Source organism: Eleutherodactylus coqui, chromosome 4 (genome assembly GCF_035609145.1).
Source record: "Eleutherodactylus coqui strain aEleCoq1 chromosome 4, aEleCoq1.hap1, whole genome shotgun sequence".
Classification (NCBI taxonomy): domain Eukaryota; kingdom Metazoa; phylum Chordata; class Amphibia; order Anura; family Eleutherodactylidae; genus Eleutherodactylus; species Eleutherodactylus coqui.
In genome coordinates this window covers 124,424,342-124,568,520 of record NC_089840.1, presented here as the reverse complement: position 1 = coordinate 124,568,520, position 144,179 = coordinate 124,424,342, and positions in this window count along the sequence as shown.

Genomic DNA, 144,179 nt, shown 5'->3' with positions numbered 1-144,179 from the left:
GGCTGTTGTCAATCACCCCTCTGCCACTCGGCCTTGTATCCTTGACGGCTCCAGCGCTGTAAGTCTTGTCGCCTTCGTTGCTGTCACTGATGGCTGGCATAATGCAAGGGCAGCGAGGAGACTCACAGCGGCAGAACAAGGCAAAACAAAGTGGCTGCCAGCTGGCAGGGGGACGGGAAGAGAGAGAAAGAGTTGTGACAGGTGGTGGGGGATGGGGGGATCTCACAGCCGGCAAGGGGCTGGAAGAGAGAGAGCATTGTGACAGGCGGCGGGAAGATTTCACAGCCGGCGGGGGATGGGTAGATCTGACATCCACTGGGGACAGTGAAGAAAGACAGCGGGCCCTGCCAGGTCACAGCGTGGCCGGCTTCAGTGATGGCAGCACACATGACAGGCGATATTGGAGCCCATGGGAGTGACTCTCAGCACGCGAGCCGTGAAGGGAGAAGGAGCAGTGGCGGTGACATTGACAGGAGCCGGGAGGAGAGTGTGACTGTCACCGCCGGAGCCGTGAGGGAACTAAGATGCCAGGGCCGCGGCCACAGACTGACAGCGGAGCCAGAAATAGATCTGTGGAGGAATGTCAGATAGCCAATCGGCAGCTGTGGGCATACCTAGCACTGCACCAGGCAATCCCAGGTCTCCACCCATTCTTTTGGTGGAGACAAGATACACCAGTACCGTTCACTTCCGCCTGGCAGCATCTGTGTCATATTACCTCCACTTAACATGTCTCTACATGTCTTATTGAAATATGATGTATAATCCCCTGTAACTTAATGCATGCATCCTGTACCATGTTTCCATACTTTTGTCCACTCCCTGTACATGTCCTAAGCATGTGGTCCCAGGAAATGGGTCAACATAAAAAGAATAATTTGACACAATAAAAAAAAATGTAACTATCTGAACTGCATATGATTCATCCTTATCTAAGATAAGTAAATGTGCTATCAGGATTTGCATGGGTAACTTTATAAATAGGATCTGGCAAAGAAGAAGCACGCCACTTGATAAATAAATGTTCTGTTCAAAGTACTGTACTCACATTTTATGTATAGGAAAACTACTTCCCATGCTATTTTCGCTTGCCCAAAGCGGTTTACCAAAAGCAGCTGGCTGTTCACCTTCAATATATCTCACAGAATTAGCTAGAGCCTCTGAATGGGGGCAGGTGCCCAAACAATAACCAACTGAACTGCAGTGAAGCTGTGAGCCAGATCAAGGAAAGAAATAGGCTGCCCTGGGGGTTAAACTTCTTATTTACCCATGTACTTCTTAATAAGTAGGTATAGAGCAGACACACATTCAGATTATAGTAAACCGCTCTGATGTCATTGCTCAGTGACCCAAAGAAGAACAACTTTAAACAGAACTACAGAAAATGCTACAACTATAGTGATGCAAAGGACAAATAAACTACATAGACAAATAGTGACCTCTACATATACAAATAGGAGTTACAAAGAATGATCTGGAACGCTTTGTTGTTCATTGTCATGTACTAGTCATTGACTAATATCAATAGTTGTTGTATCCTGAGGATCAAGTATTGTTAATGCGCTAACCAGAGATACGTTTGTAGAATATTTTATTGTGTTCCAAGGTTCCATCTAATTTTTAAAGACATGGCCACAATTACAAATAGGCATGACATAGTTAATAGTGTCTAAGGCCACACTCACACAGACAATTTTCCCGCGGCGTTTTGAATGCCACAGTATCCGCAATAAAACGCTGCCCTTGATTTCAATGGAGCCTCGCAGACATGTGCTTGAACATGGCGATTTCCAGCGCCGCGATTCTCAAGAACTGTCTGTTATATTTTGTGTGTTTAGCGCACCTCATCAATGATGGGGTGTGCTAAGGCCACTGTCGGAGGCAGGAATGCTGCCTGCGAAAATGAAGGTAAAATCGCAGTGCTTTGCTGCAGCCGTGTGTGAGAGTGGCCTACGGTAATATTTTACTACTTGTGCAGAAAGATAGGTTGATGTTGGATTCCAATTTTGAGGATGCTCCAAAGCCAAGTATCTTCTAATCTAAAATATTAATAACTATTCTAATACTTTCCTAATTTTTTGTAGATCACTGAGCTTTTACATATTGCTTGCAGTATTTGAAGGATCTAAAGCCTCCCCTCGAAGTTTCCTGATGACAACTCTTTTGCGAGGTTTGGATCTCATGTCTATTTTGACTTTAATAGTGGTTGCTTTTGTCAGAACATCGGCTGTGGATTCACCATGCCACAGACTGATTTGGCTTAGATCTGATCCTGAGGATAGCACATGGGGTCCCCTGTTTTTAACCCTCACCAATTGGATTTTAGTCTACACTGCAGGGACTCCTCGGCCTTTTCCCCAACAGACGTCTTGTTCTGTGCCAGATGATGTAAAATGGTCAGGGCAACCGTAGCATGGCACTGGATGAGAAGGCAGGAACTTGGTCAGGATGCAAAGCTGAGGTCAGGCCAGGTGTAATTCGTGTGCAATGATAAGGCTAGTTGAGGGTCAGAGGAAGCACCAGTAAGATATGATGGGGGTCAGAAAGAAACTGAAATCAGGAATGGAGAAGACAGGAAAGCTGGGTGAAACAAGCATTGTGCTAGCAGTACAATTCAGAGTACTTTAGTAGTGAGGAACATATGCATGGTCACCTGGAACCAGAATCCATGGATCCAATATAGAGTCATAGAAGATACGTGACAGCATTCAAGGTGCGGAATTTAAAAGTCTTTATTCCAGGAGTCAGTCAGAAGCAGAAAACGCCTTTGCATACCAAATGGAACCGATCGCTCAGGCACCCTCCAATGGGAGAGGTTGCCTTTAATAACCAGAGGCCCATCTGGATTGGCTGGGATGCGAAAAACTGGCATGCACACTGACCCTTTAAGAGGTGAACTGGCCAATCACGTGCACTCTATAGAAGGCAGGGAAGTCACAGCTAGAGCTGTATTTGCTGCACAGGCCCTGGGGGACACAGCACTGGCCACAGCTAATGTCAGGAGAACGTAGGGAATGTAGTCATCCCCGGCCTGCCACTATAACAGTTATGATGTGGACAGTGATGTGTACACCGGGTGAGAGCTATACATTCACTGCTAAATATGTTGAGCTATCATGAAATGTAGACAGAAACTACAGTGAAACCTCTTTGAAACAACCATCCATAATTGCAGTGATAAATGGTCTTCTACTAGGATGAAGAAGAAGATCGATATGCATAGGATATAAGGGAAGTGAAAATCTGTAAGTGGTCTTTTGGAAAGCCTTTACTGCACATAAGACTTGTGGCTGACAGCAATAATTGTTGCTTTCAGTAGCAGGGTAACGTATAAGAAAAAGTCCTCCACGTTACTAACACAGTCTTAAGGAATTTTCACATCCCTGTGTCAAGGTGCAGTATGTATCTGGGCATCAGATCTATACTGTATATTGCTATGATAGCGTGTATCCCTGCTCCATATCGTATAGACCGCGTGCTTTAAAATGCAGCATCAGTGTCAAAAGTAGAAAGAGACAATCATGTAGTCATTAAGCCTCAACAGCTCTGGAGATGTGATCCAACATATTGCCTGCTACGGGTTACCTGCAGGCACACATTGCTATGTCAATGTACAGCCCAGTAGTTGTATATCAGTCATTATAAACACAGCGGTAATAAATTAAGTCTCAACAATGAGGCCTGCCAACTTTCAGACATTACATTATTACCTCTTCTGTGTATACAACTAGCGAGGCTGTAATAGCTCCTCGATGTTGTCCATCATTCATTTTCTACTCAACAGCCACAGAAACAAGTGCAATTTGAATGCTATAATACTCGGTTTTCATTAACCCCTTAATTGTCAGCTCACTTCAGGCCTCAATGACCAACCAATTTTTCTGTTTATTTTTCCATGGTCACATTCCAAGGGCCATAACTTTTGAGGATTTGATTTTTTTCAGGAGAAATTGTACAGCATCTTTATTGGCATTATTGTGCGCTGCATAATATACTGTATACATTTTCTAAAAAAAAAAAATTCTTTGGGGAGGTTGGGGAAAAAAACTAATTCCGCCATTTTTTGGGGGGGGAATGTCATATTTATGGTGCTCAGAATGCAGAATATGTCATGTGATAACATTATTCTCTGGGTCACCATAATTACGGCAATACAAAGTTTATACAGTTTTTTTATGTTCTGCTATTTTGTATTAGTTAATTTTACAAATTATTAAAAAAAACAACATTTTGCCAAATTTGTAATAAAGGAATCTAAATAATAAAACAACAATACACATTTAGGGCTCAGTCACACGGGCGCATCGGCACCTGTACACAGGCCCCGATGCGCCTGTGTGACTGAGCACTTCCCGCAGGAAGAAGACGGCCGTACCTCAAGACGGACGTCTCTCTGCAGCGCTGATGAAAGAACACATGACCAGTAATGAAGCCGGTCACATGTTCTTTCTGCTGGCGCTGCAGAGAGACGTCCGTCTTGAGGTACGGCCGTCTTCCTCCTGCAGTAACACGGGCGCCAATGCACCCGTGTCACTGAGCCCTTAGTATTGCTGCATCCATAAAAGTCTGATCTATCAAAGTAATGCATTATTTACCCAACACAATGAACGTCTTCAGAAAAAAAAAATAAGGAGCGCCGGAAATGTGTTTTTTTTGGTCACCCTGTCTCCAACAAAAAATGCAATAAAAAGCAAACAAAAAGTTGTATGTATTGCAAAATGGTAGCTACGCAAACTACAGGGTGTCCTTGCACAAGTATGTGGACGGAAAAATAATAAAGCTATTGCACGCAGAAGATGGCGGCAGAAAATAATTTTAAAACATGAAATAGCTTTGAAAAAAATACAAGTAGTACAGCAAAAAAAAAACATATAGGTTTGGTATCCTAGTAATCATACTGACTCATAGAATAAAGTTATTATGTCATTTTTGTTGCAGTTTGCACGTCGTAGAAACAAGACGTACCGAAAGATGGCAGAATTTCATTTTGTTTCCATTTCTCTCTATTTAGATTTCTTTTAACGTTTTTCAGTACATTATATGGTACATTACGTAGCATCAGTGAAAAATACAGCTCATCCTGCCAAAAATCAAGGCCTCATGCAGCGACATCGATGGATAAATAAAGGAGTTACTATTTTTTAAAAGGTTGGAGAAAAAAACTAAAATGGAAAAAAAAAAAAGCTTCGCCACTAAGGGGCTAAGTTGACTTTTTGATCACTTTTTTTTCTGCTTTTTGGTAAGAAAAAAATATGCAGAATTAGCTAGATTAGGCAAGTTTTTAATTTGGTGTTTACCGTATGGATTAAATACTGCCTATGGCTGGTCCTCATAGGCTACTGTGCATGGCTGACCCAGAGGCACCCTCCAGTCACTTCAGACAGCCAAACTCCTGTTCCTACTGACATAGATCATATTCTGATGGTTCATAAAAAGGCGTATGAATCGGAATAAGACCCCTTATTGACTAAAAAGTTATATTGGCAATCACTAAGAGGATAATATTACTAGCACTATTTACTTATGACTTATTCATGCCTCATGTATATGTAGAGGGAGCCACTATTTATTCAGTTTTAACTATAATCTTTATACATTGTGGCACATATATTACTAGTGTTATGCCAGAATTCTGGATTAAGTTACATAGTAACATAGTATGTAAGGCCGAATGAAGACAATGTCCATCTAGTCCAGCCTGTCTATCCTCCTGTGTTGATCCAGAGGAAGGCAAAAAAAACCAAGACGCAGGAGCCAATTAGCCCTTTTGGGGAAAAATTCCTTCTCGACTCCTTAATGGCAATCAGACTGATCCCTGGATCAACCCCTAATAGTTCCTACCTGCCTGTATACCCGGATTAACAATTGACCTAAGATTTATATCCTGTAATATCCTTCCGCTCCAAAAAGACATCAAATCCCCTTTTAAACTCCTCTATGGAGTTTGCCATCAAGTTGTCCCTTTTTCTTAGTGCAAATCATTTCTGATAAATATACACAGCGTTGGGTTTGAACCTCCCATGTTTCAGTCAATCAATATAAATAAAATTATGCTGACTGATGGATTGTAATCATCACTAGATAATTTATCAAACCTGTCTAATAGTAAAATTTACTTTGCACATAGCAGCCAATCACAGCACAGCTTTCATTTTACCAGAGCAGTGTAAGAAAAGAGAAGCTCTGCAGTCATTAGTTGCTGTGGGCAAAAATGATAGTTTAAATGCTATGGTTTTGATAAATAAGGACTTTTGTCTTACTCACTATGACTGCATGAAGCAAAATGGCATCTCTGCTACATCATGCACGGTGTGGTATGCCAAAACAAAATCAATAATTTCAGTGCCAAGAAATTACTAATGAGTTGTACAGAAGTGATGCACCCGTTGGAAAAACAATATTTGGTTCCAGAACTTTCTCGCAATGGGAAGTGTTCTAAAACAGTCTGGGGAGGCTCATCAAAGTGTTTCCAACATGAAAGTGGAAGAAATTCGAAGAGTTTCAGAGATGCCCAGGGAAATTAATTTGTCAAGCATCAATAGAGTTCAACGTACCACCAACAACAGTGCATTGAGAACATAAAGCATTAGCAGCTTCATATGTATCCTTATAAAGAGCAATTTGTCCAACAATTGAAGCCAGATGACAAGCAGCGTATACAGCAATTTCCAAACACACTGGATCGTCTCAACACTGACAGTTGCTTTCTTGGATCCATCTTGTTCTGACATGGAGCCAGATTTCATCTGTCAGGATATGTTGCTTGGCATAATGTGCAGATATGGCGTTCCAAAAATCCCAATGTCTACATAGACCATGTCCAAGGTAGCCCAAAACTGAATGTTTCATGTGGTGTAATGAGAGACAGAATTATCGGTCAGTGTTTTTGGTGAATGTAGAGTAACTGGCCCGGTATATCATGGCATTTTGGAATTGTTCCTGTAGCCCCAAGTAGCTGATCTGTAACCTACCATCATCTTCCAGCAAGATGGAGCTCCCCTACATTGGAATATGCATGTTTGGAGTCCCCTCAATAACACCTTTCCTGGTCGCTAGATTAGATGGGGTGGACCAAATTCATGGCCACCCCATTCACCAGATCTTAGTCCACTGGAATTCTTCCTCTGGGGTTATGTAAAAGATCATATATTTGTGACTACAGTGACCTGCAAGCCCCCATCCGTGATATGATTCGTACTGTAATAGGGGACATATTGGAGAGAACGCCGCAAGAAATGAAGCACAATATGAATTTACAAGTGCAAAATACTCGCACCTGCAAAAGATAGGATATGTGTGTGCTGGGAAGGTCCGTTCTGCCGTGACATCGTCTGATGTTATAGAGATTCCCCTCATCACTGAACACTGTGACAGCACTGTCACAATGTTCAGTGATTAGGGGACTCCCCGCGGGGACGAAAGAATCCCCTGCCACAGCTGTGGCGAGGATCCCGATGTTTTCCCATTGCTATCACTACTGCCACCCCATTGCATCACCTCTCTGCCGTTTGCCAGCTCCGGGGTATGTCTTGAATTCAATGAATGGCTGCCTGTGATTGGTCACAGCGCTCAGCCAATCAGACCCAGTGCTTTCAGGAGACAGGGATTTTTAAATCCCCAGCCAGGAGACAATGCTTTAGAAGAGTACCAGGGAGCCAGGGAGAAGACGAGCCGGAGCAGGACAGCAGCGGAGAGGTGATGTGTATATACATATATTTTTTTCCAGCAGCTAGTGATAATTTTCATGGAAGGGCTTATATTTCAAGCCCTTCCCCGAAAATCCATACAAGGGTTGCCTTCACCACACTGCTTTCAATGGGCAGCAGTAGCGCCAGCCCATTGAAAGCAAAGGGAGAACATTGTGTTCCTCTGCCACAGCTGTAACAGCTGTAGCAGGGAATTCCTTTGTCCCCGCTGCAGTCCCCTCATCACTGAACACTGCGGCAGTGTTTAGTGATGAGGGGACCTTTGCGGAGCTGCTGCGCTTCTACAAGCACAGCTGCTCCAGTAGCACGGAGCTTCGGTCACGTGCATTTTGCACATCCTTGCAGCGCATTTTTTGCGCACATAGGTGTGCAAAAAAAACTGCTTGTCTGACTGATCCCTTTGTGTGTGCCCCAAAAAATGTGGGGTTGTTCTTTCATTTTTCTACCATTTATGTTAAAAAAATGTGGGAGGTTTGAATGTAACACCCTGTACTGTTGATTTTCACCAAAAAGAAATGATGTTACGCCTTTCACTTCACATTTCAAAATGATCTTAAAAAGGGTGTGTGGCTTGCTGCTTGACCAGAATTTAGAGACATTTATGACATGCGACTTTATAAAAGTTGCAACATTTGTCACAATCTCTAAACAAATTTACTGACACAGTGCAACATTTGATAAATTTGTAATATTTCAAACTGTATTAAGCAAAATAACAATGCCAGAAAAGTGGCATCAAAAAGCCCCCCCTAATAAATTCCCCCGACTATTTATATACATTAAAGTTGTTTTTCCCAATTCATAAATTGTAATATCACATAACCTTGTGATATATGTAGCTTTTCTAGTTAGTTTTATTAATTAATATAAATGTATTTGTACTACATGATATATACTGCACATCTATGTATATAAAGTTTATTTAAAGGAGTTTTCCTGCATCTTAAACCTGTTTCACAACCTTTTTGTCCTTCTTGTTTGCTGTTGAACAGGACATGTGACCGCTGGAGCCAATCACTAGCCACAGCAGTGACTTTCTATAGTCAATAGCCCCGCTTCAGTAGTTATATGTCCTGATCAGCAGCAACTAGGAAGGGTTCTCCTCATCCTCTGCCTCCTGTCTAACGCCAAGTCCCCTTCTTCCTTCACTACTACTGAATTGCCTACGGATGCCACCTCAACCGCTCTGTTGGGGAGGCTGCTGCTATTATTGGCAAGTTCATTAGCGTGCTGTGCCGTTAGAACAACCACTTCATGTATGCTCGCTATTACTCCTTTGTCCTACTCTGCTATCCAGTGGAGCGCTGTTTTTACTTGTTTTGCAGAGTGGTAGTGAAGCAATTTTAAGTAATAGAAAAACCCCTTTAATGATGAAGCTCATTTCCACTAAAAATATTCTTATAGGGGTAGGCTACTTTATTAGTTATAGATCGAAATGTGTGTAAAAATGGATATGCGTCTCAATATTTTCAAGTCATACCCTATACACACAGCCAGACTTCTGCGCTCTCTGGACAGTGCTCCTATCCATAGAATGACAGCCTATGGTGGGTAGAATTGTCACCTTTGTCACCAAAAAATACCAGCCAAGGTAAAAAGGGTCCATAGTTTAAGGTATGGTTTATCATGACATATATGAATTTACCTTAATTATTCCAATGTCCCCAGTAGTAATACTGCCACCTGCAAGTGGCCCCTATAGTAATAGTGCCTCCTCTCAGTGGCCTCTGTAATAATAGCACCTCCTCAGTGGCCCTAACAGTAATAGTGGCCATAACAGTAACAGTGCTCTATTTCAGTGGCACCAATAGTAATAACGCCTCCATTAGTGGCCCCAATCAATAGTAATAAATCATAAGCAGGTAGCAACCACCCCTGCAAAGCACTTTAACTTACCAAATGCTCTATCTCCGACTTCAAGACGGATGCAACTATTGTATTCAGTAAAGGCCCTTTCCCCGGCATCTGCACTGTGTACATTACATGCAGGAATGCAGACACCAGGGCAAAGAAACAGGTCCTTCACTGAATACAGCAGCATCTAAACCAGAGAAGCCGTGGGGAGGAGTGACAGCCTTCACTGAATAGAAGAGGTGGCATCCAGATCGAAGCTGGAGCTTGGGTGAGTTGAAGTGCTGGCTGGTTAGGTTGCTGCCCAGCCAGAGGTGCTCACAGCTAAAAATTGTTTTTTTACCAGCCAATAACACAGCCAGTAAAATATTAATTCTGGCACTGGCTTCAAGAGCAAATTACCAGCCGTGCCGTTGGTTTACCGTCCGGATGGCAACCTGTAAGAGTGGGGCATATGATCAATATCTCATCACGCCTCCTCTATGGTATCATGCTTCTTCCTTGTAGTTCTTGTGGAAGGTCCACAGTCTTCTCATTTAACACATGCCTCTTAGAGATTTGCTTAAAGTTTTGAGTAACCACTTGTGGTGAACCTTGTATGTTCACTCAAAAACTTAGTTTCTTTAAAATATTTGCCCTGTCTTGACCAGTTATTTTTCATTTCACCTAAGGCATCCTGAGTATAAAAAATTTAATTGGTGAGTCCATCAGTTCACTACAATAGTGGGAAGAAGATACGTACAAGCCAAATAAACCTGGACTTGTAAAATCAAGAGGGAAAATCTGATGTTCCTCAGTTGGTTCCGTTTCCTTACCTGGCAGTGTTCACACATTTCGTAGAATCATATTATATTACTGTGGTAAGAAAAATGTGCCCACCCTAGACATATTAATGTAACACAACTCAACTAAGCTAAATTATTTAGTCCATAGGTGATGATGGGTTATAAGTGATATTACTGGAAATCTTGTGCTGATATCATTGGTTGTTAAAATGTAAAAAAATAAATAATTTTCACAAAAACTAGTGCATTTTGCTCAATGGATCCTTCCAGTTGATGCACTTTCGATGTGAAGTGCAACATTTAGTTGAAATTAAATATTGTTTACAAAGTGTTACAAATATGAGCCTATTCACTATGCTGTAAACTCAATAAAAGCTGATCAGTCCGTCTAGGGATTAGAATTAGCACCGATGAATGTTTAATTCATAATGTATCCTGACTCTGTATGTTTAGAGCCATTTTATTGCATTATTTAATATGGCAATAAAGCAGCATTTTGCTGACTAAAGCCTGTGTATTTAGTCGATCCAACACATTTTCAGGCTAATACTGTACGGCAGATGATCACAAATTAAAAACACATTTGGTGTCTAAACCTTTCAACCTTTCTAATGGCAGCAAATAATTTGTTCTCTGTGTTGTTTCGGTTTTTATTTGCTTTTTAGATAAAAAATAAAAACCAATTTTTGAATTGAATGTTGAACTTTGGTTTACATAAAAATATACTGAAACATAAGAAAACCTGTGCCAAACAAGGCTCTATTTACATCTGTGTCGGAGGTTCCACTCACAGCCTCCGGCACAAATGCCAGACTTCAAAAGTTGTGCATGCAGGACTTTTTCGTCTGGTTAAAATGCCAAAGAAGTGCAAGAATCGAATGGACCCCATTATAGTCAATGGGGTCCATTCAGCACAGTTAGGTTCAATTATGAGACGGGACGTTCATCCAGGGCATTCCGTTTTCCTGCTCCCATAACAGAGTATGAACATGGGATCCCCAGTACAGATGTGAATTTAGGTTAACATGCATGATACCATTTGTGCTAATATCATTCCTGTGTGCATATTTATGAAGGTACAAAGGTGCCTAAAATCAAGCAATAACACTGGGGAACACAAAAATATTTTTTTTTCACGGTGCCTGGAATTTTAGACCTTATTCTGGGTATTTTTGTGCCGCTGATTCTGAAAATCCCATCCATTTTGTTCCAGTAGCTACTTTTTGAGATATTCCTAATGTCATTATCTATTTTTGTTAGATTTACTTTATTTTCCCACCAGCATTTGCTGACTATTAGTACATATGATACATATTGCCACCAGTGCACAACAAACTTGGGTTGATGAAACAATTTGTAAAGACATTGAAGAGAAATGGAACGTGTTTCGGCTACAATTGTAGAAAATTTCCTGTGATGAGCATGGAGAAGCTAAAAGCAGGTAAATTCGATGGACCACAAATCCGGGAACTCATGAAAGACCGGTGTCTCCAAGATTCAGTGGACAATGCTAAGGCCATAAACTCTGGTGAACTTGTGGAGAATACGATCACTTCTGTTTCTGAACTCTTGGTTGTAACATGAGCATCAGATTGCAGGACCGGCAGTCATTTTGGATGGATTTCCAGATTGTCTTGGTGATGTAAGTGATGAATCAGGTGAACGAAATAAGGACCGTGGAGGAACAGAACTACAGACAATGGAATACACATATGATGGTGAAACATCCAATGCGAATGTCCAGGAGCAGCTCATCGCAGGAAATCATAGAAATGTAGCGTCATCGACCTCTCAATGAAGAAACTCTTGTTTTATTCGTGTTCTTGGCTTCTTGGCATTTATCTGTGTACCTTCAGCTTTTGATTGGCTGTCATTACATGTATAATACAATATTTACACATTTATATAGACATATGTCATATCTTAATAAACAGACCCGATGGAGGAAACCTAATGTAAATTTCAGAATCTATGACCCCAAAATACCCCAAAAAGTTCTAACATCTCAGTCACCAAAAACTGTGTTCCCAGTATAATAGGCAGACATTGGAAAAGGTCCTACTGAGGCTCAGTGACTTTTAATGTGGTACAAATGCTTAGCTTAAGGTTTCTGAGCCCTGATGCTACATCTGTAACATGGACACCTTAAGCTGCACAGAAAACGCCCAAAAATAATAGTCACAGTACGCTGATCATGGTCACAGGTTATCCCGATACAAGAATAAAAAGGATGTGACAAAGCAGGAATGACTGGTACAGAGATGTCACAACGCTGGACAATAAACACTGTGAATACATAGGAAGAAGGTTATTGCGTACAGTGATTTCACGGTGCGGGGATAATGCATTTAGTGATGGCAAAGTAACAGAATCATAAACAGAGATTTTATAGCCTAATGCAAAGATCAAACAGCAGGAAGCTTATCATTAAAATATACTGGATGGTCAGTGCTATTCCATGCAATTAGGATTTGATGATACAACTATTGAATCATAGTTATTAACCCCTTAAGGAGCAGGGTGTTTTTATCCCAAAGGATGGTGGCAGTTAAATGGCCCTAATAATTTTTTTTCAGCTAACAACATTTTTTTTGGTGTGTTTTTTTCTATGGCTACTTTTTAATATCTTTATCCCCCCTCCCTATTTTTTACTTTTATTGGGGGGCAAACTAAAACAACCATTTTTAGTTGTTTAATATTAAAATCGTATATTTACACTAAAATAAAGTACAGAAATGGGCTCCTATTTTTTTTTTCTGACGTTTTGATATATAATTTGTATAGACTTGGATTACAGGATGCATATAGCCATGGGTTCGGTTGGCGTTAGCAGTTTTCTTTTTTAAATATATATTTTTATCTTATTCTGTAATTTTAAAATTTTTTTTTGCAACTATTTTTTTAAACATCTATGTCCCCCATGACATCATATAAGACCTATGGGCATCATTCGCAATGTCTTTTTTTTCTTTACACCTTTCCGCTGTAACTTGGACATCCATAGAAGCCCCAAACTTCCCCCTTTGGTGGCAATAGCCATTAACAGAGCTGATCAGGGTCTGCTAGGATCCTGTAGCTCTGACTGTAATAGGGGGCACCTGGCGGGCCTGTAGGCGCCGGGTAGAATACCAGAAGTAACACTTCCGCTTTCTCTCTGCACTACGTAGCACTCATTATTTTCATTGGGTTCATTCTCACTTTCTTATTTTGCAAGTGCACATGGAAAAATAATGCAGCATTCTCTACTTTTGTGCGCATTTGTGCAACCGAGGTCCTCACAGAAGTCTGTAGGGGTGCGCAAATGCGTACACAATGAGATATGCAAAATGCTGCACAACTCCGTAAGAAAAAGAACATATCTGGAACTCATTAGGCTAAATAGCCATTTAAATGAGCACATGTGCAACTGCCGCCTGCAAATAAACATGCCCTATAGGCGCAAAAGGTACAATACAATATGCCAATACTCTCGTAGGCCTTATGCACACAAGCATTTTTAGGCGGCTAATTTAGCCGAGATAAAAATCATGACCATGTGAAGCATCGAACCAATAAAGCATGCATTCATTCACATGGACGATTTTTAGCCACGTAAAAATGCCCGGCTGCCAAAGATAGGGCATCAGTGGCCAAATACACTGGCAGATGTTTCCACGTAGCCAGAAAAGATAGGTCTTGCCTTACCTTTTAGTCGCGATCAGCTGGCAGCTCCCATAGGCTTCTATGTATGCTGTCAGTAAAGGGAGAGGGAGGGAGATAAACTGTGTCAGCTGGTTTTATTGAGCCAATTGAAGCACTTATGTTGGCCGAAGCAATTCCGGGCTGCGGCTTATATACGTCACACCCGGGCATGTGAAAGAGTGAGAAAACACGAGGTTAAGCCATGACTTGGTCGTGGCTTTTTCTCATTCATGTGATTTTCGGCCATGATGCGGGTGGCCGAAAATCGCCCCGCTCATGTGAAAGAGGTCTTATAGTGCAAATACATTGCTCTGAGGTGTGCGCTATTGCACACACTCTCATGTAAAGGAGCCTTTAATGGCCCTATTTCATGAGATGACCTGTTAGGTGCACCGGTTGCAGTCGCACCTACTAAAAGGGCCCCTTTATATGGGCTGATGAATCTTTCAGTGTAAATGCATACCCTGACTGAACAATCAAGGAGAATTTGTTCACTTCTCATTCATTGTTCAGTTTCTACATGCAGACAATTGTTCAAGGCTTGTGTGAGTAGTCATTCATTTAAAAAAAAAATGCCTGTTTGTTGTGAATGGAGGCAGAGCCGGATGGGCGACCGACCAACCTGTGGACCTAACAGTACTATAGTTACACTCTTGTGGTGCTGTCGCAAAATTCTGTCTACTAAGTGAGTCCTACCTCAGCTTGTGCGTTTTTGTGAATCAAGTAGCTCCATAGAGGTCTATGGGAGGTGCACAAACACACACATCTACAAGCTCGGGTATACAATAAACACTGCTCATGTTTAAATACCCTGAAGAAAAAAAACTTGGTTCGTGAGCAACTAAGCTCTGTAGCGGTGAGCGCAGTTGCACTCACGCTCCTCTATTTAAGCCTTTACTCTGTTGGCATTGCCTATGCTGTGTGACCATACACAAATGAATCAAATTTGGATTGTGAGAAATTAGTGCTTCACAGAGTACGCGGCAATGTAAGGATGGGCACGTCTGTACATGTCAGTTCAACACACGTCTACCCTGATCAATTGTAAATGTGAACCTTCTAGAAGCATGAACAGCAAAGCTTGATACCAATGGCCCTGCTCATCCAGAGCCTCGGGGTTCATAAATAGTAAATCAGGGCAAAGTAACTGCCAGAACTACTGTGATACAATGAATGGGAGTGTTGAGAATGGAGCTAACTGTATAACCTTGTGGATTTACATGTCAATTAGCTTTTCTGGGAAGAGTAAACAAATAATTCACACTGTAGTGAAAAACGCTAATTGGTGCCAATTTCGCAGGTGGTTATACTTTATGGGTAGTTATTCGCTGCTGCTGATACTGTAAGGCCTCATTCACACGAAATAATTTGCGCAGCTAACTTACATGTGCAAAAAATGCGACTATTAGAACCAATGGTTTCCTATAGAAACATTCAGACGAAGGAATATTAGCTGTGCAAAAAAAAAATGCACCTAAAGAGATAGGACATCAGCGACTGAAATGCAGCAACTGAAATTTCCTGCTGTGTGAAAATATAGGTCCTGACCTATCTTTGGTGCGCAAAGCGCTTCCTTTCATCTCCCCAGGGGTTTCCTTCATTGCAAGGGACTCATTTCATCTCAGTGCTTGGAGGGGTGCCCCTGCAGTAGAGATGAAGGGATTCCCCAGCTATGTGGCTGGAGGGGTTCCCCTGCAGGGGAGATGAAGGGGAAATCCCTTTATCTCCCCTGTAGGGGAACCCCTCCAGCTGCTTTGATGGGAAATCCATTTATCTCACCTGCAGGGGCACCCCTCTAGCCATGCTGCTGGGGGATCCCTTTATCTCCCCTGCAAGGGAACCCCTTCAGCTACTCTGAGATGAAGGGAGTCCCTGGCAATGAAGGGAATCCCCCAGAGAAATAAAGGGAAGCCCTGGGGGACCCCCTTCATCTCTCTCGCTAGCAACGCATAGTTTCAGTCGTTCTCTTTCGGCGTGGGAAGATTGCGGCTGACGCTAGAGACTTCAACGTGAAAAAACCGTCCGTTCAGACGATTTTTCTGCAGCTGGAGTTTTTTAAGCCCAGCTAATAGCTGCGTTAATTCCACACCCATGAAATAAGCTATTAGGTTGCTTTTAGACAGAACTTTATTGTTATTCAAAAAATCATTCAAACAAGTGAAAGTGAACGGTAGTCATTCAGTTTAAACACGAACCAACAGCTGAGCAACAAATGAGCAACAAACTGCGCACTTTTCCCTTGTCGTTCATTTTATGCAAGTATATAAAACATTGTTGGCTCATTCACTATTAGTTCGGTTTAAATACAGATCTTTCAGTCACTCATACAGGGGATGTGAAAGACTGAATTATGCTCCTTTCTATCAGTGAACGATGTATCTGCCTGCATAAACAACCCGAATTGCACTTGAATGCTATTGTTTCTCCTTAAGGAGACACGTGAAAGGTGAGTTAGGAGACTACCTCTGGGAATTATGCAAATAAGGAAGATGGAATCATACCTCTGCATCGCCACCTAATGGATGGTAGGATTCCTGCAAACAAATGTTAAATTCTTTTAACACGTCTTATAACAATAACTTACTGGGAATTTAAAACCAAGCTAGAATCCATACACAGACAGCTGTTTCGGGGGTTTTGCCTCACATCAGTGTCAAGCAGGTTTCTGGCTTGGTTAGTGAGAGGCCATAGGCCAGGAAAAGTATTGTTTCAACTTAAGCAGAGCACCTTGAAGGTGAGTGAGAAATTGAATGGCTATTAAGGGCAGACTCACACGGGAATATGCACAAAAACACTTGCATAAACACAGCACATTTGCGCAATGAACAACGCTTTTTGCATGAATTTTTACACACTACTGTACTGTTTGCTCTTGCAGGGCCATTTCACATACAACTGTGCAGTGTATTGCGCAATTATGTAGGTATTGAGTGACTTTCATGGGACTTTGGTGCGCACAAAAATAGAGCATGCTACTTTTTTATTTACGCATATAACCAAGTTTAAATCAATGGGTTTTTTCCAACCTGCCATAGACCTCCATGGCAGTTTTGCTGCACAAGTAGCAGGAAAATAGAGCAGGTCCTATTTTTTTGTGCACACTCACAAAATGTGCGTGGAAAACGCACTGATGTGAACGAACAAATTGAAATTAAAGGGTTCTATTCTCTGTGTTTAGCGTGCATAGATTTTACATGAACATAAATGTGCTCAAACGCGCTTGTGTGATGAAAGCCTAAGGCTGAGTTACTGTACATTGAATTTCTGGATAGAGTCAGACCACAAAAGATGAGAAATCTACAATATCGCACTGTACAACAATTATTTTTTTTTTAATTTTCATAACAGAAAGTAATTGATACGTTTCTGTAAAATTAAAACCTGCTGATTCCACTGATAACACTTAATACTAGCTAGTACATCTCACTTTCAAGTTACAAACCATTTCCTTTATTTAAGATGATAACAGTTTGGACGTGCCGTAATATTACTAATCGATGTGTTTCTGGTGAAAAATGATCCTTGGAACTTGACTTCCTCCTGTAAGAAACATTACTTTCCCCCTGTAAGAACCAGCAAAAGTTGTCCATCATATTCGGATTGTACCTCCCTTTGTAACGGTCATCAATGACTGAGATGTCTTGTGTGCGTAATACACAGTGAATAGAACCCATTGATTTCAATGGGTTTGTTCACATGAGCGTATTTTTTCACATGACATACAACTGCGTGAAGAAATACGCAGCATGACCTTGATGGGGCATAATACACACTGCAATAAGCCATTGAAGTGAATGGGTGGGCACAAATACCCAGTGAGTACGCAGGAAACCTGCTTATTTGCACACCATCTCAATGGGCCTGTTTACATTCTTTTTTGCATGCACACATATGCAGTGTATTTAATAATAATAATAATAATAATAAACTTTATTTGTATAGCGCCAACATATTCGGCAGCGCTTATTTGTGCACTTAAAAACATGTCAGAGCAGGAAAAAAACGTGCGTGTAAGCAATTTCTGGTCGTGCAAATGCATATAATTTGCACAACTGAAATGCGCTTATGTCTATGGGAATGAGCTCCAATAGTAATAGCGACCTCTATACTACCCCAGTAGTAATAGTGACCCCTACCCCACAGTGGCCTCAGTTTTAATAGAGACCCCCATAGCAGTACTAGTAGTAACAGTGTCCCCTATAGTGGCCCCAGTAATAACAGTGTCCCCTATATTGGACCGAGTAGTAATAGTGACCACCATAGTAGTCGCAGGGATCCTGCCCAGCCAGAGGACAATAGCGAACCTCCCATTGGATCAGGAATAGGTAATCTGGCATCATGAGGCACAGATTATATTATAGAAGATATATCTGGATACATAATTTTATCTTTCTGTTTACTGGAGAAACCTTTGGCATTTGTCATGCAGAAATAACAGGTCTCTTTGTTCTCGCCACACCATGGGAATGGCGAATGGCATTCTACTCTTGGCTTTCAGCCGCTGTGTGAGGTGGGTGTTACATGGCACACAGATGATGTGCGGTGCCACTTCTTATCTTGGTCACCAAGCTTTATTCCAAAATACTTTGTTGGGCACACTTTACCAAGGATGTTATCTTCCTCTGCTGTGTCTTTGAACAACCCAGACAATTTCTGCTATGTCTGTGGACAGACATCCGTGCCGCTCATCAATATTGTTATTAAATTTTGAAAAATAGTCCCAGTCTAACCAATGACCTATAAAAGCACAGTTCATTAATTACAACTTACTGGTTGATGATCCGCAGCATTTCTGCCACATGGAAACACACCCTATATGTTACATAAACCTACCCTTATAGTGTTCAGTCAGCATGCGGTGTGTAACAGTGATTGCAAAATAGTTGCGAAATCACTTCTGTTTTTTTTATTAAGGCTAATTGCGGGCCTACTGGATTAATTATATAGGCATATTTCCAGAAATTAAAGTACAATGGCAATTGGACTACATTTTGCTCCATTACTGGAAAACCTTACATGGTAAAAAAAAAGTGAATATCATATTTGAATTCAGCACACTAAAGTTACTATAAAAGGCTCAGTCAGACGAGCAAATTTTTCACGCATTATAGGCACAGGAAAAAAAAACAAAAACGCACATCACGTGTAGAAAAAATTGCGTGACCGGGTGCATTTGCACTCACATGTCCTATCTTTTGCAGGTGCAAATTTTTTCCACTTCTAAAAAACGGACATTTGACCGCTTTCATTGGAAGGTATGGGTTCTAATAGATTTTAAAAACGCGCCTATACATGCCCTAAGCCACCTAACTGCTTATCTGTTACAAAAATTGTGTTACACAGTGAACATAGGCTGATCTCAATTTGTGATTTTCATACCTACTGAGCAGCTACAAGCAGCGATACCGTAACAATTCTCATTAAATTCTACAGAAACGGCCATTTTAAAAGATATCTCACTCAAATGTTTTTATTTCATCATTATTTCTTCACAGGAGAAAACTAATTGAGAATTCAGCAATGAGAAATGTGATGGAAATGCAGATAAGAATATTAGGGATCTCAGAATAACATAAATTGTATTTAGTGTGAAGAAGAACAGCCGCCATCTCTGTGCCGCCGCTGATCATGTCTTCAGATGGGGCTTCCAGTTCTAGATCACATAGTTCAGTCTTTGTACATTTTTTTCTTTAAAGTATAACTAAACTTTTTAAAAGCTTCTGTGATATCATAGTGATGTGTCAGAAGGTTTGATCAGTGGAGGTTCGGATGCTGAGACCCCTAGTAGTCACTAAACTGAACAGGCAGGAGTGTTCATCCAAGTGCTTGGTCTGTTCGGTTGTCATTGCCAGCAGTGCCATGGTGGGTGTCTCAGCATTTATAGTCCCACCATCAAAACTTCTAAAATAAATTACTATTTCATGTCAAAAAATAGTTTATTTAGACATAAACTCCTTAGGCCGGCTTCACACGACCGTAATTTTACTGCAGAATCTGTGATCATCATCTGCGAGGATGATGCGCGGTATTTCGCGCCTATTGAAAAGATAGAACTTTTGCTTGTCCGCTCAGATGAGCCAATAGCGATTGTGATTTCTACAAGCGAATTTAAAATAGTAGCATGCTCTATTTTTGTGCGGACGCCTAACTCGCAACCCATGACATTGCGGATAGGCCGCAGGTACCCGCGTCATTGCTTAGTGATGGTGCGGGAAAAAAAAATCTAAAGAAAATATCTGTACTGCGCATAACTGATGGCGAGCACCTGCAATAAAGAAATGACAGGTACACAGGGTCACCGGCCGGGGACAGAGACGGATTCTGCTGTGGGCTACTGCATGCGGAATCTGAATCATTCGTGTGCAGCCAGCCTTAATGACGCAGATTTTTTTCTTGTACTGCTTTTAGCTTTTCCTCCTCAGTTTCTAAAAGTCCTACCTGTTTTATTTTTCACATATCGGTCTTGTTTTTTGCAGGGTGAGTTGCATTTTTCAATGGTACTATGTCATGTACCATATAATGTACAGAAAAACTTGTAAGAATTTCCGAACAGAGTTTAATAGAAAAAAAAAAAAATTCTGCCATCTTTGTGGAGTCTTGTTTCTGCGGTGTACACACTGTGGAAAAACTAACATGATAACTTTATTCTGTAGGACAGTACGATTATGACAATACCAAATTTATATAGTTTTTTTTCTGTACTACTTTAATTAAGGCCTCATGTCCACTCGAAAAATATAATCCGCGCAGAATCTGCATGGATTTGCTTTAAATGGTATTTTTCTTGCATGCAGATATCCGCACACATTGCTATCAGTGTGATAGCAATGTTGACGATCCGCGCGGAATCCGCGGCAGAATGGAGCATGCCGCGTTTTTTCTCCCGCGTGTGAAAAATGCAATTCATTTAAAATGCCATCCGTGGGTGCAAAAATCTATTTAATGAACCGCGGATGGCCAATGATTCCCTATGGGCAAAATCTGCTGCGGAATCCGCAATTCCATTTAGCTAGTGGACATGAGGCCTTAATCTTTTTGGAAAAAAATTATATTATTCTCTGCCGTTATCTTCTGACTGCCATATCTTTTTTATTTTTCTGTCACATTCAGTTGTGTGAGGGCATCAGCCCTCACATCCTGGGCACCATGATGCCAGAAGTTCTGAACTGAGGCGCTGTAGCCTCTGATTGGCTGTCAGCACCACAATAACACATTGATCGGAGCGGAAGCCTCCACATCGACCTCTGAGTAGTGGCCGGTGCTTGAACTGTAGGCACAGCTCTCATTGAAATCAATAGGAGCCGTGCCTGTAGTTACAAGTGCCAGCCACCATACGGAGGTCGGTGTGGAGGCTTCCGCTCCGACCTCTGTGTATTTAGAGCGAAAGTCTCTGTGCCGACCTCCCTGAACAAAGGAGCCAGACTGAGCAACCTGACTTGATCAGGAACACTGAAAAATAACCAGCACTCCCAACCAGGAATTATACAGGAAAAAGGGAGATGTTGATTGTCTGTCAGAACTGTCAATCACTGTCAATCACCTCAGCTAACAGCTGCAGGACTAATTAACCTGAACTAGCAAGCACAGGAGATATTAACCCTAGCTAGTCAGGATAGAACCCACAGTAGCAAAGATGTGCAGGCAGAGACTTGACAGTGTGCGGCTGTAATGTCACAGGTATCTGAAACCACAATAATAAATTATATATTAAGCTATACCTATTATAAATAGTAGATAATTAAATACCTATGCAGATACCATATACATAGTTTACGTGTAAGCCGCACCCCAATGCACATTTCACCCAAATGCCTCATCTGGGAGTAACCAAAAGTTATCATGGGTAAATATATATATATATATATATATATATATATATATATATATATATATATATATATATATATATATATATATATATATACATAAGACCAATCAAAATAAACAAACATGCCTCAAAAAAATGGATTATATCATCCATAATCTCCAAATACCTGTAGCCGCATGCTTTCAGCATGTCATCAGATGAATCATTTGGGCAAAACACATGTTGGGGTGCATCCCAAAGGGTACACAATGTGTATGGAGTCTGTATAAGTATTTCATTATATACTATTTATAATAGTCGTATTTAGGGCTGTTTCAGACTACCGTATATCGGCCGGGTATTCCCCCTGGCTGATATACGGCATCTCTGTCTGCAGGGGGAGGAGGCTGGAAGAGTCGGGAGCACTGCTCTGAGATCCCGCCCCCTCTCTGCCTCCTCTCCACCCCCTCTCCGCCCCTCTGCACTATTTACAACGAGAGGGGGTGGGACAGGGGCGGGGCTAAGTTTCCAGGAATTATCTCCGCCCTGTCCAACCTCCCCTCATTGAAAATAAAGCAGAGGGGCGGAGAGAGGGTGGAGAGGAGGCAGAGAGGGGGCGGGAGCTCAGAGCACTGCTCCCGACTCTTCCAGCCTCCTCCCCCTGCAAACAGAGACGCCAAATTTTGGCAGGCGTGAATGCCCGGCCGATATACAGTCGTCTGAAACAGCCCTTTTATATATATATATATATATATATATATATATATATATATATATATATATATATATATATATATATATATATATTTATCATTGTGATTTCAGATACCTAAACACATGTATAGGCGATTGTGTGAGCATTCTCTCCTTTTTTGTATGTTTTTTACATTTGTGTGTTTGTAATTATTTGTAATAAAGTATGTAATTTCTATATATAGCTTTGTTCTGTGTCTTAGACAAAGTGGGTGTGTTGTTGCATTGTAATGCACAGGACAATTATTGCATGGATTATAAGCCCTTTTTGGAGTTATTTAAAGACTCTTAAAAGTGGTCAAAAGTAGAACAGGCTAGCTAGAACCAGTTTACACTACTTATGATGATTGGACAATTATTATCACTGCTTTACCTTCCTCTATATAAACTATACAATAATACAATGCTTCAGAAGAACTTAGAAACATCACTTGAGTATTTCTCACCTTAATCTTTGATGCATCACATATACAATTAGGCATACCTGGTTGATGAGGCTTTGAGTATCACCCAAATTAAGGGATTACTCTAACACAGGCCAAATATATTCAAGTCGCTGCTTAGCAGATATGGCACCATAAAATTATTAATTAGGGAACCCAATGAATTACTTAATGAATTATTACATACCAATGGAGTTTCCCTTGCCTGTTCAATAGCCATTCCAGTCATCTATGGGAAATACATTTCTTCTTTCTATTGTCCCATATTTTGTATTATAGTGTTGGTTCCAGGGTTGCATTCTGTCTTTAGCGTGCAGCACTGTCGCCACATACCTCGGACAGGATTTATTCTCCATATACTAAGCCGGAGAACGCTTGTTAACAGATTGCTGGCATACGTTACTTACGAACATGTGTTGGCCTCCCGGGGCTGCTGGCTGAGCTCTACCAGAGAAAGAGCAAGTGTGTGAAACTGCATTATATCATGTGAGTGTATATCATTGCTCAGATGTGTTCAGGTTAGTCACTGCAAATGCCCTGGATCATCTCCCAAGATGTTCAGGCTGTGATTCTGCAAAAGGGAGGCGCTGGGAATCAGCTCCCGTGTGATTACTACAGTGAATGAGGAGGAATCTTATTAACAAAACATTACATTGCAGCATTTATCATGGCTGGAAGCAATTAATGACTGATTTTATAATGAGACAGTTTTTTTCCCACTCTTCTGTATCTGTTATTTTTTTTAATTCACTGGGAACCAAATAGTTAACAGGCTAGCACGTTGAATCGACGCAGGATATTCTTTGAGGACTGTTAAATGGCATTCACTGACAAACAAATAAGCAACGTACAATAAAGATGGCTACAATGTCCAGATTTGCGGATACTCTAGACACTAGAGGGGTTGGAATCAATATGCATGAAATATGGATACACATGCGATTATATGATCCTTTTTCATTAAAATGTGAGCATTATGCAAATTTCATAAAAACTGTAATCCTACCTATTAACTGCATCTTGTTCTACCTAGACAGAGTATAATCTCGGGATAAATTCATATTTGAAGATGCTTATGATGTTATGGGGCTTTGATGAGTTCCTACATATAAAGCTACACAAGCAAGAGCACGAATCTTGTCCGTGGGCTGTGTCTGGTATTGCAGCTTATTCCCATTCAAGTGAATGGGTCTGAGGTACAGTACCAGACAGATCTCATAAACATTGTCTGGGGAAAAAAAACAGAGCCTCATTTTTAAATCTTGCGCAACCCTTTTAATGTTGAGTATGTCATTATTAGTTTGCAGTATTCTATTACCCCTTCACCACTCATAGTCTTCACTATAGTTCTTGCATGGTATTCTTGATTTAGGAAAGCAGAGTATACAATGCTATAATTCCCAAGACTATGGGAAAAATAACTCTACTATATAAAGCATCAAGATCAAAGAAGGTTATATTTCTCAATAGAGATGAGCAAGTTTTTTTTTTTAAAGTTTGGTTCAGCCAGTTCCCCAAACTTTTTCAAAAAGTTTGGTTTTGTTTGAATTAATTCGAACTGAACCAAAACTCCTTAAAAAGGTGTATAACAATGTCTAAGAGCCATAAAAGTTCTGTATAACATCCGAGAGTATTATACAGCACTTTTTAAGGCTCTTTGACAGTGTTATACACCGGTGTTCAAGACGGGTGTTAAGTGAACTGAAGCCTGTTTTGGGTAGAACTTTGCTAAAAGCTCAGTTCGGGTTTGTGGCAAAGCAAATTTTTAGCAAAGTTAAACCTGAAATGATTCTACTGGTTTGGTTCGCTCAATGCTACTTCTCGGGTACATTTCTAGGGCACAGTGTGGGGAAGAAGTAGATAACTAGTTTTCTTGTTCCATGTGTTAACATGATAGCACATGTCCCACTTAATTTCCATCTTCCATTACTTCCAATTGCACATGGCAAATGGGGTAGAAGAATATAAACCCCAGGGAGCATTTATAATATGTATGTCCACTAGCTAACTGTAGAATCAAAAACTTCTTATATTATCTCAATTATAGTAATATGCTATAGAGCAATGCGTCTTAGGGCTTATTCAGACAGGCATATATCAGCAGGGTTTTCACGTCCGGCTGATATACGCTGTTCCTCTCTGCAAGGGGAGGAGGCGGGCCTGGCCTGGAGCTAGTGCAATAAGCTCCCGCCCCTTACCACTGTTTGCAATGGGAGGGAGTGGGCAGAACTTAGCTCTGCACCTGTCCCACCCTCCCATTACAAGCAGCAGAGAGGGCGGAGAGGGGGCAGGAGCTCAGTACACTAGCTCCCGGCCAGGCCCGCCTCCCCTTGCAGAGAGGGACAGCGTACATCAGCCAGGTGTGAAAACCAGGCCGATATACGCCTGTCTGAATAAGCCCTTAGAGACCCATTCTCAGCATACCGATATTGGTCATTATTCTGTAATTGAAACAATAAAAGCAATCATTGATTTTGAATGAAATGTTTGGATTTGCGCTATTTGTAGGTTGCACTTAGTAGTGCTCCAGATTTGCTACACCATTACCAATTGTCCTTTGCTTAAGGCCACTTTTAATCAAGTGTATTATGGGCTCTTTTTTTGTACCCATATTAAAAACGATTGTCTCAGCAGAAGCATGGGTCTACTAACCCAAAGTTACAATATATATCTAGCGAAAGCATGAAGAATGTCAGTACAATGACAATACTCACACTTAAAGGAGTTGTAAAGTTTAGCAAATCCATTTCATATACTGTAATCTTTTAGGCAATTCTGAGTTAACAGAAGAGGTCCCCTGTTCCAGATCCTCATTTTAGGATCTTGTAGTGACAGTGCAGGGGTATTGAACACTATTGCCAAGTTCCCTCTCTGGTTATAGATGATCACTGGGAGTTCCAGAAGGGGGAGCTCTTTCTTATCTGCTTATTTTAAAGGGACTCTTTTAATATAGATTGTTTGAAGTGAAGGACCCCTTTAGTTGCCAGTAGAGGCTATACACAAAATTGCTTGTAGTGTACAAATAAAAATGTTTGACATCTGTAGTGTGAATGTGAATGCTGAACAAAGAGAAAGGTGATGGTGTTTTTCAGTCAGCTAAGGACAGATGTTTATGATTTATTTGTGGTGGATGTGCATGTACGGAGGTGCTGCCAGCCAGTCTAGGGCTTCCCACAGGCGCAATGATTTTTGGACTTCCGTGTCACAGCCATAGCGCGGCCGAAAATTGAACAAGAGGCAGCCGGGACCAAGTCATAGCTGCAATTCCCGTTTTAACTCCCATTCAGACAAAGAAAGCTGTGGATACCGTCAGTCGGAGGGTGGGAGTTTAGCTCTGCTAAACTCGTACCCCCTTCCCACCCAGAGGCGTAACTTGAAGCTCCCGGGCCCCGATGCAAAACTTGTAACAGGGCCCCCAACTATAATGTTTTACTTATAGTACTGGGTTCCCTATATGGAGAAGAGAGGCCTTATGGGCCCCCTAAGGCTCCTAGGCCCGGGTGCAACCGCATCCCCTGCACCCTCTATAGTTACGCCCTTGTTCCCACACCTTGCCAGATTACGACAAGGGGATGGAGCAGGAGCTTAGCAGAGCTTGTCCTTCCCCCTCTCCACTCCAGCCTCCACTTGGGAGCTGCCGGCAAGAAGGAGGGAACGGAACTTTATGACCACTGGTTTCCGCCCTGTCCTGCCCCCTCCAATTACAGACAATTGGCAAGGGGAGGAGAGGGGGACAGAAGGGAAAGGTAGTTTAGCAGTTATGCTGCTAAACTCGCTCCCACCTCTCTTCTCCGGAAGCTGTCATAAGCTTCCATAGGAGTCTATGGCAGCGGCCACCATGTTCAGGCCAAAGATAGTTCCAGATCTATATTTTCTGGCCAGCCTAAAAACCGTATTCGTTATCTTTGCTGGCCAGATGTTTTAATGCATTGGGAATACACCCATCTAAACTGATGCATTGGAAATCAATGCATTAGATAGATAGCGTATATCGGCCGCATTTTCACAGCTGGACGATATATGCTACCTATCTGATGCATTGGTTTCCAATGCATCAGTTAAGATGGGCGTAATCCCGATGCTTAAATAAGTCTGGCCTGGCAAAAATAGCACATTCGGTTTTTAGGCCGGCCAGAAAGGCATTCTACCATGACAGCCCTGGGGCCTTTCAGAAGGCCGTCTGCTGCCATGACACCCACACGGCTCCCTGCAATCTCATCCCAGGTGGGGGGTTAACGGGACTCCCAGAATTGACAGTGGCATTTAAAGGATTAACAGCAGCTTATCAGGGCTGTTGCCACCGAGTGTCAGCTGTAAGAAACAGCCAGCATCCAGGATGTATGGAGGGAGATCACCTCATGATCTCTCTTCATACATGTCCTGCAGCGAGAGGATGTAAAAAAACTATAAGGGGTTAAATCACTCTCTTTACAAACATTCAGGCAATGGTGAGGTTGATTTCTTTGCTGGGAAATCAGCTTTATGATGGAAGCTCAGCATGATGGGCACAGAGAGAGTTGGATTTTCTTGTTTCTGCTTTTTCTCTTCCTCACAAATCACTTCATGGAAGAGCCCAAGCACACAGCACAGTGATTGGTAGCTTTTCCTTGTATCACTGCCCAGTAGGTGTGGTCGGGGTAGGCAGGACTCTCAGCGTCCCTCAAAGGAGTCCTGTCAGCAATAATGGAGCTTTTTATTCAGATATCCTGCACCAAGTCCTATAAACCTATTAGATATATCATAGAGTTCGGATCCTCTCCCTGTATCACATGTTGCTCTTAGGTAGGGCAGCAGAAATCACTTGGCAGGATTATTTTAAAGTTTAACCCTTTAGTGTTCCAGTACATACAGTTACATCCTGAGTGTGCAAGGTTTGTATGGAGGGGGATCGGTAGTCGATCCATGCAATGCAGGTGTGGGCTGTTTCTCACAGCTGACACCCGCCAGTAACAGTTGCAATCAGCACTCACGCTGATCATGGCTGTTAACCCCCTAAATTCTGACAGTGGCATTAAAGTGCCCTGATCAGAGGGTGCTGTTCAGTTTCCATGGATGAAGTGGGCCTTCTAAAAGCCCCCAGGGCTGCTATTGTCTATCATGTCATGCCTGTAATGTGGCTTGATAGATTGCCTGACGGATTGCGGTATAATATAATACTATGGTATTACATCGTACTGCAGGAGCAATTTAGTTCCCTATTGGAAATTTAAAAAAAAGTAAAAATCAGTTTTTAAAAGTTTAACTAATTTGTTAAAAAAGAGTAATAAAAAGTTAAAGGCAAAATACATTTTATCATATTTATTATAAAAAAAATCTAAATAAAAATAAGAACACTCAGTATCACAGTATCATAAAAGTCTGATATATCAAAGTAATACATTATTTGTCCTACATGGTGAATATCGTCAGAAGAAAATACACATCATCACAGTTGTGCTTTTTAAAGTCACCCTGTATGCAAAAAAGGTTAATAAAAAGCAATCAAAAAGTCAACTGTGCCCCTAAATGGAACTAAGGGCTTATTTACACGAGCGTATATCAGCCAGCGTTTTCACGCTTCTATCTAAGCCGTTCCCCCCTTCCCTCCCCCTGACTGGTTCTCTGCCTCTCTCTTCCACTCTGGCATTTGCAATGGGATGGGGGGAGGGGGGTAAGCTAAGCTTCGCTCTGTCCCGCCCACTCCCATTGTTGGCTATGGACAAGGGGCAGGGAGAGAGCTTAGCTCCGCCCCCGCCTTGCCCACTCCCATTGCAAACATCGGAGTGGAGGAGAGAGGGGGAGAGCGGGTGAGTGGGAGGGAAGGGGGAAACTGCTTAGATGGTAGCATATATTGGATGGCTGTAAAAACCCCAGCCGATATATGCTTGTGTAAATAAGCCCTTATATCCACTACAGGACGCCTCGCAAAAAATGAGCCCTCGCACAACTAGGTTGGTGGAATAATAAAAAACGTATGGCTGTCAGAAGATGGCGGCAGAAAATAATTTTATGTTTTTCCAAGGATATTTTCCTCTCTAAAAGTAGTACAGCAAAAAAAAAAAACAATATAAATTTGGTATCGTGATAATCGTACCAAAGAACTGACCCAAAGAATAAAGCTATGTCATTTTTGTTGCAGTGTGTGCACTGTAGAAACAAGACCCTGCCAAACATGGCGGAATTGCATTTTTTTACCATTTCACTCCACTTAGAATTTTTTCAAAGTTTTTGTAGCACTGAAAAATACAACGCATCCCGTAAAAAAATAAGTCTTCAACCATCCACATTGATGGATAAGCAAAATAATTATGATTTTTTGAAAATGGGGAGGAAAAATCGAAAATGAAAAAAAAAAGCTGTGTCCTTAAGGGGTTAACCCCTTGGCATCCTGGTCTCTAGGTACAGGATCCTGAGTCTTACCCCAGTCATCACCCTCTCTGAGTTTGCAACTCTTTCTAGTGCAGTGACCCTCAGTGTATCTGTATTGCCGGCATGAGCATCTAAAGACTAGTTTGATGCACCTGATACAACATATGTGCCGCTACAGCTGATATCTGATTTTATGCTACAGGCGTTGTTAGTTTTATTTGAAGAGAAACTTTTCATTTTATTCATGTACTTGCACAAGCCATATCTGCTCGTCCCACATTTATAGCTGCCTCCACCTTTATAGCTGCCAATTGCCTTCCATCCCACAATTATTGCTACGTAAGCTGGGAGAGAACAAGCTGGGAAGGGATGAGGATTTGCTTGCTACAAGACTGCATGCCAAGTTTAAAGTGTGCCATATTTATGAACTATGTTACCAATTATCATTATGACATTTTTGCTGTTATGGAGAATGTCATGGTAAGCAGATTATTTCCCTTTCTATTAATGCTTGGGGGAAACAAGGATCCTGTGACCTATCCTTTGAATCTGCAATAGGTATACTCAGCTATTTTATTGCATAGCAGTCTCTTATCAATGTTATCACATTCCCGTATATGTCCTCTCCATGGAATTCCCTTCTATATAAGTCCCATCATTTATTCTACCTTACTTACATATAGCTGGACATCGGGTCACTTACATAGTAACATAGTAGGAAAGGCCAAAAAATGACAAATGTTCATCCAGTTCAGCCTATAACCCCCCCCCCCCCCCCCGCAATGTTGATCCAAAGGAAAGCAAAAATAACCAATCAGGTAAAAGCCAATTTTCCTCATTTAGGGTGCATTCCCATGAACGTATATCGGCTCGGTTTTCACGCCGAGCCGATATACGTTGTCCTCGTGTACAGGGGGGGTGGAGGATGGAAGAGCCAGGAGCAGGAACTGAGCTCCCGCCCCCTCTCTGCCTCCTCTCCACCCCTCTGCACTATTTGCAATGGGGAGAGGCGGGGCGGGGGCGCGGCTAATTCTCAGAACTTTACCCCACCCCCTGACCCTTCTAGGTGGGAATTTAAGAATCAGTTATTACAGAGGGACAAATGATTCAGTTAAAGGAGTATGAGAATTCTTATCATAGATTGTAATATAAGACCTGCCTAACATCATCTTGATCTTATTTGAAGGAATGTATCACATATATTTTTTCGACCTAAAAACAGATACTGATATTTTTCTCTAATAGATTTTAAAACTCTCTTTTCTGCACTTTATTGTGGGAGCGACCATATTGTTAACAGCATTCTGAAATATGCTTTACAGCAGTCATATTGACCATAGGGATATGTAGTCTGGAGATGATCATTGACTTCATTGGTAGGGTGTACTAGGCATGCTTTGTGCAAAGGTTACTGTCCAGTGAGGGGGAGGAGGTGAGCTGTGAGCAACATGTATTGTCATTGGTGGATCCTCCCACCAATGACTATACTATTAATCTATATATAGATTACTTCAGAAGGGCTGTTGCTCCAGGGATTTATTCTGATTGCCAATTTGGAGCCAGGAAGGATTTTTTTTGGCTAAGAAAAATTGGCTTTTATCTCATTTGGGTTTTTGCCTCCCTCTGGATCAACATTGGGAGTTAATATGCTGAACTGGATGAACATTTTTTTTTTTTCAGATTTAAGGCCTTTTTACACGCAAAGATAATCACTCAAACGACTGAACGAATTGAGGACATATTTGCATAAAATAAATTGCACCTAAGCATCTTTATTTTCCCTCATTAACTAAAGTAAACTCTGTAGCAGCTGGGCGTGTGTTTGTGCGAGGGATTATCTAGCCTGCAGATTCCATTGTCTTCTCCCATATATACACAATGAGTACATTGTCCTCTCCTGGCATGAGTAAACACTGCACTCATTGTGTATGCAAGGCAAACAAAACCATCCTTAAGCTGCTGAAAGGACTGAAGGAACTGCATTTAAATGGAACAAATGCTGAGCGGCTTGCCAATGGTTTTTATGCGGGCAAAAAAACAGCGCTGAGCGACAATAGAATGAATAGTGCAAGACTGCCCGCTTTTACACATAACAATTATCACTCACTTTCAGCATGTGAAAGAATTTTCAGTGATAATCATTGCATGTCAAAGAGCCTTTACACACTGTGTTACTGTGTTAGGCCTTAGTCACACGGGCGTTTTTTTCGCGCGATTTGCGGATCGCATGACGGATGCGCATGCGCAAATCGCGTGACCGGGGGTGAAAAATCGCGGGAAAAATCTGCACCTAGCCGCGTTAATCGTCGCAGCAAAACGCCCGTCTGACCGGAGAAAAATCACCGTGCGCATCAAAATGTGCATGAAACTTAGACTGGCCGGCGAAAAAAACGCAGCTAGCTGCAGTAAATGATTTTGGTGCGCACATAAAACGCCGAACGCAGATAGGCGCGATCTGCAAATCGTTGTGTCCTATAATTTATCGCATATCTGCATAAAAAGCGGACATGTGACCGATACCATAGCGAACTATTGGTTCTATATATGCGCGAATCGCATGCGCATGCGCAAATCGCGCGGAAAAACGCCCGTCTGACTAAGGCCTTAAGGTGCATTTAGACACAAATATGATCACTCAAAAGATGACTTTTGAGTGATCATTTTGCATAATCTGCTAATTCGTACTAATAAGCATTAGTACTAATTAGTAGTATGTGAGCAGCTGGGGGCTGAATTTATGCAGTGGACCACCCGCTGTTCGCAGACAGCTGAGAACAGCTGAGACAATCTGTAATCAGCTGTTATCAGCGGTCTTCAGACAGAATACAGCCTGCGGTCCATCTTATCAGCTGTTCTGCTGAATGACGGAATTCAAGCCGAGCTATCATCCCTTGTTTGGCAGAAAACTGAAACATAAGCACATTTACACGTAACAATTATTGCACAAATGATGGCTTTTGAGCAGATTTTGAGCTTTAATCGTTCTGTCTAAATTGGCCTTTAGATGATACCTCTCAGTGTAAACCTCCATGTGATGATAAGGAGATGACTGCTGAAAAGTTGTCTCTACAGAATAGGAAGTGTCAGGCTATAATAAAGCTTAGTGGTCAGTGTGACATGTAAATGGTGACATGGAATCTGATGGCACATTCCCCTTAAGATCTTACAGCCTATAAGGTTTGAACAAAAAATCTTTTTGGAATATGTGCCTAGAGGCGTATATTGAGGCTACATTTATCTTCTATAAACCCCTTGCCTCTTCTTACTTTCCATGCAGTTGCATCCCAGACTGCTAGGTATATAAGGGGAAATTTACTAAGTCTGATGTCTCTGATGCCGGGCTTAGTATGATTTTCCCCGACATATAGTACACTTAATACATGAAAAGTCGCGTCATGTATTGGGCGCATCCTGGCAGCTCCGTGCGCCCTCTCAGAAATGTACACCATGTCCAATCTGGTGTAATTTATACATAATTCTGTCGGTCTCCCAACAAGCCCCAACTATTTCTTAAAAAAGTGGTGGCAACAGCGTAGAAGGAAAACTGTTGCATGGGGCTTTTGCCTTAATTTCCACCTTTTTTACATGCACAGCTCTCAGTAAATTCCCCCTTTTTGTCTTTTTAAAAATAGGTTTTACCTTCATAAATTGCATATCTGCCATATCATACACACCATGTTTGTCAAATACAATGCAATTTATTTTTGCGCAGATAATTCACCCTCTTGATTCCAAAAATAGAGTCCATTCCATATACAGAAATGTCCCTACATGGTTATTATCTTGCAAATCATTTCCATTTACTTAATGCTGCTCAGAAGTGAAATGTCTGAATTGGGCTGATGGTAACCACGTAAATAGTTTACATTGCAGATACTGAATGTTACTATGTGTCCATGGATGATAAATGGATTTCCTTGTCACTGTGTTACAAGCATTTTTCAACTGTCAAAGACTAAATTGTAGCGAAATGACGGACCAGCTGAAACAATGTCCAGCATCGAGCAAGCCACATCATATTATTGACATCTATGTTCTCCAGACACTCAAATACGACACTACAAAAAGAGCGCCGTATGTGACATCATTCTTATGCCTGAATGTACGTAAAACAGACAGAAGACATCAACACTAAATGAGTGCATATACTAAAGAGACGTTTGCCGGATGACAATGGGAATAAGGGAAATCAAGTTTGTTTTTTTTTCACTTGAAGCTTTCGCTTGTTGCCTCACCCCAGATTCTCTATGAATTAGGGCGGCTTCACATGCAAAATTTGTAAAATTTAATTAGTAAAACACGCTAAGTTGCATGTGATAGTGCGACCTTTACAGCACAAAAAGTCATGCTACCGTGAGCGTTTTTACAATTATGCTCATCTAAAGTCACTTTAAAGAAATTCTCAAATACAGGGCTTATTCACATGAGCGCATATCGGTCGGATTTTAATGCCCAGCCGATATACACTTCCATCTAAGCAGTTCCCCCCACTCCCTCCCCCTCACCGACTCCCTGCCTCTCTCTGTCTCTCTCTTCCACTCTGGAGTTTGCAATGGGAGGGTGCGGGATGGCAGTGGAGATAAGCACCACTCTGTCCCGTCCACTCCCATTGCTGGCTATGGACAAGGGGCGGTGAAGGGGCGGGAGCTTAGTTCCGCCCCACCATGCCCACTCCCATTGCAAACCACTTAAAGGGGAGGAGGGAGGCAGAGAGCCGGTGAGTGGGAGGGAAGGGGGAGACTGCTCAGATGGAAGCGTTTATCAGCCGGCCGTGAAAACGCAGTCCAATGTATACTTGTGTAAATAAGCCCACAGAATGAGGGCTCGGTTAGATGAGCATTTTTTTGATGCATGCGTAGTCGCTTAAAAAAACGCACATCTTGTAAAGAAAAATTGCGCGAATGGGTGCATTTGCACTCACATGTCCTGTTTTGCTGGTGCGATTTTTTTCACGCTCGTAAAAAATCAGACAAAGCATTGTTTCTAAGAGAGCCGCTTTTTTCGCGCACCTATTCATGTGTGAAAAAAACCACTCGTCTGACTGCGGCCTGAGGGGGCATTCACATGGGAAGCGAGATATTAGTCCAAGAATCTCGGGCTGATATCCCACTCTTACGCCTTCTTCACAAGAGCATATTTGCAAACACAACATTTGCACATTCAATACACAGAGAACAGAACTCATTGATTTCAATGGGTTCATTCACATTTCCGTATTTTGCATGCGCATCTCACTTGTGCAAAAATATACAGAGCACTCTATTTTTCTGGGTACTTGCATAGAAGTCAATAAGGGTGCGCAAATGTGTGAATAATACACAAGAAGATGCGTGAAACACTGCGTAATTGTGCAGGAAAAATAACACATCTGAAACTCATTAAGGCCGCCTGCAGACGAGCGGGTCGAATCCGGCAGCGAGAATTCTCGCCGCGGGACCCGACCCGAGAGCCTGCAGGGATGAGCGCGTACTCACCCGCGCCTGGCGGCCCCGACTCTTTCATGTGCCGGCTGCCGCGCAGCCGGCGCATGCGCAGACCGGAGCCGGCGGCCGGGTGAGTGCGTGCCCCGCACAAAAATAGGACATGCCGCAGTTTGTTTGCCACGCGAGATTTCGCGCGGCCAAACCGCGGCCGTCTGCATAGGAGTGCGTATTGTAATGCACTCCTATGCAAACTTTCAGTGGCGGAAATCCCGCGGGAAATCCTGCGGCGGGATTTACGCCCGTGTGCAGGCGGCCTAAGACTAGTTAATTGTTTCAAGCAGTGTGTCTTGTTTGTCGCATGCGAATGAACATGCATTGTGGGTGCACTAAGTACAGTAAAATACATGAAATCGGGCACAAAAAAGAGTTATTCATTTTACAAAAATGCTACGCTCAAAAACGCTTACTCTCGTGTGAAGGGGGCTTAAACTTGCCATTGTTTCAATGCTAAAAATTGCATCACACTCTCATGCAATTCGCATGCTGTGCAAGTGTGATGCAATTTTTTAAAAAGAACCCATAGGAAATAATGGACACATTTTGAGCGCAGGGAAAAAAATGCGTCATGTTCTATTTTGGTGCGCAGTTGCACACCAAAGGCAACCATTTGCCCGGAATCATGCAATGAACTGCGCGACTTCACAGGGTTAAACGATAATACCTGGGCCTTAGGGCTATTTCAGATGACCGTGTATCGGCTCGGATTCACGCCGAACCGATATACGGTGTCCTTGTCTGCAGGGAGGGGAGGATGGAAGAGCAGTTAGCCCCGCCCTGTCTCGCCCCCTCCTATTTCAAATAGTTGAGAGGGGCGGAGAGGGGGCGGGAGCTCAGTTCCTGCTCCTGGCTTTTCCATCCTCCTCCCCCTGCAGATAAGGACACCGTATATCGGCTCGGTTTTCACGCCGAGCCGATATACGGTCATCTGAAATAGCCCTTTAAGTCAGCTGCTCTGCCTACTCAAACACGGCACTACTGCGACCACGCCAATGTGAGCGGTCATGGCAGCACAAAAATGTACAGTAAAAAGCGCCGATATGGGCGCTATAGCCTGCGATCATGTGCCCTGCATATACGTCTCATAGTAGTCAGTGTATATTTGCTTACACCCGTGTGCGACCACCTTAAGTGTTGCTTTACCTCATTACTGTTGTCTGCACATTACTAATTTAGCTTTAAGGCAATAGTTTATTAACTGCCTAACAGTATGTTAAGCAACATGTTTCTAGCATAGGGGGTCGAGAATTGTACTGGTTGCATAGAAACTGCTGTTCTTTGTCTAATATTGCTATATTAGCCATTGTAAATGTGAAAACACTGGGTAAAACTGGGACAGACAATGACTTGGAGACATTGGTCCACAGCAAATTGACCTGTAGCAATCAGTGTGAGGAAGCGGCCATTAAAGCTAATACTCATGGAAAACAATAAAAAGGCATCAATGAACATAAATAGAACAATTGTATAATTGTTCTACTGCACAAATAACTGGTCAGTCCCCACATGGGATAGTGGATACAGCTTGGGCCTTTATACAAGAAATGTAGAGCAGAGGTGGAGAAGGCTCAGAGGTGGGAAACTGAACTAATAAAAACAATGGGTGGGCTGCAGTATGCAGAAAGACCTTCCAACTATGTAAAAATATACTAAGGGTTAGTGCAGACATATGTCTGGTCTTTTTAAATCATGGAAGTTTCTAAAAGAGGTTTCTAAAAGAAACCACCATTGGAATTTAAGTTTATTTGCCAAATTTACAAACTTTCAGCTGTTTGTTTAAGAAAAACACAATTTCATACAACACAACTAGAATGACAAGCGGTTTCTATAAATCCAACGGAAAATGGCACATTTATTTATTTTTTTAGCATTGGCAAATCAGGTGTTGCCTCAACCACATCTGATGCAACTAATCAAGAGCTTCATTAGATGCATCAGGTGTGCTTGAGGTAAAACACATCAAATACCAGGATAGGGCTTCATTGACTGCAATATTTGATTGCAAGTTAGCAATATGGCTAAGTCAAGAAAGTGCTGCAAAAAGATAATAGAGGAGATCATTGCCTTGCAAAAACAAGCACAAGGATACAAAAAGATAGCAAAGGCACTGAATGTTTCTAGAGATACAGCTGGAAGCATAGTTTACACTGGCTACACTACCTGGAAGAGGAAGCTATCACTGCCTGCCACCAAATTACTAGGTAGACAGGTGGTCAAAAACTCACAAGTGATTGCAAAAGACCTGCAACAACATTTGGCAGCAGCAGACACTGAGGTTTGCATTTGCACAGTAAGATGCTTACTGAATGTTGAAGATATTTATGCTCGAACTTCAAGATGTAACATAGCCGGAATCATCCATGTGTGGAGCAGACTGAGCTCCTGAGCCAGCTCCATACTGTTGCTTATGATTTCCACTATACATATGGATGTTGGCAAGCCACTTTTTGCGACTGGCTTTTGGTTGATCTTTTGCCTGCACAAAAGAGCATGACAGTTGCTGTGCAAAAGTTGATTTGCTGTGTCTTTTTTGTTTTTGGTTGCTGTCGAGTGAAGTCTTTGGAAAATCATTCATGTCAAAAGACGGATCGGCATCCCAGAACAGACCAACTATCAAAGACAAGTTGCTTAAATAATTCCTGTCTGGTATCCCTATGAATGGTCAGCTGTACTCTGTAGAGCGGTCTTCAAAGTTCCTGCTGTTATACTTCATGATCACTTCAGCAGGCTATTGAGCAGTACATACCATTTCATTGGGCAAAAAATGAATCATTGTGTCTGCTACAAAAGCCCAGAAAGACAATAGTCAAACTACAGTAATAATGATGACAAAGGGTCCTTTTAGATGATTCTTGTTTGAATGAATGAGTGACATCACCATTAGCTTGTTCACTCTTCGACAGCCTGTTCAGACAGGCAGATACATCGTTGGCTCGTTCAAGTGAGCATCATTCAATATCGTTCAGTCTTTCACATTCACTGCAGAAGAGAATGTGAAAAACTGATCAAGGGCTGTTTAAACCGAACGATTAGCAAACAAGCCAACGATGATTTTTAGGCCTGCATACAAAAAAAACCACGAGTGAGGAGCAAATGATTCTCATTCATCGTTCAGTCGTTGGCTTGCGTTAGAACGAACGATTATGGTTCACTTTAGTTCAATGATTTTTTTGAACGATAATTAGAGATGAGCGAGCACCCAAATGCTTGGGTTCTCGTTATTCGAGTTGAGCTTTTCGTGAAATTCGAGAGCTCTACTCGAGTAACGAACCCCATTGACTACAATGGGAGATCAATCATATTTGTATGGGGCCTGCCGGGTGCCGAGCTATTTTTTTAGGTTCTCTCTCTCTCCAAAACTGACACGTCACAACAGGGAGGGGCAAAAAACTGGGGTGGGGTCGAACACGGCGTGGTGCTTGCTTGAGTAGCGAGCACCATCAAGTATGCTAATACTCGAACGAGCATCAAGCTTGGCAGAGTACATTCACTCAACTCTAACGATAATCATTCCAGCTAAAAGCACCTTAGCGCTCCTGCAAATAAGCGCAGGCATACATACGCTCATGATAGCGCAACGTAATAGCTCTGTGAAGGAAGCACTATCATGAGTGTATACTTGCATTTATTGTACTCTTCTGTGCTGCCAGGCCCCTTCACATCGGCGTGGGACATATAGCCCAGCCAATAACAGCTTGCTGCATGACTTTTGTTTTTCCTACCTTCTTTTTTTAGGACTTTTTCTTGCATTTAACTATCCAATAACAAAATGCTTAATATCTATAATACTGGCTCAACTTCTCTCGCACAGACGGAAGGATCCTGTCATAAAAGGGCTCGTATTGAAGTGGCTTATTGATGGAGCCAAAATCTAATCCATTCAAAGTCTCTAATTGTATAAATGTGACAGCCTTTGCAGCTTTTCTCTTCCAGTCATCGAAAACATGTAAATCTGACTTTTTGCTGATGGGATAAACATTTTGCAGTGTTTATTTTAAACCATTCCAGTAGCGTTCCTTCCCCGATGGAACACAAAGACACATTTCTGCGGAAATTATTCTTGAGCTTTTTTTTATGGTAATTATGAGGCAAATATAATCCTACTTGCTGCGGTTTTGTATTCACCGTAAAAAAAGAGAACTGACACTTATCGACAGAGAAATGATATGTATTTTTTGAAACACAAGCATATCTGTAAATGAAAACAACATATTGGGGTCACCCTGAATTAATGTTCTTTTGATGAAATGCTGAAGTGGGTTTATGGATGGAATTTCACCGGACGTGCAATGGAGAAAGTATTCGTTTGCTCTTCTACAAGATGGCTTTTAGTTAGAAATTCATTTTTTTTTGGTGGCAAATGGCGTAAGCAAATATAGTCGTACTTCTACCGCGCTGATCATAAAAGCAGCCAGGAGTCCACTGTGAAATTTGGTAATCTACAATGTGCCTTAAAATTTGTGTATCAGGGCTCCTTCACGCGAGCGTGACATATTACGCTCTGAATGGAGCGCTGTCACATCCTCTCGCGAACGTAACCACGTTCCTTACTGTATTTTTTTTCTGCTGCCAGGCATGTTGACATCAGTGTGGGACACAACCATTTTTGAACAGGTGGTGCAACCCACTTAGTAGACAGGACAGCCCACTTAGTCGACAGGACAGCCCACATAGTGGATGGGCCAGTCTAATAAGGCTGAGCTCACATGACCGGATTTGAATTGCAAATTCCTCGATTGGTGTCCACGTGGATGATTCATGGTAAAGCGCAGGCATTAAAAGGCATCCATTTTCAAATTTTCCCTCACACTCGCAGATATGAAATGCATATTCTGCGAGCGGAAGAAAAATTGCAGCATGCTCTATTCCATCATGGAATCCACACGGACGGCTTCCATTGAAATCAATAGAGGCATCCGACCCGCCACTCATACACAATTAACATTGCATATGGGCTGTGTTTACCCACATCATCACTAAGCGACGGCGCAGGAAGTACAAGCAAACAAAAAAAACCTGTACTGCGTATGACCGCCTGCTAGCTTCCATAGTCGTGCGCAATACACTAAAGTGCCGTACGCAGGCTCACCAGAATCACACCCATTTTGTATCCAACCACTCATGTGAGCGCGGCCTTAGTTCCCGGTTTTATCGATTAACACTGTTAAATTGCGCAGCTCAGTGTGCAATTTTGTCAGAATAAATGTGCAGACTTTATGGGGCCTCGGGTGCGCAAATGCACAAAAAAATAGAGCCTGTGGCATACGTGTGAGTGAGCCTATTGAAAGCAATGGATTTAATGGATATGTCTTGCGCAAGCGATTTTCCACATGCAAAATCACTCACATAAAAGGAGCCCTTAGGGAACATTTACACAGGACAGAATATTCTACAACAGCATACTTGTGGAATTAAAAATGGCTTAAAACCTGCCTACATTACCACATCAAAATCCACAGTTAGGGCAAAAACACACGGGTGTATGTGCAGTACAGCAGCCGCTATGGAGCGTTGTTGCGGATGAATAGGGTTTTTAAAAAGTTTTTATTGGACCATTTAATCTCCCGCGCTAGAGCACTGGAGTTTGAAAAAACGTTGGGAAGATAGGTCCTGCTCGATCTTTTCCACATGTAGTATTAGGAAGGGCAAGTCCTATCTTTTCTCGCCAGTACTATCAATGGTCGATAATAATGGCTAATGAAAACAAAACCATTGACATCAATGGTTTTGCTTCATCCTATTAAGTAGCCGTGATTATCATCGCCTAACAGCAGAATGGGAAAAACAAAGCTTTAAAAAAAATCAGTCCTGCCCTTGCCCGACGGCAAGCGTCCACAGTTATGTGCAGTACAGCAAAAGCAGGTACGCAGGGACGCTGGCCGTGATCAGAGCCGAACCCACATACGGAATCCAGCTCTGCCGTGTGCAGGCAGCCTAAGGCACCCTTCACATGGGACAGATTAGACTGCATGACACACCGCAATCTGTGTTAAATTCCACCCCAAAATCCATAGGCTACTTGTGGGTTTTGATGCAAAATTAAAAATGGCTTAAAACCTGCATGCAATTCTGCGTCAAAATCTGCAGTTGGATGGACGAATATTGGTGAAGAATTCCACAGGTGTGGATTTGGCTGCACCCTGCAACCTATTCTGACCTGTGTAAAAGCTCACTAATTGGAACCAGATCATAGCAACCTTTCATGCGGGATGGAATTGTTCCCAGGATGCAGCACAGATGTGGATTTTGTTGTCGATTGGTGTGGATTTTGTGCATTTGTGGAATGCATTCTTTGGGACACCTTGCAGAATTTCTCACAGTTTTTTTACGCCAACTTTAATTGCAGAATTACATCTCCTGTATGTCAGAGATCTGCAAGAACCATTCTACAAGATGTCCTTTATTCTACAACAAAAAGCTTCTCCACTGCGGATTCAGTCTTACGGTTTTGAATTAAAGACACGCAGATTTTAACAGGTGTGGAATTCAAGCCCCATCGGAATAACATTGTTTTGCTGAAGTATCCGCCTGAACTAATTGCGTCCCGTGTAAAAGGTCCCTTATTCATAGGGTTTAAGGCTGTATTTATACAGGGGTTTTGATGGCGATATTAGGCCGCGATTCACGGACCGATATCGTCCTTGCCAGTGTGAAGGAGTCCTCACTCTCCCAAGCGGCGCTGTTGGCTAAAGCACAACAGCGTTGCTAGACTTAACATAGGAACTTTGACCTTGCCTGACAGTCATGCAATGTATCAAACTGAAATGTTAGGATTTTACAGCGGTGGTGAGGATGTCACAAATCTAAGGACACCAAAATCATCCACCAAAGGTCACGCAAAGGAGTTAAAGTGTAGTGTAGGAAAAAGCCTGTAGGCTTTTTTCTCTTTGATTTAGAAATATGCTTTACAGCAGCCTCATGGGCCATATACATAATTGGACAAGGTTGAGCCTTTGACTTCTATGGGATAGTCTTGTAGGCATGCTGTGTGACATGGGCAGAGGTCATTATGCAGGGAGAGGAGAAGGTGATCTGGGACCATCACTTATTATGAACTGTGGATTCTGTGTTATCTCTATATAAGTGTGACTCTTCATTGTAAACCTGCCTATGATGATAATGAGATCACTGCTGAAAAGTTTTCTCCACAGAACAGGAAGTATCAACCTATTATTAGGCTTAGTGGTCAGTGTGACAATTATAGGATTTTAGGATTTTTTTATATAGATTGTGACATGGATAAATAAAAAAAGAACACCAGAAAAATTTCTAAAACATAAATAAAACATTCTAAAAACATATTTATCATAAAAACTTGATTTATAGAATAGAGCATTTTCTGATGACACATTCCTTTTAAAAGGTGATTTTCCCTCAGATCCTAAAATACAATAATGTCATTTTTTTTCAAATGCATTCCTGGAGGAAGGTGTGTGAGGTTTAAAGGGGTTATCCGTTTTTGCACAACAAGAAATGCAGTTAATATAGTACTAACCTTCTGTTTTCCCTGGCGCTCCAGCGGTCCCAGCAGTGTGGGTTTACAAGCAGGCAGCATATGAGTACTGAAGCCAATCAGTCAAGTAAATTGCACCCGAATACAACACTGGTGCTCTAGTAGCATGTCTGAACCTACAACTCATCATTCCTCAGCACAGATGGGCTATAACAAAGGTGCCAGTTGCAAATGTCTCCTGTATTGCACATCAGATGACGGTGGCCCCCATAATGAGACACTCGTCTCTGTACTAACTACCTCTTCCTAGCCATAACACATTACATAGAACTCAGGGATGCAATAGCAAAACTCAGAATTTCCCCCACCAAGAAAATGTAAACATGTCTTCTGTAAGACAACCTTTATAACATGCTGGGCTCAGAATACGGCGGGCTTAGATATAAGCAGCTCAGCTCTAGTATACCTATAAGTAATGCAGTCACCATATAGTAGTCAGATGCCATCTCCAGACAGTGATTGCAGTTACCTCCAGTGATAGTAATTGCAGTGCAGTCACCTCCAGTGATTACAGGTGATGCTTCCTCTGATTGGAGGCCACCATGAAGTCTTTTTGCAGCCATGACTCATACCTCCCCATCCTGCTGCAAGCCCCAATGAACCTTTCAGTAATTGCCTCATAGTACTAGTGGTTCATCTGTAGCCCCACAAAATTATAGCGCCACAACTTGTAATAGTGCTCTCCTCAGTGGCCACATTTAGTAATAGTGCCCCCCTCAGTGGCCTGAACTAGTAACAGTGCCTTCCCTACCCCTGAAACTCTGAATTAGCAACAACTATAGGAGCAAGTACTTCAACTCGCTCAAGCTCTGGTCTGGATGCTGCTGCTGTATTCAGAGAAGACCCCGACTCCTACCTCGGCATTTGCACTATGTACAGCACATGCAGGAATGCATGATTAGGCCAGAAGTGCTCAGACCAAGTAATTATTTTTTATCGGCTATTAATATGACTGTTATATAATACATTGGCCTCTTCAGTAAATTACTGGCTGTGAAGCAACCCTGTGTGCCCCTCACAGTAACATTGCTGCCCTCTGTAGCCCCCCATAGTAACATTGTCCCCCTCTGTGGCCCCCACTAGCTAATAGTTCCTCCCTCCTTCAGTACACGTACCCGCACCCCCCTCAGAACAAGCTTTTTAATCATTTACACCTACTAGATGGTCTCTCAGTATCTGGATGTTTTGCAAAATATTAGCTCGCCCTTCTTACTCTTGCACTGTGCTGGAGCTGAGGAGGGAGGAGGAGGGAGCCGAAGCTTTGCAGAGAGGCCTGATTAATCAGCTACTACAGGAGATTCGAGAAGAGCTGTTACTTGGCCATAATACATTAATATGGCCGGTAAAAAATATTACCGCCCCTGGCCTCCTGATGTAATTACCGGCTAGGCTGGTCATTCACCAGCCTTGTGGCAACCTTAGGTATGTCCCATTAATAATGGACTAAATAACCAAGTACTCTTGCAGTAGTAGCTATAAACCTTCATTTTCTATGCGGTAGATAAATATGATGCACGGCAGGATAAACAGGTAATGAGTTCCTTGTTTGTTTGCTGTTCTAATCGTATACAATGTACACTCCAGACAAAACTGATGGGTGATGCATCACTTTCCCTATTGTGATCATTGTCCTGTGCCGAATCCACATGCCAGAATGAAGCTGTCGTCCTTTAAGATCAGAGGGCATCACTTACCTAAAGGATATCATTTAAAATTAAGTAAATACTGATTTTCAAATAAATATGCACTGATAAATGTGTGTGATGAATAAAAAATGTATAAATTAAAAGATTTAATTCAAAACAAAATATGTCTTTTCAGCAGCCATTTGACATGTCGACATGTTGACATGCTGGCAAGAACAAGATGCTTTTCTAGGCAGGCAGATCTTGTCCGACAGTGTGCTAAATTGGCTTTGCAGAAATGTGTTGTGCAGATTTATACAATTGAGCTTGGTCTGTAATGTCATAACATCTCATATTTCTGTATTGTGATGGGAATAAGAATTTTGTAGATGCTGAAGGAGCCTTAGCTGTGAAAATACAATATACGTACGGAAACAAATGCATTCAGTCAGTAAATTAAGCAGTCTTCAAGGACAACACGAGTCTCTTGTGATCGGCCGGGCAATAAAATCCACCCGATTTTTAGCAAAAAAAATTGACTGAAAATTGTTTTACCAATAAAAAGATGTCCATTATCAGCTGGAACCTAGAATCCCAGCGCTAAAAGGCAATAGTGCTAGCCACCAGGTTTCTCCCTTCTTCTTCTTCCTCCTGCTTCTTCTTCTCCAGAGGAGGAAAATTAAGAAGGGGAAGATCTTATTCACCTTCATCTCCTTCCTTTTCTCTTTTTCCTTCTCCTTCTTGTGATACTTCTACTATATTTTCTCCTACATTCTTCTCCTTCACTTTCTTCTTTTTCTCCTTCACCACCAGAGGCGGAGAAGAAGAAGGAATAAGAAGGGAGAAAAGGCATGGTGGCTGAATAATTTGTATGGTTGCCTTGCTGGACTTCCACGTTCAAATCTGTCCAATGACAACATTTGAAGGATGTTTTTATGTTTTCATTCTTTCTATTCCTCTCCTCTGGAACAAAAAGCACAAGTGTGATGGCTCAGTTGTTAGCACTGCTTCCTTGCAGATCTGGGGTTGTAGGTTTAAATCTGATCAAGTAGAACATCTCTAAGAGGGTTTTAAGTTCTCTTTGTCTTTATTCTTGTTGTTGTTTTTCTCATCCACAGCAGAGCAGACAAGTGTGATGGCTCGGTTGTTAGCAGTGCTGCCTTGCAGTGCTGGATTTGTAGGCTTAAATCTGACCAAGGGCAACATCTGGCTGAGCTTTTTCTGTTCTCTTTGTGTTTCTTCTTGTTGTTGTTCTTCTTATCCCAAGCATAGCAGACAACTGTGGTGGCTCAGCTGTTTGCAGTGCTAGAGTTGCAGGTTCAAATCTGACCAAGGGCAACATCGGGGTGGAGTTTTTCAAAGTCCATACAGATGCTTTCCTTGATGGGCATTGCATGTTGGACCCTAGTAGTGAAAGGCAAGAATGGTAGCAAGTGAGCCACATTGATAGAAAATATGCATATACACTGAACCGTTACTGGAGCTAATTTTTAATCCCATTGATTTCAGTGTGAATCAGAATCAGTCATCTCTATTAATGATAATTTTTAGAAAATTGGATCAGTATTCCTGACCTGAATATTTTATTAATTGCTCATCACTAAAAAACACCAATCATGAAAATTCACTTGGATAAATGATTTTTGCTAGAAGGATTAGCAAATATTAAGCTGATTACAGTGTATCTCAATGCCAGTACCCCAGCAATTAGTTTTAATCTATTCAGGAATCAAGGTTGCCAATATCTCTAAATTTTTGAACAGTCTATAAAAACAGAGCGCTTCTTTAGGACTGTCCATAGAATTATTTTTTTTTAATTGATGCATCGGTGATTTTTTATGATGCTGGAGAAGCTTATGCAGGTTATTGTGGTTGTAATTATCATTATTTTATAGTTCACAGTAAATGCTACTAATGTCTTTATATATTCTGGGCTGTAGACAAGAATCACTTATTAAGAGAAGAATGATTCAGTGTAGTTTTCTGATTCCAACGGAATTCAAACAGAGCTGTGGCTGCAGTACCAAACCGGGCCACTTGAAATATATATAATTGTAACAGTATACAATGGTAGCAATAAAGTACTTAGAAGGTGGCAGGTCCTATATTATATGAAGCTGAATCATCGAATGTGGGGATAGAAATGTATTTGGGTATACTTATTGAAATTCCATATAAAAAGAGGGTTCTAATATCACATGAAGGTGCTCTCTATGTTAAGAATGAATATCGTCATGATAAAATAATAAAAATTCACCATAATATATATACCCTGTTTCCCTGAAAATAAGACATACCTTGAAAATAAGACATAGCATGATTTTCCTGAATTTTTGAGGATGCAAAATGATTTTTCAAGCTTTTTGAGGATGCTTGAAATATAAGCCCTACTCCAAAATTAAGCCCTGCTAACAGTTAATTAAAAAGGTCAATTTAAATAGTGTCCAGGCAGCTATACATGTAAACAAGTTAAACCTTTTTGAACAAAAATTAATATAAGACACTGTCTTATTTTTGGGGAAACACGGTATTTATATATATATAAAAGGCAAGCTAATTATTATAAAAAGAATACATACAGAATTGCAAAGGTTAATAAAAAAGCTGTTATATACTCAGATAATGGTAAAAGCTCACATCCAATAGCCAGCCACGGAATAACAGTGAGCCTAAATGGTTATAAAGTAAAAGGACAAATGCTGTATAGTCTTACCAAGGGTTCTCTCTGCTTCTGTGTGAGGATCTGTCTGTGGGGGACCAGTATTGAAATTAAGAAATGGCACCAGAAAGCCAGGGAACTCTGTGGTATCGTGGGAGATAACTTAAAGTGTCTACAATTGGCCACTTGGATTTGTCAATATTCCTATGAACGTGGAGTTCTTTTACATATTTTAATATTTAATTCTATGTTCTAAAACTCCTTGGGAGTTTATTGGATTTTTTTTGCAGCTCTCTTGATGTGCATGCCTTTGAGGGCATAGGAAGACTGGTCATTTGTCGAGTCAGGACTGCAGGTGTGGAGGTCTGGCCCCACTTGTTGGGGTTTCAGATGTCCACACCAGGTAAGTCCCCCTATATTTTGATTTTTTTACTCTGTGGTACTATCCGATCGTTACTATGACATTTGGATGTCATAGACAGCGGCCTCTGTTAGAGACCCCTCCAACAGCCAGAACAGAAAGCTGCTATATTAGAGTAGTTTCTATTCTGATGGACTCAAGACATTCTTGAATAACATGTATGACCATTTGTCTGAATAACAGCCATGTAATGCTACAGTGGCAGCTGTAGGGGAAATTCTTGGCTAGCTGCGACTTCCCAAGAGACAAATCATCTGTCTACCAGGGGTAGACTTGTGGTGAATTTGCTTTCTGAAAGGGGTTGTCTCTAATGAGACAATCTCTTTAGATAGGATATTGAGTGAACTTTATTAGAGGGGTTTTGTCATAAAAAAAAATAAAAATTTATACTCGCCTATCCCCGCCCCCCTCACCCGTCAGTCTCCTTACCACATTTTCTCCTGGTTGAGCTTCTGCAGTTCCCCCAGGGTCACCTCACTGCACATTGGCTGGCTTGTAATGAAGCTGGAATTCCCCATTTTCCTTCCAACCGGGTCAGTGAGGGTCAGGTCCCTGTGCTGTAGTGTTCACTGCCTAGGAAGGAATTCTAATCTATTTAAGAGAAAGCTTGCATGAGCAATCTCTGCAGTAGATAGGCAGTCCCTTTGCTGGCCTGTGAGCTGTGACGTAACGTACATTGGTTGGCAAGAAGAAGACTGCCAGCCAATGTACATAACCTCACAGGAAGGAGAAAAATCAGGCGTCTGGAGGTAAATTGACACCCCATACCTCCACAACTGCAGGCTACAGGAGAAGATGGGTGAGGTGAAGATCTGCTAAGGAGATTGACGGGGGAGGAATAGGTTAGTATGGAATTTTTCTTTTTTAATGACAGAACCTCTTTAAGCCTCTCATACTTAAAAACCGTCCCTGTGCCCACTGTTTTATTTAAGTAGGAAGATGGAACAATACCTCTATAGCGTCACCTCTTGTAAGGCAGCATTCCTGCAAGTCAAAGGCATTATGACTGGGAATTATGATCCAAAGCCAGAACCCTCTCCAAGAGTAGAAAATAATTATGCACACTTCTAGAGAAGATTCTGGCTTTGGCTTATAATTCTCAGTTATTGTTACAAGGCTTGTTAAAAGGTCTGACATAGACTAGCAGGAAGGAGCATGGATGGCCTTATAAGTCTCCTCACACCTTCTAGGTGCTCTCCCTAAGGAGAAATAATAATTTTCCTGACCTATTATTTTATTTGCATGTAATAAGATAACCCCTTGTTATTTTCTGTTCCTTTTTCTTCAGTTTTGGTCTCTTTGACACATTTTCGAGCCCGTGACTCGGCAGTTAGGGAGAGAAATTTACCAATAACTGACTTGGTGAGGAATCAGTGAATAATATGGTGATGACAGAAAGTAGTTAAATGACATTACTGGTGTAATATACTTTTAAATGTGTTCACAATGACTGAGATAGTGTTTTTGTACATTAAAAAGCAACATTCTGCATCAGTATTAAACGTGTAAATGTTGCGTGAACCTCGCTACGGCACAATTAGAAAACACTTTGTAACTGAGCAATGTTCTGTAAATACAAGACTATTATTACAGTGTTGTTCTAAGCTTCTGTAAAAGTGATCCATCTGTAATTGCATCAAAGAGTCATGTAAAATCATTTCATAATATTTAATTCTATAGAGGATTCATCAAGACTTGTTCCATCATATTTAATTCTCAACTCAGCAATTAAGACATACAATTTAGAAAAGAATAATACAAAAATAATAAAAATGTCACTCGGCAGCAGTCACATAATCTCATTAGTCTTCTTCAGACAAACGTGGAGATAGCTAATATGTGAATCATAAATTAGGCGTTCCTTCCCAAATAAATCCCTGAAGTACTGTCATTACAAGGTATAATAACATATTAATAAAACCAAGAGTAAATGCTATCCTTATTTGGACAGAAAACATTAATTTCTCATTAAGTATAAGAACAACAGGCGTTTTTCCATAGCAGCACTGGCTTAAAGTTAATGAAGTCAGGGTGACCTATCTTTCGTTTGATAAGGAGTCACAAACAGAACAGGAGGTTCTTAAGGATGTGCGATGAGTTATTTTAGCTTGGCAGACAAAAGATTATCTTATTTTAGACCATCACATTATCACTGTAAATAAGATCTTTAATGAGATCTTTAATGAGATTCTTGCAGATTGCGTTGATTTGAAATTAGCTTTTTTTTCTTCCTCCTATAAATGAGATATACATTGACCAAACAGAATATTGGAAGGTCATCAGAAGGGTGTGCGTTGCCGTCAGAGAAAATGTCAGACACTGGAGAAAATTGCTGACATTAAATGGTTCCCACAAAGCTTTGTAAAATCGATATAACTAGTAGTTTGCCATCGGAAGGACTTAGAACATGGGGCACAAATTAGACCAGAAGCCAGGGGTATCCACAAGTGGGCGGGTACACCATTAAAACCGCACTCTTGCAGCCTCTACCAGAATAGAAAAACATGGCTGCTTTCTAGAAATTGCAACATACCGGTCCACGGTTTTGGTCTCATACTGAAGCAAAACTCCACTAACCCCTTAAAGGGATTCTGTCCTTTGAAAAAAAAAAATCCTATACTTACCTATTCCTCCAGCAGCAATCTTCTTACCACATCTTCTCGTGTCTTCTCCAGTCCCCCGAGTCACGTCACCTTCAGGCTTGGGTTTTGCATGGTGAATTGTAGTTTTTATTGGTCCGATTTTTGGGTCCATACAATGTATTGTAAAACTTTTATTATTCTTTTTTGAAGAGCAGGAGAGAAAATACTTCAATTCTGCCTCTTTTTACATCATTAATCATGCAGCAAAAACTTACTATAATCATTGAATGAAATGTTAAAATTATTCATTAAATCATCCTATACTAATAGCTATAATCCTCCTCTAGGTCTCGTTGAGCTCGTATATACATGAGCCCTCGGTTACATTACATTCACAGTATGTAACATCACTTATGGATCCATACTACGCATGTGTTACAAATGATATTGCAGCTGTATGTCATTAGCATTGTCATTGGCATTTGGTGTGTGTTTGTCACTGGATTTGCTGTCATTGTTATTATTTTCTACTGGACAAATGTTTTTGCCCAACAGAAAATATTACTAAAATATTACTAATGAATTCAAATATACAAACAGATCAAATAGTGCTGAAATACAGTTTGATCAGTGTTTTAATTACTTTCCATAATCTATAACGAGTGAATTTGTTACACAATACGGAGAAAGGCAGAACATGCTGCATTGTAAAACAAAGCCGTGAAAAATATGTAAACAGATATAGACGTGTTTTGCGCACGCATAATGCACGCTTCTAAAAAAAAAAATGGGTTCATATAGAAGCGTTCATATGCACAGCACGCACCTAAAAAAAATAGGACATCCACTAGCCGGAGCTTCCATTGACTCTTATGGGAGCAGAAATTAATTGAAGCTCCTGTGCAGGGAATAGCTTCCCCACTGCTTACAGCAGGACATTTAAAAGGTGTTTCTGGCCAGAAGCACCTATTAAGGCCCCATGTCCACGGGGACAGATCCGCAGCGGGTCACCCGCACGTGTGATCCGCGCCCCATAGGGATGCCTTGGACACCCGCAGGTAGTTAAATACCTGCGGATATCATTTTCCCTTGAAGCGCAGATTGCATGTGTGGGAAAACACCCGCACCATGCTCCATTTTAGTGCGGGTGTCCCACGGGGACGGCTCCTGCAGGCTTCTATTGAAGCCTAAGGAAGCTGTCCAGATCCATGGCACAACCGCAGCGGAATTCCTGCTCTCCGGCGCGGGAGAGCAGGAGTTTAAAAAAAATGGAGTGCACGGCGCATGCGTGCGGCACGCTGCCGGCATGTCGAGCACATCCGCCGGGCCAAAGGAAGAAGACCTGACCGCGACAGAGGGCAGATCCGCAACATCCAGACAGGTAAGTAATGCTTACTTTTTATCCTCATGTCCGCCGGAAAGGAGGGACCCGCTGCAGGATTCTGCCTGAAGTATTTGCGGCGGGCCTGATTTTCCCCGTGGACATGAGGCCTAAATGTCCCACTGTTTACTCCTTAGTCCTTGCAGAGATTAGGGGACCTACCAAGGGTTCCATTAATCCCCACGGGGAGTCCCATCATCACTGAACACTGCAATAATGCTTTCACAATGTTCAGTGATGAGGGGACCTTTGTGGAATAGCTGCTCCAGTAAACGTGAAACATTTAATGTGCTGCAGATATAAAACTTTCCCCGTTCACGCCTTTTCCGCGTTAAAAAAAAAAAAAAGCACACAGAGGCATGCAAAAAAACACATTCAAAACTTCAGCGCAATGTATTTGCACTATGTACAAGTTTTTTGCACCCGTATCAGCATATTTTACTGTACATTTTGTGCTTATAGGGCATGTTCATTTGCATGCAGCAGATGAACACACCCCAGTTTAAATGGTTATTTAGCCTAGCCTAAGCTCCAGATGTGTTCCTTTGTGTGCGGCGTATTGTGCATCCTGTTGTGAATTGTGTGCAACTTTGTGCACCTCCCATATACTTCTAGAAGAAAGACAGAGCAGGTCCTTTTTTTTTTGCATGTGCAAGAAATGAGCGCACAAAATCAAGAAACGAGAATGAACCCATTGAAATCAATGAGCTCTATTCTCTGTGTATTTGGCACATAAATTACATTCATGTGACAGAGCCCTAACTCTAGCTTTTTACTAAAAATTCTAAGGCCTTTTCGAAGTATTGACTTATCTCTTTTCCTTTACATGTCTCCACCCTATCCTATGCTTCTTTCAGATACATGATGGGACAAGCTTTATATAGTTTCCGCTTTAAGAAGGCCTTGATGTATTTGGTTGCGGTGAACAACTTGCAGTGTTATGTCTTGTTGGGACAAATCTATATATCAATAGTCCCTGATAAACATTTCCAGATAGCTGGCACCTGTAATAGCCTGGCAGAGGATTCCTTTTATGGCTGTGTGACTCTGAAATTATTACTTGACTTTGGGAGCTTCCAACTTTGACTTTGATGAGTAAAACATAACAGCAGATTTTTTTTTTATCTTTAACACAGATGGAAATTGAAGTGGTTCTATATTCCTCTTTTAGCTTTTACATTATCTGAGACAAGTTGTTTTAAATTTTGGCTTCTTCACTTGGACATGTCGAGGATTCATTTTAAAGCCTCGGCTGCCTTTTCAGGAAGCTGATGGATTTATTTCATCCAATCAATCACAAGCGGCAAGGTGCAGGGTTTATCATAGCAAGCAGTTTAATCTGTTGTCTGCAGACAGCCTTGGTAGCACAATGCTGCGTTGTAGGGTGCAGTTCAACTTGTCCATTCTGTATGACATAGTGTAAGACAACCTTTAACAAATATCACTTACTGAAATATCTTGCATGATTATTATAGAGCTATTTTACTCTGTATGGTTTGGAAACTCAACATGCGCTGTTGTCTATAGAAAAAAAAGATTAAACGTATTAAAGCTCCCAATTGACCATGAGTCCTACACCTTTGTGCCAATTATAAGCTTCGGAAACCACAAAATCTCCTACATGAAAGTGGATTAAACCTAATAGTACACCCTATAATGAGCTCTCGCTATTTCCAGGCTATACTCCTAAGAATATACGGATCCACATGCAAATGATGAAGATGGCATTGCATAGAATCAGTTACCAAGCTTCACTGGTTTAGCTCACACTCTGCGGGAAACAAGGACCTTTGAATAGTCTGTACTGTTAATTAGTCACAAGACCCTTCAAGTCAGTTGCGTAAAGAAGCACTAAAATGTGATATGTTACTGTATGTACGCTCAACTATTTCTATAATACTTGTGCAATAATAGACAATCCTTGCAGTGATAGCTAAAAATCAAAGAAAAGGTAAAAAGGCTAACAAATGGAAAATAAAATAACACAAATATCAATGACATTAGTTTCCAATGAGAAACTGGTAGCTGGATATGTATTATTTTACTGATTACTGATTTTATACCACCTTACACTAAGCAACACTATCATTGGACGTTAGAGTGGATTAGAAAGCGTTAAATCACACTGTCCAGAATATCTTAGTAATTATGGACAACTATCACTGAACTAAAATGTAACCTTTATTGCTAATTATAAACATTAGTGCTGAACAAACTTTTGAAATGTTCGGTTCGGTCGGTTCATCGACTTTCAGCAAAAAGTTCGGTTCGATATGAGACTGGTATATAAAACTACTTAATAGCTTTAAAGGTTGTTTTCTATCAGTGGCTAGCACAGTTGCCTTGCGGCACTGGGGTCAAATTTGACCAAGAACATCTGCATGGATGTTTGTGTGGGTTTCTACAAACATTTGTACAAATTCCATGCAGATGTTGTCCTTGATCAGATTAGAAGCCCATTTCTTCAAGACAATAGTGTTACCCACTGAGTCATCATGCTATTTTTTTCCTTTTTCTCCACCTCGGAGGAGGAAATATTCTTCTCTCCTTTCTTCTTCTGAAGGAAGAAGTAGCATCGTGGCTCAGTGTTTAGCATTATTGCAGTGCTGAAGTCCTAGGTTCAAATCTGAGCAAGGAGAATATCGTCATGGAATTTGTCTGAATATTTGTGGAAACCCACACAAACATCCATGCATATGTTATCATTCCTAGGATCCCAGTGCTGCAAGGCAACAGTGTTAACCACTGAGAGAAGAAAAAATAATTTTCATGAATTTGTCTGAGATGAACCACCCAAGGTTCAAGATCCCTCTGAACTGAACCTTTAGCAAAGTTCAACCTGAAACAGAGTTTAATTGTTTCGGTTTGTCTAACATTAATAAATACATTAATTTGTTTTATAGATTCACAGAAAAGCAACATGATAACCACAGTACCGCCTCAGTGCAAAAGGATCTGATCTCAAAAATTGTTAGGACTGTGGTCTTGTATAGTGTTGAGTGATTAGTGAAATATTCAAGTCGGGTCTGCCTGATTAAAAAAAAATATATATTCTGAAGCCGATACCAACTCCCATTGAAATAATGGGGGGTAAAAATGGCTTTACTAACGTGAGTGTATATATTTTTCTATGAATGCAACTTAATTGTTAGCACTGTTGTCTCTCATTAGTGGGGCTCCCACGTTCAAATTCTGTTTATGATAATATTTTCATGGACTTTGAAAAACTCCACTCAGATGTTTACCATGGTCAGATTAGAACCTACAACTTCAGCACTGCAAAGCAACAGTGCTAGTAACTAGGCCACCACTCTTGTTGGTTCTACACCAGAGGAGAGGAACAACAAGAATAAAGAGAATGTAAAAATCCCGTTCAGATGTTGCCCTTGGACAGATGTGACCGTACAACTCCAGCAGTGCTAACAACTGAGCCAGCATACTTGTCCTTTCTGCTAAAAAAATAGGCTAAAGAATATACACAAAGAGAACATAAAATCAAACAGGTTTGAACTCAGAACTCCAGCAATGCAAGGCTGCAATGCTAACAACTGAGCCACCACACTTCTTTGGGTTGTTTTTTTTTCTCCAAGGAAAACCTCTGCATGGACTTTGTTCTCTTTGTGTTTCTCTGTCTTCTCACCTTCCTCCAGAGAAGGAAGACCAAGCATGGCATTTCAGTTGCTGGCACTTCTTTCTGCCTTGCAATGCTGGAGTTGTGAGGCAACAGCTGGATGTGTTTTTAATCCTCGGTTTAGGTTTATTTTTTCCTTTCTCGGACACAAAAATGCCAGGTGTGGTGGCTTAATTGTTTGCTCGGCTGGAGTTCTAGATTCAAATCTGTCCAAGGGCAAAAGCTGAATGAGTATTTTATTATCTCTTTGTGTTTATCTCTGTTGTTTTTACTCTTTTCTAGAACAGAACAGACAAGTGTGAAGGCTCAGTTGTTAGCTTTGCAGTGCCAGAGTTGTGGGTTAAAATCTAATCAAGGGTAACATCTGGATGGAGTTTTTTCAAAGTCCATGCATATGTTATTCTAGGTGGAATTTGAACCTATGATCCAAGCAACAGTACTAACAACTGAACCACATTCATAGAAAAAAAAACAGACCCACCCCCTTTATTTCTAAAATGACTTCTGCAAAAGATTTTTGCACAATTTTATCGGCCAACTAATCACGGTGAGCAACACTAGTCTTATATACCCCCCTCGCAAGCCTTATTTCAACAGTTTTAGATGGTTGAACAATTGCCCAAATGAAGGGATCCCGCCTCTGTAGCATTGACTCTCAGAACTAATGTTGTATACCATTTTCTCTCCCTATTTCGAACTATCATCAAGGGAGCCGGGAAAAAAGGGATCATGTTGCAAAAAGCAGTTTAGGACCTTACAGGAGAATTGGACTATCAGCATCTGCTGATCGGACTATGAGTTAATCCTAATGACATCAGAAATTACCCTTTTAAGAGCCATATCAACCACTGTTGAGACATCATTCTCATGTACACACATACTTGTATGCACACAACTGGAACCCTACAAAAGACACACAAAACATGCAGAACGCACCCCCCCAAACAATGACGTGCAGGGATTCCAGGAATGGAAAAACATGGCTGCCTTTTTTCCAAAACAGAACCAGATTTAGGCCCCGTTGCACGGGCATTTGCGTATTTGTGTGCACCTGAGTGCTGCGTATTTGGGGAAGAATGAGGCTTCTTTGCATGCACATCATCGTATTTTACTGCTCTTTTTGTGCCCGCAAGGGCACACATACCTCTGCGTATGTACCTTTTTTTCACACCAGATAGAAAAGATTTTCAGGGAAGGGCTTATATTTCAAGCCCTTCCACGAAAATCACTGCGGGGGTGCCAGCATCCTATTTCCTTCAATTGGACTGCCGGCAGCGGCAGCTCCATTGAAATCAGTAGGAGTGCTTTGCGGTCCCCTCCCACAGCTGTCACCACTGTGACAGCTGTGGGAGGGGATTCTTTACTCCCCACAGGGAGTCCCCTTTACTCCCCATGCAGTAAAAACCCTGGAAAATTCAGCTGACAGCTCAGTGTTCTGCACATTTCAGCACTAGAGCTGTCCACGGAAACCTTTTTAACTGCATGGTTAGTGCAGCAAGCCCCAGAGATTTTCTGGGCGTGCTCAAGGGGTTAATAGGTGAGACTACCGAGGGTGAAAATTAAACCATTCAAATCAGTGTTTTCATTTTTTTGTCCCATTATCACGCTACATAACAGGACAAACTCACGCCTTTGTGTTCAAGCCCTTTGTGTGGCATTTCAGCTCAGCTCCATTGAAGGGGATAGTGCTGAGCTGCAATACAACATACAACCTGTGGACTGGTATGGCACTGTTTTTGGAAGGAAGCAGCCCAGTTTTTCTAATCCTGGACAAAAATGAACCTCGACTTCACATCATAAGAATTAATTATCTTCTATAATATACTTGTAGTTTTAATAATTTACATATGACTTGTATATTAAGCGGGAAGCACAGGCATACGCACTTTTTGATATTCATGAAGGTGGAAAGTCATCTCTTAAGGTTGTTAAGTAGTCTGCTGCCATCTCACTTTGAAGTAACAACTTTAGCAGCAACTCTGGGTAATTTACACTAATGTTGCCCCTTGTGTATCAGTTGCTACTTTATGTCAACAAAATGATTAAGTTTACAATTAAGCGCGGGAGCAGAACATGAGCTGTAACCCAATTTCCTGTGCTCTCCATTTGTCTTTTATTCTGCATCACGTTCCACAAAACTTGGAGCTGTGGTATTAAGTTACAGTATGTAATGGGAATTATGTTTCAGTACTATTTTCCCTGGTTTTATCATCATGTCGCTGATGTGGCATTTGTAAGGAATATGTATGCAGAGTGCACTACTGACAAGTGGTATCTCTACTAGGAATGGGACTTCACGATAGTGACAAGCTTGGTTAACCCTGTGTCAGCAAACCCAGCAAGATCAAATCTACAGAGTGTAATGACTCTGAGTGAATTTCTATTACACTAACAGCAAACATCACACATCTGGGTTCCGGCTTCTGATTTCAGTGAGTAATAAAAGCATATATTGCTAACCGCTTCTGGCTGCAGCAGTGGGATATTGGGCGTACAGTACAGATATATCCAACTTGTTATTCTCTCTCCTAGGTCACAGCCGATTGTTTAAGGGCAAATATACCCAAGTTGTATTAATTACACATGACAATAAATGTACTCTAGAAAATACAACTTCTAACTTTTTCAAAAATAATATGTAAGAAAAATATTTTGAGTCGAAAATTTATAATGCAATATACAAAATGTTGAGGTTCTACTGATACAATTTCACTTTAGACATTACTGTATTGATATCAGGGCCATGGCCAAATAGGGGGCCTGTTCACCAGATGACTATCCAATGTCATTATAGTCATTGTGAAATGGTCAAACTCTGATTGCTGTCAGATACCACTGAGGGGACATTACAGTAATAAAGATTTATACTGAACCTGTTGAATTACCGTATTTTATGACTATAAGATACACAAAAAATTGAGATAAAATCTTGGTGCATATTATGTTGTGAATGTACGTTAAAATAGTTCTTTATCTCTCCTCTTTCAGGGAGGTGGGGAGTGCAGGAGAAGTTTTATGGATGAGTGATTATCTCCTGAGAGGGTTTTTATCTCTCTCTCACTGTGTGTCCTATCAGGTCAGCTACAGTTCCCAGGGATGGCCTTGTGGAGGCTAGTGGGAGGGGAGAGGGATGCCTGTCAGGATGGATCCCTCTGTGTTCTGATTAATTGGAGTCTTCAGAGACAGTTTTGTTACCCTGCTGCTGTTATTTTAATGGCTGAGGTGGAAGGGTTGGAGGGGGGGGGGGGGGGGGGGGGGGGTCTCCCTGCACTAAAAATCTGTGGCTCTTGGAAGACATAGAGACAGTTTCTTTATATATTCCTGAGTTTTAATTGTATAGAAACATGAGAAAAAATTGTAATCAAAAGAAAGGAGAAGATTATGGGTTAATTTTTTGTGTGCAATTTCTATGTTACTATTAATGCTGCAGAGTCCTACGGCAAAAGAAATGCAATCCTAATCTCTCGCTCACAACCTGAAGGTTGCAAGTTCAATCCCCACAAGGTTAAGGTAGCCGACTCAAGGTTGACTCAGGCTTCCATCCCTCTGAGGTTGGTAAAATGAGTACCCAGCTTGATGGGGGGTAATAAAGAAATTACTTGAAAGTGCTGCGGAATAAGTTGGCGCTATACAATTAGCAAGATTTATTTATTTTACTTTATTTTTAATGTCATTTCAATACTGTTATCACATGTTTGGCCGGTTTTACATCTGCGTCAGAACCTCCAGCCAGAGGTTCCGTCACAGATGCAGCTGAAGAAAAAGCCGGGCAACTGGGCGAAAAGAGGGCAGACCTCATTATAGTTGAGGGAGTCCATCTAGCACTGTTTGGTTCTGTCCAGGGATAGAAGAATTTGGCCACGAGAAATTCCCAAATGGAACAGGAAAGTGGAATCCCCAGGGCAGATGTGAAACCACCCTTAGGGCTCAGTCAGACGAGCACATTTTTCATGCATATATAGGAGCGTTTAAAAAATGGATCTATTAGAACCAATGCTTTCTAATGAAAGTGGTCACATGTCCGTTTTTTTAAACGGAACACTCCTCTGTACTGCGTTGCTTCACACTAAAATGCAGTTTTCGTGGGATATCATGCAACTTTGACAGTAGGAAATCCTACTGCCACAGCCCTTAAATAAGCTGTAGCTGCGGGAAAAAAAATCACCTAGAAGCTCTGTCCGACTCTGGCGCATGTTCTCCCCGGGTCCCGGCACTGTTCTTCTTCAGGAATTTAAAGATCCCCGCCTCTGGGAAGTGCTGCCTCTGACTGGTCACAGTTCTCAGCAAATCAGAGACAGCACTTCCAGGGGGCGGGGATTTTTTCAATCCCCGGCCAGAAGAAATTTAGAAGAACAGTGTCGGGGACCCGAGGAGAAGAAGGGCTGTGATGTATTTTTTTTCTCTGCAGCTGAGGCTTATTTTTGAGTTAGGGCTTATATTTTAAGGACTCCTTCCCCTGAAAATCCCTGTGGGGGTTGCCTTCATCCCATTGCTTTCAATGGGATGACAGCAGCGTCAGCCCCATTGAAAGCAATAGAAGAAGATCATTGCTGTGACAACTGTGGCAGGGAATTCCTTCATCTCCGAGGGGGGTCCCCTCATCACTAAACACTGTCACAGTGTTCAGTGATGAAGGGACTCCCTACGGGGCTGAAGGAATCTCCTGTCACAGCAGTGGCACAGAAGCGCGATCTTATCCCTATGTTTTTAATGAGGCTGACACTGCTGCCTGTCCCATCGACAACAAGGTGAAACCCCTGGATGTGACAGCATCCAGGGATTTCACATCTAAGGAATCCCCTGCTGCAGCGGTCACAGCCATAGCTGGAAATAGTAATCCGCTCCCATTGCTTTCAATGGGGACGACTGTTTACGTGCAAACTTTAGCTTCAGTCACACTTTTTTTCAGAAGCGTCCTGTGTTTTTTTTACGCGCCTATACATGCATGAAAAAAACGCTCGCCTGACTGAGCCCCTATAGAGATATGTCAGAAGTTTACATCAGGACTGTTTGGGTGTTGGCACCCCACTGATGTCATGGGAATGCCATTGCAGCTGAAGACCAGCTAACTTAAGCTAACCATACTTCTCGAAGGAGAGAAATAAATAGCTAACACAAATGGAAGGATTCCACTACTCAGCTGAGAGATACAGAGGGCCAAATTATTTAACAGGTCCCAATTTCAACAACTAGTATTCCTTGTGCAGCATAAAAACATCCGTACCGAAATTGAAATATTCTTATTTTTAAAAATTAATTATTTTCCTGCAGATAGAGAAGAATTACATCTGTATAGTCTCATAATACAGACATTTCCAAGGTTCTCCTATTTTGTGCATTTCACGTCAATGTAAACCTCTAGTTATCTTCTCGAGGAAGCACATATCTCCACATCTTAGTACCTTGGTGAGAAAGAAAGATTCTGGAGGTAAGAGAGCAATCCGCTGAAGAAAACTGAAGAGTCGGCTGATTATGTTTGATTGAGCTTATTGCCTGGAGCTACATTTTATGGGGGTTGTAAACCGTAATGTAATTAAATGCTTTTTTAGGTTACAGCAGGCCATCTTCAGTCCAGCAGGGTGAAGACCATTATGGGCCCTGTAAATATTATTGAGAAGAAATTGGAAACCCCATGTACCGTAAATGCAGGTTCATTTCTGAGCAGAGATGGAATTACAGGTGTAATGGAAGAAGTTGACAAGGAATCTCAGGGAGTCTCTTTATTTGCTCACATACGGAGAGACAAGGCTATATGTACAAAGCTGTATTTACTGACAGCTGGTTGGCTTTGTGAAGCTCATATGCTGATTGGCGCTTAAGATCATGCTGGGATTTCCTACATTAAAAAAAAATTAGCTTCATTTTGTATTCACTAGGCTGGAGGTTTACAGTGAAGCAGAGAGATTTGCGTTTTGGAGAATTTATGGAGAAGAGAATTTTTAAAGATTGGCTCATCAGATGGTATAATTGAATCAGCAGGTTTGATATTCACAGACGATTAGAGTGTTTTGCATTTATCACATTCGATGTAAGGTTTCTGATTTTGAAGTTGTGAAAATAAAGTCCTTACATGAATCTATCAAATTCATATTCAAATAACCATAACATTTTTTTGCTTTGTTGACGGCACAATGCTGGGCCATTATCATCCAACCCATAAATTGAATGTCCGGCGTCAAAGCTCCTCGTCGTTTTTGAATACAAGATTCTTTGCTTATTCATTTCTTAACCCCTTAGTGACATGGCCTATTTTGGACCCAATAATACAAAATTTTTTTGAGGATTTTAATCTACACTCCTCAAAAGCCACAACTTTTTTATTTTCCCATCAACATAGCTATATGAGGGATTTTTTTTGTGTGGTGAACTGTAGTTTTTGTTGGTACCATTTGGGAAAATGACATAAGTTTTTATTGTGGGTTGGTAGGATTACAACAATTATTTTTATAGTTTTTTTTTTCACTTTTTTTACAATAAAAACTCTTTTTAAAATGTATGTTTTTTGCATTGCTGCATTCAAATATATACCTTTTTATTTTGCCATTGAGGAAGCTGTATGAGGACTTGTTTTTTGCTTGACGAGTCACAGTTTTTATTGGTACCGATTTGGGGTACATACAAGGGGGTGCTGATAAGTCTTTGGCTTTGTGTTCTTTTTTGTTTCTATGGTAACGAATATTACATTACATGAAAGCCTTATTTGTCTAATATATGTTTTCAAAATTTTGTGTTTGTAGCTTATGGCAACAGTGATCTGGGCACGCGGGAAAACAAAATGGCGGAGTCTAAGGCAATATTCACAGCAAATGAGAGCAGAGGAGTGATAAAATTCTTGCTTTTGCAGGGAAAGTCCACGCAGGATATTCATGGTGATATGTCGCAGACATTGGGGGATCAATGCCCTTCATATTCTACAGTTAAGAACTGGGTTGCCAAATATAAAACGGGCCACTTCAGCACCAATGATGAGGAACGTCCTGGACGACAGAGAGGTTGTTGTTCCAGAGATCGTCGATGCTGTGCACAACCTCATACTGGAGAATCAGCGAATTTCAGCTAAAGGAATAGCAGACATCATGGGGATTTCTCGTGAATGTGTTTGTGTCATTATCCATGAACATTTGAACATGAAGAAGCTACCTGCAAAGTGGGTCCCCAAATGTTTGACAACAGATCAGAAAAGCATGCGAGTGAAAACTTCACGGTCCATTTGTCAGCGTTTCCAGACTGATAAGAACTTCCTGGATCGACTGGTCACTATGCATGAGACCTGGATTTATTTGTATGACCCTGAAACGAAGAAGCAGTCAAAATAGTGGAGGCACAGTGGTTCTCCTCGCCCAAAGAAGTTCAGGGTGCAAAAATCAGCCACTAAGGTGATGGCCTTTGTGTTCTGGAATAAGGAGGGTGTGCTGCTAGTGAACTACCTTCAAAATGGTTCCACCATCAATGCAAGATATTACATTGAACTTTTGGACCAATTGAAGGCCGCTCTGAAGGCCAAAAGGTGCAGAAAGCTTCCCAAAGGAATCTTGTTCCTGCAAGACAATGCCTCCGCTTACACTGCACAAGCAACCACAGCAAAACTGGTGGAGCTGGGCTTCCAGCTGGTTGACCAGCCACCTTATTCACCAGATCTAGCTCCCTCCGACTATCATCTGTTTCCAAACCGGAAGAAACACCTAAAGGGTAGCAAATTTCACACCATTTCTGATGCCTTGGCTGCTATGGATGACTGGTTTGAGGCACAACTGAAATCCTTCTTTTTTCAAGGCTTACAGAACTTGGAATACCGATGTAAGAAGTGTGTTGACATCAGTGGAGAGTATGTAGAATAAATGTAAAGTTTCATCTCCCTATCTTGTTTCTTTCTGGGTAAAGCCAAAGACTTTTTAGCAGCCCCTCGTATAATGGGAGGCTGCGGAGAAAACATCAATGTTGCCAATTTTTTAATACAGCGTTTATAACTTTTTTTTGAGGGTTTTGAGGTGTTAAATCACCAAAAAAGAATTTGGGCTTTTTTTTTTTTAATAGCGTTTGCCATGCAAAATAAAAAGTGTTTTCAATTAATTGTATAAATCATTATGGATGTGACAATAAAAACATGTAGTTTTTAAAAATGTTAACATTTTTTTTAAATAGAAAAATAAAATTTTTTTTTTTACTTTTCTCTATGGTTTTTATGTCTCTGTAGGGAATTTGAACCTGTGATTACAATAATTACTAAGACAATACACTGCAGTATTTCTGTACTGCAGTGTATAATCACTATTTCTTCCAGTGATAGGCCATGGCAAACCTGGATGCCATTGATTGGCATTTGATCAACATGGCAATCGATCAGTCCTTTGCAATTTTATGGCAGAGGACCGATGATGTCCCAGAGGGAACATCCTCCCTCTGTTATACTACTACATACTGCAATCAATGTTGATCACATCATTGTAAAGGATTAACAGTGAGAAATCAATTAGCAGATCATTTTTGACCTATTTAGATTACTAAACAAAATGGTGTTCTTGATTATAGATTCACTTCAAATATAAACTCACGTACAGCTTACATGGATCATACAGATGAAAGGACTCATTGCATGAAGCTTACTATATATTTGGTTAAAAAGGAACAGTGTAAGAATGAGTGTGCATGATTAGTTAAAGGACACTTGGGTCAGAGACAAAAACACTGTATGCCCCTAGGGATGGAGCTCAATCAAGAAGGGTGCTAAGTTAAAGGGGTTTTCCCCATTTTAGAATTGCTGTGGGTCTCCAAGCATTGGGACCCCCAGAGATTCCAAGTCTAGCACATTTGAAATCCATATGTGATTGGAGTGGCAGTCACGCATGCACATCACTGCTCCACTAATATGGGGCATTCAGGTGTGCTAGTCTCTGAATTATTGGTGGGCCCAGTGGTTGGATCCCCTGTGTCAGATATTTAACCTTTATACTATGGATAGTGGGAAAACCTCATTAACCCCTTGAGTGGTGGGTTTCCTACCACCCTGTCGTGCCCACCAGGGCAGGTTTTTTTAAATGGTCTAATCATTGAATTTCAACTAATTTTGCAGTTGCGTCTCAAGAGCCATAACTTTTTCATTTTTCCATTGACATGGCCATATAAGGGCTTGTTTTTTGCGGGACAAGTTGTGATTTTTTTAAACGGGGGAGGAAAATAAGAAATGGGGAAAAAAGAAAAAAAGGGGCCATGTCATTAAGGGGTTAAATAATGTATTAACTTCCTTCTCTGGGTCATTACGACGCACAGGGATACCACATGTGTGATTGTATTTTTGATTTTTTACAAAGTAAAGGGAGACAAGTGTTTTTATTATTTTTTAAATAATTTTTTCACTTTTATTTTTTATTTTTATTTATTTATTTTTTTTGTCCCTTTCGGGGACTTCCACAGGGACCCATCAGGACCCCCTGATCACATTCCGATGGTGACAGCCCTTCACATGCTGTAGTGACAGCCTTTTACATGCTGCAGTCACATAGACTGCAGCATGTAAAGGGTTAACACAGCAGAGATCGGAGGTTTTCTCTGATCTCTGCTGTAAGAGCGGGTACCTAGCTGTCCTCTGACAGCCAAGCACCAAGCTCTCCCTGCCACAGAGACCATCGGCTTGATGGTCTCTATGGCAACCTGTAAACAAAGCAGGAGGTTGCCGACATATCGGCAATATCTTCTGCTGGTTTTTCAAAGCCCTTGCTTTGTTCTCTGTGGGTCTGTGCAGGCAGAGCACCCTGTCACAGCTTGTGGCATTGTGCTCTGCAGCTCCCATAGTGATACATAGCCCGGAAATCTTCCGGGCTATGTCGCTATGAGCAGTGGAGCGTGCCACTCAAGGGGTTAATGGTTCCAAGAACATAGCCCCATTCACTTATATGTAACAGGTAGACATCAATGTCTCTCTTACCAATCTCTCTCTGTTCCATAAAAATGAATGAAGCAACAGTCACATATATGCACCACCGCTCAATTCGGCCTCAACGGTCGGCTTCCCAGTGACCACAGATAGGACACTATTTGGATGGTTTCCCTCACAGGTTTTTGGCAGTTTTTCATGCCGCCAAAAGACAAAGTCAAAAGTGGATCCAGCAAGAAGGACAAGTATAAGTCCTTCCTTTATAGTTCCCATTCCTTTTGAGTTCATTTCTGGGTTTGGCGCATAGCCAGAATTATTAATTCATCATCCCTGTCATATGACATATATATTGAATATTACTACTTCTACTATTAATAATAATTTATTAATAAGTATGAGAAAATGTAAAATTTACGACATATCTCACTACCTGTTCATGAGATCTCACGTTCACAATATTCACGTCACATGATAGAATTTTCATTTTCAGTATCAAATGGCAGATTTTATTTGGAAAGAGTCAGCTCAAAACTGTCACTCAACCTCCACTTCTACAAATATAGAAGTAGCAAACTGAATTTTAATGGAGAATGAGCTATGTACGTTGTTCAATGCTGATAGTGCACTCAGACTTTGACTTTCTAGGTGCTAAATTTGTAAAAATGCTATTCTTAGTCCCTTTGTAGTCCTATGTATTATCCAAGGACACATTCAAATATGTGACAAATGGATGGCTTTCATTTGTATGCACTTTCATTCTCTCTCCTTCCTATGTGATGTATGAGCAGTGATAGATTTACTAGGCTGCAAGATGAATTATACTAATATTTAGTTAGTATTTAAACACTTTAATTAGGTCTATAAATGGGCTGCTACCGGTAGCAGTAAGTCTTTTGTTTGCTGTTGAACCTGTTTTATTGGCAGCAGTAAGAGAAACCAAGTATCCCTGTAGATATGATACCTTTTAATGGCTAACAAAAATACATGATCGTGTTGCAAGCTTTTGGATCCTCTCAGAATCTTTCCTGAGGCATTATACCAAACTTTTTTTTGTATTGGCAGCAGTGGCATACATTGAACAGAGGGGACGCCTTGGCAAAGATCATATTGGCTTCCATTGTGGTTCTGGTTTTTGACACCCAATACAGAATAATCCAGTGTTTGTTTCCTCCTCCACATTCTTTCCATAACGTTTTGGCCAGGATTGTCCTGTACAGGTCTTTACTAGCCAATAGCAAAGAGAAGTAGCAAGAGCCCAATAGCTGTTGAATAGAGATGAGCAAGCATACTCGTCCGAGCTTGATGCTCGTTCGAGTATTAGGGTGCTCGAGATGCTCGTTACTCGAGACGAGCACCACGCGGTGCTCGTCTCGATTAAATGAACACTGACCATTGAATTCAATGGAGCCGGCAATACAGCCGGCTCCATTGAAAGCAATGGGCTGCCAGCGATCGCGGGATGAATTGTCGGGAAGGGCTTAAATATATAAGCCCTTCCCTGCAATTCATCCAGAAATGTGTAAAAATAAAAAAAATATATATACTCACCTTGTCCCGGTAGAAGGAGTTCAGCGCGGCCGGACTGCAGTGGGTGTGAAGGGGGTGTGAGTCAGACATGCCCCTGATTGGCTCAGTGCTGAGCCAATCAGAGGCAGATCTCACTCACACCCATTCATGAATTCATGAATGGGTGAGTGAGTGTTGCCTCTGATTGGCACAGCGCAGCTCTCAGCTGAATGACAGCAGTTTAGCACCACAGTGCAGGGGACAGCAGGAGAACACGCGGCTGTGCCCGGCAGCTGAAGGGAGGTGAGTATCTATTCTTTTTGTTTTTTAAATCACTTTTAATTCATTTCCAGGGAATGGCTTATTTGTAAAGTCCTTCCCTGAAAAAGAATTCAGGTTTGCCAGCGGACGATTGTCTTCAATGGAGTCGCCGGCAGCAGCAGCGGCTCCATTGAAGAGAATGCCTGCATTTTTATTCTTTTTTACACTAAAATCTTTCTTTTTCAGGTAAGGGCTTATATTTTTAAGCCCTTCCCGAAAATTCATCCCGCGCTCGCCGGCAGCCCATTGCTTTCAATGGAGCCGGCTGTATTGCCGGCTCCATTGAATTCAATGGGCTAACATCATTCTTCTCTGCCACAGCTGTTACTGCTGGGGCAGAGGAGAACGATCTTTAGGTTGACAGTGCGGGGGGGGGGGGGGGTCTCACTCTTGCCACTATTGTGGCTTAATAGTGAGACCTCGGAGCCCGAAATGCAGCCCTGCATGTTGCTCCTCGCCTGCCCTATCCATTTCTGTGTTTTTTATATGACTTTGGTGATTTGCTAAGATTTTTACAAATGAAAACCTTAGCGGAGCACTAGTTATATACAAAAATGCTCGAGTCGCCCATTGACTTCAATGGGGTTCGTTACTCGAAACGAACTCTCGAGCATCACTGAAAGTTCGACTCGAGTAACGAGCACCCGAGCATTTTGGTGCTCGCTCATCTCTACTGTTGAACATTCTGCCTCTATGCACTGTATGGAATAGACTGGTAATATCTAGATAAAAAAGGGTTTTCGCCATATTGCTCACATATCAAAATTTGACTTACCTACACATTTCTTAGGGCTTCTTGCTTTCTTCTCCCTTCAATGTCAATACCTGAATTAAAAGAAAAAAAATTGGTACGGTGTTAGCCAGTAGAGCAAGATGTGATTGTTTCCAGCAAGAGAAACCAAGTAATCTTGTCAATATGATACCTTTTAACAGCTAACAAAAAGACATAATGAGGTCGCTGTTTCGTTCTATTTTTCAGATATGACTTGTATAGTTTTCGTTGCTCAGGATGGACTTTGTGTTTAATTTTGGTCGGAAAGCAGTTGTTTAACTAATTTGAAGAACCTCAATAACACTCAATTCATTTCTAATTTTGGTTGCCTACCTCTAAGGACAACTGGACTCTGTTGCATCTTTCCTTGCAGAATTTTTCATGTGTGGTCTGACCAGTCATTTGTGAAGAGGTAGAGGTAGGTTCCCACCACGTGCATTAATGCCACCGTTGATGCATCTCATGATCTTATGTGTCATTGCAGCAGCTGCCTGCTATTGGTGGATCATTGGTAGTGTAAGACAAATACATGCTGTCTGATTGGCCAGCGCTGCTCATGTGAGAGCAATCGGAGTGTCTTAGACTATTGATGTTCTATCAAGACACAGTGTGTATCAAGGAGTCAGTGAAGCAGTGCAGTAAACTTGATTTGTCCGAGACCAGAAGGTTGCTTTAAACTTCATTTTCATTGGAAGTAAGAAGGTTATCTCATAGTGAGCAGTTATCATAGAGAGCTCATAAAGAGAGGGGAGAAGCCAAAACTGATTGCAGACACAGACTTATAAGTTCTATGCTCTGCCAGTGGAGATAATAAGGTTGACAGAAAGTATCTTCTCCTAACGGCAAATGAATTCCTGGGCACAAATCACACAGCTTACAACTGAAGGACTACACACATGTATTGCACATATGATTATCAAAAGCACGGGCAACTTTTCGTTTTAGCTGGAGTTACATTTCAAAGCTATGATTTAATTTTATACTTTACTTTTGATACCTATGACGCTTAATATGTTAGAGCTGTTTCACATCTGCTTTTTGAGTCCTTTTTAAAACTGATCATTTTTAAACTGAATTTAGACTGATTTCAAACTGAAGCAGAACTGATGTATTCATGTCAGTTTTAAACAGATGTATTTGCATGGGTCAGTTTAAAAAACAGGAAAGAGGTATCAGTTTGTCTTAAGTTTGCAGTTAGTTTTTGTCAGTTTTAGGGTGGCTTCATACCTGCGCCCAGGGTTCCACTTTCCTACTCCATTCAGTAAGTAGGAAAGGGGAATCCCTATGGCGGAATGGTTTTGTCTTAGGATGGAACAGAGCAGCGCCAAATGGATTCCATTGACTATAATGGGGTCCATTCGGTTTCCGCTCAGGTGCCAGGAAGAAAAAGTGCTGCACACAACCCATGTGAAGGTGCCCTAAAGTCTAGGAAACAGAAGGCATCATTTATAATACAGTGGCTCAGTTCACTTTAAGTTACTTCTTGTGGTGGTGACTGTGTTTCTCTCCCTGTTCACAGAAAGCTGCTGTTTTCACTCTTCTATCTCCTGCTCTTTCTTCTGTATAACTTGCGCTGGGCCCCGGTCATTTCCCTATTGTTCTAGTCAAGGTGGTCCCGACCCTAGACTCTCCCATCCTCTGTACTACAGTAGAATGCAGGCTGTGCTGAAGTGCTATGTACTGCAGTTTTCCTAGACCTTCATCTGGAGGCTCAGCTGCCTTGAAGTCTCAGACTCTCTGCTACAGCTCCCGCACCAGTGAGCCACATTGCTTCTGCACTCTTAGGCCACTTTTCACACAACTGCTTTTTACCGCAATTACCATGGCGTTTTTAGAACATCATGGTAATCGCGGAATAACACTCCCATTGATTTCAACAGGACATGTGCTGGAATGCTGTCTACTTTATTTTTCTACGTTTGGCGTGGATGGGGTGCGCTAAAATACGCTGCTTGTGTGCAGGAACCTGCGGCCAAAAACTAAAGTAAGTCTGTAGCAAAACGAAATGGTGGCATTTTGCCTAGCGCATATGTAAGAGCAGCATGGGAAATGCAGGTACTGCTTACGTGGGCTACATGCCTGATTCTTTGTGGGCATACTGCCTTTTCCCACTACTCTTAAGCGAGGCCTCTTTTTATTGCCTAAGCTCCACCCACCAAATTAACATGGAACAAGGGACTTTCTCTTTAGGCCCTTTTACACAGGCCGACAGTCTTTTAAACGACTGCACGAACGCCAACGTCACTGCTAAGATCGTCAGCGCTCATGCAGAGCATTTAAATTGAAAGTCCTGCTGGCAACTCGCTGGCTACTAATCCACTTCTTGCTCAGCACTTAGCGGGGAGCTGTTACAGAGGGCGAGAAGCCAGCGATCCAGCGAGTGCTAACAAAATTTTCTAGCTTGTAAACCATTACAAAACAGTATTAAATCAGATCGAACAGTAATATCAGATTTATACAATATTTTTCCTAAGGGTACATTCTCATGGGGGATATTCACGCGTGATAGCTGACCGATTGTTATATTGTCTAATATATGCGTGAAAAGTATCACAGTATCAATGGCCAATCCTCAGAATAGGCTATCACAGTAACATAGTATGTAAGGCCAAAAAAAGACACATGTCCATCCACTTCAGCCTATTAGCCCCTGATGTTGATCTAGAGGAAGGCAAAATCAGTGAAGGGTCTGACTCAGCCTCAAAAGTTTTGGAGCACCTTTTATTCAGCTGATCGGTGGTGGTTCTGGGGGTTGAGCCCCCATGATAAAATATTGGTGGGCTATCCTAAAGACAATTTATCAATAATAATGTCCGGAAAACATTTTAAAGCTAGAAATAGTAGAGGGAAAGAGCTGAAAGTTTAGACATTTAAATTGCAGTAGGAAGTACTTGAAACCTCTGGGTGATACAGAACAATGCTGAAATCATAAGCGGTTCAAGAACCTAATCCTTAAAGAATTCTTTTATTATGAAAAGGAACTTTAATCTGAACACCACCACGGGAAAGGTACTTTTCTTTCTATTCACATACTGTTCCTTCCTATTGTAGTTTAGAATGTCCATAACTTATTCCGGCTTCACAGTCCCCTTTACTAGAGCCATAAGCAGGTAATAATGTTTTGTGATTTACTGCTCAAACAGTCAAGTACAATAAAAATGGCTGGAACAACATAAGATCACAATAATTGTCTAGGAAGATAATAACACACAACAGGGCAGCGCGATATTAGCATATTCTCTGGTTTTCAAAGGCTATGAAAATCTGTTCCACAATTTTTTTTTCAATTGCTTTGATGCATCTGAATTACAAAAAATATAAAGCAACTTTGCAGATACATTCCATTAAAATATCCTATTGTTTTATGTCCATATCTCCTATGCAGATCTATGGGTGGATCAGATTACAAACAAACCCTATGTAGTCTAATCCTGCAGTCATATCCTCTTCTATCTGCTATTTCTTGCTAAAGTAAAAATAGAATAGAACCCCCTACTGCAAATGTTATAAGGGTTGATTCATCAAAGAGGTTGTCTTAGATTTGTACCTCATAAACTGCAGTGTTATATCTCAGATAGTGACTGTAGTGACCATGGTCACACAAAATTGGTATGTAACCAAGCTGACCAATGGCTCCAGTGCTCTTTGTTATGGATGAAACCTTATTAGGGCCTACTGTATTTGCAGGGTTGTGGACCATATACAGAAATCATAGCCCTTGATAACAAAATTTAGAATGGGGCTGTAACACAACTGTGATTTTACACAAGGGTTCAGGATACGACGACGAACACACGAAGACACAATTTGTATTATACACTATTAAATAATAAATAGATTATTAGTAACATAGTAGCATAGTATGTTAGGCTGAAAAAAAAACATATGTCCATTTAGTTCAGCCTATTACTCCCCTCAATGTTGATCCAGAGGAAGGCTAAAAACCCAATGAGGTAGAAGCCAATTTTCCTCATTCAAGGGAAAAAATCCTACCTGACTCTAATTTGGCAATCAGAATAATCTCCAGATCACCGACCCTTCTGAAGTAATCAGTGACTATAACATGTAATATTGTAACACTCAAGAAAAGTGTCCAGGCCCCTCTTGTACTCTTTTATCGAGTTCTCCATCACCACGGCCTCAGGCAGAGAGTTACATAATCACACTGCTCTTACAGTAAAGAACCCTCTTCTATGTTGGTGTAGAAACCTTCTTTCCTCTAGAGGATGTTCCCTTGTTGTTGGGTTTGACAGAGAAAGAATTAACAGGATTATATAACTTTGTGTTATTGAACCTGAAATTCTATCACAACTGGAATCCCTAGGCAGAAGCAAACACTACACTCTATTAGTTATGACAACTTAACATTGCACTGTATAACCAAGACCGTATAAGCTCTCTTTGAATAATCCTTCTATGTTTTTTTTCATTAAGGTAAACAAATGTAAGTTCTCTCAATCAATACTTGGAGTCTAATAATATGGCCTCTATTAGTAGTTTGTTAACTCACGCTTCCTGGGGAGCACTCTACACTACACAACTGGATGAACAAAAGCAGCAAAAGTCCCAAGTTCAAAATAATGGTGGTCAAGCACTTTGAAGCATGCATACTGTACTCCTGTCTTAGAGACTGGTCGCAATTTACAATTGTTTATTAAGTTCGGCCACAACTCAGTAATGAAAGTCTGCCAACGTTTCACTTGCAAATTCCCAAGAGTGATGTATGCTATAGCTGCTTCCTTTCACTCAGAAAAACTGACCCATCCTTGCAGAAGCATTGACAACCCACACATTAATTCTCTGCACTCAGCAGCTTTCTCTCAGCCTTTGTTGGTCACCTTTTTTTCTCAGCAGGGTTGGTTCACTCCCTCTATGCCTCAATTCTTCCTGCATCAATAGCCCTGTCCGAGCATGCTCTCTCAATCGCATCCATCCCCTTTCCAACAAGATTACCCAATCAGTAACTTGCTCAGTTAAAGCAATCCATGGGGGCTGTTATACAAATTGGTCACCAGATGTCACTATAATATCAAATTCTGCATTAACCCTTATGGGTTTGCCAGCTGCAACTATTATTTGTGTATTTTTCACATGTTCCAGCAGGGTAGCCCCCTCAGCGTCAACCGATACTGAGAGCTCCATCAAATCTACAACACTTTTAAGTTAACTTAATGTCCACCATTCAGTTTTTAGGTTCTAAATTCTGATGGTAATTTTATATTATAATTGATAAGTTATATATTTCTCACTGAATGAAGGCATCTCAAGGGGAAGCAAACTAATTAAGATAAGTAATGAGATTTCTGTAAAGTGCAATGAGGCCCCCTATTGGAGGCTTCAATAAGCAAGAATGAGATTGTTAAGGCAAGCAGAGGATGTAGTTCACTGCCAGATCCTTTCCCACCTTAGGTTCCATAGCAGCCATGTTTCCTTTCACCATGGCAAATACTCCATTGGTTGTAAGGAACAGAGGTTTAGATGCCTTTCATGAAGTACATTGAACTTCAAATTATGTGTACATCTGGATCCAAGGATTTAATCTGATTATCTTACTTGGGGTCTGGAAGGATTAGTTATCCCATACAACTGACAGGCACCTTGATTTGTTATTGCCGTCTTCAGGAAGAACACTGCATAATAACAATTATTCATTTAACCTATGTGACTACAAGGTAATCTTTGAAACCATCTTGATTATTTCCCATGTTTTATGGTGCTTAGTCACTTGTTTGTGGGTTCATTTTGCAACACGTCCAGTTTTCTTTCAATATGTTTTATCTCTCTCTCCTAAAGAAAGTGGAATATTTTCAGAGCTGTTAAAGTTTACCATTTAGCCTCCAGCTAAGATATGATGAAAAATACTGCTGAGGAACTGTAATTAGTGCCGTGGTAAGAAGCTCACAACGGAATCAGTCATTCCACTCTATTTTATTTATTTTATAGGAAGTATTTGAAGGATATGTATATTCATAGGTTATATTTAAATAATGTTTAGTAATCTTTAACCTGTGGACAGTTCTACAAAATGTTTAAAGGGAAAGCAATGCAGAGATTATCGTATTTAGAAGAAATGATAAAAAAGTATAAGAAAGTAAATGCATTCAAATTAAACGATAAACTCTGTAATTGACCTCTTACTGCCCTTTTTACCCTCTCTTAGGCCTGACACACATGAGTGTATCGGTATAGCATATTCCATTTTTTGGAGTCAAACTCCCATAGGCTACCATTTTGCCACTCACATGAAATATATGCACAAGAAAAATTGCAGCATGTTCTATTTTGGCACTTATTACATGCGCATGCAGGCCAAGATAGTACAATGTCATTGCGGACTTTGTAAAAAGTGGAGAACCCATTTTACTCTCTTTATGTTATACTAGGAGGTTCTTCTCACTACACTTGATGACTAGCCCCTAAAAGAGAGCATTCTTTTGGGTTATTAGTGTAGTGACCCTACACTACAATAGGGCCCCTCTCATAATAGTGTGCATGCATTTGTCTACTGAATTGTCAGTGTCTTCTGTGTTGCATGAATGATGTGTATTAAATAGCTGCAGCAGTGAAAGAGTTAACTGTCTGGTATGTGAGCTGTCTGTCTGGAAATGTATCGTTTTATCTTGTGAATTGGTGGTCATCTGACCATGCTTGATATATGTGATTGCAAGGTGTGTGCAAGACAGTTCTATTCCGGGCTTGCAAAAGGGAGAAGTTGTTTCTGAGTTCTGCAAGAGGACCACATAGGCACCTTCAGCTTGTGTGGCCCAGAATGGAAGAGGCTGAAAGGAATCTACAGCATGCCCTGGGATTGCTGTACCCAGAAAATGTGAAAGTACACCTTCAGTGCTAAGAGAGAGAGGGAGAATGATGAGTTGCCATGCAGCATACCTTTTTCTAAATGTGAGTGTTGACCTGTAGAGAGTTAGAGAAGAGTGTCGCCGGGATCAGGACCTACAGATAACAGGATTGTGGTTCTTCCTGACCTCCCGTGAATCCTTCCTGTCATACCATCTTGAGTTTTTGTACTGTTCTACTGCTGGTGTGTATTGATTCACATACCCTTCCCGGTTTGGCTCAGAAAGTTAAATCCCTGTGTGTGGTCTTTTTATTACCAACAACTGGATTCACTGCAGAGGATGGAACAGTGGCATCACGCATGACACAAAGGACTAAAGTAATCCCTCATTGGGTTCAGCTGTTTAATAGCCTGCCCTAGGCCACTTGGACATGGTTACCCTTCAGGTGGGAGATGGTAGAGCCACTGTGACAGGGTCCAAACTCTACCCTACTGTCTTCCAGGCTGGGGCCTGCTCCTCAGATGCTGCATTAGTATGTTTCTTAACAAAAGGGATCACTTGTCCTCATCTTACCAAAGTGCCTAGATACAGCTGTGTGATCCTTCGTAATTAATCAATCAAAGCTAATTATGATTTCCTACTGTGTGGGGCATTTTCTGGACATATTTATATAGTTGCACAATGACTGAGGATACTTAGTATGCCTGAAACGCATGTGTGAACTTTAGGAATATCAAGCACTTATTTTCATAGTTCAATATGAACTTTTAAAGTTTTTTTGTAATAAAGCTATTTATACAGCAAGTCCCCTACCTGCGAACATTTGAGTTATGAACTTCGCTAGATACGAACAAGCCTGTCCTGCAGTATTTAGGGGCTGCCGTTGGAACCTCAAAGCATTCCACGATTTTATCGTAGAAGGTCGTACGGGACCCTCAAACATTGGGTATGGCTGTTCTTACAGCCTGCACCTGCCTGCAACAGCTCTGATGAGACTCACCGCTCATCGGAACTGGTAACTCGTTAAATACTGCGGACATTGACAAACTGGAAAAATACAGAGAAGAGCTACCAGGATGGTGAGCAGTCTGCAAATCATGTCCTATGAGGATGGATCAGCCCTATTCTCATTTGTACAAGGAAAGTCTAGCAGCAATAGGATGAAACTGAACGGGAGGAGACACAAATCAGATATTAGAGAGTGAGGGGGATCAATGAGTGGAACAGGTTGCCATGGTACATGGTGAGTTCTCCTTCAATGAAAGTCTTCAAACAGAGGTTGGACAGACATCTATCTGGGATGATTTAGTGATCCTGCATTGAGCAGGGGGTTGGACCCTATGACCCTGGAGGTCCCTTCTAACTATAGAAATCTAGTCTTTATGAAACAATAGTATGAAATCAAATCTTAAAATCACCCAACTGTTTAAAACTGAGACTGAAATTATGTATAAAAGTTAGTCAGCAGCTTGTATGTGCTTACTGCACAATAATAGATTGGCACATAGAAAATACCACAGCAAGAAATGAGCACCCAAAGAATATATTTACTAAAAGCATTCTGTAAATCAAGCAGACACTTCCATAATGAACATAGTCCTACTCAATCTCTAGTACATATGATGTATATCACCCTACATACTGTATAGTTCTGCATCAAGAATAGCATGAATGTATTAATGTTGCTTTGGGCCTTTTGAATGACTCCTATTTACTGTATTGACTGTCTTTTATATGTCAGAATAATTGGGAGGAAAATGGACCACCTTCTTCTTAAAAAGTGCCATCCATTTATATGGATAATCAAATGTTTACCTGTCCTTTACTAGGATGCGGCATGATTTATTCCAGTTTAAGCGAAATAGTTGACACTTCAGTCTAAGCTCCTTTCGCTGTTCCAGATGATAAAATACAATGTTTATCTGATGCATAATTTGCTGAGAATAAGTGGCCCATGCTAGCAGATCATTGCTGGTGCATATGTAAATTCTGTTTACAATGCTGCCGGTAGCGGCGTGGAAATGGAGAAGATAGCCAGGGGATAATATGTTTCTTTTCAGAGCCTTTATTAAAAATAAAACAACAACAAACTTTTATGCGTAATTTTCTTTCTTGCAAACAATTTTACGATGGGGTGAGGTTAGATGCTGGTTGACTGCAACAATTTAGCTCTGATTAGGAATTCACAGCAGGTCCCTAGCTGGCAGGGTGAAAATTGGCAGAATATTAAAGAACGGGAAAAAAAAAAGATCTCAGTACACCTACACAACTCTGTCAATATACACGGCATGAAATGTTGTACCCAACCGAGTTGTTCAAAGGGAAGCGATGTCAGTGTTTTGAAATGATTGTATAAGCACCCTTAGTGAAAGGGAATGACTAATTGTGCATTTTTACTTCGATTAAAACCCCCTTTCTAAAAACAGAACAAATATACGTGAATACTTTTGAAATATTGTAATTCTTCAGGATTAGGCCGTATTTGGCAATGGCATGATCACTGTGGAAAATCACAGGTAGTAAACATAGCAGCTGAATATTAGAATAGTCGCACTGTTTTCCAATCGCTCCCTTGTCTTAATGTACAATGCAGCATGTGATGCTGACAGTCACAGAAGCGATATGGATGGTTATTGTGCTGGGTCTCTATAATCTGTAACACATGGAGCTCTTGTAATTTTAGAACAGAAACCCAGGTGACCTATGTGACAATAATTGTGCAGTCTATTACAGCTTGGTTCACTCTGAATGCCAAATTTAAAAAATAGTTGCATTGTGGGTACAGGCCACGCCATTTCCTGCTAATGTAAGGTCAGGCAAATTGTATGAGAAGTAAGAAACTTAGTTACAAATTTCAATTGATGTTAAGTAAAAGACATATATACAGTGCAGATATACAGTGCAATACCATGCACTGAAATACTGTAAGTATATAATTGCATTCTGTCAAAAGAAAAGCAGGCTAGGTTTTCAGCCACACTGTACTACCGTTTTCCCCAAAAGTAAGACCTACTCTGGTTTTTGGGGGAGGCTTGAAATATAAGAGCTCCCCAGAAAATAAGCCCTAGCTAAAGTACACGAAAAAAAGCATCAATACTCATCTGGCCAGCGGTGTCTGAGTCCCTCGCAATGGTCCCCCACACTGCCGAGTCCTCCGGGCTGAGATATCTTCTTTCTGGTGACGGGCCTTTGAATACCCTGCCTCCAGCAAAGCAAGTGCTGTAATTGGGTCGAGCGCTAGCCAATCAGAGCCAGTGCTTGATCATTCACAGCCATACAGTGAATGACATCACTGGCTGTGATTGGTTCATCAAGCGCCAGCACTGATTGGCTGGCCCTCAACCTAATCACAGCACTTGCTTTGCTGGTGGTGGGGTATTCAAAGCCCTGTCACCAGAAAGAAGAGGATATCTTAGAGCAGAGGACACTGCAGACTGTTGCATCGCCGCCGGAGACCAGCAGCACGAGGCACCAGGACGCCGCAGACCAGGTGAGTATAAGTCCCCCCCCCCCCCCCCCAAAAAAAAAATAAGACACTGTGCCTCTTTTGGGGCAAAAATTAATATAAGACAGTGTCTTATTTTTGGGGAAATACTGTAATATAACAAAAAGGTCCTTTTGACAAGCCGATTATCGTTTGAACGAGTTAGCTATGTCACCGCTAGCTTGTTCACTCTCGTGCAGGCTGTTTATACAGGCAGATACATTGTTGGCTTGTTCACACAAGAATCGTTCAGTCTTTCACATTCATGTATATTAGCAAATGAGAGGGACTGAATACCTTTTACACAAATAATAAGAGCAGCTTCACACAGGCGATTGCACGTAACCCAGCACAACACATTTGTGGTATGAACAAGTCTTTTGCGTGTGTATTTTGCTGCACTTTTTGCGTTCCTAGGGCGTGCTGTTTTGCAGACGGAACACTACCATGCCCCGACTTAAATGGCTATTTAGCCTAATGAGTTCTAGATGTATTTTTTTTTAATGGAATTGTTCAGTGTATTGCGCATCATGTTGCGTATTATGTGCTTTGGGGACCATTGGTGCACGAATGTGCACAAAAATAGAGCATGTTGTTTTTTGTTCGCGCACGAAATGCGTGCACAAAAAAGGGAATGAGAATGAGTTCTATTCTCTGCGTTGCATGCATGTATATTTTGCACGCGCAAATATGTTCATCAGAAGGAGCCCTAATTCTACGTTCAGATTGTGTTTGACTTATGAATTTCGCCATGGTGTAAAGTATGTCCATAGATTATCATTAGCCAACCAGATGTAAAAAGAAAACTTTTTTGTTTGGTTTGGTCACAGCTGTACTGAAAAGTTGCATCAATACAATACAATATAGCAAGGATAAAAACACACATGCTATATTATATAATATGTTTTTTTTATTTCTAAAGAATGTCAATGTCAGATGTATGCAACTATATAGGCATATGCAAATGCAAAATACACAAAGTCTAAAGGCTCATTTACACACAAATACAATCTTTCAAATGATTGAAAGATTGACAGTTTTAGCGATCTTTTTGCATGAAGTGCTAATGGACACTAATGTCCACTAGCACTTTATCAGCTCAATTTGCATGCAAATGAGCCTCCCTCCAGGAGTTCCATGCAGAACTCAGCAGGTAGTCTAAGCTCTGCACACAGCTCCTTTGTTCTCGCATGGCTGTCCGCAGAATACAATGTAATCTCCAACTCCTGTGCAGAACACAGCATGTGGTCTGTGTTATCTACTCTTCTGCTGAAGGATAGATTTTAAACTCACCTTAAAATCATCGTTCAGCCGGAGAGTAAACGATGGTAGCATTTACACATAATGATCATCGTTCATATGCCACTATTTGAACGAATTTTGAGCGATAATCGTTGCGTGTAAATCGGGCTTTAATCTATAATTACTCTGGAATGTACTTAAAAGAGAGACATTCCTCTGGTCAAAAAACAAAAAACTTCTGCTAGGGCTTCAGCTTAATGCTCCTTCAGACAAACGTATTTGTGCCAATGCCAACGGGTTCTTTTTCATTAACGATTTCAAGTTCTGAAAAGAATAGAACCTGCTTTATTTTCCTGAATATTTGCGCACCTAGAGGCCCTATAGAAGTCTATGCGAGATATGCAAATAGACGTAAAATACGCAACGGAATGCGCAATACGCTGCACAAACCTGCTGGAAAAAGCACACACTGAGACCTCATTAGACTAAATTACCATTTAAATCGGGGGGGGGGGGGGGATCCCCCACCCATGTGAACACGCCATGCTTGCACATGTATGTACAGTAAAGGACACAGGCATGTTCTCAAACAAGCTTTGTTCGCTGTGCAAATATGTATTTGCACATACGCTCGTCTGCAGCTGCCCTTGTACAGTATGCATGTATTCCACATGAAGGAAGAATTTGTCATGTGAACAGGGCATAACTGAGTCCTGCGGTTACCAGTGCACTAGGTTTCACCTTTCCTTTCCTCGTTCTTTTAACCATCATTGGACATGATGCTGCCTTGGGTACTTCTCCTTTTCCTTGTTGACTAATAAAAAAAAGCACATACAGAATGGGGGCATTGTGCTAAGCAGCAGTACATTTGAAAATTACTTGGATATATTAATAGATCATAGACTGAACATGAGTCAACAATGTGATGCAGTAGCCAAAAAGACAAACACAATTCTGGGAAGAGAAGCATAGATTCTAGATCACGTGAGGTAATTATACTCCTCTACTCTTCCTTAGTCAGACCTCATCTGAAATACTGTGTCCAGTTTTGGGCACCCCACTTTAAAAAAGACATTGAGAAACTGGAGCAAGTCCAGAGAAGGGTTACCAAGATGGTAAGTGGTCTGCAAATCATGCCCTATGAAGAACGGTAAAAGGATCTGGGAATGTTTAGCTTACAAAAAAGAAGGCTCAGAGGAGACTTAATAGCTGTCTACAAATATTTGAAGGCCTGTCACAGTGCAGAGGGATCAGCTCTATTCTCATCTGCACAAGGAAAGACTAGAAGCAATGGGATGAAACTGAAAGGGGGGAGACAAGATTAGATATTGGACAGTGAGGGGGATTAATGAGTGGAACAGGTTGGTACTAGAGGTGGTGAGTCCTCCTTCAATGGAAGTCTTCAAACAGAGGTTGGACAGACATCTGTCTCGCATGATTTAGTGAATCCTGCACCGAGCAGGGGGTTGGACCCGATGACCCTGGAGGTCCTTTCCAACGCTACCATTCTAGGATTCTATAACTAACATTCTGATGATATATAGAAAATAATTCCAACTGCCCTTTGGAAAAAGCATGAAACCAATATCATTTGGTGACCCTGTTCCCATAGTGCATAGATTGCCTTTTTGCTATGTATGCTATGTTCTTGTATTAGGCATGTTTCTTTGCTTTCACTTAGGGAATCCTGGCAGTTTGACCTCTTACATGCCACAATCAATAGCAACTGCAGCATGTAAGAAGATGACATGGGGAAGGGGTCTCCTTCTGTCATCCATTGACATCTTACAGTGTGATTGCAGGGTACCAATTAGTTTCCATGTGTACCATGTAGTTCTTCCTATCTTGGCAATCAAACTATCACATCTTCAAGTTCATTTGAGGCAAAAAATCCCATTAAAAAAATCAACATTTTTTCCAACAAAATCCCTTTTTCAATGAATAAAATACAAAAAAATGTTTTTTCAAAATAGCACAGAATAGATATTACCACGTTTGTAATGACCCAGACAATGAAAATATTTAGTTATTTATTGTGCGTGGTGAACACTGTAAAATAGATGAAACCCCTTAGTGACCAAGCCTGTTTGCATCTTAATGACTAGGCCAAATTTTGGAAATTTAGCGTGTGTCATTTTAACATAGAATAAGCTTTTACGTATCCAAGTGATTCTAACTTTGATTTTTCGCCACATATTATACTTCATTTAGGTGGTAAAAATAGACTGATAGCTTTGTGGATATTTATTAAAAGTGCCAAAATTGGGAAAATTTTGAAAAAATTTTAATTTTTTTACAGTTTCACTTGCAATACCTCAAATATGTGCCAACAATATATATATTTCCATCTGTTTACTTTATTCTGATGCACATTTGAAAAACTTACTTTTTTAACCATTTAGGAAACGTACAAATTAAACATTACATATTAATAGAGATGAGCGAGTATACTTGCTAAAGGCAATTGCTCGAGCGAGCATTGCCTTTAGCGAGTACCTGCCCGCTCGAGACTGAAGGTTCGGGTGCCGGCGGCGGGCAGGGAGCTGCGGGGGAGAGCGGGGAGGAACGGAGGGGAGATCTCTCTCTCCCTCTCTCCCCCCCCCGCTCCCTCCTGATGACAGCCGCTACTCACCGCTCCCCTGCGCCGACACCCGAACCTTCAGTCTCGAGCAGGCAGGTACTCGCTAAAGGCAATGCTCGCTCGAGCAATTGCCTTTAGCGAGTATACTCGCTCATCCCTACTTATTAACATTTTGAGGAACACTTTGTTGTCCTACACCAAGCCAAGATTGCAAAGGCTTATAAGTGTCAGAATGATAGATACCCCCACAAATGACCCCATTTTAAAACATACACATCTTAATATATTCACTGAAGGGTATCATGAATATTTTGACCCCACAGTTTCTTTTCAGGACTCAATGCAATTTAGAGCAGAAAATATAAAATTTCATAATTTTGCAAATATGTTATTTTAAAGGCAGTTTTTTTTCTATAGTGCACATGAAAATGAGGTGTAAATCCGGGGGCCTTAGGTATGTCATTTCATTTCCCCACATGGATATGATCCATGAGGGGAGTTGAAACAAACTTCTTTTACACTTTTTTTTACTGTTATGTCATGCTGTTATCTATTGGATAACAGTGATCATGTGACCGGTAACTGCATGCAACAGCTCTCGAAGACAGCTCCCTGCTCTCAGCTACTCATACTACCCAGGAGCAGGGAGATTTTAAATTTCCCAGCCCCCCTGCCTTCTGTGCGTGCAGATGACGTAATTACATCTGGCGAGTATGCGCAGATGTCGGCGTCAGGTCTTGGAGGACCAGAACTCCGCGGAACATTGTGGAGGATGGAGTGAGTATCCTCAGCTCCCCTTACGGATCAGATCCATAAGGAGAGCTGAAACTTTAAATTTTTTAAACTTTATATTCACTTTAATGTGATCACCTGTATCCAGTAGATACCGGCGATCGTGTGACCAGGTGGGGCTTCCCACAGCCCTCCATGACCGCTCCGGGATATCGGCTTCCTCCGGTAACTGGAGCTGTCACGTCCAGAGCCTGTAGTGCCTTAATCCCCAGAGGTAATGTGTTTTTACGGCCTTGTGAAATAAGCCCAGCAAAGCAGGACAGAAAAAGTCTATGGCGTGGTCAATAAGCGGTTAAGAACAAGGGCCAGAACTGCTATTTGTCTTATATTCATCTCCCAAAAAAACTAAATAAAAAACAATCTAAAGGTCACATGTGCCTCAAAATGACAGCATTAAAAACTACAACTTTTCACGCAAAAACAAGACCCTACAGAGCTTCATTGCTAAAAGAAGAAAACTGTCATGGATTTTACAATGAAGTTTTTATTTTACTTTAAAAATATTTGTTTTTATTGTGCAAAAGTAGTAAAAAAATCTCTATTAACCCGGCATCACAGTAAGCATACTGATCCGAATAAGAGAATTATCAGGTTATGTTTACCGAATGATGAACGCTGTAAAGACAAAACCCCAAAACACTGGCGGAATATCGGGATGGTTTTTCCATCTTCCCTCCAACAAATTGTGATAAAAGTTGTACAGCATATTATATGTACCCCAGAGTGCGGCCATTAAAATACACAACTCATCCCCCCAAACAACCAAGCCATCGTACAGCTATGTCAACCAGTTATGGCTCTTGCAATGCGACAATGAAAATCACTTGGTCCTTAAGGTAAACATAGTCTGGTGTCTATGAGCTTATTCACACAAACGCATTTGCGCTACATATTACGCATGCAACATTTGTGTGTGCAATACGCAGTGAATAGAACCTACCGATTTCAATAGGCTTGGACACGTGCGTTTTTTGCAAGCGCATTTCTGTTGTGCAAAAAAACCACAGGATGTTCTATTTTCGCGCGTATTGCGCATGAAAAGAGCGCATTTTAAACTAATTTAACTTAATTGCCCTTTTAAAGCAATGGGAGCAGGTACATGCGCAAAAATGCAGGGTATGCTTGCACAAAAAAATACAGTAAAATACGCACAAACATGCAAATATGCAAAGACCATTGCGCAAATGTGCACTTAAATACGCTTACTTCAATTTGAAGCCAAAGGGGTTAAAAAAAGAGCACAAAACTACACGAGTTCTTTGTTAAGGAAGTATCGCCTAGTTGTGATGGGTGAATATATAATCGTTACTTGAATCGGGCGACCTGCGGTTATGTGCGGTTTTCTGGGGCATGGCTAGTCAGGTACTCCCATAGCAGGTGTGGTCATTATCCTACCTCTACAACATCCTTACCTGTAGTTGCTGGCAGGAAGATGTATGTTGCCGAGCACCCAAGGCAGCTGGATCTCTTATTTCTTCTACGGGACTTCGGCAGTTCATCACTGAACGAACTAGTTACGCTTGCAATATGTCAGGAACCCGCAATGCACATTTTCTATCCATTTCTTTTACTGGGACCCATGCAATAAAATAAAATTTAATCAAATGTTGTAATGAGGTTTTTCATGCATGAATATTAAAAAGGTTAATGACCCATTTTATGGGGGTTATTCACTGAATAATTTAAAAATTTCTTGAAACAGACTTGAACATCCATATGTCCCCCATCTGCTTCGGACCGCGGAGGATCTCTAGTACTTTCAGTTCTACACGTACTGAAAAGCTCCATGAATTACTACATACAAAATGATCTGGACGCTAGAGACAAAGATTCCGGTTGGGCGGCAGCTACACATGAGGGAGTTTGTGCGCGCATTGCGCAGAAAATAGAATCCATTGCTTCCCATTGGTTCATTCATACTTTCGTTTTTTCCCGTGCATTTTGCGAGAGCAAAAAATAAACACTGCATGCTCTATTTTGGCGAAAATGTGCTCCCAATGGCCACAACATTGTGCAACAAACTACGCAATTCCGTGGGGAAATCGAAAACACCGGGGACTAATTGCCTTTTAAATCACAGCACAGATGTGTCAGTTTCCGATGTGAATGGTCATCAGCAGTGCAAAAAGTATAGCAAAGTGTGCTGAAATGTGTGTGATAGCGCGACTTTCACCGCGCAAAAAGTCACACTATCACAAGCGTTTTTGCGCATTCACTCAGGTGAAGCCATACTTAAACATCCTTGCTTTTAAAATAGCTCTGCCTAAGGGCTCTTTCACATGGGGGAATTTTGTGCAGCTAACGTACATGTGCAATAAAATCACGACTATTAGAACTAATGGTTTCCTATAGAAACGTTCAGATGAAGGAATTTTAGCCGCACAAAAAACTCGCACCTGAAAAGATAGGACATGCGTAACTGAAATTCACACAATTCAAATTTGTTGCTGCGTGAAAAGATTGAACCTGTCCTATCTTTGGTGCATGATGTGCAGGAGTTTCTATAGATTCCTATGGGAGATGGACGAAAAGGGAGGGTGGAGGGAGTGCTGATGTGCGCTAAACCCAGAAGCACGTTTTAATTGTCCCGCTGTATGCTCCTGTTAGTCCCTACAGTGGGGAGAGATAGAGAGCGATATGAAGGGAGTCCTCGGGGAACTCCCTGGAGACTTGTGGGGCAGGAAGGATTTCCTCACAGCGGGCAGAGAGGGGCTTTCCTGCAGGGCAACTGGAAGGATAAACCCGCTGCGTGGAGAGAGGGATTTTCCTGCAGGGGAGATGGAGGGATTTTCTCCCTAACGGGGAGAGATGGATTCCCCTGCAGAGGAGTTAAAAGGATTTCCCCACAGCGGGGATATCCCTCCAGCTCCACTTGCAGAGGAATCCCTCTTTCCCCGCTAGGGGGATATCCCCCCAGCTCCCCCGCAGAAGAATCTCTCCATCCCTGCTGAGATTAAGGGAGTCCCCAGTGATGAAGGAAAGCCCTGCAGGGCTTTCCTTCATCACACTCTCTCCTCCCGGAGCAGCAGCCCTTTTTTTCAGCGACACGCAGTTCCTAATCATGTGAATGGACAATTACACCGCTAATTAAGCTTGGGACTTGATAGCAGGAAATCATCTATTTACGCAATTTTTTCACAAGTTAGCTGCAATATTTTTGTGCAGCTAATTCCTGCATGATTTTCACACCCTTGTGAATGAGCCCTTCGGCTGGCGTCACACTAGGCATATTTGTGCACTTAGTATGTAGAGAGCAGAGCCCATTGATTTCAATGAACTTTCAGCTTATGTCAGCAAACTAATTGAAATCAATGAGTTCTATTCACTGCGTATTGCACACGCAAATTTTGCGTACACAAAACACTGCACAAATATATGCGTGTGAATCAGGCCTTAGATACTGTCTGTGCTTTGATTGTCCAGTTCTGCCCATGTGAGCCTCACACAAGTTTATGCGCAAAACGCATGCGATAGTGGGACTTTTTTACGCTGTGAACATCAAACTGACGCTGGCGTATCTGTGCATTTTACTGTACTTTTTGCATTGACCACGACTATTCACATGGGCTCGCGCCCCGAGGTAAAAGGCTATTTAGCCTAATTTAGGCCCCAGGGTGTTGTTTTTCCCCACAAAATTGTGCAGTAAATTGCGCAATCATGCACTAAATGCACTGAAAAACCAAAATGAGAATAAACCCTTCAAGAACAATGGGTTATATTCGCACTTTGCAAATACGCTTATGTGAAACCGCCAGGCACACATCCACGCCGATGTGAAAGTGCAGTAGAATGTGCAGATTCACGCTCCACAGCCCACGATAGCTGACACGCTATTACATCACACTATTGTGAGCGTATCTACGTATATGCTCGTCTACAGCAGCTCTTACACTACCAATGCATACCAATGTACGGCGTGCGTCAGGTAGGCAGAGAAGTGTGCAGCTATTTTTGTTAGTCCAGGACGGAAGGGTCGCTTTAGCACACCTGGCAGTCGCAGATGTACAATACATATTAGCAACCCGTTTATCTGGGACCTGAAGTTTCCCGCCTACTTCATTCACCGTCTACGGGAGGTAGATGTGCTCATTCCACTTATGTGCTGTTGAATGAAATCTCTGAGAGCTGTTTCATCCATGGACAAGCGATGAAGGTCTCTGACAGCGCTCTGCACGTTGTCTCGTCCGGTCTCTTTAATGTCGCTGTAGAGCTGTCACGAAGAATAAGAGGGCTCCCATATACAAGTGAGATGAGGAATGAGCGCACTCTTGTCATGCCCATTGCTTGAAGTTAAAGAAATGTGATATCATTAAGCTTCATTTATAGAAGGAAACGCACAGAAGACACAAACTGCAATTATACAGGAAAATAGCCGTCGGCGAGACATAGGGAGGAAACACAAACAGACAAAAAGAAAGTTTTTTATTAGTTTGTGTCAATCAAACAATTGAATGGTGGAATGAATTTTCATTAGGGCTCATTCACACGAGCGGGTTCAGTTTTGGTCCGTGAGATATGTAGTATTTTCAGTATTTCAGTATTTGTATTCAGTATTGCAATTTGTTAGCGTGTGTTCATTACGTTTTTCACATGTGCAAAAAAAAATGCAATAAGACCCCATTGATTTGATGCGTAAATATGCAGAAATTGCGCATGCATCATGAGTATTCACTGCGGACTTACATGATCCCATTAACTTTAAGGGCGCCCACCCACTGGCGTTTTTTTTCCCTGCGAAATTCGCAGCATTTTTTTCTCTGCAGGGGTCTATGGGACTTGTAATGTTAAAATCGCGATCGCGCAAAATCGCGATTTCGCGGTAAATTGCGATTTTGCGCGATCGCGATTTTAACATTACAAGTCCCATAGACCCCTGCAGAGAAAAAAATGCTGCAAATTTCGCAGGGAAAAAAAATCGCCAGTGGGTGGGCGCCCTAATGGGCTATTTTGGTCTATAAGGGCAAAAGCACATGGGCACATGGAGCGTATTAGCACATGGACTGTTTCTTAGAGGTTTTTTTTTTACTACTCAAATTCTACGCTGGTGCGCACAAGTTTGAAAAACTCTGTCTTTTTCGCACGTAGTATTAACGGACAAGAATCCTGATAGTGAAAACAAAACCATTGAATTCAACGGTTTCATTTAGTCCCATTATGCGGCTGTGATTTTCAGAGCTGCATGACGGGGCTAAGACAAGCCCATCTGGTTAAGCCCTAATACAATCTAAAATAGGACATGCTGCAGAGGTTCTATGGAACTCCTTGGTGCCAAATACGCTGGCAAATAGAGCAGATCCTATTTCTTCTGCGTGCCCAAAAAATGGTTATTATGAACGAATACTGATATCAATGGGTTCTATTCTCTGCTAATTCCACGCGCACAATGTGTGGTGCTAATACGTCCATCTGAAGGAGCTTGTAATAAAGGAGCACAAATACACTCATGTGAATGAGGCCTTGTTAATATTACTAATCCAGATTCAAATATTATAAGATATTAAGCCCATATCACACGAACGTATGCATATTTGCAGAAAGAATGGTGCTTTTTGCATGCATTTGCACACCCCTCATTGACTTCTAAGAGGACTTTTGGTACGCAAATATGCAGGAAATAGAGCATGCTTGGCTTTTTTTTGGAAAAATACAAGCAAATGAACCATCCAAATGAAATAAATGGTAAATATTCACTGCACATTACGCACGCAAATACGGTTGTGTGAATCCATTGTAAATGTAGGCAGATGTAATAAGACCTATTACATGGGCTGGTATTACTGGAAAGCTGCACTGTGTCACAAAATATGCACATTTAGTGCTGGGATATAATATTACATGAGTATCAATGCGCAAATTTTAAACATTGAAAGAAATACAACGTGTGAAGACGGTGCATGCAGAAGGGGCGGTCCCTTGAAGCGTCCTGGCATGTTGCTGTGCTTGTTACTAAGACCAGCCAGTGTGCAGCCTCTCATATGAAATGAAGGAAGCATCATGAGCAATTAAGTGGCTGTATTTGGAATTACCTGTATTTTCATTGATATAAAGATATAAAGCATTTGGAAAGGAATCTTTTTCGCACCATGGATTGATTAATTGCTTTGCAAGGCGAATGGAGCCTTATTTTCACACATGTCCTATGAGAAGATATTCTTTGGACATTTAAATTGAATTAAAGGGAACCTGTCATCTGCCTAAAGCTCCATAAATTGACTTACGTGACAGGGAGTTGGGTGCTGTATTTTTTTATACTCATCTGTTTCTTGGTTGCTGCAGTGCCCACTACTGAAGTCCATGTGCCAGACAAGAAACCGACTCTTTTCAGAGTCCCATGTGCACCCTCTATAGGAGATTTACTCAATAAAACTGTACTTAGAGTCTTCTTCTTCCCTATTTAAAGACAGCTGCTCCAGGGATCAGTTCATAGCCATGGCTTCAGGTTCTGGAAGTTGTTGTTGTTGGAGAAAGCACCATTTTCCATACATAAATGCTATGTTCAAATTAATGACTATCCATATCATACATGTACAAGTTGGTTGAAGTAACACATGGACCTCTCTTTCTTAGAGACTCTTTGTTGTGGCTGATGAGCGCTTTCTATGATGTCCAAGAACCCTTGTAGGGAACATTGGCAATGGTTATTTGGATGCCCTCAACATTCAAATGTGGCAACTAAAGTAATACATGGAATGGGCGGACCACAATAGCCAGAGAGGTGATCAAAATTGGGGTTGTTTAGTTTAGAAAAAAGACGGCTGAGGGGCGACTTAATAACTATGTATAGACCATGAAATCATTGAGTTGGAAGGGACCTCCAGGGTCATCGGGTTCAACCCCCTGCTCAGTGCAGGATCACTAAATTATCCCAGACAGATGTCTGTCCAGCCTTTGTTTGAAAATTTCCATAAATCAATATATCAGGGGACAATACTGAGATCTCCCCCATCACCTATTTGTACGCAGGACTGTAACTGTAACAAGGGGGTGCCCTCTACATCTAGAGGAAAGAAGATTTCTACACCAAAATAGAAGAGGGTTCTTTACTGTTAGAGCAGTGAGACTCTCTGCCTGAGGACATGGTGATGGTGTAGTTGATAAAAGAGTTTAAGAAGAACCTGGACACCTTTCTTGAGTATTACAATCTTATGTGTTATAGTCACTAAGGTCCAGAGATTATTCTGATTGCCAGATTGGAATCAAGAAGGAATTTATTTGCCTTTAAGGGTTTTTCCAGGGAGAATACTACTGATGGCCTATCCTTAGGATCAGCTGGGGTCCGTCACTTGGGACCCTGACCGATCAGCTGATTGTGCCCCCACTGACAGCGCTACAATTGCACAGGGGTTGAGCAGAAGCAGCAAAAGTCTCTGCTCTGAGCTCTCTGTAGTGCCTGTCACTTGTAACTGCAGGTGCAACTACCACTGAAATCAACGTGAAGCATGCCGCCCCGACCCCTATGCAATTGCGGTGCTGTTAGCGGACACACAATCAGCTGATTGGTCGGGGTCACAAGCAACAGACCCCAGCTGATCAACTATTGATGACCTATCCTGAGGACAGGTCATCAATAGTATTCTCCCTGGAAAACACCTTTAAATGACGTATATTGCCTTTCACCTCATTGGGTTTTTTTCTTCCTCTGGATCAACATTTGGGGGGTAATAGGCGGAACTGGATTGACATATATCTATTTACAGCCTAACCTACTAAACTCTGCTATCAATTTATTTTCAGTGTTTCTATGCCATGCTAAAGGAAACACAAGTGGGTTATTGGACATATGTGAAGGGGGCCTTTATTTTTTTCCTATCTAACTGCTCTCTTTTTAGTTTGCTGTTATTATCATATATAAACTTTTTATAAGAACAACGGAGACCATCTTCCTTTCCCTAAAGTCTCCTAAAATATCCACTGCTTGTAAATGCAGAGCTTAGACCAATAATGAACTATCTGGAAATATGCCAGGACGGAGCCAACGTTCTTGCAAAATACATAAGTTAGTATAATATAAATGGAAGAAGGGTGTCTCTAATAACGGTGGCACATTCTAGTTACTGTTATAAATACACCAAGTGAATTGACCTCTTGTACAGGAAAATAATGTTCTGGAGTACCAAGCTGCTGGCTCTGTCTAAGGCTGGATAAATCTGGTGCGGGCTATATGAGCTACGATCATTCTTCAAAAAATTCTATTGCTGGCTCCTCTCTGCTGGATTTGATAAACAAGTCTGGCCCTGTACTCCTACCGTTATTTTTGCACTATTTATGGAGCATTTACAACCTTTCAGATCAGGAGCAGTCTATGACAGAAGGTTACCAAAATTTATGTGTGTGTAAATCCATGCAAGAGAAGAAAGTATGGCTTTTAATCTTAACATTTATCATTAGCAGTGATGGTCAAGACTATCAGTAGATGTTGCTGTTTTTTATGTTTTTGTTTTTCCTTTAAACCACACCGCTAACACTTTATCTATAAAATAACTCTAGTACTGAATACATTTCACATACAGATTTTTAATGCTGTATATGTACCTGTCTTTAAATTGAAATATAACTGAATTAATTACTACTGATCTTTAAAGGGGTTGGGTATTAGTGTAGTATGTCCCCACTGGAAGTATGGGTTGGCCAGGCTGAACTACAGGTAACACCCAGGTCAGTTTCAAACCCCGATGGAGACACATTACACACTGCTGGCTTGCGAACAGAGTGGGCAGCTGAGAGGAGCGGCGGCTGGAAAAGATTTCTCTGCTCGCTCTCCCCCACCCCTCTCCATTTACTTTAGCAGCAACTGTTCAGTACTGAACAGCTGCTGTTAACACTGAACGATCATTGTTCAGGATTTTATTCACCTTTAAATCAGGAAGGGGGAGGGGAACTCCTCCAGCCTCCCTAAAGCAGCCATTCAGTACTGAACAGCAGCTGCTAAAGTAAATGGAGAGGGGTGAGGGAGAACGAGGTGTGAAATCTCCTCCAGCAGCCCCACCTCTCTGCTGAGTGAGCCAGTGATACTCACTTCAGTGCAGCAGCACGGGAGCAAGTACACACAGGGACGAGTGTCAGGCATCGATTGCCCGACATTAGTCCAGTATAAATGGCCCTTTAGTGTAGTATGTCTCCACTCGGGAGCTTTTGTCAGCTTAGGGTGTGACCTGGGCATTACCTGTAGCTCAGCCTGGCCAACCCATACTTCCAGTGGACATATAATGCACTAATACCAAGGGGATATCCCACTTCTAGTTGTTTTTTAAATTTATAGTTGTTTATTTTTTAAATTAGTATATTTACGCTAAAATAAAGTACAGGAATGGTTTCCTTATTTTGTTTTGGGTGTTTTGATATATAAATTGCACAGTCTCGGATTACAGGCACATATGGCAACGTTTTGGTTGGTGTCGGTGGTGGGTCATTTGCTTTTGTTATATTTATTTTTTCCGTAATTTTTTCAAACTTATTTTTGCTGCAAGAAGTAGGCAACTCCATATAGTTTACAGTGGCCCAGGTTGGTACTGCAAGCTGAATCATGTATTGAAGTGAATGAAACTCAGCCTGCAGTACCAATCTGGGCCACTATGCAATGTACAGAGCTGTCTGCTTGCTGCATCAAAACAGGTAGAAGTGAGATAACCCCTTTAAAATGGAAGGCATTATATGATATTGCAAAATGCTGTGATTCACATATGTTTTAAACATACTATTCCTCCTTTTCAGAACTTTATTAAAAAATTCTCAATACTGTAGAATGCAGAATCATGGCGTGCAAACTGATTATGTTTATTAAAGAGAAACTTCACTTTTTAAAAATGTTTGACATGTTCGCGTGACATGTAAAAAAAAACCTTTTGATCAGTGAGGGTCCAGGTGCTAAGACCCCCTGTTGATTACTAAAATAAAGGGAAAGAAGCGCTCACCTGAATGCTGTGCCACTTCAGCTCTCATCATACCTTGGTGGCTCTTCTCAGCAGCAGAAGACAGACTCATAGATGTCTATAAAAGTCTATGCATCCGTTCTCTGCTGCCGAGAAAAACTGACAAGCAATGATGACAGCCGAAGAAGCACAGCGCTTCATGTGAGCAATCAATGGGGGTTTCAGAACTTAGACCACCACTGATCAAAACTTTTGACATGTCGCTATGACATGTCAACTATTTCTTAAAAGCACAGCTATCCATTAAGGCAAGCTTGAGTGCAATGGGCCAATTAAATAATAGTAGCCAGCATGTCTCCACAATATTTGTAAAACAGAGACAGAGCTCATGAAGCAGTGCTACAACTACTTTGGATGGGTTATCTTTTATCTCAATAGTACAATCAAATTTTGGAGTCCACAAATGTAAATGTTCCATTGGACCCTGTCTCAGAAGAAAGGTTATGACTCCCTATCCCTGGCTTCACATAGTTATACTCAGGCTACAGTCCCTGTATGGGATATTAAAGGACCTGTCCAGGTGTGATATGATTTTTTTTAAGGATCCAATCTCTTAAAACAATAAAAGTGACAGTACTGACCAGTCCTCTTCCCTGGCGAACCAACACTGTAGCCCTGCAGTCCTCCCAGTCTTTGTTTAGGATCAGCTACCACTTGACCTCCATAGTCAATCAGAGGCCACAGCAGTCACATCATTCTCCTGGCATCACTGTTCAGATTCTGGGAACCATCTCATGGCTGCAGTCTCTGATTGAATGCAGCGGTCAGATGGTAGTCAGTCCTAAACATAGGCCGGTAGGACTATGGGGCTGCAGCGCTAGAGCGTCAGGTTATATAACGGGTAATTATCACTGCTTTTATTGTTTTTAAACCGCAGGACGGACGGCTTCCATTTACTTCTATAGAAGCCGTCCGTGCGGGAACTGCAGGAAAATGGAGCATGCTGTGATTTTTCATACGTGAGCGAAAACCAGAATTGGTTTCCACTCATGTGCATGACGACTAATTTTTCTATAGCATGCTATGGAGGGTTATTGCTGCAGAACCCAGAGACAGACACCCACTCTGGATTCCGCAGCAAAAATCCGCCCGTGTGCATGAGGCCTAAATGTATATTTATCGGACCATATGAAGAGGAAGAGATTATTAGTAAATAATACTACATGTTATGGGTGGCTCCTAGAATGGCTTTAAACTATAAACTATTAGCACATTCTCCATGCTTAGGCCGGGCTCACACAACCGGGTTGGATTCTGCATGCAGGAGGCGCGCAGTGTTCCGGCTGTTAGCCCGGCCGGTGACCTTGCGTATGGCACTTAATTGTATTGCGCATGACCACGGAGGCATGCAGGTGGTCATGTGCAGTACAGGTTTTGGGTTTTCCTTGTGTATATTTTCCGTGCTGTTGCTTAGTGATGATGCAGGTACGCGAGCCCATAGGCAATGTTAATTGCGTATGGGCTGCGGGTCACACGCCTCTATTGACTTCAATGGTCGCAGAATATGCAATTCATATCAGTGAGTGTGAAGGAAAATTCGAAAATACATGCGTTTTAAGGTGGATCGTCCATGCCGATCGCGGAATCCGCAATTCAAATCTGGTCCTGTGAGCCCAGCCTTAATTGCGGAGGCTCAAATAGGTAGCTGTGATTTGTCACCTGCGATTGCTTTAGTAAGCTCCATGTGGTCGGAAGTCTTTACACGTTACTGTGTAGAACATTTTGCTCTATTTTCATGTGGTCCTCCCTTGGCAGATCTATGTTAGCACAGCTGGACATCAAGGTCACGGTGGTTATTGGAAATACAGTGGGTAAAATTTAAAAGGCAAATGCAAAGTAAATCCTTTAATGTGTTGTCTTAGCATTGTCTTGGCCTCCTGTGTTTTCTATTTCTTCTGTATAATAGCCATCACGCAGATAGGCTATTACCGGACTCCAGTGGGTATGAGGCTCACATATTGAGCTCTCCGCTTAGCCTCTAGCATGGGGTGCGGTAGTTTACAGGTCAGTCCTGATGATGAGAACATAGGAGGCAGTTCTCGAAGGGTCTCAAAATCACAATGTCCATAATATCTTCTAAATTGCCAACTTAGAACAAACAAATAACCCCCTTAACCATTTCGGAAGTATAGTAATACATTAAAGGACATTGTTTTTCCGAAGTTGTTTCTGTAAAGCAGATCCTGTATGGAAATATAATAAAAGCGGATGACATCTGTGCTATTCCTTTTGAGTCAAATTAAAAAACACAGCGCAGCGCCGTGGCGTGCCGCAGTAGCTGTTAGATGCGACAAGGAATAGTCTGAAACATTGTGACAACACAAACGGATGGATTAATTTAATAAGTCTTATTCAAGAGAGGAGTCTGTAAGCTCTGTCAAGGCAAAACCAGCTAGCTCTCTATCAGATAGATGTAGTACATGAAAGACGTAAGTTTGCTTTCATGCCACCAGGGGGAAATAATTCCTTGTTACAGAGAGTGCAGCCTCCTGCATTCCCCTTGGCCTTTCGTTACTGATTACCTTGCATTGAAAGCTAAACCACATGATTAGCATGCAGGGGACTCACCTCGGAAGGAATATCTGATCTGTTTTTGGTTCGGCAGATATGCTTCGCATATACAGGTGATACATTCTAGGTTTCATTTCTGCTGCAGCAACATAAGATAGGAGTAGAATGACAGAACAGGCAAGAATGATTCAGCGGACCTTGTAAAATGTATTATCAGTTCTTAAAGGAGACATCCAGTCAAAATGATCCGCTGATATGTCATAGATGCGTGTGAGAAGATCATAGTGAAGTTTGTGATCTCTGACCACCACTGATTTCCAGAATAATATTCTACAGCTGAATCAAACCACTTTTGGACTCATGGACACTGCCATAATACAGCTAAGCCATATACACTTTTTGTTAAAAAAAAACCAAGCACCTAGAAGAAGTTGTCATTTTGCTGCAAAACTTGGCATTCCGTTCCATCTCAGACAAATATGTAAATGATGAGAGTTGTGACGTGATTAGATGAACAGTTTTGTCACCGGAGGCCCTAAGAGTCGTTCCAACCTTGGCCTATAAAAGGCTCTCAGAGGCTCCTTGTGTGTAGAGGACCACTTTTTCAGCTTGTGTAGAACTTGTTGACTAATAGTTGCCTCTATGACACAATCAAAGAGATTTCGCCCAGATAACAGAGTTTGAGAGGGGGTGTGTTATTGGAATGCAAGATGGTGGTATCGACAAATTTCCCACCAGCTGGGCCCTGCCTTCTGCCAGACTGTTGGAGAAGTGTTCGGACCAGTGGATGCATGAGGGTACACACACACAGCATGATCCTCCTCAGGACACCCTTGACAGACCACCAGTAGAGAGGAACTTCTGATTGTCCGACAAGCACAAGCAGCTACAACTGTTTTATTGTCCGCCATCCAGAGAAAAGTGGCACTATAATCGAATCAAAGAGTTGAAAGGGACCTCGAGGGTCATCGGGTCCAACCACCTGCTCAATGCAAGATTCATCAAATCATCCCAGATATATGTCTGTCAAGTCTATATTTAAAGACTTTCATTGAAGGAGAACTCACAACCTCCCATCATTACAGGCCCCTGTATCTGTTGGAACAATTTCCAGGTACTTGGTTGAAGGACATTTGGTCTCATGGCGCCGATTATGTGTACTGCTTTTGGCACCCACCATCTCCTCTGTTTGCAGTGATGTTGTGAACGACGAAAATGAATTGCTACGGAGTGGAACCGGGATGTCTTCAGTGACAAATCCAGGTTTAGTTTGGGCACTGGCAACAGTTGTGTTTGTATCTGGAGACCTGAGGATGAGTGCCTCACTGCTGGTGTGATGGTCTGGAGGACCATAGCATATGACAGTTGGTCCCCCCAGGGAGTGGTACCAGGTACAATGATAGCTCAGTGATATGTCCAGGACATCCTGCAGCCACATATGATCCTCTTATGGCGGCTTCCATGAGGTATTGTCCGGCAGGATAATGCTTGCCCACACAAGGGGGTCACAGGAATGTCCCCACCACATTGACCCATGTCCGTGGCTGCCCGGTCACCAGATTTTTGAATGTGAAAAGCCTTTCTATAATATGACATGTGCACAGTCTATTGTTGTGTATCTGACTGAACATTCTAAGCAAAAGTCTAATTAAAAGCCTGTTCAGCGCTGACTTGAACTGTATGTCAAGGTTTTGGCCTTAATTGGTAGCATTTGCTTTCATCTAATTTTTTTCTGTAACTGAAAAGTTGTATCTGTGCAATAAAGCACTCATTGAGCCAAATTTCATAAACATCCAATTTCAGTAGTTAAAGGGGTGTTCTCAGGACTGATTTTTATGACATGTTTTCATATACTATTTGAAAATTAAATTAATAGACTATTTGAATTTAGTTGCTCCTATGATGTCTTCAGAGCTGTTTATACATCTGTAGTCACATTGCAATGAATAGAAGGTAGATACTAGAGATGAGCGAACATACTCGTTAAGGGCGATTTCGCAATCGAGCATTGCTATTTTCGTGTACCTGGCTACTCGGGTGAAAAGATTCGGGTGGTGTCAGGGGATAGCAGTGGGGAACAGGGGGGAGCTCTCTCTTTCTCTCTCTCCCCCCCACTCCCCTCTGCAACCCCCGCTCACCCCCGGCGCCCCCTGAATCTTTTCACCCGAGTAGCCAGGTACTTGAAAATAGCGATGCTCGATTGCGAAATCGCCCTTAACGAGTATGTTCGCTCATCTCTACCAACTTCCCTTTCGTGCCTTGTGAGGTCACACAGGAAGAAACTTTTATTCAAACTAGCCTAATGTAACCAGTGTTAGGTGTTGGGTAGCAGTGTATAGCTCAGTGAAGGGGACAACGTACAATGAGAACTGCAGGATGGGGCTAGAAGGACATTGGGAGGGAAGCCAATATTCTGATACCCCTACCTTGGGCATCAAGATAGTTTGTCCTGCCCCTGCTAGCATCAATGTGACTTTTATAACCTTTTTCATTCACTGTTAAGGCTCCTTAAAAGGATTGTTCAAACTTTCCTAAAACAGAACAGAGGGATCCAAATTTCGTAAAATAACAAGTTACCATGCCAACCTTTTGAAATTACCTCCTGAGCATTGCACAATCTGTCTCTGATGCCAGCAATTTAGGTGTATAACTTTACCTTTATGCCGTTCACCTGCCAAGGCTACAACTTGTTGAGGCCTTTATATTCAACTAGTTGAATTTCATGTTTTATACATAGATTTGTATCATCCTCAGTAAATATTGACATTTTACTTTACTTTTTTGTCCACAAGGTTAGTAGTAAAAATGTTAAAGCATACTGTTCCTAACTTTTCAGAATAGGCTGCCGTGTGTGTACAATGACATAATCTATCATCATTATATGACTTGTATCCTTTATTTTTCCAACTTTCCCCTCAGCAGAGTGTATATCTCATTCTCAATTCTCTCAGGAGTAGAAGAAAAAGCCCGGCTGTTGTGCTGAGTGCTGTAGCAGTTCCAGGCACTAAGGTGGAGCCTCAGGTGTAGCAGCCGCAGGTCTGAAGAGTAGTCAGGGAGGAGCCAGAAGTCAGTAAAGGGAGGTTTTCAGTACAGCTGGATGAGGTGGGTAGCATAGTCAGAAGGTAAGCCAGGGGTCAGCAACAGGAGGTCTTGGTTTGCAGTACAGAGGGATGAGGCGGGTAGTGTAGTCAGAAGGGAAGCCAGAAGTCGGTATTAGGAGGCAGAATAATCATGCACTAGTGCAGTGGCAAGGTCAGGCTTTTATAATGAGCCCAATCAGGAACAGAGGTGAGGTCAGGACCAGGAGGCAGGAACTAGATAACTTGAATCATGGAACAATACTGAGAGTCTTGCAAGGGAACTACTGAGAGTCATGCAAGGGAATGCAGAGAGTTACCGACTAGAGCGCAGGAGCTCCCCGGTTCGATTCCGGAAATGTGCTCTGTTCTATAAACTGTGCACAGATAACTGCACATTCTGCTTTCTTACTGTCTATAACACACAGATACATAAAATTATATTGTAGTACAGTGTTCAGCAAGAGTGAGCAGTGGAAATGTGATTTCTATAGCTGAAATCAGGCAGGCAGCATTTATGTAAGTCTCTCCTTCCCTCCTCCCTTTGCTCTCTAAACAATTCCATGAGCACAATGACTAATCCCCTGCCCCAGCCCTGTTCTAACATCTGCACCCCACCTGTTAATCAATTGAAAGCAGGCAACAAACCAGGTGGAATGCAAATTCCTTGTGGCAAGATGCAAAGTGATAAAGTAAACTCTCCACTAAATGTCACCAGTTAAACCAGAAAGACGTGCAGAACTGCCTTGAAAAGGTTAAAATAAACAAATCACGGTTTCCCAATGGCATACACCCTCAGGTTTCAAGGGAATTAAGTAATGCGTTAGACAGACCATTTTGTCTTACAATATTACATATTATAGTCAACAATTAATTCAGAAGGGTAGTTGATCCAGGGAGCTATTCTGATTGGCAGACTTAGAGTCAGGAATTAATATATCTTTCCCTTCATTGAGGAAAATTGGCTTCTACCTCAATGGGTTTTTTTTTGCCTTCCTCTGAATCAAGATTAGGAAGGGGGGGGGGGGGGGGGTAACAGGCCAAAAAAAAAGACTTATGTCCATCCAATTTACCCTAACATATTATGTTGCTATGTATGTATTTGCTTATAGACATGAACTCTTGTTCTGGTCCTCCATAGTATCATAGTCTACTATTGAAGCTGAGGAAGCAATGAGTGCTATAGTCCCGAGGCTAGCAAAATAACCCTAACTGAAGTCTATGGAAAAACGGGTTCTTGAAGTGTATAGCTTTGATCTTTTCTTAAATACCTAATTTAGATGAGCTCCTTACAGTGTGCTGAGTTTTTGGATTCCGTAAAAACCAGCGAATTCTGACTGAACTGATTTTAAATGATGCAAACAAATGCTGTGGGGCTCCGTCGTTTCTTTTATGAATCAACTAGCGTACCCGTCGCGCGTTGCTGCGAAGACAGACATACATACATACATTCGTTTTTATATATCTAGATGACGGCAGCAGCGACCACTGAGGTTTTGTAGGCCGCTGTTTCCCCCTTGCAGGCTGAATAAAATAGCCGTTGTGTGGAACATCCAATTTATCCGGCTGCTGTGGCTTCTTGGGAAGATAGCCTAGTACATGTTTGCCCACTTCCAACTCCAATGGAGACTGACTGTAAATGGCTGGCGTGCTCTAGTATTTATGGTTTCAAGCTGTACGTGTCATTGCATACAGTCTATCTATCTATCTATCTATCTATCTATCTATCTATCTATCTATCTATCTATCAGGGTTATTGCATACAGTCTATCTATCTATCTATCTATGACATCAGGAAATGAGAGAATTAGATTCCGTACGTAAAATTTGAACGCTAATTCTTTGGCGCTTTGAATTGAATAATCGAGTTGGGACCCATTAACTTTTCCTATTTATGACATAATCAATGCTCGTGCCAAATTTTAAGTTTCTATGACATTGGGAAGTGAGAGAATTAAGTTGGGATGAGACATAAGGCCTTGCCCATAAGCATTCCCCAACCTCCAAGAACTGAACCTACCTACCTGAATGAGATTTTGTAGGCCGCTGCTTCCCCCTTGCGGGCTGAATAAAATAGCCGTTGGGTGGAACATACAATTTATCCGGCTGCTGTGGCTTCTTGGGAAGATAGCCTAGTACATGTTTGCCCACTTCCAACTCCAATGGAGACTGACTGTAAATGGCTGGCGTGCTCTAGTATTTATGGTTTCAAGCTGTACGTGTCATTGCATACAGTCTATCTATCTATCTATCTATCTATCTATCTATCTATCTATCTATCTATCAGGGTTATTGCATACAGTCTATCTATCTATCTATCTATCTGGGTTATTGCATACAGTCTATCTATCTATCTATCTATCTGGGTTATTGCATACAGTCTATCTATCTATCTATCTGGGTTATTGCATACAGTCTATCTATCTATCTATCTATCTATCTATCAGGGTTATTGCATACAGTCTATCTATCTATCTATCTATCTATCTATCAGGGTTATTGCATACAGTCTATCTATCTATCTATCTATCTATCTATCTATCTATCTATCTATCTATCTGGGTTATTGCATACAGTCTATCTATCTATCTATCTATCTATCTATCTATCTATCTATCTATCTATCTATCTATCTATGACATCAGGAAATGAGAGAATTAGATTTTGTAGGCCGCTGCTTCCCCCTTGCGGGCTGAATAAAATAGCCGTTGGGTGGAACATACAATTTATCCGGCTGCTGTGGCTTCTTAGGAAGATATCCTAGTACTTGTTTACCCACTTCCAACTCCAATGGTAATTTGCTGGCGTGCTCTAGTGGTTCCAAGCTGTACGTGTCATAATAGAGCCTTAATGACATCACAATGCAGCTTATGAGAACATGTTGGGGCATGTTCGCGCGTTGCTGCGAAGACAGACATACATACATACTACGTTTTTATATATCTAGATGACGGCAGCAGCGACCACTGAGGTTTACCGCTGGGGTATGTCACTCTTATTACTAATGGGGGGAGTGTCACTATTATTACTGCTGTGGGATGTCACTATTATCGCTGGGGTGAAGGTGTCACTATTACCGCTGGGGTATGTGTACATGTGGCAGAAATGGGCAGGGCTCTTTCAGAATAGACCGGGTGCAGATTTTGACTGCTTTTTAGATGCGGAAATGCTGCAGAATTTTCCACAGAAATCTCCGCTGAGCACATTCTGCAGTATTTCCGCGTCCAAAAAGCAGTCAGAATCTGCACCCGGTCTATTCTGAAACAGCCTTGTCCTTTTTAGAACGACGGGGGTAAAATCATACGTTGTGATAAGCCCCGCCCCCTGACGTGTTGGCACTTTGCGATACATAAGTGGGTTTTGGGTTGTAGTTTGGGCACTCGGTCCCTAAAAGGTTCGCCATCACTGGCCTAGTACATGTTTGCCCACTTCCAACTTCAATGGAGACTGACTGTAAATGGCTGGCGTGCTCTAGTATTTATGGTTTCAAGCTGTACGTGTCATTGCATACAGTCTATCTATCTATCTATCTATCTATCTATCTATCTATCTATCTATCTATCTATCTATCTATCTATCTATCAGGGTTATTGCATACAGTCTATCTATCTATCTATCTATCTGGGTTATTGCATACAGTCTATCTATCTATCTATCTATCTATCTATCTATCAGGGTTATTGCATACAGTCTATCTATCTATCTATCTATCTATCTATCTATCTATCAGGGTTATTGCATACAGTCTATCTATCTATCTATCTATCTATCTATCTATCTATCTATCTATCTATGACATCAGGAAATGAGAGAATTAGATTTTGTAGGCCGCTGCTTCCCCCTTGCGGGCTGAATAAGATAGCCGTTGGGTGGAACATACAATTTATCCGGCTGCTGTGGCTTCTTAGGAAGATATCCTAGTACTTGTTTACCCACTTCCAACTCCAATGGTAATTGGCTGGCGTGCTCTAGTGGTTCCAAGCTGTAGGTGTCATAATAGAGCCTTAATGACATCACAATGCAGCTTTATAGAACATGTTGGGGCATGTTCAAGGGCGTCCGATGTTGATGACATCAGTGATGACATCACAATAGCAGGTGGCTTACTTATTCGATCTACGTGGGGGGGGGGGGGGCGTAACTTTCGACGAAGCTCGCGCGCCATTTATCGTAGGATATTTGTACTATGCCTATAATCTTCCCAGGAGTGTACTCAACAACTTCCCAAAGTTTCATGGCGATCGGATGAATGGTGTAGTAGCGCATAAAGGACAAACACGCACGCACGCACACACGCACGCACGCACGCACGCAGACAGACATACATTCAATTTTATATATATAGATTAATGACACAGTAATGCATTATGCATTCATCAGGCATGATCAGTCTTTTGAGCATAGCTGAGTTTTCTCTTCAGTTTACATTCGTCCTTAATCCAAATGCCTGCAGATTTTTAATTTATATAGAAAGTTACACACAGGCTAAAACTTCTTCAGATCTCAGATCATGGAATGTTATTACATTTTTAATTGCCAGAAAGCAACAAACACTATCCATTTCCATCACTTTGATTTACACACCAAATCCTTTATGCACTGAGAAAGTTCTTTGGCTTCTTTGCACAATAAATTAAACTCCTGAGACTACTGTTTCTGTTCATTTAAGTTAAAAAAGTAATTTAATAAATATGGTATTAAAAAGAAACAGCAGAAGTAAGTTCTACAAACTACAGCTGTCCCTGGTGACTGTGCCAAATATAAATATATATGAAAGAAGCGCTCGGATTGCAGATGTTTATTGCATTAAGCTACAGATGAATCATTTATAGAAGAAAGGGTATATCAGAGGGAGAGCAAAGGAAAGCTGTTTTATAAGCAGTTTTCCCTTATGCTGTTTTGCATGATTGAAGGTAACTACAGCCTTGAAAATGAAGGGAAAATTGCTGATCATCTGCATACTTCAAAAGTAATGTCCAAAAAGCTATACAATTTGCCTCCTTAATGTATATGTGTAAATTTTACCTTAGACTTAATCTTAACTAACTACTCTTCTTCCAAATATCACTATACCAGATGTCCCAACAAGTATATGTGTAATGTACATATAGTCTTAAACCCCTCTCTTGCTATATACACCTACAATCAGGTGAGGATTGAGACTTGCTTTAGCCCCCTGGCAATAACGGCCATTGGTCCCTTACATGTGTAATCTGTAGAATAAAATGTCACTTTTGTAAACTTCAGTGTGGTCTTTGAACAATACACCTGGCTTAATGTCCCAAAGGTATAGTCATCACATTGGAAACTTGCAAAGAATTTTGACAGTACAGTGGTGCCTTGACATACGAGTTTAATCCGTTCCCAGATGGAGCTCGTAAGGCAAAAAACTTGTATGTCAAATCATTTTTTCCTGTTGAAATGCATTGAAACGCCATTAATGCATTCCAATGCATTTCAATGGGGATACTAACTACAAGTAGAAAACAATTCAATACTCACCTCACGCAGCATTCTGCGATGATCTGCGGCACTGCTGCAGGCTGTTGCTCCCTCCTCCATGCCGACAGAGCATTGCTTTCTGGATGCAGGGCTTGAATGCCCCGCCTCCAGCAAGCTAATGCTCTGATTGGTAAACTCATCGCGGGGTCAGCCAATGAAAGCCGGTGCTGCGTTAACCATTCACAGCTATTCAATGATGTCAGTTCTCTGGTTGTTTTTTTTTTGTTAATAGAAAACAAAAAGAAGCGCAAACAGGGAAACAGCAAATACACACGGTGCGTTTCAGCAGCCTCAGATATCGTTTAAAGTTGCCAGTCCGGCCACTATTGAAGCTAGCAGTGGTTTTCTGCAAGCTATAAAGTTACATGATAAGTTGCATAAAACTACACTAAAAACTAAGCACATATAAAAAAAAACTAAATAAAATAATGTAAATAAAAAAGAATCATGAAGAAAACAATGGGATGTATTGATAGTGGTGGTGGTGGTAGAGGACAAGCCAATTTGGCACTTCAAGCCGTTCCCACAGAAACAACAGCTCCATGTTCTGCAGGAGGCAAGATAAAACTTCTGCCATTTATTAGAAGTGGTTCTGTCCATGTGTTACATCCACAGCATGCAGATCAGGTCATAGAGTGGATGGGATGTCTGTGTCCTCTTCATTCCCCTCCTCCTTCTCTTCCTCTACATCTTCCCTACTACAGGGCCAAAATAACAAATCTCATTCCATTAATTGACAGGGACCTCAAAATGCAACAGTATTAGGATAGACTGTTTAGCAGCTTGAGCAGATGAGCAGAGCCTTTACCCATAGCAGCAGGTATCCATACACAATGGATCTCAGCTCTGTGGCTCATGGCGTATGAGCAAGATGTCATCACATCAGCACCACCGATGGCAAGAGAAGTCTAACGAAGGTGTGGCATTGTGTTTTCAGCCCGTTGCAGCCTACAGCACAGGGTAGGCCTCACAGTCACAGGCAGCACTTATCCATAATAGTCCAAGAATGTGTCAGCTCCCGCATGGATGTACTCCAACATGGCATTGGCCCCATTGACTTTTGCGTGTCTTAAGGCTCATTTAGATGGGATGAATGTTGGGCAAACAATGCCTGACATTCGTCCCTGTATACTCTTGCTCCCGTGCTGTTGCACGGGAGCTAGTATCACTGGCTAGTTCACAGAGCAGCCAGCAGGGGTGGGGAGGCTGCAGTAGATTTCTCTCCTCGTGCTCCCCCGCCCCTCTCCATTGACTTAACATAGTTTCCGTTCAATATTGTAAGGCAGCTATTTACACTGAATGATTATTGTTCAGCTCATCGTCCATGGTTTATGCAGCATAAACAATAGACGATGAGCTGAACGATGATCATTCAGTGTAAATAGCAGTCGTTTAGTACTGAACGGCCGCTATGTTAAGTCAATGGAAATGGGCAGGGGAGCGCAAGGAGAGAAATCTCCTCCAGCCTCCCAAGTGTGAGCCAGTGATACGAGCTCCTGTGCAGCAGCACAAGAGCTAGTACATGCAGGAACAACGAGTGTCAGGCATCATTTGCCTGACAGTCGTCCTGTCTAAATCGGCTTTTAGAGGTGCTTGCCTGTCCTGCTGCCTGTGTGCTATCAAAAAGCCTTTTCAGCACAGTTGGGGTGGTGGTGACTGACAGATGCATATGCCTGTCCACAGACAATGTGGATCACATGACATTTATAAAAATGAACCAGGCATGGATTTCACCTGAGTTCTGCTATCCCATGGCAGATTACAGTGATTAGTCAGTACGCTGGCAATTTTTACTTACATATGAGTGAGCATAGATTTATATCAAAGGCCACACCGTGCCCTCAAGCTGGTGCTGGTGGCACTGCTGTTATCCTTCTCCTGCTTCTGCCATGTTTCTTCCTCCTATTTCCCTCCCAAATGAAAAATATGTCAATATGGAATAGAGAGCTACAACTCTGCCCTCAAGGTGCTGTTGGTCCTGGAATTGCTGCTGCTCTCCTTCTGCTTCCATCATGTTTCTTCCTCCTCCTTCTCCCAAAATAAAAATTTTCTTAAGCACAGGAAACAGCTTTTCCATGAAGGAGGCCCGTGCTCAGCTGTTCTGTTAACCTAGTAGAATTTTTTCTTTGCAAAATTTATCACATTGCTTTTAAAACAAGCCCCACACCTGCTGTCTCCCTTGGTGTAATTTTTGGTAACTCTACTGCTTTTGCTTGGAAGAGGAGCAGGTCCGTGCTTGAGTGTTGTGTTAAACTGGTAGAATTTGTGCTTGTAAAATTAATGACTCAGCTTTTAAAATAAGCAGCACATCTGCTGTCTTGGGTAGCATAATTTTTGTTAGTGCTACAGATTTTCTGTGGAAAAGCCCCGTGCTTGAGTGTTGTGTTCATCTTGCAGTTTTGTTTTTTTTAAATTCATGACATTGCTTTTAACCCCTTCCTGCCCTATGATGTAAGGGTTCATCATGGCGGACTGGTACTTCCCACAAAATGACGTACCCTTACGTCATTGGGATAGCGCGAGATCATGACTGATCTCTCGCTATCCCACAGCGGGAGCCGGCTGTCAGTCACAGCCGGCGTCCCGCTGCAACAGCGGGGGGGGGGCATCGCAGATGCGCCCCCCTGTTAACCCCTTCCCTGCCGCGACCTAAGTAGATCGCGGCAGGGAAAGAGTTCACAGTGGGAGCGTGCTCCCTCTGTGTCTCCAGCCAGCTCTCGCGCTGTTATCACCATGACATCACCATGACAACAGGACGCCAGACACTGGCGTCCTGTAGTGCCAATGCCTATGATCGCAGTGTAAGCAATAAGGCATGGCAGGGCAGTAGCCTTATCACATTGATCATAGGTACAGTGTTGTAAGTCCATCAGAGGGACTCAAATTGTGTAAGAAAAGAAAAGAAAAAAGTAAAAAAAAGAAAAATGTAAAAAAAAATGTAAAAAAAAACCCTTTTTGTGCTTTTTCTAATATTAGCATAAGAAAAGGTAAAAAATAAATAAAATGGCACATATTTGGTATTGACGCGTCCATAACGACGTGTACAAAAAGTTTAACATGTTTTTTATTTTGTACAGCAAAAAATGTAAAAAAAAACTGCTAAAAAACAGAGGCAAAATGCCAATTTTTAGCATTTTGCCTCCCAAAAAATGCAATAAAAGTGATCTAAAAAGCCGTATATATGGTTTTTGGCTAAATCGGCCTGATATTGGCACAAATGGATTATTCCACTAATCGCTCCTTTTGAAAGCCTGTAGATTATTATCACTTCGTATGATCCAGGTTCAAGACCACGAGATGTACTGTATGCTAAAGTTAAAAACTGCAAAACAGCTGATAATAATATCGTACAATATGCACCTGCTCGAGATGCAAAATATGCAGACTGAAGGAACAATACATGATGAAGTAGCTCTTTAGTTATGAACTCTATTTATGGAAGTGAATCACTCTAGTGCAAATGAGAGCACCTGGTTGTAAAATGTGATGAAATAACCAGCAGTTAGAGCAGTAGATATACTCAAATTTACCACAATGATTCTGCAGATGCTTAAAGGGAATCTGTCAGCTGGAACAATCTGTCCAAACTGTAGGCATCATGTTATAGAGCCGGAGGAACTGAGCAGATTGATACATAGTTTTATGAAGAAAGATTCAGTATAACCTGTATTTTATCCTTTTATATCTCTGCTCATTATGAGCTGAACAGTCCAACGGGTGGAGCTATCATTGATTGACAGCTGTGTATGACAGTACATACAGGAATCACTGATAGCTCCGCCCATTGGACTGTTCAGCTAGGAATAAGCAAAGGTTCAAATGAATAAAATACAAGTTATATTGAATCTTTTCCCATAAAACTATATATCAGTCTGCTCAGCTCCTCCGGCCCTATAACATGATGCCTGCAGTTTGGACAGTGGGTTCCAACTAACAGACTCCCTTTAATAATGCTATGTAATTTCACAGCAAAATTCTGTATGGTAAACCTCTGTGATGAATAATTTCATAATATATTGGTATAGAAGTTGTATTTTCCTTTTTGCTTCCAGAGAATATAAAATCCCATATTTCACTTCATACAATTCTGTTGCTGGCAAACACCGTTTGGGAAATCGTACTTCATCGATATTTATAAGGCTTCTACTGAACTCGTTCAGAACTGTGTAGATCTCTATGCAGTGAGCGCCCCTAGTGTCAAGTGCAGTTAAATAGAATATTAGAATTTAATGCCCTGCTTCTCAAACGTGTTCTCTAGCTTTTGGAGAGATATCACTGCGGAGCAGTTTTTACAGTGATTGTAAGCTCCACGATCCTTTCTCAGGCAACATTTGGTTTAGCAGCATAATTGCCTCATTGTGTGTGTATTTAATATTAGAATGGGTTCAGAAGACAGTTAAAAGGTAAATTAATTCATATTTTTAATTTTGAATTGAATTTAAGGGGGTTGTCCCGCGAAACAAAGTGGGGTTATACACTTCTGTATGGCCATATTAATGCACTTTGTAATGTACATTGTGCATTAATTATGAGCCATACAGAAGTTATTCACTTACCTGTTCCGTTGCTGGCGTCCTCGTCTCCATGGTGCCGTCTAATTTTCAGCGTCTAATCACCCGATTAGACGCGCTTGCGCAGTCCGGTCTCCTTCTTTTCTGAATGGGGCCGCTCGTGCCGGAGAGCGGCTCCTCGTAGCTCCGCCCCATCACGTGCCGATTCCAGCCAATCAGGAGGCTGGAATTGGCAATGGACCGCACAGAAGACCTGCGGTCCACCGAGGGTGAAGATCCCGGCGGCCATCTTCGCAAGGTAAGTAAGAAGTCACCGGAGCGCGGGGATTCAGGTAAGCACTATCCGTTTTTTTTTTTTTAACCCCTGCATCGGGTTTGTCTCGCGCCGAACGGGGGGGCTATTGAAAAAAAAAAAAAACCCGTTTCGGCGCGGGACAACCCCTTTAAGGTACTTTACATGGACTAATAGTCTCCTAATAATCACCCGAATGAGAAATTATGGGCAACTATTGACTTGTGTACACTAGCCCCCAACACGACAGCAGGTGAGAAGTCGCTCAGTAGTCACTAGCCATTCAGTTTCAGTAAGTTGAAATGAAATGACTAATGAGCAGCTTCTTGCACAGTGTAATCAGGAGTCATTCAATCTCTTAAAGACTCTGTGAGTGGAGGTGGGTGGCAGGAAGAGATCTCCACTCACTCCATCTCCATCATTTATCAGACTATTACTCCTGTGTAAAAGCACAAGCGCAATAGTCACTGTGATGGCTGTCGGACGCTTATGCACCCAACAGTCAGACCATATAAAGGAATTTTAGGCAACTGGTAGTGTGAACTAGTCATTGCCATTTTCTGGTTGGTGAGATCCTGATGAAAAAAGTTTCTGAAGTCTTCATTTAACTCCTATTATATCTGTAAAGTTATCTTGCAAAATTAGTATCGCAGATTGTTTTTCACTTTTTCGGTATTGACCACAAAGCAATGTCATCATCTGACTTTATGGTAAGTACATAGAGCCTCATGTGGCGCTGAGTGTTAAGGCAGCAGAAATGCATTCTTAAGCTCTCACTCATGATCTGAAGGTTGTGAGTTCAATCTGCACGTAGTTCAGGCAGCCAGCTCAAGGTCAACTCAGCTTTCTACCCTTCCAAGGTCAGTAAAATGAACACCCAGCTTGGTTGGGGGTAATAAATGAATTACCTGAAAGTGCTGTGGAATAAGTTGGTGCTATACAAAGAACTACAGACATGTTTATTTTTTAATTTATTTTCTGATTGTAGATTTTTTAATTCTTTTTTTCTGTACATGACATTGGACATTTCAAATGTTGTCTAAGTATCTGTTTACAGCATTCAGAGACATGCTTCACAACAGCCAGATTGAGCATAAGAACCTGTAGACTAGAATGTTCATTGACTCCTTTAGGAGAGTGTTCTAGGCTTGCTCTGTGACATGTAGAGGAGTTATTGTACAGGAGGAGCTGAGCTGTAAGCATCACCAATTATAAATGGGGTGTCAGGTTCTGGCACTAAACTGGAGTCTTGGGTCGTAGCCAGCCAGTACTGGCAACGTGGTCATGCAAGCTGGGGGTTGGTACATGGGGGAAGGCAATGCAGTGGAGAGGATTATAGAAGAGACATAGTCGGAAAACAAGCCAGTGATCGGTACATGGAGAACAAACTTCTTTCAGAGGGAGCAGGTATGGAAAGGCTGAGGGCTCAATAAATAGGCAAGGAGGAAGTGGCAGGGTCTGGCTTTTATAGTGTGCCTAATCAAGGGAATGTACGGAGCCAGACAGGGAAACAGGAGCGGAATCAACAGAAGTAAGGACAATGCTACGATTTAACAGGGGAGCTGTCCAACTAGCTGGATAGGTCAGCATACAGGAGTTCCCAGGATCGAGTCTAGACATGGGGGATCCTATATTATCTATGTATAGATCTTATGGCCCTTTTACACAGAGAATCTCACAATTCTTGTTTGCGCTTGGGCAGCCTATTTAGCCTGCATGATTCTCGTTGAGAATCATGCAGTTCTAGGGCGCAAATCATTCACTGTTTCACTTACTATGTGAAACTTCGAATGATCAGTGTTTAAACAGCATGATAAGTACACGAGCCAGAGCTGGTTTATATGCCAACTGAAACTGAACAACAAGTGAGAATCTTGCGCTCATCGTTCAGTCGTTCGCCTGCATTTAAACTGAATGATTATTATACAGTTTTGTTCATTTGAACGATTTTATGAACAATAATCGTTTCTTCTAAATGGGGGTTTACCTTTCATTGTAATCCTGCCTGTGATGCTAATGAGATAACTGCTGAAAAGTGACCTCTACAGAGCAGGAAGGATGAGCGAACGTACTCGTTTCGAGTAATTACTCGATCCAGTACCGCCATTTTCGAGTACTTCAGTACTCGAGTGAAAAGTACTCGGGGTCGCCGGGGGGCGGGGGGGCCGTGGGTGAGTGGGGGGTAGCAGCGGGGAACAGGGGGGAGCCCTCTCTCTCTCCCTCTCCCCCCCACTCCCCGCTGCAACCCCCCACTCACCCACGGCGCCCCCTGAATTTTTTCGTCCGAGTACGGAAGTACTCGAAAATCGCGGTATTCGGGTGAAAAAGGGGCGTGGCCGAGCACATTCGCTCATCTCTAAGTATCAGACTATTAATCGGCTTAGTGGTCAGTATGAAAACTGAAGGATATTAGCATTTTTTAAAAATAGATAATAAGATGGAAAATAAGAAAATCCCGCAAAATTCTTAAAAAATACTTTCAACATAAAAACTTAACTTAACCAATTGTCAGTTTCTGATACTGACACATTGCTTTTAAAGTTAGTTGATCATATTCTGAATACATTTTGCATTCACCGCCTGTTACAAATTCCATCATGACCAAGCATTAGTTGAAAGGGTCTAATATTTCTTAGAATGACTTTAACAACAGTTTCATTTCCATTTGATTGTATATTCATGCATCTTTCCCGGCTATGACCTTGAAAAAAATCACTTCATCTCCTACAAAGAAAACAATAAAAAGACTTTAAAAAAGACTTCTATACCAGCATAGCAAAACTAATAGTGAATATAAATTTGTATTGTGGGTGTGAGCACGCGTTTTCCTTCGGCTGCCAAAGATCCCTACAACACGCTGGGGTCTATTTAAAACAAAACCCCAGTTGCAAAATAATGACAAAGGCAGAACAAAAACAACATCAGCTACGACAATTGATCTTGCGTGAAAACAAAATAAGATTGAATTTACAAAGCTTTATTTATGTTTTCAAAATGAACGACTGCATACCTGGGTAGTTAAGAACATAGAATTTGTACCAAATACTCTTGGTCTATGAACCAGAATACTAGAGTGGAAAAAAAAGCCATCTAATATAAACTATACATGTATATCTATCTATCTATCTATCTATCTATCTATCTATCTATCTATCTCATATCTATCTATCTCATATCTATCTATCTATCTTATATCTATCTATCTATCTATCTATCTATCTCATATCTATCTATCTATCTCATATCTATCTATCTATCTATCTATCTCATATCTATATCTATCTATCTCCTATCTATCTATCTATCTATCTATCTATCTATCTATCTATCTATCTATCTATCTATCTATCTATCTATCTATCTATCTATCTATCTATCTATCTATCTATCTATCTATCTATCTATCATATATACACAACCTGTATACTTATACACACACACACACACACACAAATGCTCCCAGCTACTGAAACTGGCCAAATTCTTTAATACGTGACAGATGTGTTCTTTTCCTATGCAAATGTGCAGGAAAATAGAACATGCTGCAGTTTTTTGTGCATGCAAAATATGCGCTTTTGCACAAACCAATTGAAACCAATGGGTTCTATTTTCTGAGTATTGTGCGTGCAAGTTTTGCATATGCAAATGCGCCAATGTGAAAGGTCCGTATGAGGTTTCTTCAATTTTATCGCTCCAGTCAATCTTCTGTAAACTAAATAAATCAGTAGCAGGTCCATAAATGGCTCTTTTATGCTGATAGTTTGCTACAATGTATCAGTTTGGGTTAATGTATCAGTGGGTACTCACAGCAGCCAGAATTTGGTGGATTGTTAAAATGTTGTCTCGATGTTGAATATAGTTTGGTCTGAATTTGGAGTAATTCACATGAGGATCCTTTCGGCTTGGTATCCATGATGCAAGGAAGTGATGAAGACCTTCCAGAGTGCTGTTAATTATATATATCCTTTTATGGCCACTGGCTACCCAAGTTCTAACTACTGCAATACTTAGGGCTTAAATCTGCTCACGGGATTGCCATGTTTTGGGTAATGTGGTTGGCACACAAAGTAAATTCATGTCAACATGTTAAATCCAGATTCAAACTCTCAGCATCCTTGACCTGGTATAGGCCTACTGCCCAACACCCCAAAACAAACTTACTTGGTTAATACCAGAACCTCACACATGTAGCTCCCTCATGCCCTTGGCATAGCCTATGTCTTTCTCAAACTGGTAACATTAAATCTTTAATGCTACAGGACATACAGTTACTTTGTGGAGGTTCAGGGTTTGTACGGAGCAGGATTGGGAGCCGATGCAATGCGGGTGATGGCTGTCTTTGATAGCTGGAACCCACCCACAACAGTCATCTTGCTGATCGTGGCTGTTAAACCTCTTAATGCCCTGACCTGAGTTCGGAGAGTGCCATTCGGTTCGCTTCCCATGGCATCCGGGGGTCTTCTGGAAGCTCCCAGGGCTGCTATTTGCAGAATGCCTATGAAGCCATACTTGTGACATGGCTTGATAGACTGCCTGCCAGGTTGCAATGTAATGTAATACAAAGGTATTGCATTATACTGCAGGAGCAATCAAACGATTGCAATTTTAAGTCCCCTATGGGGCTTAAAAAAGATGTAAGAATTAGTTTGCGAAAAAAAACCTTTTCTTATATTTATAATAAAAAAATCAGAATAAAAAAAGCAAAAACATATGTGGTATCACATTGGTCCATCGGAGTGACTTATTTATTCCACACATTGAATGTCATCAGAAAAAAATACACAATGTCAATATTGTGCATTTTGATCAGCCCATCTCCAAAAAAAAAGTTAATAAACAGCGATAAAAGTCATATTTACTCTAAAATAGTACCAATAGAAACAACAGGATGTTGCACAAAAAACGAGCCTTCGCACAACTATGTTGAGAGAAAAATAAAAAGTTATGCCTTTCAAAAGATGGCGGCAGAAAATAATTTTATTTTTACCAAAAAATGTTTTATTTTTTAAAAGTAGTAAAGCAAAAACAAAAACTATATAAATTTTGAATGTAGTAATCGTACTGACACATAGAATAAAGTTATCATGTCATTTTTGTTGCAGTCTGTATGTCATAGAACCACCTAAAGATGGCAGAATTGGGTTTTTTTTTCCATTTTACTCTATTTAGAATTTTTTAAAAAAGCTTTCCAGTACATTATATGGTACACTAAACAGTACCACTGTGAAATACAACCTGTCCCACCTAAAACAAGCCCTCAGATATCTACATTGATGGATAATTAAAAGAGTTATGATTATTTGAAAGTAGGGAGCAAAAAACAAAAATGGCGGGGGGGGGGGGGGGGGGGGAAGGGGCAGACATTAAGAGGTTAAAGGTTGAGCTCAAACAGCTCTTATTGAGTTCTTAATGAGCTCTCCTACCAGGGCTAATTAGGGCCTCATTCACATAAGCGTATATACATAGCTCTTGGAGCTGGGTTTAAAAAAATTATGAGAAGCATTGGATTCCAATGCTTTCATTCACATGGCCAATTTTCGGGTGTGTGAAATTGTTTCACACTCCGTCAAAAAAAGAGAGCATGGTGACGCTGCGTGAAAAAATATGACCTATCTTTTGACGAAAACGCTGGAAGCTCCTCTGGACTTCAATAGGAGCGGAAAAAAAGGAGGGGGAGGGAGTTTACCTGCGCCCGGTGCTCGGAAAAGAAGATGCCATTTAGACTCTTTTAAGTTCTTAGAAGTCATTCCGAGGATTTCTGCCAACCGATAGAATTCCGCGCTGCAGCGTATTTTTCCTGCAATACGCCTGTGTGTATGGGCCAAAAGGCGCTAATTAAGTTTGGGACTCGATCTTGGCTATTCTTTATTAATGCGATTTTACGGTGCGTGCGGGCAGCCGTAAAAACGCATACACTTGTGTGAATGAGGACTAATGTTGACTAATTAGACACCACAAAGACAGGCAACACCCTTTCCCTGATGAAAGGAGTTCATTGCATACACTGGATACCTGTAATTTGCCCTCCTGGTGGCATAAACAGGCCACTTAATTAGTTGTCCTGTTACTTCAGTAGCTGCACTGCTATACAATCTAGTAGCATGAAAACGCCACACCACAAAAACTTTAATTCCGAGTTGTGGCCTGCACAGTTGAGATCTTAACCCAATAGAACTGCTTTGGGATAAATTGGAAGAGGAGATTTGTAGCATGTATATACGAAAAACAAAGGCTTGTCAGCTCACCGCCTTGAAATGCAGCCACATTCTCAGATAATTACCAGAAGGTTCAGTGCAGAAGCCTCCACATTGGCTGCGGGGAAATTCTGGATAACAAAGCACACTGATAGTCCAACACTCCACTTCAAATTAGAATCCAAGTTCTTTATTCCATCATATTAAAATCAGCATGAAGGCAAAAACACAGGAGAGAGAAGATGTGTATGAGCTTCAGACCATGGACCATGCGCTTGGCTGAAACGCAGAAGATCTTCCATTTAGCATTTTTTCGTTTACATGCTGTTTTAATATGAGGGAATAAATAACCACATTTTTTGTACTATAAATTGCAACTGACAAAAAGTTTCACCTGAGTTTTAGAGAACAGAAAATCCCCGCCTGCTGAAAGGGCTGCCTCTGATTGGCTGAGTACTATGACCAATCAGAGGCAGCTCTCAGCTATTGAATGACAGCTGAGAGCTGCCTCTGACTGGTCCCTGCGCTTAGCCAATCAGAGGCAGCACTCACCCATTCATGAATTCACAAACTGATGTGTTCAAAAATTTGTGCGTCAAAACGCCCATGTGACTGAGCCCTAACAGCGCCCACACATGGTAAGTGTCATTTGTCTTTGAGACAGTTGTGAGGGAACTATGGTAGGACTGACAAATTGCAGGGTCCCATATGGTGGGTGCCTCTGAAAAAAAGGTAGCCGAAGTTTTTGCTGTATCATGAGACACAGTATCGAAGATTATGACAGCATACAGTGAGGGCGCCCACCCACTGGCGTTTGCGATTTTCGTCCGTGAAAAACGCTGCGTTTTCGCGGCGTTTTTCCCCGCGTTTTTCGCGGCGTTTTTTGCCGCGTTTTCGCGGCGTTTTCGCGGCTTTTCCATTAATTTCCATTGACTTTCATGGGTGCATTAGGAGAAAAATAAGGACACATATGCAACTGACAGTTCCTATGTTAAAAAACGCAACGCAAAAAAAAACGCCAGTGGACAGGAGTACATTCAATTCTAATTACTCTTGAGAAAAAACGCAAAACGCAAAGAAAAAAAAATCCCCAGTGGGTGGGCGCCCTAATACTGGGAAAACCGCATCCGACAATCACCAGCGTGGATGGAAATGAGTGTGACAGACAGACAATCATTGCGTAGAGTTGTGATGAAAAAGAAGCAGACTACGGCTTTGGTGTTTGGTGTTTCCATATTTTTGTCCACTCCCTGTACATACACATACATATGAAAAGGCATAGACATGGTATGATTAATGTTCAGGATGAGTAGAGGAGTAAATATTTAATTAGTCTACTGATAAGGATGCAAAAGTTTTATAGTCTCTTAATCTGTGTTAGTGGGTCACCAGACCTGTGTGTTATCTGTGTTACAGACTTCTCATAATCTCCAGTGATGCATGAAGCCTCTTGAGATGTTGATGCCTCTCTTGAGAATGTCAAAGATGGTTATAAATGTGTTCTCTCAAATTTTTCTATGACATTGACATTTGAGGTTGCCTTTTAATATTCAATTAAGTCTGAGGAAGAACCCTGAGTAGGTCCGAAAGCTCGCTATAACATCATGTATTTTTCTTGGCCATTAAAAGGTATCATACCTACAAGATTACTTGGTTTCTCTTACTAAGAGCAATCACATTTTGCTTTATTGGCTAACACTATTCCACAGTTTTTCTTTCGGAAACGTAGACATGTTAGGAGAGCCAACATTTTCTCTTTTATATCATCTGAAAAATAGGTCCAAAAATCTGAAAGAAATAGCACCATTATGCACGTAGGCTTTTTTTACTTGAACATGTGCTGTCTGATCCAAATTGTGTCCGATGGCCTCGGGTACGACTTTTATATCATCCATGTGCAAGTAGACTAAAGTCGTGCCCGAGGCCATCGGGCACAATTTGGATCAGACAGCACATGTTCAAGTAAAAAAAGCCTACGTGCATAATGGTGCTATTTCTTTCAGATTTTTGGACCTATTTTTCGGCCCGAAAATCGGATGACTGTGTGTAAGTAGCCTTAAGGACATGTTTAATTTTAGCTTCCAGGATACAGTATATTTCTATGTTTTTGTCTCACTGCATTTTGTGAGCCACACATTTTCTTTTTTTTTTGCTGACATCGCTGTGGGGGTCCATTTCTTGCAATGTGCAAAAATATTCTGTCATTGTTTCTTATGTGGTTTTTTTTTTTTTAGTTCTCCATTAGAGATGAGCGAGCATACTCGTCCGAGCTTGATGCTCGTTCGAGTATTAGGGTGCTCGAGATGCTCGTTACTCGATTAAACGAGCACTGACCATTGAATTCAATGGAGCCGGCAATACAGCCGGCTCCATTGAAAGCAATGGGCGGCCGGCGAGCGCGGGATGAATTTTTGGAAAGGGCTTAAAAATATAAGCCCTTACCTGAAGATCATCCTAAAATGTGTAAAAATAAAAAAAAATGTATACTCACCTTTCCACTGTAGCCGGAGTTCAGCCGCGTGTGGCCGGCAGTTCTCCTGAACTGCTTTCTGTAGTATTCAGCAGCCGGGGATTTAAAATCCCCGCCTGCTGAATGAGCTGCCTCTGATTGGTCACAGCCTCACCAATCAGAGGCAGCTCTCACTCACACCCATTCATGAATTCATGAATGGGTGAGTGCTGCCTCTGATTGGCTCAGCGCAGGGACTAATCAGGGGCAGCTCTCAGCTGTCAATCAGAGGCAGCACTCACTCACCCATTCATGAATTCATAAATGGGTGTGAGTGAGAGCTGCCTCTGATTGGTGAGGCTGTGACCAATCAGAGGCAGCTCATTCAGAAGGCGGGGATTTTAAATCCCCGGCTGCTGAATACTACTCAGAGCATTTCAGGAGAACTGCCGGCCAGACGCGGCTGAACTCCGGCTTCAGCAGAAAGGTGAGTATACATTTTTTTTTTTACACATTTTAGGATGATTTTCAGGTAAGGGCTTATATTTTTAAGCCCTTCCCGAAAATTCATCCCGCGCTCCATTGAATTCAATGGGCTAACACCATTCTTCTCTGCCACAGCTGTTACAGCTGTGGCAGAGGAGAATGATCTTTACGCTGACAGTGCAGGGGGGGGGCACTCTTGCCGCTATTGTGGCTTAATAGTGGGACCTGGGAACTTGAGATGCAGCCCAACATGTAGCACCTCGCCTGCCCTATCCGTTTCTGTGTCATTCCCATCACTTTCGTGAATTTCCCAGATTTTCACAAATGAAAACCTTAGCGAGCATCGGCGATATACAAAAATGCTCGAGTCGCCCATTGACTATAATGGGGTTCGTTACTCGAAACGAACCCTCGAGCATCGCGGGAAGTTCGACTCGAGTAACGAGCACTCAAGCATTTTGGTGCTCGCTCATCTCTATTCTCCATTCTTTGTTATGTTTTTAATTTGTTTTACAGATTGTGATGCTTATAAGAGAGAGGTAATAAGTCAATTTATTTATGATGTGTTTATCGTTTATTTGTTTGAACTACTTTTTTAATTAAAATATTTATTATGCAGCCCCCTTTTTTCCCCCATTTTTGTTTTTTCCTCTCCCCTTTAAAAAAATTATAACTCCTTTATCCATCGATGTCACTGTATGAGGGCTTGTTTTTTGAGGGATGAGTTGTATTTTTCAATAGAGATATTTAAAGTGCCATATAATGTACTGAAAGACTTTTTAAAAATTGTAAGTGGAGTAAAAAAACGACATTCTGCCATCTTTCAGGGCGCCTTGTTTCCACGGCACACAAACTGCAATAGAAACGACATGATAACTTTGTTCTATGGGTCAGTACGACATTTAATTTTTTTAAATTACTTTCTGCCTCTATCTTCTGCGCACAATAGCTTTTTTATTTTTCTGTCGACATAGTTGTGTGAGGGCTCTTTTTTTGCGGCATGTCCTGTAGTTTTCGTTGATACCATTTTGGAATACATACCACTTTTTCATCGCTTTTTATTGCATTTTTTCTGAGAGATAGAGTGACTGAAAAAGTGCATTTCTGGCGTTCTTTATTTTTTTTCAGACGACATTCACGGTGCAGGGTAAATAATGCGCTGCTTTGATAGATCGGACTTTTATGGATACAGTGATACCAAATTTTTCTTTTATGATTAAGATTTTTTTATTATTGATAAGGCAAAAGGGCGGTGATTTAAACTTTTACTACTTTTTTTTTTACAATTAATAAAACTTTATTGCTCTTATTTCCACTTTTTTTTAAGCCCCCCTGGGGGACTACAGCATACGATACCTTGATGGCTCCTGCAGTATGACGTATAGCATTATGTCATACTGCGATTTGACTGGGAGTCTATCAAGCCACCCCACGGGGACGGCTTGATATGCAGTTTCCTAAGGCAGCCCTGGGGCCTTTCAGAAGGCCCCTGGCTACCACGACACCCATACAGCTCCCTGCCTCGGGGGGCCCGAACATTTTTTGGGGAATTTAAATGCCGCTGTCAGAATTGATAGCGGTATTTAACCCCTTAACGACTGCCCCATCGGGAAACTACGTCCTCAGAAAGTGGGCCTTAATCCTAGAGGACGTAGTTTTATGCATCCTCTTTGGATTAATGCCCACTTGCCTGAGGACGTGACAGCTCCATGCTGTCGGTGCCCGCAGGTAGCCGACAGCATGGAGCTGTCATCCCAGGATGCGGGCAGTCCCCCCCGGCATTGCGATCGGCGCTAGCCAATGGCTAGCGCCGATCGCAAAAAAGTAAAGAAAACTGTCAAAAAAGTTAGTTCTTCAGCTGCCCTGCTGGATCGGCTCCACCAGGGCAGCTGAAATTACTTACCCGGCTTGTCGGCGGTGTCCCACGGAGATCTCGTCCTCCCGGACCCGCCGGCGGCCTTCTGCGCATGCGCGCCAGACGATGCCGTCACGCGCATGCGCAGAAGCCCGGGAGCCCCCGGCAAATTTAAAATCTCCTGGCTCCCGGCTCCTGAAGGTAGCCGGGAGCCAGGAGGTGTTACCGGGGACCGCTGTGAGCGGTCCCCGGGCCCGCGATCGCCGCTATCGATTAGATAGCGGCGATCGCGAAAAAGTTGAAAAAGTAAAAAAAAAGTAAGGTTTCACCTCCCCTCATGGATCGGATCCATGAGGGGAGGTGAAAATACTCACCCCCGGTCCTCTGCGATGTCCCGATGTCCCGGGACCCGAAATCCCCGTCTGCGCATGCGCGCCCGATGATTGACATCGGGCGCGTGCACAGAGGGGCTCGAGCCCCGGGAAATTCAAAATCCCTCTGCTCTTGGCTGCCATGTGTAGCCAAGAGCAGAGGGATGTCACTGGGGACATGATCACTGTCATCCAATGGATGACAGTGATCATGTAAAGTTAAAAAAAAAGTGCAAAAAGTTAAAAAATAAAAATAAAAAAAGGGGTAAAAAGTAAAAAAAAAAAGTGCAAAAAGTTAAAAAATAAAAATAAAAAAAGGGGTAAAAAGTAAAAAAAAAAAGTGCAAAAAGTTAAATAAAAAAAGTTTAAAAAACTTGCGTTTCATCTCCCCCCACGGATCATATCCGTGAGGGAGGATGAAATGACGTACCTAAGGCCCGCGGATTTATCCGCGGACCTTACCCCAGCTTCTGCGCACGCGCCCGTCGCCAATATGGCAGGTGCATGCGCAAAAGCCGTGGTAATTTAAAATCTCCCTGCTCCTGGCTACAAAACTTAGCCGAGAGCCTGGAGATTTCACGGGGGGCCGCGGTGAGTGGTTCCTGATCACGTGTTCGCCGTTATCCAATGGATAATGGCGATCACGTAAAAGTAAAAAAAAGGTGAAGGTTCATCTCCCCTCACTGATGCGATCGGTGACAGGAGATGAAACTTTTTGCCGGAGGCCTCCGTATTTGCGCCCCGACACAATCTTCTTCCGTGAACGTTCCCGGATTCTGCGCATGCGACCGCCGGCAAAACATCGGACACATGCGCAGGAGTCGGGGAGCCCAGGAAATTTAAAATCTCCTTGCTCCCAGCGACCAACGGTCGCCGAGAGCCTGGAGCAGTGATGGGTGGCCTCGTTGAGCGGTCCCCAGTCACGTGAAAAAAAGGTAGCGATCTACCTTAGGTCGGTCTCACATGACCGGATAGGAATTACGGATTCCGCATGCTTCTGATCCGCGGTAATACGCAGATCAATCGCATTGGATTACCCAATTCCGCTCACATTAGTGGGTCGGAATTGCGTAATCCACTCGCAGAAAAGAGAACGCAGCAGGTTCTATTTTACCGCGGATATCCGCAACATAGAGCCCATTGTGCTCCATGGTCGCGGATATACCCGCAGCCCATACGCAACTACCTTGTATACGGGCTGCGGGTACCCGCGTCATCGCTAAGCGACGGTGCGGAAAATACAAACAAAAAAATATATATATACTGCGTATGACCGCCTGTGTGAGTAGGCAGTTATGCGCAGTACATTACGCAGCCGTACGCAGGGTCACAGCCGGGCTCACAGATGGGATCCGCTGCGGGCCTTCGCAAGCGGATTCCACCTACGGCTGTGTGAGCCCGGCGTTATTCAGACCGCTACCTGTAATACGTATTTTACAAGGAGTCCCAGGAACGTTCGCCTTCATGCAGTTCCAGGAGCAGCTTGTTGAGCGCCTTCTGTGTGAGACCGCCGCATCTCATTAAGCTTACGGAGACTCACAGAGCGCCACTTTTTACACCCCATACCCGCTACTGAGGTCAAGAAATACCCCCAAAAAGCATGAGAGGAGAGGGGATACACGGTTTTATAGTCCCATGTACCCATCCCAACCAGCCTCCGTAATTACCCTTGTCTTTGGAAATATTACACAGTTCACATTATTACTTTTATCTAAGATTTGGGTAACGCCGAAAAGGGCGGAGCGGTAGGGGTGGGTGTGTGTGGGGGTGGGGGGGGGATATTTTTTTAAGGTGTCAATTTTTATTCCGTACAAGTGGGCAATGGGGCCTGGAATGTATTCAGTTGTGCCCTGCAATCCAACGGGTGTTCCCTCCATTATAGGCCTAGCCATGTGTCCAGTAAGTAGATTGGGGCCACAATGGGTATGTTTCTGAACACGGGACAAACGGGGGTATCCATTTGGGGGTGAACGTCTTCATTCCTATGTAAACTGTACAAAAAAAACAGTTTTTAAATTGACAAAATTGCCAAAAAAATGAAAATCGTAATTTTTTCCTTCTGCTTTGCTTAGATTTATTCAAATACTGTGGGGTCACAATATGCAATACACCCCTAGATGAATTCATTAAGGGGTCTAGTTTTTAAAATGGGGTCATTTGTGGGGGGGTTTTATCGTTGTGGACGCTCAATGGCTCTATAAGTGGGCAATGGGGCCTGGAATTTATACCGTTGTACCCTGAAATCCAACGGGTGCTCCATCCATTATAGGCCTAGCCATGTGTCCTTTAAGTAGATTAGGGTTACAAGGGTTATGGTTCTGAACACGGGACAAACGGGGGTATCCATTTTGGGGTGAAAGTCTTCATTCCTATGTGTGCTGTACAAAAAAAACTGTTTTTAAATTGATACAACTGCCGAAATAATGAAAATTGTAATTTTTCTCCTACTGCTTTGCTTAGATTTATTCAAAAATTGTAGTGTAAAAATACACAGTGCACCCCTAGATAAATTCGTTAGGGGGTCTAGTTTTCAAAATGGGGTCATTTGTGGGGGCTCTCTGTCGTTTTGGCCGCTCAAGGGCTCTACAAGTAGGCAATGGGGCCTAAATCACCTTCATGCTAAATTTCTGTTCTGAAAGCCACCGATTACTCCTTTCATTTTGGGCCCCGTTGTGCATCCAGACAAAAGATTAGGGCCACAATAGGTATGTTTCTGAACACGGGACAAACTGGGGTATCTATTTTGGGGTGCAAGTCTTCATTCATGTGTGTGCTGTACAAAAAAAGCTGTTTTTAAAATTACAGAATTGACAAAAAAACGAAAATCACAATTTTTTCCTTTTGCTTTGCTTCAATTCTTTCAAAAACTGTGGGGTCAAAATGGGCAGTACACCCCTAGATAAATTCGTTAAGGGGTCTAGTTTTCAAAATGGGGTCATTTGTGGGGGTTCTCTTTGGTTTTGGCCATTCAAGAGCTCTACAAATGTGCTATGGGGCCTAAAACGCCTTCAAGCAAAATTTATGTTCTGAAAGACACCGACTACTCATTTCAATTTGGGTCCTGTTGTGAATGCAAACATAAGATTAGGGCCACAATGGGTATGTCTCTGAACACGGGAGAAACAGGGGTATCCATTTTGGGGTGCAAGGCTCCATTCATGTGTGTGCTGTACAAAAAAAGCTGTTTTTAAAATGACAGAATTGACAAAAAAACGAAAATCACAATTTTTTCCTTTTGCTTGGCTTGAATTCATTCAAAAACTGTGGGGTCAAAATGGGCAGTACACCCCTAGATAAATTCGTTAAGGGGTCTAGTTTTCAAAATGGGGTCACTGGTGGGGGCTCTCTTTGGTTTTGGCCGCTCAAGAGCTCTACAAAAGTGCTATGGGGCCTAAAACGCCTTCAAGCAAAATTTATGTTCTGAAAGACACCGACTACTCCTTTCATTTTGGGTCCCGTTGTGCATCCAGACATAAGATTAGGGCCACAATGGGTACGTTTCTGAACACGGGAGAAACGGGGGTATCCATTTTGGGGTGTAAATCCTCATTTTCATGGGCTCTATAGGAAAAAAATATGTCTTTAAAATGACATATTTGCAAAAATATGAAATTTTATTTTTTCTCCTCTAAATTGAATTAATTCCTGAAAAAAACTGGTGGGGTCAAAATACTCATGACACCCCTCAGTGAATACATTAAGGGGTGTAGTTTTTAAAATGGGGTCATTTGAGGGGGTATCTATTATTCTGACACTTATGAGCCTTTGCAAACTTGGTTTGGTGCAGGAAAGCAAAGTGTTCCTCAAAATGCTGAAAAGTAATGTTAAATTTGTATGTCCTCTAAATGGTTAAAAAAAAACACAAAAGTTTTTCAAGTGTGCATTCAGAATAAAGTAAACAGATGGAAATATATATCTTATCAAAAATTTGTACAGTATGTTTGGACATATTTGAGCTATTACGGTTGAAAATGTGAAAAAATGACAATTTTTTCAAACTTTTTCCAATATTGGTACTTTTAATAAATATACACAAATTATATCGGTCTCGTTTTACAACCTAAATGAAGTACAACATGTGGCGAAAAAACAATGTCAGAATCACTTGGATATGTAAAGCCTTTATGGAGTTATGCTACGTTGAACGACGCATGTCAGATTTCCAAAATTTGGCTCCGTCACTAAGGCGCAAACAGGCTTCGTCACTAAGGGGTTAAAGGCTTAATAGCCGCAATCGGTCGCGCGGTCAATTGCAGCTATTGCCCGCAGATGTCATCTGTAATAAAAAGCTGACGCCCGCGCTGTAGGAAGAGAGGTCACCCTGTGACCACTTTTCATACATACCCCGATGCTCCAGGACGTAAATGTTCGTCCTGAAGCGGGAAGGGGTCAAAGGAGTATTCCAAGACTTTTTTTTTTCTATTGTTGACCAATAGGTCAAAGTGACAGCAGTCCCAGAAAACAGGTAATTGGTGGGGATCTGAGCAGCGGGTCTCCACCAATTATCAATTGTGACCTATTGGTCAGCAGTGGAAAAATTTTAAAAGCCCCGAGGTATCCCCTTTAAGGCTGTCACACAACATTATTTTGTTGCATCTTAAAATGCATGTAAAAAAAGAAACACATTTGAGAACATCAGCATTTTTTTAAGCAACATGTATATTTTTTGAATTTTAGTGAAGTTTTTGGTAGCATTTTTTAACCAGTGCTTTTTTATACACTCATTTTTTCTAAAGTTTTCAAAGTACTGTAGTAAAGTCTATGGAAAAAAGCCAGAAAATCACTGTAACTGACACATGCTACATTTTAAAATTGTTGCCACTGACCCCCAAAAATCATCACAAGCCAAAACTTAAATTTGCCTCATCTCATGTTATCCCAGTGCCAGAAAGTCAAATATATGTGAGATATGAGATGGCACAGCTTTCTACTATGATTTACACTAATTTTTGGTGTCAATTATAGTAAATTTGTTGGACCCTGGGCGCACCGCCCCTCCTACCAACCCCAATTGATTTTTTTCTTTTTGCATAATGCCAAGGGCAGCAGAAAAAGGTCAAAAAGTTGAAAAGCCTATTTCAGCATTTTAGCATAAGTACCTTCATAAATTTCCCACATTATATAGTGAATTTTATATTTTACTATTAACTTTAAAGTAACAGTCCCAGAGTAGAATTCTAAAAGAATTTTTATTAATATAATCAATAAAAAAACAGAGCAGATGGCCAGAAACAAACCACAGTGGACTTCAAGAGAGAAAATCTTAGCCAAAGTCCAACAGTACTGACCAGTGAAGCAGCAAATGTGACTGAGTGTGAATACGAAGGGCAATGAAATCCCCCCTTCAAAGTTTCTCAATACATTGCATGCCATATTAAATGGTTCTATAAAGACTATAAAATTTGTCCTGCATAAAACCGCTTATATGTGTATTCCGACCAAAAAATAAAAAAGTTGTGGCTCTTAGAAGGCGAAGGTGCAATGACAATAAAAAACTCAGTGTTAATTTGACAGTAACTGCAAAATACAGTATTTGATGCCTCTAAGTGAGAAAATAAATTGTTCCTGTTAGCATCAAATAGTGTCTCACACTCCATAGGGGTACAGTGCACCCTTTACAGCTGCATTATTAGGGTTAACAATCCAGGATTGGAGTTTTTGTTGCCTCAGTATGACAGCTGTCAATTAAATCCACCTTCTACCGCATGGCACATAGCGCCAAAAGGTTAATTAATATACTGACTTCTAATAACACAGTCACATAAAAGAAATGTATAATAAGAACCATAACGGTCTAAGGTTAACCCTTTCCAGTCCACTGTCTAACGTCTAAAGACATTCCGATTGAAGGCTGTACAGCTCCGATGTCGGAAGACGTCCAGCAGTGTATTCTTACTGTACATTATTGGTCGCTCTGTTGTCGGGGGCCTTTCCAGCATCTCCCATACCTCAGTACTGGCTCTAGCCAACAGATGGCGCCATTGTATAATGGCAGAAAGAGAAAACTCCCTAGGAAACTCTGAATCCAAAATTGGATTGCAAAGGGTTAAGGCCGGCTTCACATCTGTGTCGGAAACTCCAGCCGGAGGTTCCATCACAGTTCTGGCTCAAAGTGCAGAAAGAAAACGCACTGCATGCAACGCTTTTTCTTCCGCTAAAAAGCCGGGCAGCTAGTCAGAAAGTAGACGAACCCCACTCTAATCAATGGGGTCTGTCTGGCACTCTTCAGTTCCATCCAGAGACGGACCCATTCAGCCACGGGGATTCCTCTTTTCTTTTCCCTTAATGGAGCAGGAAAGTGGAAACCTGAGCGCAGACACGAAACCACCCTAAACCAAACCTTCTCTCCAGCTCTGTTTTTCCTTAAAATGGACCAAACATTGCATACTTACATTATTCTGTGATTTCCTGTTAGAATAATCTGAATCAGTTTGCCAGATTTGGGAAGATTGCATTAGAAAAATCTATTTTCAAATCTGAAGCTATTATTAAAGAATGAATTGATTTGCCAACTTTGAAGTGCTAAGTTGGCAATGGAAATCTTGGAAGTGGCAAATCAATTTTTGAGTAATGACTAAAAATGTGAAAATGTTTAAAGTGATTTGCTAACTGTAAATGTCAAACTTGGTAAATCAATGGGTTCATCTCTATTTCAGACTTTACGGTGATTTTCTCTAAGGTATCAGATATCTACAGTTTACATACATTGACCTCTATAATCTCATCATCACACTCACAGCTATACTGTCAATATTCACCGTTTAATTTAAAATATTGTGACCATTGGTCTCTGTGACCATTATTAGATTGGCTCAGCAGGCAATTAGGGAATTCTTTAGCATTTCCAGCTACTGTCATAGCAATGACTCCAGCTACATCACAATATGGCCCCCATCGGAAACTGACTTTGTAATAAATCACTCACTGCTAGTATATACAAACTTTTTCGTAAATATGGCTTGTGTGACTAATAGAAGAGTATACAACAGAATAGTAGGATATGCACTTTTTTGTATAGCTGGGTTGGTCCTCATCATTTCCTCTTGTGGGCCCTCAGTACATTGATGACATTTTTATATCATTTTGTTAGGTAGAAGTAGCAAAGCTATATGCACATTTTTGTCAAATTACAGTTCATTGCCATTGATATACAAGCACATACATGCATACACAAGAAACACATGAACACACACAGGCACTTTGCTAGGGATAGTCAGTGTCCTTACTAAAAATGCATAAATAGCAAAACCATACTATACTATACTATACTATACCTAAACAACATGCACACTTAGACAAGGTAACTATACTGTAAAACTACAAAGTGTCAATATAATATTAATAGCGCACAAATAATCCCAAACAGTGCTGAAATGATACTCCAAATGGGGTAAATAGGGGACCAGAACAGAGCAGGTACTTCATGAATGAGTAGATTAAAAGGGCACTAACCTTTTAGACAACTTATGATCATCTACTAGCTTGTGTTACTCTCATAATTTCTGTAATATACTTACTTAAAAATGTTGTTGCTTTATCACTGTAAATCATGTTTGAAGTGTGTGCCACTGGGATGCTCCATTGCAGCTTCTTTGCAATCCACTGTCTGTAGTTAGGTACAGAGCTTTTCTAGTAACCAGGACACAGACACATTTCCTTAGCAATGGAGCAGGAGCTGTCTTTACAGGAGTGCTCCTGTGCACTCAGAGGTTTCAGGCTGACAGATATGCAGACACTGTGATAATGATCTTCACAATCTCTACCTCTCCCGTCTGTGTATGACTGTGTGTGTGTGTGTGTATGTGTGTGTGTACACATTATATTGGGTTTACTCACCATTTGATCAGAATGCCTGAATCATCCTGTGAGAGCAGAGTGGAGGGCATTCAGATACTGCCCCTTTGCTGATTGCACCATAGACTTTGCAATGCAGCTTGGGAAGTCAGGGCAAGCAAATCAAAATAGTGAACAGAATGCTAGGTTTGCTATATGCTCCTTGCATACAAACAGCTGGGCAGTAGAAAAATGGGGAAGACCACCTGAAAATCAGAACTTACAGACATGAAACAGTGCAAACAGCAGCAAATGAGAGAGTAAGGAGAACCTGGTATATTTTAAAGAATTTGCCGAAAACTCAGGTATGCTTTAACTGCCCTAATCTGCAGTTTATGACAATTGTATATGGATAAAACTATTATGGACCTTTCACACATATAGAATATTTCAGCAAGGCGCACCTAAAGAGGAAGAAAATTCTGCACTGAAATCTGCATGCATACATTGCAGGCTATGGAGCAGAAATCTGCAGCAACAGATTAAGCTGCAAATTAAGACCTCCCTCACATGGGTGACACAGCATCGCCACGAGAAAATTGCAATGATATCACATTCTGGTCTGTGTGATATTGCTGCGTCTTCTCGTGGTAATACCGCAATTTTTGTACCACTACAAAGTGGCATGGGGCGCTAAAAAGTCGCGTGACTTTGTATCACCACATGCAAGAATTTTTGGAGGTGGGGTGGCTTGAAATATAAGCCCTACCCTGAAAATAAGCCCTAACTGCAGAAAAAATATATACTTCACCTAGAAGCACTGTCAGGGGTTCCGCTGCAGCTTCTTACTGGTCCCCGGCACTGGTCTTCTTCATCTCTTCTGGCTGAGGATTGAAAAATCCTCGCCTCTTGGAAGTGCTGGCTGTGATTGGCTGACGCTTAGCCAATCAGGGCCAGTGCTCAATGAATGGCTGTGATTGGTTCATCGAGTGCTGGCTGCGATTGGCTAAGCGCCAGCCAATCATGGGCAGCGCTTCCAAGAGATGAAGGAGAATAGTGCCGGGGACCCGGGGAAGAAGACGCGCCAGAGATAACAGTGCTTCTAAGGTGATTTATACTTTTTTTCTATGTTTTCCTGCAGCCAGGGCTTAGGTTAGGGCTTTGAAAGTAGGGTTTCCTACTGTCAAAGTTGCATCACACCGCATGAGAAAAGCCTTTTCATGCGATGTGATGCAACGGAGAGGAAGGCTCCCTAAGGTAATATTGGCTACAAAAATTCATGAGTGGCGTGCATATCGCGGGACCCGCAAGGTTTTTGTGCCAGGATGTCGCTTGCTACAAAACATTGCATGTGTGAATTAACCCATAGGAAAGCATACGCTTTACATACATGTAATTTGTAGCAACGCAACAAAATCGTGTGTCTTTGTCACCCATGTGATGGAGGCCTAATGGCTTAAACACATGAATGTGTTATGTTGTGATTTTGCGCAGATGCAGAGAATAGAACTTCTTGTCTTCTTTCTCACTCCTTTTTTTGCGCCATAAATGTCTATGGGAGCTCCACAAACACGCACATCTGCCCACCATCACCAGCACGGTGTTAGGCTAGTAAACCTTTTAAATCAGGGCGTAGTGATTCTTCTACCTGTGTTATGTAGCATGCTCTTCTGTATAAGCCCTTAGGTGCATGTGTGAAAAGTCCCTCAAAAGTTTCCCTGAAGTGTTACTTTAACGTAAAATTATTTAACTCTATAGATTCTTCTGGCAATGATTATGTTCAGCAACCAACTAATCAGCAAACAAAAAAAGATGTAAAGGATGTGTTGGTTTATAAGATCTGCTCCAGAATCTATGCAGGGCTTTATAAATCAAGCTTTTCCAGAGAAAGAAGGAATGTGAAAAATTGGGGGAGTAGAAGACTGATTACTATATGAATGTAAGATAAGTTAATTTGCCAGCACACACTCACATCAATGCAATTTACATGTGCCACCACACCATGATTAATGGGATCTTTGTAATTATGTTTTACAATAACGTCTACTACATCAGAATAGTAATAACGTGCTTATTCTGTATATGATTTATAGGAGTGCAATGTGAGACTTTCTCAAGAGTTTCTTGGATTTACAGCATCTATGTTTTCTAAATATAAATGTAGAAAGCACAAAGAGGAAACCAGGCAGGAAGGTGAGCTATAAGAGCATTGATACAGCTCTGATTATACAGAGAGTGACGTGAATCACATTGCATTCAGTAAGCTTTACTCAAGCCTATAATAATGGAGAAGATGTAGTAAGCCCAAATATTCTTGCTTGTGTGAATACTGTATGATGTGCTCCTTTGAATGTGCTGACAGTGGATTTGAACATTTTTGGTCTGGAATAGAGATTCACAAACCTGAAAAGAAGTGGTCTTAAGGCGGCGACTCTGCTGTCTAACATATTAAAGGGGTTGTCCCGCGAAAGCAAGTGGGTCTATACACTACTGTATGGCCATAGTAGTGCACTTTCTAATGTACATTGTGCATTAATTATTAGCCATACAGAAGTTATAAGAAATTTTTCACTTACCTGTTCCGTTGCTAGCGTCCTCGTTTCCATGGAGCCGTCTAATTTTCAGCGTCTAATCGCCAGATTTTTCTCCTATTGACTTTATGTGGATCGAAATCCGCCATCCCTATTCATGATGATGTTCGTGAATTCGGCCCAATCCAGAACCAATTATTTCACTGATTGCTCATCACTAAAATTAGGCTGCCAATTTTTCTTGGTGCTCACTTGTCAGCTTTACTGTACAGATTGGAATAGGTCTAACAGGGTAATCTCACTATCATTAAAGGGTCAGCTAGTAAATCGTAATCTTACAGGATCTAGTAAGGGAAGATAGTGACACTATATACTATATATACTATAGAAATGAATTGCTAAGCGAAAGTAGAGCTAAAACATATCCTTTATTACCTACTGTATTTGGTTCATTAAAATATATCAACAAACTCTTCACCAGTGAAGTGGAGTTATTAAAACATTCAAAACCTACTTTCAACTGCCTGATCAACTAAACTGGGTTCCAATTTTTAGCTTTAATTTGTTTTCTTTTGCAGTCTTTACCAAGAAAGAGTACTGATGGAAAAAGAAGCTTTCCCTGTAGAGGTTTATTTTCCCTAATAAGCACAGGTAGAGTAGAACACAGCAAGGGCTTTTTGCCCCTAATGTTTTCTGAAGCGCTTCTTTTCTCATAGCTGTCAAACCATTTTTGAAACACAACACATTTCTACATATTCTGCTTCATCAGGAGCCTAATCAAGTATATAGTAGGGCTGCACATAAAACAGTGCAGCATTGTTATCAGCCATGAGGTTTACATATACAGATTTGGCTGCATGCATCTACCGTGTCATTCCCTGGTCTCTGGGCAAGGGGGCTGTACTCAATCACATCCCTGAGAGTGCGATAGTCTGAGAGTTCTCTGTCGCTTCCATTAATCATCTGCTGTAAAGCAGACAAATCCTGCTACACAGTCTTTATGGACAATATAGGAAGGAAGTGTCTCCAATCTGGCCTCTTCCAGGGAAACTTTTACAAATAACTATATAAACTACCACTAATATTGTAGTATTGGAAAGTGTTATTATTTGTCCTCCTCCAGATGGCTGTTCTTATGCCATAGGTGTTACACTGAAGACTTTCTATTTGTAAACATTGTGTTAGGTTACATAACAGGAACCTGAGTAAATACATAACAGAGTCTTTCAAGTAATAACATTGTAACCTTCCCATAATTATATTCTGTAAGAAGATTTTCTCCTCACTTGTATAATTTGTTTTTTGTACAGTCGTTAGCAAATGTGTGGTGACTTTTTCACACATTATTAAGTTCAACATATCATGAGGATTACAACAGAAAATAAAGTCTACATCTGAATGGCTAAAAAACATTAGTGAAAGGAATGTCTCACTTTATGGAAAGAGTTTGTGAGCATGATCTGTCAGCTGTGCTGTGGGCACTTTGCAGGAACCTAGGACCCCAGCATTGCAAGGTGCTAACCACTGAGCGACATTCATTGAAGAACCACCACCACCCTCCATTATGGAAAAGATGATTTTTCTGCAATTTTCTACAAAATCAGGTCAGGCTGATAGAAGAAAGAAGCTTGGTGGCTTAGTGACTAGCACTGTTGCTCTGTAGTGCTGGGGTTCTAAGTTTATGTCTGACTATGGACAACATCTGCATGTTGTATGTATGATCACTTTGTGTTTAATTAGAGATGAGCGAACACCAAAATGTTCGGGTGTTCGTTATTCGTAACGAACTTCCCGTGATGCTCGAGGGTTCGTTTCGAACAACGAACCCCATTGAAGTCAATGGGCGACCAGAACATTTTTGTATTTCGCCGATGCTCGCTAAGGTTTTCATGTGTGAAAATCTGGGCAATTCAGGAAAGTGATGGGAATGACACAGTGACGGATAGGGCAGGCGAGGGGCTACATGTTGGGCTGCATCCTAAGTTCACAGGTCCCACTATTAAGCCACAATAGCGGCAAGAGTGGGCCCCCCCCCCCTCCCAACAACTTTTACTTCTGAAAAGCCCTCATTAGCATGGCATACCTTTGCTAAGCACCACACTACCTCCAACAAAGCACAATCACTGCCTGCATGACACTCCACTGCCACTTCTCCTGAGTTACATGCTGCCCAACCGCACCCCCTCCCCCCCACAGCGCACACCAAAGTGTCCCTGCGCAGCCTTCAGCTGCCCTCATGCCACACCACGCTCATGTCTATTTAGAATTGCGTCTGCCATGACGAGGGACCTCAGGCATACACTGCAGAGGTTGGCACGGCTAGGCAGCGACCCTCTTTAAAAGTGGCGGAGCGATAGCCCACAATGCTGTACAGAAGCAATGAGAAATAGAATCCTGTGCCACCGCCATCAGGAGCTGCACACGTGGGCATAGCAATGGGGAACCTATGTGCCACACACTATTCATTCTGTCAAGGTGTCTGCATGCCCCAGTCAGACCGGGCTTTTTAATTCATAGACACAGGCAGGTACAACTCCCTATTGTGAAGTCCCTGTCGACCCACAGCATGGGTGGCTCCCTGGAACCCACCGGCGGTACACAGAAATATCCCATTGCATTGCCCAACACAGCTGAGGTAGTAATGTCGTGCTTAATGCAGGTGGGCTTCGGCCCACACTGCATGCCCCAGTCAGACTGGGGTTCTTTACAAGTGGACACATGTAGGTTTAACTCCCTGTGGACCCACTGCCTGGGTGGGTGCCAGGAAGCCACCGGCGGTACATAGAAATATCCCATTGCATTGCCCAACACAGCTGAGGTAGTAATGTCGTGCGTAATACAGGTGGGCTTCGGCCCACACTGCATGCCCCAGTCAGACTGGGGTTCTTTAGAAGTGTACAGATGTATTAAAAACTCAGTGTGCACCTACAGCATGGGTGGCTCCCTGGAACCCACCGGCGGTACACAAAAATATCCCATTGCATTGCCCAACACAGCTGAGGTAGTAATGTCGTGCGTAATACAGGTGGGCTTCGGCCCACACTGCATGCCCCAGTCAGACTGGGATTCTTTACAAGTGGACACATGTAGGTTTAACTCCCTGTGGACCCACTGCCTGGGTGGGTGCCAGGAAGCCACCGGCGGTACATAGAAATATCCCATTGCATTGCCCAACACAGCTGAGGTAGTAATGTCGTGCGTAATACAGGTGGGCTTCGGCCCACACTGCATGCCCCAGTCAGACTGGGGTTCTTTAGAAGTGTACAGATGTATTAAAAACTCAGTGTGCACCTACAGCATGGGTGGCTCCCTGGAACCCACCGGCGGTACACAAAAATATCCCATTGCATTGCCCAACACAGCTGAGGTAGTAATGTCGTGCGTAATACAGGTGGGCTTCGGCCCACACTGCATGCCCCAGTCAGACTGGGATTCTTTACAAGTGGACACATGTAGGTTTAACTCCCTGTGGACCCACTGCCTGGGTGGGTGCCAGGAAGCCACCGGCGGTACATAGAAATATCCCATTGCATTGCCCAACACAGCTGAGGTAACGTCAGCTGTAATGCAGGTGGGCTAAAAATTAATTTGATTACACTGTAGGCGAGGGCCCACAAAAATTGCTGTATCAACAGTACTAATGTACATCCCAAAAATTGGCCATGGCCAGCCAAGAGGGCAGGTGAAACCCATTAATCGCTTTGGTTAATGTGGCTTAAGTGGTAACTAGGCCTGGAGGCAGCCCAGTGTAACGAAAAATTGGTTCAAGTTAAAGTTCCAACGCTTTTAAGCTAATTGAAACTTATAAAAATTGTTCTGAAAAATTATTTGAGTGAGCCTTGTGGCCCTAAGAAAAATTGCCCGTTCAGCGTGATTACGTGAGGTTTCAGGAGGAGGAGCAGGAGGAGGAGGAGGAGGAATATTAGACACAGATTGATGAAGCACAAATGTCCCCGTTTTGGATGGTGAGAGAGAACGTAGCTTCCATCCGCGGGTGCAGCCTACGTATTGCTTACGTATCGCTGCTGTCCGCTGGTGGAGAACAGAAGTCTGGCGAAATCCAGCCTTTGTTCATCTTGATGAGTGTTAGCCTGTCGGCACTGTCGGTTGACAAGCGGCTACGCTTATCGGTGATGATTCCCCCAGCCGCACTAAACACCCTCTCCGACAACACGCTAGCCGCAGGACAAGCAAGCACCTCAAGGGCATACAGGGCTAGTTCAGGCCACGTGTCCAGCTTCGACACCCAGTAGTTGTAGGGGGCAGAGGCGTCACCAAGGATGGTCGTGCGATCCGCTACGTACTCCCTCACCATCCTTTTGCAGTGCTCCCGCCGACTCAGCCGTGACTGGGGAGCGGTGACACAGTCTTGGTGGGGAGCCATAAAGCTGGCCAGGCCCTTAAAGACTGTTGCACTGCCTGGGATGTACATGCTGCTCGATCTACGCACATCCCCTGCAACATGGCCCTCGGAACTGCGCCTTCTGCCACTAGCGCTGTCGGCTGGGAATTTTACCATCAGCTTGTCCGCAAGGGTCCTGTGGTATAGCAACACTCTCGAACCCCTTTCCTCTTCGGGAATCAGAGTGGGCAGGTTCTCCTTATACCGTGGATCGAGCAGTGTGTACACCCAGTAATCCGTAGTGGCCAGAATGCGTGCAACGCGAGGGTCACGAGAAAGGCATCCTAACATGAAGTCGGCCATGTGTGCCAGGGTACCTGTACGCAACACATGGCTGTCTTCACTAGGAAGATCACTTTCAGGATCCTCCTCCTCCTCCTCCTCCTCAGGCCATACACGCTGAAAGGATGACAGGCAATCAGCCGGTGTACCGTCAGCAGCGGGCCAAGCTGTCTCTTCCCCCTCCTCCTCATCCTCCTCCTCCTCCTGTACGCGCTGTGAAATAGACAGGAGGGTGCCCTGACTATCCAGCGGCATACTGTCTTCCCCCGCCCCCGTTTCCGAGCGCAAAGCAGCTGCCTTTATGGTTTGCAGGGAATTTCTCAAGATGCATAGCAGAGGAATGGTGACGCTAATGATTGTAGCATCGCCGCTCACCACCTGGGTAGACTCCTCAAAATTACCAAGGACATGGCAGATGTCTGCCAACCAGGCCCACTCTTCTGAAAGGAATTGAGGAGGCTGACTCCCACTGCGCCGCCCATGTTGGAGTTGGTATTCGACTATAGCTCTACGCTGTTCATAGAGCCTGGCCAACATGTGGAGCGTAGAGTTCCACCGTGTGGGCACGTCGCACAGCAGTCGGTGCACTGGCAGCTTAAAGTGATGTTGCAGGGTGCGCAGGGTGGCAGCGTCCGTGTGGGACTTGCGGAAATGTGCGCAGAGCCGGCGCGCCTTTACGAGCAGGTCTGACAAGCGTGGGTAGCTTTTCAGAAACCGCTGAACCACCAAATTAAAGACGTGGGCCAGGCACGGCACGTGCGTGAGGCTGCCGAGCTGCAGAGCCGCCACCAGGTTACGGCCGTTGTCACACACGACCATGCCCGGTTGGAGGCTCAGCGGCGCAAGCCAGCGGTCGGTCTGCTGTGTCAGACCCTGCAGCAGTTCGTGGGCCGTGTGCCTCTTATCGCCTAAGCTGAGTAGTTTCAGCACGGCCTGCTGACGCTTGCCCACCGCTGTGCTGCCACACCGCGCGACACCGACTGCTGGCGACATGCTGCTGCTGACACATCTTGATTGTGAGACAGAGGAGGAGGAGGAGGAGGAGGGTGCTTTAGTGGAGGAAGCATACACCTCCGCAGATACCACCACCGAGCTGGGGCCCGCAATTCTGGGGGTGGGTAGGACGTGAGCGGTCCCAGGCTCTGACTCTGTCCCAGCCTCCACTAAATTCACCCAATGTGCCGTCAGGGAGATGTAGTGGCCCTGCCCGCCTGTGCTTGTCCACGTGTCCGTAGTTAAGTGGACCGTGGCAGTAACCGCGTTGGTGAGGGCGCGCACAATGTTGCGGGAGACGTGGTCGTGCAGGGCTGGGACGGCACATCGGGAAAAGTAGTGGCGACTGGGAACTGAGTAGCGCGGGGCCGCCGCCTCCATGATACTTTTGAAGGACTCCGTTTCCACAACCCTATACGGCAGCATCTCAAGGCTGATGAATTTTGCGATGCGGACGGTTAACGTTTGAGCGTGCGGGTGCGTGGCGGCGTACTTGCGCTTGCGCTCGAACACTTGCGCAAGCGACGGCTGAACGGTGCGCTGAACTACACTGCTGGATGGGGCCGAGGACAGCGGAGATGAGGGTGTGGGTGCAGGCCATGAGGCGGTAGTGCCTGTGTCCTGAGAGGGGGGTTGCATCTCAGTGGCAGGTTGGGGCACAGGGGGAGAGGCAGGGGTGCAAACCGGAGGCGGTGAACGGCCTTTGTCCCACCTTGCGGGGTGCTTGGCCATCATATGTCTGCGCATGGTGGTGGTGGTGAGGCTGTTGGTGTTGGCTCCCCGGCTGAGCTTTGCGCGACAAAGGTTGCACACCACTGTTCGTCGGTCGTCAGGCGTCTCTGTGAAAAACTGCCAGACCTTAGAGCACCTCGGCCTCCGCAGGGTGGCATGGCGCGAGGGGGCGCTTTGGGAAACACTTGGTGGATTATTCGGTCTGGCCCTGCCTCTACCCCTGGCCACCGCACTGCCTCTTGCAACCTGCCCTGCTGATGCCCTTGACTCCCCCTCTGAAGACCTGTCCTCCTGAGTAAGCGTTGCACACCAGGTGGGGTCAGTCACCTCATCGTCCTGCTGCTCTTCCTCCGAATCCTCTGTGCGCTGCTCCCTGGGACTTACTGCCCTTACTACTACCTCACTGCAAGACAACTGTGTCTGATCGTCATCGTCCTCCTCACCCACAGAAAGTTGTTGAGACAGTTGGCGGAAGTCCCCAGCCTCTTCCCCCGGACCCCGGGAACTTTCGAATGGTTGGGCATCAGTGACGATAAACTCCTCTGGTGGGAGAGGAACCGCTGCTGCCCAATCTAAGCAGGGGCCCGAGAACAGTTCCTGGGAGTGTTCCCGCTCCTGAGCAGGTGTCATTGTAGTGGAGTGAGGAGGCTGGGAGGAAGGAGGAGCAGCAGACAGAGGATTCGGATTGGCAGCAGTGGACGGCGCAGAACTGCGGGTAGACGATAGGTTGCTCGAAGCACTTTCTGCCATCCAGGACAGGACCTGCTCACACTGCTCATTTTCTAATAACCGTCTCCCGCGTGGACCCATTAATTGGGCGATGAATGTGGGGACGCCAGAAACGTGCCTCTCTCCTAATCGCGCAGCAGACAGCTGCGACACACCTGGATCAGGAGCTTGGCCTGTGCCCACACCCTCACTTGGCCCTCCGCGTCCTCGGCCACGTCCACGTCCACGTCCTCTAGGCTTACCCCTACCCCTCAGCATGCTGTATTACCAGTGATTAGATTTCCCAGGCAGGAAATAAATTGGCGCAAGACTGCAGGCCAAATATAATTTTTGCCCTTTTTGGAAAACGAAAGGCCCCACTGCCTCTAGTGAATGAATTATCTAAGTTTAATAACTGCGCTGTGTCCCTGCTTATGTGTCACAGAACGTGAGGGTAGCAGAGTTATTAACTGTGGCAGAGCAGGTATTTTTTTTCCCAATTAAGGAAAGCAAATGGCGAACCCAGCAGTAAAGCGTAGCTGGCTGCGTATGATTTAGCAATGTTTTTCACGCAGCTCACACGTCTCCACAGGCGTTAGGACGGACACAGGCTGGACAAATAGATTTCTTTTCAGTTTTTTCCCACCAACAGGCAGCACTGCGTATATTCAATGAACCTGCGAAGTTTAATAACTGCGCTGTGTCCCTGCTTATGTGTCACAGAACGTGAGGGTAGCAGAGTTATTAACTGTGGCAGAGCAGGTATTTTTTTTCCCAATTAAGGAAAGCAAATGGCGAAGCCAGCAGTAAAGCGTAGCTGGCTGCGTATGATTTAGCAATGTTTTTCACGCAGCTCACACGTCTCCACAGGCGTTAGGACGGACACAGGCTGGACAAATAGATTTCTTTTCAGTTTTTTCCCACCAACAGGCAGCACTGCGTATATTCAATGAACCTGCGAAGTTTAATAACTGCGCTGTGTCCCTGCTTATGTGTCACAGAACGTGAGGGTAGCAGAGTTATTATAACTCTTGGAGAGCAGGTATTTTTTTTCCCAATTAAGGAAAGCAAATGGCGAACCCAGCAGTAAAGCGTAGCTGGCTGCGTATGATTTAGCAATGTTTTTCACGCAGCTCACACGTCTCCACAGGCGTAAGGACGGACACAGGCTGGACAAATAGATTTCTTTTCAGTTTTTTCCCACCAACAGGCAGCACTGCGTATATTCAATGAACCTGCGAAGTTTAATAACTGCGCTGTGTCCCTGCTTATGTGTCACAGAACGTGAGGGTAGCAGAGTTATTAACTGTGGCAGAGCAGGTATTTTTTTTCCCAATTAAGGAAAGCAAATGGCGAACCCAGCAGTAAAGCGTAGCTGGCTGCGTATGATTTAGCAATGTTTTTCACGCAGCTCACACGTCTCCACAGGCGTAAGGACGGACACAGGCTGGACAAATAGATTTCTTTTCAGTTTTTTCCCACCAACAGGCAGCACTGCGTATATTCAATGAACCTGCGAAGTTTAATAACTGCGCTGTGTCCCTGCTTATGTGTCACAGAACGTGAGGGTAGCAGAGTTATTATAACTCTTGGAGAGCAGGTATTTTTTTTCCCAATTAAGGAAAGCAAATGGCGAACCCAGCAGTAAAGCGTAGCTGGCTGCGTATGATTTAGCAATGTTTTTCACGCAGCTCACACGTCTCCACAGGCGTAAGGACGGACACAGGCTGGACAAATAGATTTCTTTTCAGTTTTTTCCCACCAACAGGCAGCACTGCGTATATTCAATGAACCTGCGAAGTTTAATAACTGCGCTGTGTCCCTGCTTATGTGTCACAGAACGTGAGGGTAGCAGAGTTATTAACTGTGGCAGAGCAGGTATTTTTTTTCCCAATTAAGGAAAGCAAATGGCGAAGCCAGCAGTAAAGCGTAGCTGGGTGCGTATGATTTAGCAATGTTTTTCACGCAGCTCACACGTGTCCACAGGCGTTAGGACGGACAGAGGCTGGACAAATAGATTTGTTTTCAGTTTTTTCCCACCAACAGGCAGCACTGCGTATATTCTATGAATAATAACTGTGTTGTGGCCCTGCCTATACAATTCTTTCCCTGCAGTATCAATGGAGGGTGGAATGCTCTGCAGAGGCGATTTTGAGAAGCCCAAAAAAAATGCAGCACAGCCAACAGCAGCCTGGACAGTACTGCACACGGATAAATATGGCCCTAGAAAGGACCGTTGAGGTTCTTGAAGGCTACACTCACTCCTAACACTCTCCCTGCCTATGCAGCACTTCTGTCCCTAATGCCAGGTGCAACGGTCTGCAGAGGCGATTTTGAGAAAAAAAAAATCCCACTGCTAACAGCAGCCAACACACAGCTATCAGTGGCCCTAATAAGGACCTTTGGGGGGTCTTGAAGCCTACACTAACTACCAATTCTTTCCCTACAGCAGCTCCGGTATAAACAGCACTGTCCCTCATCTAACTCACACCGCATCTGAGGCGAGCCGCGGGAGGGGCCGACTTTTATATTAGGCGAACACCTGATCTCGCCAGCCACTCACAGCAGGGGGGTGGTATAGGGCTTAAACGTTGCAGGGGGAAGTTGTAATGCCTTCCCTGTCTTTCAATTGGCCAGAAAAGCGCGCTAACGTCTCAGGGAAGGAAGTGAAAGTAACCAGAACACCGCATGGTGTTCGTCACGAATAACGAACATCCCGAACACCCTAATATTCGCACGAATATCAAGCTCGGACGAACGCGTTCGCTCATCTCTATGTTTAATCTTTTTTTTCTCCTTCTCTTCATCTGGAGAAGGGAAAATGAAGAAGTATGGGGGTTCACTTGTTAGCACTGTTGCCTTGCATCACTGCAGTCCTAGGTTCAAATCTATCCAAGGGCAACATCTGTATGGACTTTTTATGTTTGTTTTGTGTTCTTCTTCTCCTTCTCCAGAAAAGAAAGAACAAGTGTGGTGGCTCAGCTGTTAGCACTGCTGCCTTGTAGTGCTGGAGTCCTAAATCCAAATCTGACCAAGGGCAGCATTTGTATGGAGTTTTTCAAAGTTGAGATTTGAACCTAGCATTGCAAGGCAACTGTGCTAACTACTAAGCCACATTCATTATAGAGGCACGACCACCACCATGTGTGACTGTATTCTCATGAAATTTGGGGTCATGTGGCTGCATTAGCAAACTGCTGGAGGCTAAATTGGTAAACTCGATTTTTACTCCCATAGATTCAATGGGAATTGGGATTGTGTCAGTCCAATTTCCAATTGTTTTTGGAAAATGGAGCCTATCACTCCTGAGCCGATTATTCCAATAATCACTCATCACTAGGGCTTATCTTTCATTATAGCACTGCCTGTGATGATAATGAGATGACTGCTGAAACTGCTCCCCACAGTACAAAAAGTGGCAGTCAGTTGAGAGATTATGGTGAAAACTACACTATTTAAACACAAAAGGAGAAATTTACTAATATTTCCAAAACCGACCTTAGCGACCAGCAGGAAAAGCCAAAAAATCACAAATGTTTGCTGCAAAAATATGCAGCTTTTTTTTTTACACCAGAAGCTAGCGTAAATGGCTTGATAAATGTCACAGTTTTCTTCAGAGAGTGAGTGAAATAAATTTAAAAGATAGAAAATTGTTTCTTCCATGGAACAGCCTTGGAACTTTGATTCTAAAAAGCCTATCCCACTCAGTTAATTGGCTGGACTATAAAGGGATGATACAGCCTATAACATGGCAATTAAACAGTGGCTTTCTTAGTTTTATGTAATTGCAGAAAAAGTAAGTGAACCCTTTGAAATTACCTGGATTGCTATATTGATTACTAATAAAATGTTGTCTGATTGTTATCCAAATCGCAAATATAGAAAAACACAACCTAAAATAATAGTACACAAGCAGTTGTACTGTTCATGTCTTTTAATGAGCACCTTGAGAAAACACTTGTAGTGTAGGAATGAAGACGCTGTGGTGGCTGGTGGTGGCAGACTCAGAGGCCTCTGTCAAGTCTCTGGGAGCCCCCTCCCACTGTCAGCCTCTAATATGTTGTGGTCAGATTGACCACAGCTTGTAAGCCATTGGAAAACTCCAATCATGGCTGTTAGGCTGGGTTCACACAGGGCGGATTTGCCGCGGAAATTCCGCGCAGAATTTCGCCGCGGCAAATCCGCCTGCGGCCGCTAATCTCTGGATTATCCAGCCATGTGGATTAGATTTCTCAGAAATCTCGTCCACACGGGACGGCCAATCCGCTGCGGTAAGTCAGGCAGGAACCGCGGCTGCGGCGACCGCAGCAAGGGCTTTAAAATATGCAGCATGTCTATTTATTTTTTCTTTCCACTGCGGCCGCGCTCTCCTCTATGGGAGTGCCGGCCACAGCGGAAGAGCGAGCGGCCGGGCCGCTTCAAAGCCGCCGTGGGTTTTTCCGTGGCGGTTCTTCCGGCGGAAATCTCACGGTTTTTGCTGGGGCCAAACCGCAAGATTCCGACGGGAATCTGCCCCGTGTGAACCCAGCCTTAGAGTTGGAACCTGACTGTCGTCTCACAGCCGGGCCCATGCTCCGCCTGGCTCAAGACATGAATGCTTGGGCTCAACCTGATGCACCCGTATAATGTATCAGAATAAGCCCTTAGTGTGTTTTTTTTAAAGTCCATTGCATTTTTAAAAATTACCCAATAGAAAAAAATCTATAAAAATAACGTCTGTGTAATAAAAAAAAATGTATACATAATCCAAAAATGCTTGTAAATGTTCATGAAATTCATGGTGTTTTTTACAAGTTGGAAAAACTATGCCAAAATAACTGTGAATGGTGCCTATACATATGATTGGCTGATAAATCTACTGTTATCTAAGCCAAACATTTGCATATGCTTCTACACAAGTGGACTAATTTTACCTTTGAGAACTGTCAGCTCCCAACATGCCTTTTCCTCTACAAGTTACCCTGTGTATTACAAGAACATTTTATCCCAATCCCAGGTGGGTTGTGGTAATAAGAAACCAATACATTGGAAAGGACTTTGTATTTCAGTGGCTTCTGCTAATAAGTCCTTTCTGCACCGCTCAGTCCAGCAGAATCAGGAAGCTGCAATTATTGATATTGTGCAGAGATGAGGAAAGGATAGCAAGTTATTTCCAGCTTAATGACTGCACAGGTCGCCCGGGCTGGGATTTCTCTCTGTATTGTGCCTGCTAATTTCTTGATATTGTTGCTTTGTGACAGCTCGTGGATGTGTAATGACAGGGGGATGCAAGGCTGAGATAGCTCAGGATATACTGCAGACTATTTTATAGATTTTTGTCATCTTATATTTGCTTTGTATATAGACTATGTCAGGTCCAATAAATGTATTAGGACTTGAGTTGTTAAGGTTTGATTTGGAAGCATGATTTGGTAGAGTCTACTTTGATACATATGTTGTATATCGATTAGCAATATGCTCATTCCTACTTTTGCATGCCATGACTCATATCATACATACAGTATTAGGAATTTCCTATGAATTAGTAAAACATATGAGTTTGTATCTCTATTACTTAACTTGTTAGTGGCTGGAAGTATGCCTTTTTATTGGACTTTATTCCAATTCGTGTACCTTTTCATGGCACTTCATCATAAGTCTGGCGCAGTAGACCAGGAGCTCGGCTGTTTGATGATAGCCAGGTTCCTGCTCTAACAGTAGGGATCAGAGCTAGCTCCAAAGCTGGCTGTTTAACTTGTGTTACTTTTGTCTATTTTGCCTCTGTATTTGCATTTATTGGCATTACATGTTTTCTGTTCAGCAAATACAGATTATTATTTGCCCAGTACAAAATGAAACCAATGACAGCAAAGGCAGAGGCAATTACAGATCAAACAATGATGAAATGCTGATGACATATGGTTACAATACATATTACGGATATGTTATAATACACTTGTGTGAAACTGGCTTACAAAAGTGTTTTTGTTGTACAAATAAATAAAACATAAAAAACAATATGTATTTTATATCAACATGATTGTACTAACCAGATGAATTATAGTAAGTCAACATGATATGTTTATGGATTTCTATCTCTGGCTATGAGCAATAGTTTTGTCAATTCACTGACAGCAAGTGCATATTCTATAATATTATGTTATAAAAATTATGTTGGTCAGGAAAGGTATCGCTTCTCCTTAAGGGTGGCTTCAGACAAGTGTTTATTTTGTGCGTGCATACGCACGCACAAAAATATGTGTCTATTAGGCCCAATACATTCCCTATGGTGTGTGCACATTTCCGTGCTTTACAGGTGCGTGCCTGCAAAGATAGGACATGCATGCACCATAGTGAATGCACACATTGTTTTCAATGGAGCCGCGGCTGCTGCCGGCGGCTCCATTGCAAACAATGGTCTGCCGGCACCTCTGCATTTTTTTTCAGGGAAGAGCTTTACATATAAGCCCTTCCCTAAAAAACAAAAATTTTAGTGTAAAAAAAATAAAAAATAAACTTACCTGTCCGCCGCTGCCGTGACCCCTGTGGGCATGAAGAACACATCTGCCGAACCTCAGCCAATCACATTCAGCTCTTTCAGCAGGCGGGGATTTTTAAATCCCCACCTGCTGATAGATCAGCACTACAGAGCAGGGGACAGCGAGGAGAAGACACAGCTGAGCTCCCGCAGCTGAAGCAAGGTGAGTATCTATTTTTTTTTTGTTTTTTTTACAGCACTTTTACTGGATTTTCAGGGAAGGGCTTATATTTAAAGCCCTTCCCTGAAATCAATTGACGGAGTGCCAGCAGCAGAATCCTCTACCGCAGCTGACAAGTGTGACAGCTGCAGTAGAAAATTGAAGAATTCCTCTGCTGCATCTGTCACAGATGTGGCAGATGTAGCAGCAGGGAATTCTTTTTACTAGCGGGGATGAAGGAAACATTTGCTGCATGCGGCAGATATGTTCTTCATCCCCACGGGGGACACAGCAACGGCGGAAGGCAAGTTTATTTATTTTTTTTACACTAAAATTTTTGTTTTTCAGGGAAAGAACTTATATGTAAAGCTCTTCCCTGAAAAACAATGCAGGGGTGCCAGCAGACCATTGTTTTCAATGGAGCCGCAGGCAGCAGCCATGGCTCCATTGAAAGCAATGCACGGACCTGCATTCACACATGTTTTTGCACATACATGGGTGCGCACTTAAGTACGCACCTATGTACGAACAAAAACACACTCGTGTGAAGCCACCCTCAGGAGAGCACCTAGAAGGTGTGAGGAGATTTATAAGGTCATCCCTGCTGCTCTGGGAAATATGCAAAGAAGATGGAACAATACCACTGCAGCGCCACCTATTGGAAGGCAGCATACCTGCAAGTCAATGTCAGACCTTTTAAACAAGCTTTCAATAGTGACTGTGAATTGGGAACCAAAGCCCGTATGTTAGGAAGCTGCATAATATTTCATTATACACCAAGTATCTTTCTTTATATAAGACTGGAAAACTACTTTTAAGACTGTAATTCCTGTTTATCACAAGTGGTTCTGAGTTGGCAGATGTGTGATTAT